This window comes from Delphinapterus leucas, chromosome 1 (assembly GCF_059928025.1).
Source record: "Delphinapterus leucas isolate spDelLeu-1000000601 "Yukka" chromosome 1, BTC_Dleu_Yukka2, whole genome shotgun sequence".
NCBI lineage: Eukaryota > Metazoa > Chordata > Mammalia > Artiodactyla > Monodontidae > Delphinapterus > Delphinapterus leucas.
Genome location: NC_143129.1, coordinates 150,945,559 through 151,088,119, shown reverse-complemented (window position 1 = coordinate 151,088,119; position 142,561 = coordinate 150,945,559). Strand labels below are relative to the sequence as shown.

At 51.6% G+C, this 142,561-nt stretch overlaps 1 protein-coding gene across 1 annotated transcript; it reads right to left on the bottom strand.

Annotated features, from left to right (window-relative positions):
- Positions 1 to 33,025: 33,025 nt before the first annotated feature.
- LOC149750758 (uncharacterized) lies at positions 33,026 to 93,649 on the bottom strand. Its single transcript, XM_089912247.1, has 3 exons — positions 93,517 to 93,649; positions 64,519 to 65,432; positions 33,026 to 62,508 (listed from the first exon to the last, which is right to left on the bottom strand). The coding sequence occupies exons 1-3, from the start codon at positions 93,647 to 93,649 to the stop codon at positions 61,885 to 61,887; spliced, it is 1,671 nt and encodes a 556-aa protein (XP_089768373.1). The 3' UTR covers positions 33,026 to 61,884.
- Between the last annotated feature and the right edge of the window lie 48,912 nt (positions 93,650 to 142,561).

Below are 142,561 nucleotides of genomic sequence, written 5' to 3'. Positions count from 1 at the left end.
AGTGAGGTTCAGAGGGGAAGCAATGTCCCCAGCACCACACAGCAAGCCGACCCTAGGTCTCTAGATTTCCTGCCCCCAGACCTAATCCCCAGAAAAATCTAAGGTCAAAGGTGCCATAGGTTTAAGACACTAGCCTCCCCTGTCCTCAAAAATGATGCATGACCTAGACCTTGTAACTCTGCATCTGAGCATTTTCCTCCACAAAGAGAGCTGCCCATCCAAGGTGGCCCCTGGGGAAGCGGGGCGATTTCCCTGGAAGCCTGCCACCCGCCCTGCTCTGGAGGCTGCTGCCTCTTTGGAAGGCACTCTGGAAGCAGAAAAGCATCCTCAGGATGGCTCTGAAGAGGGTAACCTTGGTCTTGTGAGTGTGGTATCTGGAAGTAGCCGAGACTCTTGCAGTCGAAACTTGGAGAGAAAAAGAATTCAGCCCTGCGCAGAGTTCTCGGCAGCACCTGTCCCTGTCCTGGGCTGTCACTCCCTGGAGAACAAGACCCTGTCTTCTGCAGTGCTGAGCACATGGCTGTGTGAAACACAGAAGGAAAAAATGAACAAATGACACTGGGGGAGGCCTGGGGGGGCCTCGTAGACACCACTAGGTCTACCTCTCTTATACGGATGGCCCAGCAAGGGGCAGGGGCTTTGCCAAGGTCACAGAGTCAGTGCTGTATCCAGAACCGCAGGCTACCCTCTCAGACTCCAAGCGTGGTGCTCCTTCCACTGCACAGCCCACGCTGACCACGGGGACTCCTCCTTTTATTACAGGAACCTAGCAAGGCCACTGAGGTTTGCATCCCCAGCACACTGCACCACACTTGGCTGGCCACACACTTGCTGAGTGCTTGTCAAACTGGACTTCAGCATTTCATCTGTGCTTGGAGCTTGTGAAATCTCTCCCTTGTGGTGTCTCTCCCCGTCCGGACTCCCCAGGTATGACAGGTAAGGCAGAACTGATGCCTGTGCCAGGCTGACCTATGAAATTCTAGAAGTGGAGGCATTTCCGGGCTGCAGATGACGACCTCTAAAGATGCAAAAACACAAGTTCCCTCTGCCTCCAGGGCTGGCGGTCCAGGAAGATAAACCCACGGTAGGACTGGCGGGATGAGCAGAAGCTTGCTAAGCCCTTCCTGGACTCCTCTCAGCACGTGCCGGAATGACACACACAGCATTCATCACAAGAGAGAAAACACAGAGTCACTGTCTCCCTCTTGGTGTCCCAGACTGAGTCTCTGTGATGGGGGCTTTCTCCCCACCCACCCATATGGTGCTGTGTCTGCTCCATTTGGCTGCACTGGGTCTTTAGTTGTGGTATGTGGGATCTTCACTGTGGCACGCGGGATCTTTTAGTTGCGGCATAGGGGGTCTAGTTCCCTGATCAGGGATCGAACCTGGGACCCCTGCATTGGGAGCATGGAGTCTTAACCGTTGGACCACCATGGATGTCCCTCACTCCATTTTAAAACTGACTGGATGTTATACGTTGGATGTGTCCACTTGATGTTAAAACTGATTGGATGATGTATGTTGGATGTTGCAAAGATGCTTCTGACAACCTGATAGTACGGGGCTCAGTGAAGCCAACTGTCTGTGAACCGCTCTTTGGTTCCCTGACCTTCATTTGCAAAGCCCTACTATGTACAAGGGAGTGTGCTGGAAATGCTGATGCAATGCCAGGAGATGCTGGCTGTCACCTCTGTATCCCCGGCATCTAGTAAAGGATATCATATCTATAGACATAGTAGCTGCTCAAGAAATGACTGTAAAAGAAGATAAAGGACTTGTCATTTATTGAGTACCTAATATATGCTAGATTCTATACGAACAATATCTCTAATACACACCTCAATTAGAAAAGTAGGGCCTGGGATCCCCAGTTGACAGTGAGGAAACGTGTTCAGAGAGGTAAGGTAAGCTGCCCAAAGCCACACAGCTAATAGAGTTGGGTTCAGACCCAGGGCAAAGCCATGCCCTCTCTGCTATCTGTGCTGCTGCAGTCTCCAGCTCTCTGTTTAGCCAGCAAGGTGATTAGCATCTACACTCTCTCTTCTGGCTCCCTGGCTACAGGGCTGGGGCTGGTGTGTGTGCCCAGCCTAGTTCCAGGTACAGAGCAGCTGCTCGCTATCCGTCTGGAGGATGACAGAAACAAGAGGCCTTGGGCGGGACTCCACCAGAGGCCAAGAAGGGATTGAGTGGGTGGCCAGGGTCAGGGTCTGGTCTGGGGCCAGGTGGGAATTGCTCAGTCCATGGCCGGGGCCAGAGCTTAATCCCAGGGTTAGGACCGAAGCCTGTGATCAAGGACTTGGAATGGACAAGATGGATCACAAAACGGAACCTAAGCCTTGGCTTTATTAGCACCAGAAAGAACCCAGCTGCATGGAAGAAACCCAGCCAGAAATGTGCCAGGGGTGGTGCGCAACAGGCCTGGGCTGTACGGTTTCGCACAGTACTGGTCGGGAAGCTCAGGCAAATCGCTGGTGTCTGACCCTCAGTCCCCTATTTATAAAGTGGGGATAATTGCATGCATCTTTGATTGCTCCCTGCTCTTCACCTCCCAGATCCACACAAACATGATGTTTCACGGATTCTAACTCCTAGATGTTCCTCAAATCCATCCTCTTCTGTCCATCCGCACGGTACTTCTTTGGCTTAAGTCACTATGGTCTCCCCCCTGGGAGTCTAGAATCACCTCCTGAGGTCTCCCCACATCCACTCTGACCTCCCTTCAGTCTCTTCTCTGCAGTCCACTGACGGTCACTTTCTCAAAAGGACCAATCTGCTCATGTGACTCCCTTGCTTCAAGCCTTTCAGGGGCTCCCTAGTGCCCTTTGGCAAAAGGTGGAGATGCTGAAAGGGGCTAGAAAGCTCAAGGTCCAGCCTCTGCCTTCCTCTGCAGCCTCAAACAGGACCGCCCTCCCTTGCACAGTGCACAACCTGTGCACACCGCCAGCTTCCCTCTGGGTCTCAAATGTTCCAACACTTTCCCACCTCATGGGCTTCACACACATGGCTCCTTGGCCTGAAACCTTCTCCTCCACCATGGTCCCCACCCATCCTTCAGGTCTCAGCTTGAACCTTGAAGTCCCCTCCTCAGAGGAGCCCCCTCCAATCCTGACCCTGGGCCAGGTCCTATCCCAGCTGTCCCACACACCCTGTCCTACTTCTCCTCTATGGGACTCACCACCTGGAAATTAAACAATGATGGATTTGGGTAACTATATATTCAATGTGTGTCTTCACCGCTGGATTCTCAGGAGAGAAAGGATTAGAGGTGACTAGTGCCTGGTGCAAAGTCGGACTTCAATGCAGCGTGTTTACAGGATGAATCAATGAATCCCAGCCATCTGACTGTTCCACAAGGCTGTCAGAGGATGGTGTGACAGGATGGCTGAGAAAGGGGTTTTTCATTGTCACTGATTCTTCAGATGTGAAGTGGTGTGACGGTTAATTTTATGTGTTAAATTTTGGCTGGATACTCAGATATTTGGTCAAACATTATTTTTATATATTTCTGTGAAGGTACTTTTTAGATGAGATTAACATTTAAATCACGGACTTTGAATAAAGCAGGTTACCCTCGATAAGGCTGGGGGTGGGGGGGTTGCTCATCCAATCAGCTGAAGGCCTTAACAGAAAAACCCTAACCTCCCTGGAAGAAGGATTTCTGCCAGCAGACTGCCTCTGGACTCAAACTGCAGCTCTTCCCTGCAGGCTGCAGACCCACATGCAGATTCTGGATTTGCATCTCCAATTCCGTCGAAAAAAATCTCTCTTTCTGCCTACAGACATACATCTGTATATGTGTTTCTCCAGAGAAACGGAACCAGTAGGGTTCTGTTTCTCTGGAGAACCCTGACTAATGCAAGTGGTGCCTGGGATTTATGGTCTAGAATGTTCCTGAGTTTTACTCAGTCCTCAGACACCCACGCAGAGGGGCAGCTGCACAGACTGCGGCCCGAGGACCTGTGGTGAAGTTATCACTGTGCTACTGAATGCATGGGTGGCCTCGCCTGCACCAGAGCTCCGTCTAGGTTCTCACAGGTGAAAGGGGTCCCAACGACACTGGCCCTGCTTACTTGCTCCCCAGTGACCAGGATCCAGTATCAAAGCAGGAGACGACAGAGTGGTGCTTTGTGAGCTAGGAGGTTCTTCACCCCAGCTGACACCCCATGTTCAGAACGTGGACTCCTGCCCTGGAACATGGTCTGCTAAGGAACTCAAGCCAAGCAGCTTTCTCAGAGAACAGGAGGAGCAGTGCTAATGATACAAGATGATCCCATCAACCGGGACAGATGCCCCCGGCCCTTCCATCCTCTGTCCGGTTCCCACCTTCTCCTCCTTGACTCCCAGCTGGGGTGGGTGCTAGTGCAACCCCGGACAAATGGTGCCTTCGAAGCAGTAATTTTGCCTGCACTTTTCCAGCAAGAGGAGGGGAAGCAACCAAGTACAGAACACGTAAATTGAAAACCTCCTCCCACTGTTCTGCTTTCAATGAAAGAAGTTTCTTCTGGGTCGTGGCAGCGGACTGCTGCTCCCCTGCCTGGCAGTGGGAAGGGTGCGGGGAGCGATCCCCACCCGTTGTTATTCATGGTCCTTTAGTGAGTAAGAACCTTCAGTGGTGAAAAGGGCAAGGCTCTGCCTGAGACCAGAGGCAGGACTCAGGCTCAATTTGGGGCCAGGGTCAAGTGTCAGGTTGTGGCCCCAGACGCCTTTGATTCCTGAGAAATCATCCAGCCCAGAAAGTAACTGAAACATTGCCTTAATATTTCCAGCAAACTGACCTAGCCTTTTTTGAAACCCAGTCCAGAAATGTCAGCCTCTCTACGTCATAAAATAGAACAGAAACCTCTCTTGATTCCACTTTTTATTGGTCCCACCTCCAGTTCCTTCTTACTTTCCCTCCAAACATCGCTGTCCCATCCTCTGGTCTCCTCACACATTCCATGAGAACAGTACCGAAACAGACTTCAAAGACATATCAGCACTTCACAGAGGGATTTTTCCTCTTTAAACTAAGAAGTATTGAAAAAGCATCAGGGGATTAAATTGAAAAAGGAATGAGAAAGTACAGGGGTTTGAAAGAAGAATTTTAGTGTTTTATATTGGGAATAATGCTGGTTAATATTTCACTTCATGAGATTCAAGCATCGATCTCTGAGTGAATGGGGAAAATACCTGCACTGTAACAGCAGTAGCAGCAACTAACATTCACTGAGAGCTAAGAGCTTCCTAAGTTCTGTCTTATGTGAGTGCTTTCACCGAATCCTCAGCGAGCACAGCCCAGAGACATAGCTACCACCATTGTCCACAGTGCAGACGAGGCTGGAGCTCATGGCCTGGTTTGGTTTAGATTAGATCTCAGAGGGCACAGGAAGTCTCAGAGCCCCGCAGTTTGTTCTGTGGAGTCAAGTCTTTTCTGGGGGTGCAGGAGGTGGCCTTGATGCTTCTTCGAGCATTTACTACATGCCAAGCGCATGCTGAACGGCTGGCATTATTTTGTTGAATTCTCAGATCAAGTTATGAGGCAAGTAGTACCCTAGGCGCAGACTAAAGAGGATGGCTCACCGCACCATATCCCACAGGAAAAGGCACCCAGGCCCCGAGGACACTGGGGAAGTAGCATCTGACGCCACCCAGCCGCCCGGCACCGAGAGTGCCCGCGCTCTCCTTCTCTGCGACCCTGCCCTGGCCAAGGCACGGCGCGTTGGCTGCAGGAACCAGGAAGAGGTGTGCCCACCTCTGGAGAAGAGCAAAGGCTCCCAGGGGCTCTGGCTCCCGGTGCCGAGTGCTTGTGCCTGGACCCTGCTTGATCTGCCAGGGTGTTCCCGCTTGGCAGGACTGCTGGTCCCGGCAGCCCGAGGCCAGCCTGTCCTTCTGTGACCTCCCCGCCCCCGGCACACCACGCACACCGCCTCGGGTCCTGCCACTACGCAAGAAGCTGCCGGCTGCCCTCGGAGCGGGGTGGCAGGTCCCTTTCAGGTTTGCCATCGCTACCCCATGGCCTTGTATACAGGGGCACTGGGGAGTGCGGGAGGGTGAAGGGTGGGTCACAGCTTCCAAACATTCTTATAGAGGAAGCAGGCCAAGGTGGCTTCCCTGGGGCGTGCAGCACCACCGCCTGCTGGTGCAGGCCTCTCAGCCCCACCCCCACACCCCCCTACCCCCTGCGCTTCAGAGAGCCCATCCTAACAGCCTTTTCTAAGCGCTGACGGTGCGCTCAGCTGAGAGACACAGAAGCAGTATGAATACGAGTTCCTAGGTTCGGGCAGTGGATGGAAACCAAGATGCACCCACAAGCAAGTCCATGCAGCCCATATATATGCAAGGTACAACGGCAGGCAAGCGCCGGACTGTGCGACGCAGGCCGAGCTCGCAGAAAAGAAAGATGGAGGTGGGGGGGAAAGCCCCCTGGAAGGGCGCTGGAGGGCCCCGAAGGACAAAGGTTGAGAACAGCAAAAAGGTGAGAGGGCATTCCTGGAAGGGGACCAGCACAGGCTCTGGTGGGGGCAGAGGCAGAGCTGGCCTTGTCAGAGGCCTGGCGCCTGTGAACAGTGGCCCCGAGGTCTGGGTGGGCTCAGACCACCAGACGTGTCAAGTGCAGCCTTCCGCTCTGGGTGACTCAGTCCCGCAGCCCTGTTTCCCTGACGATATGGGTAAATACGAGGCCTGTAAATCCATTCGCAAACATCCACTCTTCCGGTGCCTTCTACCTTCCAAGTCAACAAGCCCAAAGCCAAGGCAGGAAGTGTGAGCAAGGCTGTGCCCGGCTGGCATGAGAACAGGCCTCCCGGGAGGAAGCCGACCCCTCCTCTTGAGCCCCTCCCTCCAGAGAGCCCATGCCCTTTTCAGGCCCAGCAGGCGGCAGGGGAGGAGCAGGCTGAAGACCCAGCAGGCACTTAGGATTCTGCTTCCTTGTCGGGAGGGCCCTACCCATTAGGGGAAATGTGGGGTTGTTCACGTTGGGAGGGGCCTAGAAGAAAAGGCCACCAAAGGGAGAAAGCCCCCTGAAAGAGAGCTGCGGAGTATGGGGCAGAGCACTGACCAGGCATCGCCAGGGGCAGGCAAGACCGGTGCCTTCTCTGAGCCTCTGGTTCTTCTTCTATAAAGGAGGAGACATTCTCCTTGCCCTGATCTCTGCCCGGAAGCTGAATGGAACGAAAAGGAATTGCAACAGTGATCTTGGTTTGAGAAGTGCCTCCTCTCCTCTCCCCAGCAGGCATCAGGTTTTGTGGATTGGTGGACCCTTGGTGATGGTCCAGCGCTTGGTACTCCAAGGGTGGTCCATGGGCCAGAAGCATCACCATCGCCTGGGAGCTTGTCAGAAAGGCTGCCTCTTGGGCCCTACCTCAGACCTTCTGAATTAGAATCTGCATTTTACCAAGATTCCCAGGGATTCATGGGCACAGTAAAGTTTGAGAACTGTGGAAATAGTTCATGGAGCCAGCCCCTTCAGGTTACCAGTAAAAAAGTTGACACTCAGTGGGAACAAGTCGCTTGCAGGAAGTCACATGGTTCCTAAGTGTAGACATGGGCCCCAGCAGCAGTGTGATGCAAAGGAAGGCTTATGGGACCTGAAATCAGGGCAACCTGGGTTCAAATCCTGCCTCTGCCATAATATGACCTGGGTGAAAGCTAGCAAATTTCTCTGAGCTTTAGTTTTTCCAGCTGCAAAATGGGTATAACAACAGCTACCTTTAATGAATACGGTGAGGATTAAAATGAGATTCTGTATCAGGTGTGTTACGCCTGGCATTCACAGTTTTGCCTTTCCTACCCTCCACTACCTCCAAGTCCCATACCCCGTGACTACCAGGCCCACGTGTCTGGGAAAAGACTGCTTTTCTACCCCCAACAACACAGACATGGTTGCTGAACTGAGTAGAGGAGAAAGGACAGGTGGGGGGGGGCAGCAAGGCTCTTAAAGTTTAGATCCCCTCATCCTTTAAATTCTGAAAAGTTCCCAATCAAATCATTGAGCAAAAAGCCAATCTGAAGACAGGTGCCCATTGCTTAGTAAGAGCCTCCAGCACACAGCACTGGCTCAGTCAGTTCGATGAATATGTGGCTGAGCGGTCCCTCAGGCCCTCACTCTGCTCAGGAATTCTCACTTCCCCCATTCTCATCTGCCTTGGTTCTCTGCTCACCCAAACATCACCGACCCCAGGAAGTTCATGCTGAAACCGCCTCCCCAGGAAAACCCTAACTGCTTTAACCTAAGTTATGAGGCCCTGGCTGCCTCTCAGCCTCACTTTCTGACCCTCTGGCTAGAAGACTAGATGACTGGCAGGTACCTGAGCACAGGCGCCTCTTGCCTCGGGGTCTTTGCACATGCTGTTCCCCCTGACCAGGAATGCTCTTTCCACAAAACCTCCTCTTCATTGAATTCCCACTCAACCTTTATGTCTCAGCCTATACGTTAGTTTAGACACAAATTTTCCCCTGTTGGGCCAGGACTAGGGTGAGGCAAATGAGGCACCTAGAGCACAAAAATTTACAGAGGCCCTGGCTCTTAGGTGCTGACTTTGCACTTGCATGACCCTGACAAAATGAATCTCCTTACATTGGGAGTCCCAGGTCCCCTCGCCTCTCTCTAGTCCCCTCACTGTTTCCTGAATCTCTGGCTATTTCCGTGCCCCTGCTCTGTGCTATACCCTCATCATACCCTTTCCTGAACTGAAGCACCAGTGTCACGGCACCTGTGACCACCCCTTGCCTCCTGGTCCATAAAGCTGCCCTCGTCTCGCTGGATGCACTCCTGGCGGCCGGCCCTCACCTTTGCATGTCCGGGACCAGCACAGGGCCTGCCTCAAGGGGGTGCTCATGAGTGGGCTGGACAGGGTTATGCCACTGGAATGATGCTCTAGTGATGGCACCCCGGGTGCTGTGAGCAGCTGGGGCTGGACTCGGCCTGGGCGACACCAACTATACCTATCTCCTCACCTCCAGTCTCTCCTTGTCCAGCTCTTCTCCAGCCAGAGGGGCCCATTGGAAATACACATCTGTCTGTAGCTCTCTGTTGCTTAAAATTTTGCAACAAATTTCCACGTCTTTTTAAAAAAAAATTTATTGGACTATAGTTGATTTACAATGTTGTGTTAGTTTCAGGTGTACAGCAAAGTGAATCAGTTATATATATACATATATCCACTCTTTTTTAGATTCTTTCCCCATATAGGCCATTACAGAGTATTGAGTGGAGTTCCCTGTGCTATACAGTAGGTCCTTATTAGTTAACTATTTTATATATAGCAGCGTGTATATGTCAATCCCAATCTCTCAATTTATCCCTCTCCCCCATCCCCTGGTGACCATAAGTTTGTTTTCTACATCTGTGACTCTGTTTCTGTTTTGTAGGTAGGTTCATTTGTGCCCCTTTTTCAGATTCCACATATAAGTGATATCATATGGTATTTATCTTTCTCTGTCTGACTTACTTCACTCAGTATGACAATCTCTAGGTCCATCCATGTTGCTGCACATGGCATTATTTCATTCCTTTTTATGGCTGAGCAATATTCCATTGTATACCTGTGGAACAGAACTCAAGCATGGCATGCCAGGCTCTCCGTGAGGCCTGCCTCTCTGCACTTACCTCTGCCTGTTCCTGCCGGGCTGCCTTCCCCACTGGCTTGCCGACCCCAAACTGCTGGCCCTTTCTGTTCCTCCCCTCCACACACACACACACACGCACACACACCTGTGCCAATCCTTCTGGTTGGAATGCCCTCCTCCCCAGGCCTCCTATTCAGACTCCGAGTGGGTACCTCCTCTTCCAGGGAGGCTTCCCTGGCACTCCTCTTTTGCCTCTGGGCTTTGGCATACGCTATTCCCTCTACTTGTATACTCTTTCTGCTGCTTTTCATCTGTCTAATTGCTTCTTGTCCTTCAGCTCCCTCGAGCCAAAAGTCCATCTCACTGCACTGACTCCCCTATGAAAATGGCTGGTTATTGTGCAGACCTCACTCCCTACTCCCCCCACCTGCACCCCTCTCACATACTCACCGCCTCTATCAGACTGCAGTGTTGACTGGGACCAATCCTCCTCTGTCTCTGATTCCCCAGCACCCAGCCAGGTGGGTACTCAGGCGTGGAGTGTAGGCTGGGTGAACCCCAGACCCTCCCAGGTCCTGGAAATCACACCACGACCTTCCCCTCCTCCCTGCCAGAAGGTGGATCCTGAGCCACGGTCAGCCGAGGTGGAGGGTCCCACTTCCTGAATGCCTTTTGGTGTCTGACGGAAGACGCCAAAGAAGAGAAAGAACAGGAGGCCGGTGATTATGAGGGAAGTGTCGGCTCTGACAAAGCCTGAGCCCCTGAGATCAGCACAGGCAGGAGCAAAGTCTGCGGCCCCTTCCTGGCGGGGTGGGCTTTCTCTGGGTACCTGCACCTGATCCCTCCAGATCAGCACTTAACTCCCCGCTGCCTCCAGCACGGCTCCAGCCCCAAATCCTGAGATGGAACAGGGCCCTGGCTGTTTGCAAGCGCACGAGGGAAGGGAGCCTCAGTCTCAGAGGCGGTTAACCAGCTCTGCTTTGCCCCACCCTCCTCCTCCCAACTCTGCCCGCAGAGGCTGGTGGAGAGAGGAGACCCCCAGCTAGCGGAGTGACAGGAGATATACACAAATCTTTGCTTGAAAATTGGCGGCATACGGATGGAGGTTAATGTCCCTTTGTCCCCTGGTCCCCCCTCCCAGTGTCTCTTATCCTGAGAAAAAACATCTTGAGGCTTCAAGTCACCCAAGTCCTTCTCCCGCCTGACAGCCCTTGTCTCCAGGGCCCGAGGTGATTAGAATGTGATCTGGGGCCAAGTCCCTCACTTTACAAATAGGAGCAATGAGGCCCAGAGAGGGAAAGGAACCAACCCAGGGTCCCACAGCAAGTTTTGAGCACAGTTGGGACCAGATACCACGTCTGATGACTCAGGTGCTCCTCCAGGCCGCACCCCATGGGTCTTCTCAGCACACCTGTCCGGGTGGAGAAAACAGGTGGGGTGCGGCCACTGGTGGGGGGAAGAGAAAGGTCTGGCCTTCAGAAGGGCTGAGCTGGAGGCCCTCTAAAGTTCTCCCTGCTCTAGAATACTCTAGGACTCCAAAAAAGGAGACAAGGCAATTTGTTTTTTCAAATAAGGAATCAAAACCTACACAAGGTAAGTGGCTTGTTCTGCACATAACTATTCATTCATTCATTCATTCATTTATTCACTCATCCATTGTTCTGATCCCTCCTATGTGCCAGGCACTGTTTTAAGTGCTGGGGATAAAAAGAGAAAGTCTCAGCCCTCATGAAGCCTGCCTTCTGGTGATTGACACAGGACAGGTAAGAGTAACAGGTGATACATGCTGGGATGTCAATGCATCCAATCGAGGGCGGCCCCAAAATCTTCATCATCCCTCCCATCCCTCCCAACAAGTGGGTCAGCGTCCCTGCTCCTTGAATCTTGGTGGGTCTGGGGCTGTTCTGACTAAGACACAGGGGGGAAGTGCTGCTGTCCCCTGTGCCGCTCTACCCAGAATGTCACTCTCCGTCTTACGTCCTTCAACTATGAGCTCAGGCATTCTCCGGAGAACCTTCTCTGACCCCCTTGAGGCCTGTTTAGGTGCCCTTCCTCTGGCCCAGCCTCTTGGTATTTCTCACACTGTCTGCCCATCTCTGCTGAGAGCGCTCCTTGAGGGCCGGGACAGAGTTTCCATTGTCTTTGGAACCCCAGGGCCCGGTCCAGTGAGTGGCTGCTGGACCTCACTTCTTGCAGGTAGCAGATCGTGGGCAGCCCTGTCCAACAGAACTTTCTGCAATGATGGAGATGCTCTGTACCTGTGCCGCCCACGACAGGGACCACTCCCTTGAAATGAGCTGATACAACTGAGAAACTAAATGTTTAAATTCAGTTGAGTTTAAATTAAATTTAAACAGTCACAGATGGCTAATGACTGCTATACGGATGGCACAGATAGAGGGTGGAAGGAAGAAGTTGGGGGAGGACTGACGTTACGAAGCACTTATTAGGTGTCAGGCTTTTGACTCTCTTTAACACGTTAATCTTCATTGTTATCATGTGAGATGGGGAATAATATTATTCCCATTTTACAGACAAGAAAATTGAGTCTCAGAGAGAGGGAGGGACTCACTGTGATCCCTCAGCAGGTCTTCTGATTCCCAAATCTCTGGTTCTTCCCACCACCCTCCAGGCTGACCCCACACCTCTCCAGGGCCTGGCCCTTAAGGTGCTTTACGGGAAGACCCCTCCCACTCTGCTGCCCCTCCCACAGTCCCTGCAGCGCCCATGCCTCAGGCAGCACCGCGGCAGCCCGCTAACTCGCAGATGTCTGAGGACACAGCCTGAGCGCGGTGGGGCAGGCGGGCCTCGGGCCTGCCAGCATTCTGCTCCTTGGATTCCCACTCTCGGGAGCAGCTTTGGGGAGTTCTCTCGGTGCTGTTTTAATTTATTGTTTCTGCTCTAATGATTGCTCCATGTCTGATTATAAATGCCTTCTGGCTGGGGGCCCAGATTCAGAAAATTCCCATGATCTGCTTCCAAAGTTGATGGAGCCACAAATGGGACTCAAGTCTCTGTTTCGTCATTGGCCACATTTCCAAGGTGGCTGGGGGTGGGGGAAGATCAGGGCCAGACACAGGGCTCAGAGTGGAGCTGCAAGAGGAGGCATCTGGTGGCCTGGAATTCCAATAAGAGTCCCGACGAGGCAACGCCTGTGTCCTGAAGAACCTTCGAGGTGGCGCTCAGATAAGCCCGCTGCCCTTCTCTCAGAATAGAAGGCAGAGTCTGAGTCAAAAGCAGCAGAGGATACAGCTCATAGTGAGAGGGGCCACTACCAACACCCTTCTCCGTCACCAGCTGGCAAATCCCCACCTATCCCTCAGGAGGCAGCTCTGGTGTCACCTCCTGCAAGAGGCCTCCTCAGACACCCCATCCCCCAGCGGTTAGTTACTCTCTGCGCCTAAGCACAGCACACAGTCATCATCACACCTGCTATTTATCGAGGCTCTTCTCTTTGCCTGCGGCTGTGCCAAGTACAATATGTCCCTTATCTCGTCTAATCCTTATTCCATCCTTGTGGGACAGGTGCTAGCTTTATCCACATTTTACAGAAGAGGGAACAAAAGCTCAGAGAGGTTAAGTGACGTGCCTAAGGTCAAACAGCTGTCAAATAATGGAGTTGGACTTGAAGTCAGAAGATTCCAGCTCAAAACTTTAAACTCACGGTGTGTCCTTTCAGACCTGTCATCACCACACTGCACTGAGCTGTTCATTTCTCTTTGCTGGAATAGAGCTTCTGGGGGCGGGGGACAGGTCCAACCCCACACAAGGTGGGGCTCAGGAATTGACCGCTGAGTGAACTTCACGTGAAGGGAGTCCTGCTGTACAAAGTAGGTAATAAAATCAGGGTAGGTATCTATGGCTGGTGACACATTTAAGTAGACTCCAAAAGCAGCGGACCTGCTTAATGAGACGCAGAACATGACTGCAGAGACAAATGCTACATCTCAAGGGGGACTGAAGGACCCGACTGTTCTGGGTTAGTTCTCATTTCAAATGTCATATCCCACGAGCTGCTTATGTCACTGGAATGGCCTAGAAATCCCAACATCTAGGGATCTAAACTGTATCTCCTAAACGATTTCTCACGTCCAGAAGAGGCATCCCAAAGGGCCCAGCACATCTTGTAATTTTCGGTTTGGGACATAAAGCCACAGAAGGAAAGACATCGACATTAGAGGTGGGCAGACCCACGCTCAAATTCCACCCTGCCACTTATTAGCTATGCAACCTTGACAAAATACTTCCCTTCTCTGAGCCTCAAACGCAAAAATGGGGCTAAGAGCTGCTGCCTTGCAGGGCTGTTAGGAGCAGTAACAGGAGAACATATGGGAAAGCACCCAGCAGGGGCTCGGGAATTACAAGGTCTCTCGCTCTCTCTCAGAGGAGGTCAGAAGTCATTCTTAGCAACAGACTCAGCTGAACTCAGAGGTGCGATGCTCTTGTGGACCAAAGGGCACAGAGAGAAGATTGGCTTACCTGGGGCTGAGATCATGAATTGGATGCTTCATCATTTATAGATGCACCAAGAGTGTGGGTCAAACGATAGTCTACCCTAACACCAGCCCTAATCAGGGCGGAGGGGGAGAGAGAGAGATGGGCAAAATCTCTCCTCCCTCCTAGCTACGAGCTCATATGTGCTGGAGTGGAAAGGAGAACAGAGGACACGGCAGGTGTGAGGGTGAAGGACAGGCAGACAATGACGGACCCAGATGCTGACGAGGAGCTCTACCAGGCCTGGAGAAGTCAGGGGAGGCTCATGAAAGAACTGAGTCTTAAAGAATGGGTGGAACTTGTATGAAAGGGTGTCTCCAGTGACAGAGGGACAGCACATAGACAAAAGAGAAGGCATGAAAAAAGATAAGAAAATTTTAAAGTTAGATTGCCGTTACATTTTAGACTTGGAAGGAAGCTTAAAAAATCCACTGCACTACCCTTGTTGTCAAAGGTATTCTGTTCCTCTCACTTATGAGCTGTGTGATCTTGTCAAGTTAATCCTGCAATGCCTCAGTTTTCTCATCTGTAGAATGGGGGTAATAACGGTACTCAACACATTGGAATGCTGTAAGGAATACGTACGTGAAAACCATTTACAATATATTGATCAATAAACATGGGTCACCACCATCCTCACTACCACACCATCATCATCATTACAGATGAGGAAACTGAGGCCCAGAAAGGGAAGGGATTTGTCCAGGGTGACTCAGAGGGTTAGAGGCAGGTCCCAACACTTTTATATTTCCAACAAGGGCAGGAATTTTAAAAGCAAGCTTCCTGTAACAAGTGGAAGCCCAGAGGTCCCCGACAAGGGAGGAGGGGTCATGGAGACTGGTCCAATGTTTATGCCAAGATTTCTTCTCTCAAGATCGATCTCTCTGCCTCCTGCCCTGCTGGTGCCAACTGTCCTTCAGCCGTGCTCTCACCGTCTTCAGTTGATGGCCGAGGGCAACATCCCAAACCCAGATGCCGGGGAGAGGAAGCACGTGCCCCAGACTCGGTGAAGGGCTGCTGGTGGGGGCACACATCTGTCGCGACTTCCTTATTCCAACAGGAAACAGGAAAACCCCCAGCTCCCACCCCAATCACACAGCGGTCACCAAGAGTATCATCATTCTCCGGTTCTACCACTCATTATATATTTTGCCAGCCGCAAATGGGGCCAAAATTACATATCGTCGCCACCAAACCTCGGGCGTGGGTCTGCAGAGCATGGCTGGAGGGCAGTTAGGTGAGGCCAAAGGGAACTCAGGCCTGGAAGAGGCCAGAAGCCAACAGAAAGGGACATGTGGTCCACTCCCAGGATCCTTCTCTCCTTGGGGTGTTGTGTGTGTGACGGCGTTCTGGCTACAGGTGTGGAGAGAGCAGGGCAGGTGAGGGAGAGAGCAGAGGGGACACCAAGAGACGGAGAACTCAGGGTTACAGAGTCACAAAACCTCTGGGCCACCCTAGTCCCAGCTCTACCCCTCCCTGGAACATGGCCTTCCGCAAACTTTTCCCCCTTCCCGTTGTTTCCCTGAAAACCATGGTCCCCTCTGTCCTGAATCCTGGGTAAACGTACATGGCAGGCGGGTGTGGGATGGGGGTGGCATGCATGAAGACGCAGGGTTCAGGCTGCCTTCTTTCTGGCACCACCGCTTTCCGGGACTGGGGAAAGGGAATGGCGGGGTCTCCCACCTTCCTTTCAGTGGAACCCTGTGTCCCTATCTGTAAGACAATGGAGTTGGGCTGGATCCAGCTCAAGTCAAGCATGAAGCACACAGCGCTTGGGACGTGCTGGGTGGAGGCGACGCACACAGCTGCAAAGAGCACTTGTAGTGGACAAACAGTGCTCTGTGAGGGTGCCGAGGGTGAGAGCCACTCCTTCTGGAAGCAGAGGTCCGAGAAGGCTTCTCGGAAGAAGTAGGATAAGAGGTTGACACTGATGGAGTCAGAATCCCACACAGAGAGAAGAGTAACAGTGTGTGCCTTTGTGCCTGTGTGTGCACATGTGAGAGAAAGATAGAGAGAGAGAGAGGGAGACAGACAGGCAGATGGACATGGGGTGTTGGGGGAAAACCACTTAGGGAACTATTGGGAGGCAGGCAAGAGCTTCCCAGCCCCAGTGCCCAGGGTACCAGCATTAAGGAAGAGAACCAGGACGAAGACCCCTGAGATCATACTGTGAGAGCCTTGAATGCCTAATGCCCCCCAAGATTCTCTAATTACTGTTAATTAATCATTTCCACTTTGAATGCGGTTTGGCTTGGGAAGATGGGATAGAAAGAGCAGGCAGAGACTTTTTAAAAGTTTTGCGAGCCCAATAAAAGCCAGTATGACAACGAAGAGCAGACACTCCAGCAGCGGCTTAGAGCGCAGTGGACAAGGGTGCAAAGATGGGTATTGTGATCTAACTTAGGGAAGATCTATTTAAGCATTTCATCATCATGGAATGGTAGGAGAAGATTCTAAATGACGACGATGATGATAATGATAATAAAAGTTAGCAATAAGCAACAACGATGAGAGCAGCCGGTTGCTAGCTGCCAGGCGCTGAGCTGTGTTCTGTCTGGCTTCTCTCTTTTAATCTGCCCTTTTGTGGATAACAGTCACGGTGGCTTTGAGAGGTGAAGTAACTCACCTAGTGAGAAACCAGGCTGGGAGTCTAACTCTGATATTAATCAGGAAACTATTTCAGTGTCTTTGGTTCAGATGGAAAAATTGAAGCCCCCAGAGGGTGAGCGACTTACTCAAGGTCACACAGAGTCTGTCTCCTCCTTTCCAAGTCATTCATCTAAACTTCTATTCAGAGCAGCTTATGTATCAAGCTCTGCATAGCTCAGGCCTTCAGGATCCCTCTTCTGGACTCTTCCACAGCCTCCTCCCTGGCCTCCCTGCCTCCAGCCTCTCCTTTCTGCTCCATCTTCTACACTGCACCCAGAGTGGTCCTTCTAAGACCCAAGCAAAGTTTAAAAATCTGGCAGGGCTTCGATGTCCCAGGAAAAACTCTGTCATTGAAGGCCCATCACAATCTGGTCCTCATTTTCCAGCCTGTTCTCCCACCTATCCCTGATGCCCCCTTTATCCCAGCAACACGTGGCTTCCCCCGGCCCCGAGCACCATGCACTCTCCCAGGTGACTGTGCTAGCGCTCTCTGCTCCTTTGTTTACAACATCCTCAGGCCTCTTCACTGTTCTGTCATCTCTGACTCTTCAAGGAGCAGCCTTGGAGAAGCTCCCCTGGCTCCCAGGGGGAATGAGCGGTGCTTGTCAGCCCCTGGCGCCCTACAGGACCCTAGTGCAGCAGGATCCCACTTGCCTTGTCGCACACGTAGGCTGATGGGATATGTTGGGGGTTACTGTGAACAGGTACTATTATCTCATTAACGTCTCATTATTATTTTCCTTACTATTATTATCTCACTTCTCATTCATAAGACAACGGAGTCCCAGAGAGATGGAGGTGTCTGCCCAGCTTTGCACACCTGGAAAGAACTGAGCTGGGGCTGACTGTGTCTATCTGAAGCACAGGCCACATGCCAACCACTGTGTCACCGCGGTCTCCCAGGGTGACAGTCACGGCACGTTTCCTCTAGTGAACTGGAGAGCAGCAGTGGCAGCCCTGGAAGCCTCCCGTGCCCTGTCCCCTTATGCCACAGGCTGGCTCCCTGGGCTGCTGCCCAGTGGTGAGCCGAGTCACACTGCCCCAGTCACATGTCCCCGACACAGACAGCAACAAGACCTGAGCCAGCTCTTAAGGGATGGAGGTGGCGCTCAGGAATAAAAATACATGGGCTTCGTCAGAGAGAAATAAAGTGAGCAGTGTGGGAGGGGAGCTTGGGGGGCATGGAGGTCCAGGAATTTGGAGGAGAAAAATGCCCGTAATGGCATATTTTCCAGCAGTGAAAAACATTAAGACCCACTTTAAAAATGTAGTTCTCACCACAGCTATTCCTGGACTCCAGCCCAGGAGAGCAGCTGGGCGTATGAATGACACTCTCTGCCCACACTTCCCTACTCCGGCTGTCTGTCTCGGTCCCAACATTTTGATCTGGGGGCACCTCCTCGGTGCAGCCTCCCTGGGCCCACCCCCTCCCTGCTTACCATGGCCTCTCAGCAGCAGAGAGAGTCAGGGAAGGGCAAAACCTCTGAGACCCTCCTTGCCCATCACTCACCCTAACTCTGGGGCTGGGGAGAGGGGAGAGGGGAGAGGTGAGGGGACCTGGTACGGTCCCAGAACCCCGGTGGTAGAGCCAGGATGCATGCCGAGGTCTTCAGGTGAGAAGCCTTCAGAGTCTCCATCAGCCATCCACCCCCTCCTAACACACATACACACCTGCACGCATGCACACCCACGCACACAGAGAAACGTGTACCTGCAAGCACACACACACATTCACGTACACACCTGCAGACACCTGCGATCACACACAAACACCCAGGTACACACACAGGCAGCTTGGTGCAGGAGAAGATAAACCACCTTAAGAGCCAGGAAACCTCAGTTCCAATTTAATCTGACCATGAACTAGATGCGTGAACCTGGGCATGTCATTTCACTCTGGTCTGCCAATTTATAAACTAGGCCAATGATCCTTGTCTACCTCTCAGGGCTGTCGGGAGGCTGAAAGAAGGCATGAGAGAGGGCTGATGGACAGGCGAGGCCGGCGGCGCGGCAGCTCTGAAGCCCAGCTACTTGGATTTGAGTCCCTTCTCTGCCACGCACCATCTGTGTGACCCTGGATGAGTTATTTCACCTCTCTGTTTTCCTCATCTACCAAATAGAGATAATCCTAGAACTCACCCACTGGGTTTTAGTGTGAGGATTAAATGAATTCAAAATTAGGAAGTTTTGAGAACGGCACCTGGAATATTACAAGTGTTCAACGTTAGTCAATAGTATATCGTTGTCAAAGTAATACTTATTAACTCTGTATGGCCTGGTGCAAAACAGGAGCTCAGGAAATGTTTGTCCAATGAATGAAGGAACACTATGGGGGAGCAGGTGATGCAACCAGACTTAGCCCCACCTGTGCTGGAGAACTGGTCTGAAATGACTTCTTCTGGCCCCTTTTGTCCTCAGACTCCCCGATTCACTGGGGATGCCAAGAGCTCCTGCTATGCCACTCACGTGTCACGCTCTCCACCTCCGGCTGAGCAAAGCCCCCTGCTCTCCTGGAGAACAAGCAGGGCATTTCCTGGGCTCGGCAGCCCAGAGCACTTAAGCACTTAAGACAGAGCAGGGCGAGGGCTGGGGTGAAGGGGCCGGAGCAGGGGAGGCAGTGTCTCCACAGCTGGGGTGTTTATACATTTCAGGGTCCTGCTCCAGCAACCATCAAGCACTACTCCTGGAAACTCGTCTCCCAGGCCAAGCAGGGCTCAGGCGCTAACGTTGTTCCTCTCCGTGAGTTGCATGGGTTGGACTGCAGCCTAGCAGCTACGGCGACACTCTCCAGGAGGACATCCCTTGCCACCCACCTAGTGCGCTCCAGAGCAGAAGAGCCAGCAGAAATCCACCGGCTCCCAGGCTTGGATTGAAATAACTCTGACAACGATAATAATAATGATAATAATTCCCAACGCTTATTGCATATTTACGAGGTGCCGGGCAGGCACTACTACAGATCTCTATGCAAATTAACTTATTTAATACTTATAACAGCCTGGGAGGTAGTTACTACTGTTAAAACCATTTTACCGATGAAGAGATGGAAGCAGACGAGGTTGAGGAACTTGCCCAAGACGGGAAGGCTAGTAGGGGCACAGGTGGGATTTAAACTAGGCGGGCTACTTGAGAGCTCATGCTTCTTACTTTCTTTGCCCAAGCATTCACTGACTTGTCATTTCTAAGTATTTTAGACATTTTATTGGGTTTTTGTTTTCTGTTTTGAAATCCTGAAGGCAAAAGCAATTAACCTAAAAGCAAGAAGAGCAGAGGCTTTGGAGCCAGGGAGCAGTGGCTTCAAATATCCAATCATTTTGTCGTTCCAAGCCTTTGGGAAAGTTTCTTCCTCTCTTTGAGTCTTGGTTTCCAAGTCAAAAACACGAGGATGACTCTGGCTACCCCAGAATGGGGTTCGTAAGGTTCAATGCAGACATGCACACAAAATCTCTACACTAGGACCCTGGCACACAACCAGTGATTAATACATGTTAGTTTTCTTCCCCCTCTTCTGGCAAGAAATTTCAAATGTGCGTGAAAGATACCTAGGTTCCTTCACAGGTAAACTGTAAAATGTAATTAATATCAAGTTATAAGGTGTTTATTGAGCACCTGCCTTCTGCTATTACAAGTCAATCTGATGAACTCGCAGCTTTCCTGGAGAAAGGAGGTGGGAAGTGAAAACGCAAAAAATAATCTCAAAACAAAAAGCAAATACAAGTTCATTTCTATCGGTTCTGGGCCTTATCGCAGAACCTTAGTTCTGAAGGGTTGTGGAAACTAGAGTCTGATTCTCTACTACAGATGGTGAAACTGAGGACCAGAGAAGGGCAGGATCGATTATCAAGCTATTGGCAGGGCCCCCGGCTAGCACTTAGGTCTCCTGAATCCAGACCCATGTGTTACCACCCATGAGGCTTGCATATTTGTGTCCTGTGTCTCAGGAAAGACATAACACAATGCAGCTTTCACCGTCTCTTTCTTTCCCAGCTCTACGTGTGATGCATCAAGGAAAAAAAAAGTCACAGAATACAACAGAAGGGAACATCAGCTCCAATTTGTGAGATATGCCATCAAATGGAATTTACTGAAAATTAACCATGCTCATTTACCATGCACCTACTGCTTGCCAGGCCGCATGCTTGTTGCTTTACACACATTACCTCTTCTAATCAATCCTGACAAGTCACATGAAAGTCACTCACTCAACTCATAATTTCTGCACCCTAACATATGCTATGTACTGTCGTGAGCCGTCACCGGGGGCAGGTGTTTCTCACCTAGGAAGCTACCTAGGGTGTAAGAGATGGCATCGCAAGACCCAGGAACGCATGTGCCGGGAATGAAGGGGCCACAGGACTTGGAATGGCTGTGTGTGACTGTGAGGGGTGTGAGGCAAAGGCAGATAAGGAAGATGCAGCTGGATGTAGAGGGGAGGGAGCAGCCCTGGCACTGAGCTGTGGATGGTGGGCCTCGAGAAGTATCTGCGGAATGAATGAATAAATGCATGAATTAAGAGCCAGTGGAGGAAGAAGTAAAGCCAAGAAAAAAAGAATAACCAAGAAGTCCTCCGGGAAACAGAAGCCAAGTCAGAGGCAGATGCTCTGTCCTAGCACAAACGCTGTGCTCTGCTGACTGGGGCCGCCTGGCAAGGGCGCAGACTCAGCTTCACGGGGCAGATCCCCAAGGCGCTGCCGCTGGAGACCTGGAGGCCGTCAGGGCTCTGCGCTCCCTGGCAGCGTGGCCTCCCCTGAAGGCTGCCGAGAGCGGCGCACGGCCGTGGCCCCCCACAGTCAGAGATGTCACAAGTGGACTGACGGAACGCCGAGGAGGAGGTGTGCAGCTCTGTCCCCGGAGGGCTCCTCAGGAGGGAGCGTCTCGGGGGGCCTCGGAGGTTGAGAAGACAGAAAAGAGGGGGCTGGAATTCCTGGAAGAGGGAAGAGCCCCCCAGAGCCACCGAGGTGGGCCCAAGTCTGACTTAGGCAGCAAATACAAAGTAGCTCAGTGTTCTGGCTCTTAGGAAGGGCTGGGGGAGTCGGGGGTGGAAGGAGCTGATGCAGGAGGGCCCTGTGGGCTATGGGATGGATTCAGACCTCACAGCACAGGCCAGGGGGAGCCTTTGAAAGGAGGGGTTCTGTGTGTGCATTTCCATTTTAGATCCTGGGGCAACATGTGCAGGGGTGGAAGGCGGGAAGGCAGGGAGGGCAACCAGGAGGCTGCTGCCCTGCTCCAGGGAGATGATGAAACCCCAGAGCAAGATCTTGGATTGAACAGGGATGTAGTCTGAGAGAAAAAGGGTTTGGGAAAAAACCTGAGAAAGGCAGGATTTACCAGGTCCAACAATGTCTGCATGCCATTCGCCTCCTCTAGAGACCTTAAAGCTTTACTCACCTGGTCTTGGGGCTTTATTTTTTTCATTATTAAGACACAGTTTACATACAGTAAAATGCACCCTTTTACGTGTATAGTGTGTGTGTTTTGACAGACCCATACAGTCACGTAACCACCCAAACTGAGATAGAAAACAGTTCCAACACTCCAAAGAATTCTCCTGCATCCTCTGTAGTAAAGCCACCCCACGCCTACCCCCGAGAGCTGCTGCTGTTTTCTGTCCCTCTGGTTCTTCCCTTTCCAGAATGTCAAAGAAATGCATCACACAGTCTGCAGCCTTTTGAGTCTGACTTCTCTCACTCAGCATAATGCATTTGAGCTCATCTGTGTTGTCTGCCTCAGGAGTTCTCTTCTTTTCATTACTGAGCAGTATTCCATCTTGTGGACATACCATAGCTTGTGTATCAGTTCCTCAGTTTAGGGACATCCTTGGGGTTATTTCAGATAAAGCCACTATAAACGTTTGTGTCCAGTTTCTGTGTGAAGAGAGATTTTGATTTCATTTGGGTAAATACTTAGCAGTGGGATTTCCGGGTGTGGCAAGTGTTTAACTTTATAAGAAACTGCAACACTGTTTCACAGGGTGGTTGTGCCATTTTGCTTTCCCAGCAGCAACATATGAGAGCTGCAGTCGCTCCACAAACTCGCCAACTCGCCAACACTTGATATTGTCAGTTTTAATCGTAGCCATTCTAATCAGCACGCACTAGTACCTCACTGCAGTTTTAATTAGCATTTTCCTAATGACTAAAGCTGTTAAGCATTTTTTTTAATGTGCTTATTTGCCATCCATGTATCTTAAGTATCCAAATATTTTGCTCATTATTAAATTATATTTGTTTTCTTATTACTGAGTTTTGAAAGTTCTTTACGTATTCTGGATACAAGTCCTTTTTCAGATATGTGATTTGACTAGTTCCGGATCTTAGGGAAAAGTGTTCAATTTTCACCATCATGTTTGATGTTGGTTGTAGGTTTTCTGTAGATGTCCTTTATTAGATCAAGAAAGCTCCCTTCTAATCCCAGTTTACTGAGAGTTTTTATCATGAACAGTGTTGAAGTTTGACAAAGGCTTTTTCTCAATCTCTTGAGATGATCATACCAGGGTTTCTGGTTTAGTCTGCTGACGTGGTAAATTACGCTGATTAACTTTTGAACGTTAAACCAGCCTTGTGATCCCAGGATGACCTCTCACTTAGTCATGACGTATTATCCTTTTTATATAGGCTGGATCTGACTGGCTGATATTTTTGTTGAGAATTTTTGCATCCGTCCACATTCATGACACAAGAAGGTCTGCTCTATAGTTTTCCTGTAACGTCTTTGTATGGTGTTGGTATCAGCATAATAACGGCTTCATAAGGTTAAGAAATGAGTTGGGAAACGTTCCCTCCTCCATCCTCTCAAAGCTTTATATTTTCCCTTTCATTCCTCTTTGTCTTCTCTTCCATCTGAGTTATCAGTTTTGCTAATTTGATTCACTTCAGAGGTCACATTGTGCTATAGACAACAGCCCAAGGGGGTGCAAAAAAAAAAAAAAAAAAAAACTAGGTTTCTTCCCTAAGGAGGTAAAGAGAAACAATCATAAAAGGTACCATTTACTGAGCGCCTGCTCTTTCCGTGCATTTTACTAACATTAGCACAAGATGTTGCTGCAGCCCTGTTATGCCGGTTTGAAGGATTTCAAGGGTGAGAAGCTTGAGGCTTGGGAGAGTTAATAGCCTGCCGGAAGTCACGCAGCACTCAAGGGGCACGGCTGCGGTTTGAACCCAGGTTCAAAGTTTATGTTCTTCTCACCTTATTTTGTCATCTCTCCTAATAGTCATGAGTACCTACTAAGCGCCAGCTACTTTAAATGCTCTAAGCCTAGTATTCTGCCCATTGCTGATCAATGCGACTCTATGAGGTATGTGTTCCTTTCCCCACGTTAACAGTGAGGAATTAAGAGTCAGAAAGGCCAGCAGCCTGGTCGGAGGTCAGTCAATGCTGTTAGACACCAAAGACCCACGAGTGACAGGGGACAGGAGGTAATCGGCGTAACAACATAGTTAACACACAGAGGTATAGCTTGCATACAGAGCAACTGTGGAGAGTACCAGGATAGAGGCATGAATGGAGGGGGAGAAAGCAGGGAGGGATTAATCCTGACTTGGGCACTCTTGGAAAATGCACAGGAAAGCAAGGAAACAGTGAAACCAGGAGAGAGGGCTGGAGGAGCCAGGGAGTAGATTGAGTTAAAAATCTCAGTAAACAGCAAGGGTGGACATGGCCCACGGAGCAAATGAAAGCCAAGACAAGCAGGGCACGTAGCTGGATTTTCCAGTGTCACGATGCTGACACTGAGCGGGGCTGACAGGCACTGAAACAGCAATAGCTCACATCTGTGAAGCACTTTCCTTTCCGACACGGTATCTCCCCAGTCCTCACAAGCACCCTCTGAGGTTGTTTGTTACCCGAATTTTATAGGTGAGGAAACCGAGGCTCGACCAGGTGAACAGCTTGTTGGTGATTATGCCCAGTTGACCGGAAGTCCCGGGACCAGACCTGATTCCTGGTCCAGGATTCTGCCGGGGCAGGAAGGCAGGGACTGGGCAGACCAGAAGGTATGGATGTGAAGTCAGATAGGCACCTGAAAGGCTCTGGGACTTTGGTGACATAGGCTTTAAAAACTGAGGCAACCAAAATTCTGGAATTTGGGGGCTATGGGCTTTGGAATCTTGAGGTCAAAAGTTTTGAAATCCTGATAACACAGGCTCTACAGTCTTGGGTCAAAGACTATGAACATTGGGGGTGGGCTCTGGGGTAGTAGCGACAAGGACTCAGGACCTGGGGCAAAGGTTATCCTAAAAGCCTTCCCTGGGTGCTACCAGGGACGTCCCTCAGGGGGAGCAGATAGACCAGCTAAAGGCCGGTAAGCAAAATGGCGTTGTGAAAGGTAAAAGGAGTTGAGTCCAACATTAAGCTTCCAAAGCTGTCGCCCCAGGCAACCTGCAGTCCCTGGAGTACAAGGTGGTGAATTCACTTCTCTCAGGACATCACCCTTTCACCTCCTGATGTCCCTGACCAAAGGGCAAGGGGACAGGAGTCAGGTGTAGAGGACAGCCTTCAGATTTAAAACCCAAATATGTAGCCATCCCTGACTCTCTCTCTCTTTACTCCTGGGATTTGAAAAAGAGAACCATATTTGGATTTTCAGGAGGGTGACAGAGAGGAAGCCCAGCTCAAAGACCTCACACCAAATTCTTAGCACTTGGTCTTTTGGGAAGAAGAATGCAAAATTCCTACTCCTCCATAAGGTTCCAAGAGCGCCCCAAAGTGACAGAATAAGACGGCCTCTCTCCCTTCCCTCTTTTTTAGCTCCTTAATCTCTGTATTCCTCCCTCGAAATTTCATGATGTTCTCCTTCTTCTTGATTACTTGTGCCCCCCGTTTCTCTGCTTCTAAATCACCCCCTCTTGTTGGCCCCATCCCACCTCCGGCCAAGTCCCCTCCCCGCTCTCTCTCACCCTGAGTCTCCCTCCTTCTGGCCATTAAGTGTCCAGCTCCCATGACTTGACTAAACAGTTGATGTGCATTTTTTCATTACATCCTCACGACAAATCTATGAGGCTACTAGACTACCATTAACCTTACTTTATAAGTGAGAAAGCTGAGGCTCAGGGAGGTTAGGTGACTAATATAAGGATACATGAGTTGTAAATGTCAGAGCTGAGCTCAAATAATAACTGTGCTATGACTACTACTACTGCCAGTAAAAACAGCTAATAAATAATAGCAACAACAGCAATAGCTGATAATGCGAATATAATGCTTGCTAATACTCATATATTATAATGGAATAATGCCAGGCATTATCCTAAGTGCTTTTTATGTATTAAACCATTTACTCCTTAAAACAGTCCTTGAGGGCAGTACTATCATCAGTCCCATTTTACAGATGAGGAAACTGAGGCAGAGAGCCTACAGTCCCACAGTCCGTCTGACTCTGAAGACTGGTCACCTAACGTCTCTGCCCAACTCTGCTGCCTCTCCCCAGCAGTCTCCCCTATGACTATATCTTTCTAAGCCACGGTTCTTCCGATCTGTGTCCCCAAGGTCCCAGAAATGTACTAGAGGAAACAGTAAAATATTCTGAGAAAAAGTCCCTGCCAATCAAGACACAACATTTTGGATTTCATTCATTCATTCAAAAAAAACATATACTTGGGGACTTCCCTGGCGGTCCAGTGGTTAAGACTTCCCCTTCCAATGCAGGGGGTTTGGGTTTGATCCCTGGTCAGGGAGCTAAGATCCCACATGCCTCACGGCCAAAAAAACAAAACATAAAAATAGAAGCAACATTGTAACAAATTCAATAAAGACTTTCAAAATGGTCCACATCAAAAAAAATCTTAAAAAAAAAAAACTATATATATATTTACCAAAGCTCCTGGAATGGGCCAGGCATGGGGCTTACATCATAGTGGGAGCGACAGAAGTACAACAAGCAAACACATAAACACTGCGATTCCAGGAAGGGACAGATGAGACAAGGGAAGGGACAGGAAGGTAAGCGGTTAAGGAGTGTGGGTGGGGGAGACCATTTAAACCCAGTGGCCCCCTCACATGTCAAGGACCAGCCACGCCAACACCAGCGGAGAGAGCTGCAGGCAGATGAGCTGCAAGTGCAAAGGCCCTGAGACAGAAATGAGTTTGGAGAGCTGAAGAAACAGCAAACACGGAGTGAGGACAGAGAGGGGAAAGCAAGGGAGGAGCATCTGGTGAAGCTGGAGAGGCAGACGGGGAGCAGATCAGGTAGGGGCCAGGTCTGGTTCTATTCTGTGTGTGATGAGAGGCTTCACCAGGTCACAAGAGGAGCGAGAGAAGAAGGCTGCAGACAGGCAGGAAGGTGACTGAGGTCAGCTGCAGAGGCTGCCTTGGTCACCCTCAGCCTCTGCTGACCCACCCAGAGTGGCAGAAAGACACCCCCCCAATCTCAGCCACCAACACTTGGATGTGTGAACTTGGCAAGGTGTCTACCCACTTAGAGGCTCCGTTTCCCCATCTGTGAAACAGCAGTGGCGAGAGGGGTGCTGGGGCTCACCTGAGACCTAAACCTCGGGCCTCACTCCAGCGGGGAGGAGGGCATCACTTCTGTGGGCACAGTTCCTGGCACAGAGCATGCCCTCAACACACACCAATGGACTAGGGCTCCAAACAGAAGATCTGAGGGATCACAGGGTCACGGCAGCCCCAAAAGACGTGCGGGGCCTGCTAGGCTGGGCTGGACTGATCAGCCAGGGCCCCAGGCGTCTCCTTCCCTTCCTTCCTAGCAGCCAAATCAAGCGGGCAGCGGCATGCCCACTGGACCAAGGGCAGACAGGCGGGCGGGCACAGGGAGAAAGGAGGGCATTGTCTGCCGAAACCCAACCGAGGGGCCAGGGTCACAATGCGAGGGATTCTTTAGGGAGAAACAGACATGGCTTTCTTTCCACCGACTGCTGCTAAAACAGCCCACTGGATTTGATTCTCTTCCATTTCGCCCCAAACAAATGATAAATAAATAAACCTCGGTGAGCTCAGCTCGCCAGAGCCAGGACCCTGGGCCCAGAGCAGACTGGCCGCCATCCTCCCAGGGCGAGCATCTCCCATGCCAGGTGGGCCCGCCTGCGTTCTCACTGCTAGGTGCGTGGACGAGTCTGCAGCGGGCAGGCCCCGGGGAGCGGCCTGAGGAAGTCCCTCCACATGTGAGGCGGAGCTGGCGGGCTGTGCTGTCCTCAAACCCGAGGGGACCAGTGGTGGAGAGGGTGGGGAAGCACATCACGGGAGGAGGTGGGGCCTGGCTGCAGGAAAGCAGACGGACAGTCCCCGGTGGGACCAGGTCAGAAAAGGTCCCAGCATCTCCTGACCCTTTGCTCTGGAGTGATTTCACCGGCACGTCTGCACCATCCTTCCAGACGCTCAGCTAGGTGACAGAGCAGCAGGGCTCCATTCCCCTCACTTGATAAACCAGGCAGCTGAGTCCCAGAAGTGACGTGTCTTGCTCAAGGTCATAAGGCAAGGTAATCACAGGATGCCAGAGGTCTCCCCAGCATCCTTGTTTTCCAGGTGGTCAAACTGCGGTGTGGAGCAGTCACCCTACTCAGACACTCAGCACGACAGGAGCCTTCTCTTGACCCCAGGATTTCTCCCCTGTACTCACTGCCCCTCGGAGAAGTCAGCTACAGCCTCATCGGAAGGTGCCGGACATTGTGCCACATGCCACCATGAGGTCCCCCCCAGTCTGAGGCCCCACCATGTCTGTGTTCCTATCTGGCCCTGGTTCTATGCTCCTATCAGGTGCCCGCCCTGCTTTCCTTCCTACTTGTCTAAACCCTCCCCGTCACTGAAGCCCCAGGTTTACCTCCGCCTCCAGGAAGCCTCCCAGCTCACTCCCGCCTCCCCAAACCTAGCACTCCTTATAGTCTCTGCTGCCCGTCCTGACAGCTGGGCTCCACTTAGACCCCGGGCAAAGACATGAGGCGGCCCTTAGGTGGGGTGCAGAGGGCAGCCACACCTACACTCACCCCACACCAGAGTTCATCGGTCAGCTCCAGGCCTCTGGTCCCGCCCACTCACTGGCTGCTGTTCCCTGTATCTAAGACACTTTCCCCTCTACTCCTTAAGTCAAACTCCTCCTCCTCTAGGACTCCTTCCAGGCACCCAAGGCCCTCGGGCACACTCTGTCTCCGCACCCACCACCCACCCCGGGACTCATGTGCATGTGTGTCTCTCCCACTACTGGGTGAGCCCCTCCAGGACTGGATGCGCAGTGCGGAGGGCGGAGCCATCCCCGGGGATCCTGCAGTCGGCACCTGTCTGTGCTCACTCAGGATTTGCTGAGACCCTGATGAGAGAGAGAATGACCCTACTCTTATATTTATATAACTGCTCTCCCACATGACTTGTCTCCTGCCTGGGAGACACCATGACCTCCCCAAGGGCAGGTCCAGTCTTTGTCTTCTGGGCCTTTTCTGCTGTTAACTCCGAGGGGGACAGCCTGGGTGTCCTCTCATTCCGCAGTGACAGCAAAGGGACTCTGTCGGGTCCTCACTCCCTACCCCAGGTTCCTGCTCAATCCACAGGCCACTCAGCAATCCCCTGCTATCACGCAGGGCTGGGGCAATGTTTGCTTTGCTCTAGTTTTCTTAGTCCCTGACCATGCGTAATTGAAAAACGCCACAGAGGACAGCCCTAAGAGCCCAGGAAAAAATGGGACAAAAGGAGGCGGGCACGCAGGGCTTCTCCCAGTGCAGATGAAGCACAGAGGGGCCTGGACCAATTCCAAGGAAGAACCAGCGGCTCTTTGAGAGAAATCAGGACAGCTGAAAATTGAATACATACGTATGTGCAAAAGCCTAATTCCTCTCTTGGAGTTTTGGAGAGACACTTTCATAGCTTTTCATGACATCATGTCAAATGTTTCCAGGCATCCGAGACCGAGTTTGGCCTAATACTGTGTATTCAAGTCACACGGTCCTTTGCTCTTATAATCACAGGGCTCAACAGGACACAGGACACTCCTTCGCACTCTAGAAGGCTCACTCTTGCCTCTTTTCAGACAAAAGCAAACCTCTTCTAGTTCCAGAGGCCTCCAGGGCTGTGGGATGGCCAGATATCTAACGCAGCTCTGCACTTAGAAGAAAATCAGTCTCATTGACATACAAGAAACACACAATCAGGCAACCTGTAACCTACCGGCTTGAGCTAGTTACTTCACCTCTGTGAGTTGCCCGATATTATTAAAGAAAACGAAGCTGGTGAATCAGTACATGAGTCAGTATCCCAAGGTTGCTCTGTGGATTAACGAAACAAAATGCTGTTTGTGAAAGAGCCAAGCCTTATGCTTGGCTTCAGAAGACACTTAGAAAACTGAATTTCTTCTTCCCTTACTTAGTCTGGGGTCGGTGGCTGAGTAGAGCTGTAACCCTGACTTCATTGCTCTTTCCAGTAAATGGCTCAGCCTCCCTTTCGGTGTTCAAATGACTGCAGAGGCTTGGACAATCTGAGTTCCATTGGAAGGAGCTCTGAGCAGTGATCGGTTTCTCCTCTTTCAACAGTCCTCATTTTACAGATGGCTACAATCTATTCAAACAGGTATTTTCCGGGACCTACCAGTTATAGGAGACATTCAGGTCACAGCTACAAAAGATTGCAGAAACCAAGTTAGAAGGAAAGTCGGGTGAGGGTCGCAGCCTAGGTACGGGTGGACAGAAAGTGATGGGCAGCTTGGAGAGGAGGGTGTGGTTCCAGCAGCTGGTGCCATGGGGGGTGTCCCCTCCATCACACTTCCTCTCCTCCCACCTCCCACCCAGGCTGCAGCCTTGAAGGCCACGGCCGAACAACCAGGTATCTGTCCAGGCCCCTACTGGCCCCAGCTCCCTTCTCATGGGAACTCTCCTCAACCAGCTGACACCAGTTCAGTGGCCCTGTGTGCTATCCAGGGCACCACCGGGGGAACAGGCCTGCAAAGCTCACGTCTGGTGGGGAGACCCTCCACAAAGCAGGTAATTGCCATCTCATCTGAGAGGTGCGTGCAGAGGAGGGGGAGGGGCTGCAGGGATGCAGAGGAGGGAGGAACTGAACCGGCGCTTGGGGCAGGGAGCTGCCGAGAGTTTTCCAGAGGAGAGAATACCTGAGCCGGCACTTGACGAAGGTCATGCGGTTGCACTGCGGTGCTTGCATGTGTGTGTGTGCACACTAGCACGTGTGTGCGTGTGTGTGTGTGTGTGTGTGTTGGGGACAAGGATTGCAGCAGAGGGGCCGGCCTGGGCTAAGCTGCAGAAGCCCTCCAGGCTGGGCACAGGGGGAAGCTGTGCTCTCCTGTTTGCCTCTGATGGCACCTCTGGCCACTACGAACGCATCCTCTGAGGTGCTGCACCTCCTCTCCCTCCTCTTGGTCCCGAGGATGGCTGTTGTCCCAACTTCTGTCACTGGTCTCCTCTCTTTCTCTCTGTGCTTCACCTCTTCCCCGCCCGTGGCTTCAGCTCTGCCCTGAGGCCTCCTGAATTCTCCTCTCTAGCCCAGGCCCCACTCCCTAGGGCCCCTGCCTGATGGCCTGTCCACTGGGGCCCTTCGCACTCACCTTGAGTCCTATGAGATGGAAATGGAACTCATTTCTGCCCGCAGCTGGCCTCCCCTCCAAAACGGGGACCACCCCCATACGCACGCCTTCTGTATCTCATCAGACACTAGGCCCCAGGTCTTGTTGCTCCGCAATGTTTCTCCCATCTCTCCTTCCCTCACTGCTCCTGCTGTGTCCACCCAGGCCTCTGTACTGTCCAGGCTATTCCCCGCAAGGGTCCAGTTAAGCAATCTCCTCCCCCCGTCTCATGCTCCTTCTACCGCCCCTCCTCAGCCTCTCCTTATGACCCAATTGTCTACAAGGCAGTCATCCAGAGACTCTAGCCACGTCGGGTCACTGTGACAGTGCTCACAAAATGTCCAGTGCTTTTTACCAGCAGCTCGGTTCCAAGGCTCCCCTGCCCTGGCCCTGGCTCCTGAGTCTCCTCCAGGCTTCTCCCCTCCTCACACAGCCTCCACTATGTTCCAGGCCCACCCGTGTGCTCAGATTCCTGGATCTCATCAGGCCTAACCCCACCTGCCCAGAATGTCTCAGCTCTGGTCACCCAAGTCCTGACCATCCTCCCAGGCTCCATCTCAACTCAAGGCCTTCATCAAGCCCCTCTACACCTCCCTCCTATTCGGGATGTGGGTGACTCTGCTCCTGTGGTCCTCAGACCAAGCCCTGCCAGGCTGGAGTCTGCTGACCAGCAATGCCAGTAGCAGGGGCTTGTGGTCTGGCTGCGAGAGACCTGATTTCGGTTATGGCTGCCAGGAGCTCTGGGCAACTTGTATCTACTAGGCTTTTTCCTCAGTTTCCCTACTAGGTGCTCAGATAAACCCCTGAACCCTAGTAGGCTCTGGACTGCCCTACCTGATCTTGCCTGTTTCCTAAACTCCCACCCATTCAGTAGGAGTTTGTGTGTGTGTGTGTGTGTGTGTGTGTGTGTGTGTGTTGGGAGGGTAGGTATTTGTTCCTTAGAACCAGAACCAGGAGGAAGCTGCTGGCCATCCGATTTCACCTATGACCTCCTGTCTCTACTTCTGTAGAAACCCACCCACCAGATAAGACCTGAGGGCTACAGAGAGCCGCAGCCTTCAGAAATCCACTCAAACTGACCACAGCCCTCTGAACAATCTACTTCCAACTGCAGCTGCCCCTCTCCTCCCACCCTTCACCCCTCTAGAAACTGAGCTGTCCTATAGGTCCTGACAACTCCCCCCTCTCCAAAATAATAACATGAAAAAGAGCTAATATTTAATTAGTACGTACTCTGTGCCAGGCCTGGTTCTGAACAGTTTACATAGATTGGTTCACTTAGGCCTCACAGCAACGCTTTGAAGTAGGTACTATTCTTCCTCCACTTGATAGATGAGGAGATGAAGAGGTGACATTAGTACGGGAGCCTAAGCACGCCAGCTTCAGAGTGTGTGCTCTTTACCTCTCTGTTTCTCCCCATATCCCATCCCACCCAGCAGGGCCACCGAACACACTAGTGCAGTCTGAGCCCTGCCCAAAAGTTCCCAGCCAGGATGAGCCATGCATCCAGCAAGGGGCCCCATGCATGCAGAGGAAGGGCTGTCTGCATCTATGCCACACAAAGACACCATGCAGGTGGGCCTGCTCCTTGGCCGTGAAACAAGGTAAGCCTGGTTGCTGCTTTACCTCTGAGTTAGAAATGAATTTCTGTAATTCCAGTATCCATTCATTCACTCAATAAATACTGATTATATGCCTGCCACTGCTTAGGACTAGCTGTGTCCATCTCAGGGCAGTGAGCACAGGCTGACTGAAACATTCATATGCGTTTACCTGACGGACCCTCTCCAAACAGGGATTAACAGGCTCCTGAGAGAAGGGGCCACCTCGCAGACAGGGGCCTGGCAATATGCATTCACTGGCCGTTCAGGGCATATTTGTTAAGGACACGGACAGACAGCAGGTGACATTTGGATGAGGCTTGGATGGTCTCTACTGCCTCTGCCCCCAGGTGACAGGTGATAAACAGAGAGACCAGAAGGCTGGGGGCTAGAACCCATCCCTCCTGACTCCCCACTTCTGGAGCTGCCCTTTGGGGAAAAGGAAAGTCATCGCCCCACCAAAGCACTTCAGAGAAAAGGAGCAGGTCGGTCCTTTAAGTAAGGGCATGAAGAGCCGTGAGAGCAACTTCAGTTAATTCCAAATGTGGGAAGAATTCTGAAGGTCAGAGGAATGGAAAAGGTAAGTCAAGAAAAAGAGTTGGCATTTAGCAGTGGAGATAAACTGAGTTGATAAAACGGCCTTTGAACACACGGGTTATTTATTTATTTGCTTCCAGTTCTCATGCGGTTGTTAATTCCAGCTAAAATTCCCCAGCGCCCTGCTCACATGTGTGGTACATTATGTACCCATCTGGCAGCAAAACAGACACCTCCCCTAGCAGCTGTGCTCTGAGGCTTCAAACACACTTACATGTTTGTGTCACAACAACAACACAGAAAAGAATACCCCAGAGTTTACTGCACTCGCTCTCTGGCAGGACTGCTAGTTAACAACGTCTTGTCTGCAGTTAGGACTTCAACAAACTGGAAGCAAACCGGGGCCAGGCCCAAAGCTGGGCTAATTGAGGTACCGTGTGAAGTGAAAGGGACGAGGCAGAGTCAGGGAGAGACACGGCCGGGGTAACCGTGAGGCTGCCATCTGAGGTCCCCTTTGCAAGATGAAGGTAATTTGTTCTGGAGGTTTTTTTCACATTCCCTGCGCTTGAACAAACCCTGCTGAAAAGAACTCCTGCTCTGATTGTCCATGGAAAGGTTCCCTGGAATGTTGGACTAAGTGTCCGGAATGTATAGATTTAACGAGCCAATTTGGAAATTAACAGAGATGGAAAGGGAGCGTTCTTGTTACATTGCACACAGAATTACTACCTGAGTAAGCGCAGGGGGGCCAAAGATACCTTGGAGCTTCCAGTGAGCGGGCTTAGCACTTTCCAGACCTGCATCTTGGCCGCTCTTCAAGTTTAGGATTGGAAGATCACCATTCACCAGGCACAGATCACCCACAGTGTTGTTGAGAGAAGGACACAAACTTCATTAGCAACTCTGAAACGCTGGAAACATGGTTTCCAAACTTTTTACTGAGCAAAGACCCTCCCTTCCCACCCATAGCCTGTTGACCATCATGTTTTGCAGTATTTCCCCTGTTGAACAAACGGCATCCCTGTCCCGAATGATTTTGTCAAAATGCTGGCCCAGTCTTCCAACCGGGAAACAGAGTTTAAGCCAAGGGTACTGATGTATTTGGGGGTTAAAGACTTGACATTTGAGTTATCTTTGCAGTTTTGCTTCCAATAAATATTCCTTCACTTGTTTGTTTGTTTAATATTGAACAGCCTTCGGATTTCAACCAGCACCTTCTACACAGCTGGGGAACTCGGGGCCAGCCTGGGCTTGGTCACTTTATCCCGTTTCTCTCACGTTGCAGATGAGGCGATGGGAGTGCTGGGAAGGAAGACAACACAACCACCAGGTACAGAACAGGCGGGGCACCTCAGAAGCCCTGCCCGGGCCGGCCCGGGGGGTGCTGGCCCCGACCACAGGCAGACACCATCTCTCTTCATCCCAGGGCTCTACCTAACTCTTTAGAGCTTTTCCCTCCATGCAGGGCACCGAGCCATTTGACTCAGTCTTCAAAGAACAAGTCTTTTTGTGTGGAGTTGTATTCAGGACTATAAGCACCTCACATGATTCTTCCTCTATAGCCTTTGATTTTTCTTCCAGGACTTGATCAAGTGGGTTCAACTCAAGCATCAAGGCCAGGTTGTGGTTTCAACCCAAAGTCCCTGGGGGGGTCGGGGGGGGTGGGTGCCCCTGACAGATGGCGGTTGGGCATGATGAAAGGGGTTCCAATGAGGGCACAAGTCTGACTTTTCTGGGAACTTGGGGGTTACGCCTCCGCGTTCCAAGGTGATGGGGGGGCTTCCCTGGCGGCACAGTGGTTAAGGATCCGCCTGCCAATGCAGGGGACACGGGTTCGATCCCTGGCCCGGGAAGATCCCACATGCCGTGGAGCAACTAAGCCTGGGAGCCACAACCCCTGAGCCTGCGTGCTGCAACTACTGAAGCCCACAGCCTAGAGCTCATGCTCCAGAACAAGAGAAGCCACCACAATGAGAAGCCCTCACACCGCAACGAAGAGCAGCCCCTGCTTGCCACAACTAGAGAAAGCCCGTGAGCAGCAACGAAGTCCCAAACGCAGCCAAAAAAAAGAAAAAAAAAGTGATCGATGGGATATCTGGCAGGGTCCATGACCAGGTTACAGAGCCAGACTTGCAATTAAGCATCCCCCATCCTTGCAAAAGACCTCCTCTGAGACCAGAAAGTCTAGTGAATGCCTGTGGAGGATGTTGGGGCAGAGGGAGGGAGAGCCTCGGTGAGAGCTGACATCTGCCTGTGCTCTCCCTCCCGCGTCCTGAGGATGGCTGCCCAGCTGACCCTGGTCCTGCCCCTTCCCCAACCCAGATCCAACTCCTAACCCTGTCTGTGGTTAGGAATTCAACCAGTTGGAAGCAAACTGGGGTCAGGCCCAAAGCTGGGCTAATTGAGATACCATGTGAAGTGAAAGGGACAAGGCAGGGACTTGAAAGGGACAAGAAAGGGACTTCTGGGGGAGTCTGTTTCAGCAGGGCTTCTGACAAGGTACCTGATACCTAAATGTGACCTCACACCCTCTTCCTACTTCAGTCCATGGGAAAATGGGATCCCACCTTCCTTCTTGCCACGATGTGATCTGGGGTTGGCTTGGGTCAGCCTGAATCCCTCGCACTTCTAACTGCTCAGGGCTTGAGGTCATTGAGAGCTGGGGTTCTCAAAAATGGCTTTTGGAAACGTGTGGCCCCCGAGTCACGAGGAACAGAGCAGGGAAGGAAGAATTCCCCTCTCTCAACTCTTCCCATCCTGCCAGGAAGACAATTTTGCAGGCAGACACTCCTCTCTGTTTATAAAGGGGGGAAGAACCCAAACAAATAAAGCCCGAGCTGCACTTTGCATCACAGCCATGCGGAGCTCTATGTGTCGCTTGAACAACTGTTTGGCGCTGTTTACAAAGAGGCCTATTAAATCCTTTTGAATGCCAGCACAGGGTCCTAGGCTCTGAGTCCCATGTAGTGACTTGGCGGTAAATAGTAGGGAGGTGGCAGGGCTGCACATGTGACATCTGGCAGCACCACCCAGGCCATGGGAACCCAGGCGGCTGCTCCCCAATGCAGACACGAGCAGCCCAGAGCCCTGCACATGCCTTCTGGAAGGCAGTGGCCTGCACTCGTCGGTATTTATGGCCTTACAGCTGGGCTCTTGACTTGCCAGGCTGTCATCTGGCACCAAAGGAAATGTCGCCCATTTCTAGCTGTTTAAGATGAAGGTCTCACCTTGGGAGCCAGGGAGGGACACATCGGCACTCAGCTGTCAATGTGAATGACAGAAGGAGGTGCTTCCCAGACTGCCTGATAAACTTGTGGCAGAAACCTCAGTAATTCAGACACACCTGGTACGAGGGTGGCTTTCTTAGTCAGCTCGGGCTGCCAAAGCAAATACCATAGACTAGGGAGTACAAACAACAGAAATATGTTTCCTCACAGTTCTGGAGGCTGGAAGTCCAGTATGTCCAGTATGGCTGAGTTCCAGTGAGGCCTCTCTACCTGGCTTGCAGACGGCCACCTTCTGGCTGTGTCCTCATGTGGTAGAGAGAGAGAGAGAGAGAGAGAGCAAGCTCTCTGGTGTTTCTTCTTAAAAGGACACTAATCCCATCACAAGGGCTCCATCTTCATGACCTCGTCCAAACCTAATTGTCCCCCAAATGCCCCATCTCCAAATACCATCACATTGGGGGTTTAGGATTCAACACACAAATTTTGGGAGGATACAAACATCTAGTTCACAACAGTCACTAAGGTGAATTGCAGGATGCCATGATGTGTATACTTATATTTTGATAACACAGCCCTGTCCAGTCTTAAACACAGATTTTAAAAATCAACGATGTCAACCTTTCAAATGTATACAGTTCAGTATACATCGATTATACTTTAATAAGTTGAAAAGAATTTTTAATTTAAAAAGCAGGTCAATCACTTGACAATGTTTAAATCCCCTCAACCGTGTCCTTAGATGTGTAGTTACCTGGCCTTCATTAGAACAGTTCCAGCACTAGGAACTCACAGCCCCCAAGGCAGGCGTCCCATGACTGAACTTCTCTATTAGCAAATTCTTCCTTTACTGAGCTGAAATCAGCCCCCTAGAAGCTTTTATCCATTAAGCAGGGCCATAAAGAACACACTGGATCCCTGTGTCAAAAGAAAGCCCTTCAGAAACTGAATTAACAGTCCCACCCCACCCCATGGTTCATGTGGATAAACACACACACACACACACACACACACACACACAGAGTAATACTTCCTGCATCTATACGTCCTATATCTAGTAACTTCCTGTGTCCAGAACACATGTTCAAACAACAGAATTGGTCCCACACCACATTCGAGCACTTGACTCCTAGAAGAATGCCTCAGCGTCTTCATCTTCATCTGAAATTAGTTTAGCTTTGGACGCACTTTTAACAAATCTGGTTCTCTGGCTTCCTAGTCCATGAAAGATTAAAAGCAACCAAAAAGTTGCAAAGGATGTTGGCTCCAGGAAGCAAGTCAAAACCTTCAGCCTGACTCTAATGGAAGAGACAGAGAAATGGTCAGCAAGACTCCCAGAAAGTAGAAAATGACAGCAACTGAGGGTCATCCAGCACACGTCATCTAGGCCACCATGGATGACCCCGAGTCTCTAAGCAAAAGGTGGACCAATGGAAGAGCCTGCTCTTGTGTGTGACAAACATACTTTTAAAAGCTTCCCATCCAAAGCGGGTATGTCGGCTAACATCATGACCTAAGGGTTATGATTTTATTATCTAGATAATTATCTGTCTAAACTTAGTTATCTAGATAATTCATTTTTGGTGGAAGAGCCCACAAAACTGCTGTTGCCTAAATGAGGTGTCACCGTGTGTTATCTCACAGAGCACAATGTGGTTTTCAAGGACAAACAGTACCGATAATTACAATGCAGAGTGCGGTGATGGGAACGTGCTGGGAACCACCCTGGTTGACTGATTCCCATGGTAACTGGAACTAGGCAAGAACGTACTGCCTAGTAGAGCCACTTACACTACCTGCTTTCACAGAGATAAGAACTGTTGAAATTAGCATATTAATATTTGATTCAAAACAAATAACATTCTTGCCTTGTGATAACTGCATGCTCATGACCCGTATGCATATTTCCTCATGAATATTTATTTTAAATTTTAATTAGCTCAGTAAATCAAGCCCAAGAAGGTAAACCACAGGCTGCTCCTATGACAATAACTGTGGTTTTACTTCCTCCACCACCCCAGTCCCCAGGCCCCCAAACCAGCTGCCACTTTGGGCACGAGTGGCCACAAAGGGACAATAATTCTTAGTTGTCTGGGCAGCTGAAGGAAGTACAGCTAATGCCAAAATGGTTAATCCGAAGTCATTCATCTCGGGGTCAGGAACACAGGATCAAACCCAGGTGTGCACGCACGCACGCACACACACACACACACACACACACACACACACACACTCCAAGACAACAACACCCCTTGGAATCACCTCAAGTGCTCAGCACGTATGAGCCACGGTTAGGGGTCATATGCTGCTCTGAGGGTATTAAACAAGACTGTCTCTGGGGGATGGGGTGCTGGGCACATCAGAGCCTCTTTACCCTGTCTTATTCCTATTTTCTCAGCACACATTACCTTCCAGCCTACTATTAGATTTACTTATGATATTTATCATTTGCCCCCTGCCTGTCCCCTCTAGAATGTAACGTGCACAAGGGTCCTGCGCGTTGTTTTGTTTCTGAGCTGCGGTCTCAGCACCCAGGACACTCCCCCACATAGAGCAGGGGCTCAGTAAGAATTTGTCGAACGGATGAGAAACTATGGGTGACCCTGCGGCCTGAAGAAAGAGGTCAGCCCTCACAAACGCTTGGCACACGTGCCACCTGCAGTTTCTCCTGTGAGCATCCTTAAGCCCTGTGTCCCAGTAAGTCCAACGGAGCCTCAGAATCATTCTCAACCCAAGACTTCAGGAGGCCACTACAATTAGCTCCTCTTTAACGCAAGAAACAGGCTCTGGTACCATTCCTGGCCCAGGCTATTCTCGCTGAAGGCTGGGGGTCCTGTCTGCTTGTTTGTTTTTCTTTCCCTAGTGGATCCATGGGTGAGGGTTGATGTCTCCTGACCTGGGCCACGTGCAAATAAAGGTTCCTGGGGTGAGTGTGCTCACACAAGCAGGATGCAGCCCTGGATTGGGGGCTTATCTTCATCTCAGCCAGCCTCGGGCACTTTTTGAAAAGCCGCTGTTCTCTGAGAGTTCACCTCGGCCTCTCTCCCATGTGCCATCCCACAGGATCCTCCCATCTTGCAGGAAAGGAGCGAGACCACCTTTCAGAGCCTTAGTCAAGTAGCGACTTGCTTAAGGCCACACAGCCAGTAAGGTACAGACTTGGGATTTGAACCCAGGCCTCTCAGTGGCCATTTTACAGATGAGGAAACAGACAGGGAGAGGGCCAGGCTTTGCCTAAAGTCACACTTTAGAGATTTAACCACTGAACTATGCGTTCCTCTAAGCAAGGGACTGCCTCTTAGTCTTCAAAGCCTCCTTGCCACCCAGCCTCGGGCTGGCCCAGAGCAGATGAGTGGATGAAAGTGCAGACACAAAGCCTGAAAAGATTGGATAGCCTGGTCTAAAGGAGAAAGTCAAATATAATTGAAATTCCCAAACCTAGTAACCCCTGTAGAACCAGCCATGGGTATCGGAGAGAGGACAAGGGACACTGTCCTAGTCCCAGGTGAAGCCAGCAGAGATGACATTCATCCCCGCTGTGTCCCGTTCCAGCCCTACCTCCTGGTCGGCCTTTTCAAGAAGGTATGGGAAGGGTCCCTCCTCAGGCTCTGAGCAGCCCTGCCCCAGATTCAAGTACTTATCTATTTCAAGGGCTCAACGAACACAGGTGAAAAAATAAATGGGTAAATAAGTGAATTATCAAAGACTTCTGTTGTCTAAGTCTTCATTACCAAACCCCTGGACAATTTTGTTACACATTTATTCATTCACCAAATATTTATTAAGTACCTACTGTATAAGAGGCACAGTGCTAGGCTCTGGGATACAGTGGACAGCAAATTGTAGCAGCTTTCCAACAGGTCCTTTGGCCTTTGTCTCCTCCCCTCTCCGTTTTAACCATTCTGCACTTATGTTCCAGTTTACCTTCTATAGCTGGTTTGGATCTCATCCCTCTAAGCTCAACAACTTTCAATGTCTCCCACTGCCTACTGGAAAATGATCAAATTCCTTACACTGAAATTCAAGACCTGAGATTTAGCTGGAACCTCTACTCCCAGGCTCATCTCTGCCCCTCACTCCCTCTTTCCCTCCATTACATATGTTATGGGCCAGCCCCTGCCTGGGATGCCCTTCTCATCTCTACCTGTCAGCTACCGCTGTGTTACAAACCACCCCAAGACTCTGTGGCTGAAAGCAACAATCCCTTCTTTTCACTGTGGGTCAGCTAGGGGTGGGTTGATCTGGGTTGAGGGAAAGCTGTGTGTCCATCCGGGCTCGGCTCTTCCTTGTCGGTCGGGTTCAGGTCTCCTGTGTTCATTGCGGGATCCAGGTCGAGAGGCCAGCAGCCACATGGGGAATCTCTTCTCGTGGTGGTGGCAGGCACATGAGAGCATGAGCCCAACTAAGCAAGCACCTTAAGGTTCTGCTGGCTTCGAGTTTGCTAACGTCTCATTGGCCAAAGCAAGTCACGTGACAGAGCCCAACGTCAAGGAGGCAGGAAGCAAGGCACGTGGCCAAACCCTGCATCACTGGAGGCTGGCAGAAAGGGGAGGCTGGGAGTGAATATTTCTGAACAATAATCTAACACACCATCTCTGCCTTAATGAAATTGGGCAGTACGGTAAAAGGAATCAGGCTTTGAAAATGGGAGGCCTGAGTTTGTATCATGGCTACACATCCTACCTTCTGAAGCCCTCCAACACAGTATGTTCCCAGGAGACTTCACTAATTCAATGCACACACCCCGAGATACCACTGTGTGTAAGCGCACCACCTGGACCCTAAGCCAGACCGGTGAACAAAGAGGCCCCCCGTTGCCCTCCCGGTGGTATGAATGAAGCTCTTAGCCCTCTGAGTGTGGCTCCTTCATCCACACAGTGGAAAGAAACAACCTTGAGATACATGAGGAAACGATGGGAAGCTGGCCGGCCTTGAATGCAGTCACAGGTGGGGAAAGGCCTGCACCAAACACCACCTCTTCCGCGATGCCCAGGCTAGTCTTGTTGGAAGCGATCTCCCATCAGTCCGGATCCTTAAAACAATTAACTACCATGTGGTTAAAGGCTCACCCAATCAATGAGAATTTGTTGAGGTCCACCCTGTGCCAGGTAGGCCTGCCTAGCCCAAACCCCCGGCCCTCACCACAGACACTACCTCCTGATGGGAAGACAGGTACCTTCTTCCTGCCTCCCAATAGCAGCAGGCCCACCACAATCGGTGTTCCACCCCTTCCACTGACCAAGACTCCAGAACCTCCTCAATCACTTTTCCCACTCTTTCCTGGAAACAGCCTCCAAGACTGAGATTTCCACCAAAGCCTTCCCATTCACCCAGAAAGAAAAATGCAGTTAATCAAAGCAATCTGGACTTCTCTTTCCATTCCCACCACTCCTCCACTCCCACCCCAGAGCGAAACCTCCCTAAGTGATTAAATGTTATAATAAGGATTTGGCATATTTACCTTGTCAAAGATTGTGCTTTTGTGGTATCTCATGGAACACAACCAGATTAAAGAGCCAGCAGTGAGATGGACTCTCAGCAGAGACCAACGAGGAAAGAGAACAACAAAACCTCGAGATAAAAAAGTCCCTCCTGCTCTCAGTCAATAACCTCTAATCACACACAGACGGGGCCAAGCACGAAACTAACAGTTCCTTTCTGGCAAAAATAACGCTAATTAAGTAGTTAGAAAAATTATTGTTATTATTAGCAGTATCATTATTATTATAAAAAACTAAATACTGGCTAGAAATTCAAAAGTCTTTCTTCAGGATATGGTTCCTTCCACTTTTCTTAGACAGTGGTTCCCCGTGGCTCATAGGAGACAATGGACTCCTTCATCCTCACATCAGAGGCCCTCCAGGCAGTGGTATCAACCTACTTTCCAATCACTCACCCCTCCAACAGATAGTTTTTAGTTTTTAGCACCTATTCTGACACCATGCTGGTAGATGGGCCATAAATTTACCTCTCCAGCCCTTTCTACCTCCAATTCCCTAACAGAAACCCTGGCCACGTGGCCCATTCCCCACAATGCCCTTCCAATGTATAGTTCTGTTTCCATCTCCTCCAGGGAGCCCTCCCTGATACCTCCATGCATCCCTGGAGACTTGTGCTTTCTCTCCTGTACACGGATGGTGGTATACTTTTCGCCAAATATGCTACCTACACTCGGTCCCTTTACCGCGTTTACGTCTTAAATTTCCACTGAGGCAGGGACCACGGCACCACACAGTAATTGGTGTTGAATCAGTACTTGTTGACTGACTTTACTGTGGACATAATTCAACACAAACCAACATATGCTTACTTAGTGGCAGCTGGGATGGAAAAAAACAACTTCCCATGGGCTGGGCACGGGGAGAGGCAGGAAGGCGTCCTGCTCAGTGTCTGGCACATGCCCAGCAGGGTGTGGCAGGCAGCCAGCCCCCTCAGTAACCGGTCCACTCTTCACATCCGGATTGCCTTCCAGGGACATCTGCCCTTGGCACTCAGCCCTCAATAGTGTGGACTGCCAAGGAGAGAGGTGGCGACTGAATCAGCAAACAGAACACCGTCCCGATCCCTCCAGGTATGTGGTGCAACCCAAAGGGGCTACTGACAGTGCTGCTGACAAGTGGGATTCTGAGGGAGCTACTCTAATGCACCTGAGTGTCTGCACTTTTACCTCCCTAACGTGATTCTCCTCAGCCTCCCCTAATTTCACTTAATGGTACCACCAGAGACCAAAGAGCGCGAGCATGCACCAGTTTCTTGATCTCTCCACAAGCAACCCATCAGATGCCTTGTCAGCTCCACCTCCAAAACGGAGGCAAACCTACCTCCTCTGCTCCCCCCAGGTCCGAGCCACCGTCATGCACGCCGGTGTCCCAGCTTCCTCCGCTCTCAGCTCCAGGACAGCCCATTCCGCACACCACACCCAAAGCCATCGTTTATACATGAAAGCAAATCCAGTATCCCCTGCTTCGAACCAACGGCTTCCATGGTTGGAATAAAATCCAAATGCCTTCCTGTGACGTGTAGGTCTCTCGAGATCTCACCCCACCTCCTTTTCGTCCATCTCCTGACACCGTCCAGCACACACAGGGCTCTGATCACGACATCCTTTCTGCTCCTTAAACAGGCCTCGGTGTTTGGCATCTGCTGCTCCTTCTGCCCGGAATTTGCTTCCCAGGTGCTCATGGCTGGTCCCTCCTCACCCCTCTAGACTCAGCTCAAAAGGCACCTTTTCCTGAAAACCCAAGGAAACAAGCAGCTGTCCCTCCCCCTCCTTTACCCCCTAGCACCCAGGTCCCTCTCTGGCCCATTGCCTTTTTTTCTTTATACAACTTATCATGCTCTAAAACAATTTAGTTATTATTAAACCCTCACTTGGATGAAAGTTCCATGTAGGAAAAGAATCTTTTCTGTCTCATTCACAGCTGTATTTTCGGCACCTGTAACAGTGCCCAGCACAGAGCAAGCATTCCAAACACATTGGTTTAAGGGAAACAACATTCCCCACGCCTTAGGTATGGGCAGCTCGTAGTGACTTCTTGCCAAAGTGGACAGTATGGAAAGATGGGGGAAAAGGAGTAACTTTTAGTGGAGAAACCTGACACAGTGCCTCAGCCAGGTGATCAAGGTTAACACCAACAGCGGTAAATCAGGTTGGCAGTATGTGTCCTTGATACGACGTGATGAATATGGCCCTTTATCTCTGGTCTTCCTCCCCCAAAAGCTTAACCCCAGTCTAATCATAAGAAAAACATCAAAACAAATCCCAATGGAGGGACAAATATCTGATCAGTACTCAATGTCAAGGTCACCAAAAACAAGGAAAGTCTGAGAAGCTGTCACAGCCAAGAGTCATGGAAGGAGAGATGACAGGTAAATGTAATATGGGTTGCTGGAACACAGAGAGGACATGAGGGGAAAACTGAGGAAATCCGAGTGAAGTACAGACTTTAGTTAATAGTAACATATCAACATGCACCATGCTAATGTGAGATGTCAGCAACAGGGGAAGAGAACTGTCTGTACTATCTTCTTGATAATTCTGTACATCAGAAACTAGCTACAATTTAAAAATTTATTGAAAAACCACATTTGTTAGGTGAATGAATGTACAGCAGTAAATTCATTCTGGAAGATACTTTCATGTCTTTTTGTAAGAATTCACTGAGCACAGGCTCCAGTACGATGCCAGGAAAGAGACAAACTCCTGGAGTCTGTTAAGCACTGGGGCTGCTCTGTTTACGGAACTAGTTTGTTAACAACACACTCAGAGAAACTGTAAAGGCAGACTTCATCCCTCTCCTAACTGGACTTCCAGTGGTTCTAGACAAGGAGAGTTTAGGTCAATGACAAAAATAGCAATGCTGCCCTCTTCGAGGATGAATGACATGTTTCCAGTGCTCTCGAGTCCGTCCAGCCACAGCACTGCTGAGGGTCTACTGTGTACCTAAGCCTAAGTGCAGCTTAGCAGCCACCTCCTGCCCCAGATGGAGGGTCGAGTCCCACCCACAGTGAAGCTGGTCGCTTCTCTCATAAGAGGTCCAACAGTGCAATACAGACTACAAATGACAACAGACCGTGGGAACTAGGGCAATCAAGGAAGCCTTCCTGCAGGAAAGGCCAGGCTGGATCTGGAAGAGGAAACAGGATTTAGAAAGACAGAGGGAAAGAGAGAGGCGGGCAGGGGTTGCAGCATCAGCAGAGCCGGGGCATCCAGAACCAGCTACAGGGGGCAGTAGGATTAGAGTTGCCGGGTCCCCTAGGGGAGCCATGTAAGAGGAAATCGGTTCGCTGAGCTGGGGCTGGACCAGAAAAGGCCTGGAGATCCTCCCAGACTTTTCAGACCAGGAATCAGCACCTCCTCCACGAAGCCTTCCCCTAGCACCCTGCCCACAAGTGAGCCCTCCCTCCTCAGCATCCCTCCCCCAGAACTCTTACTTGTCTCACACCAGCTTCATTCTTCCTTGTCATGTGCTGTTTCCATTCCTGTCCCATCCCTCCTACCCATCTCCTGGGGGCAAGATCCTTTTCTGCCTCCTCTCTGCCCGCTCTAGAGGGCCCTGCACATAGTAATGGCTCAAAGAAACATCTGGTAAATGAATAAAAAGAAGAGTGAATTAATGAGTAGATCACAATCTAAGAAGCCAGGACTTTACCCCTCACATGACAGGGAGGCCTGCAAGATTTGCAGAAAAATACATGATCAAAACGACATTTCCTCCACCATCTCACCCTCCCCTTCTCTGCTTTCTTTGCCTTTAGTACTTAGCCCATCCTGACTTGTTTCTTATCTGTCACCTCTCAGCCGTTCAACAAACTTTAGCTGAGTGCCTACTACATGCCAGGCATGTTCTAGGTGCCAAGGACAGAATACTCTCATGGAGCTGACATTCTAGTGAGAGAGTAAATAAAGGGCAATAAACAAAATAAGTAAATAAAATATACAGAATGCCAACTGAGGACAGGTGCTATGGAGGAAAAGGGCAGGCAAGGAGGACAGGAAGTTCAAGGGAGTGATGTGCAATCTTACGTAGGGTGTCAGGGAAACCACCTTTGAGCAAAGACCTGAAGGAGGTGGGAAAGAGGATTTTTCTTCTTTCGTGTCCACTGACACATGCCTAGTACCTGGCCTGCAGTGGGCGCAGAAGAATGAGTGTGATGGGAAGGTTAATCCATTTTCCTCATTAAACTTTTTATTTTGAGATAATTATAGATTTACATGCAATTGCGAGAAAGAATACCCTTCACCCAACTTCCCCCAACAGTGACATCTCACATAACTGGAATTCAATATCAAAACCAGGAACATGACATTGACACAATCCACTCGTGATTCAGACTTCACCAGTTTTACATGTATTAACTTGTGTATGTGTACGTGGTATACTTAGTTGTATGCAATTTTAAGTATCAATCCCTTTCTAACAATTAGGAGGCCACTTGAAGAGTCCAGAGTTGAAGGAAAGTGGGATGGAGCAGGCTGGGCATTTCCACACATGGGAGCTCCATTTAATCCTCACAGCCATCTAAGAGGGTAGGTGTCCTTAGCCTCATTTTACAGACGTGAAGACTGACAATGGCAAGGCTCAGTTGCCACACAGTTGACAGGTGGAGAAGCCAGAATTCTCCAACCCATGACTGTCTGGTTCCTTCCCTGGGGCACTTTCCTAAACACAAGAACGGCCTGAATTAAAACATAAAATAAAATTAAAAAAACAGAGGAAGCAGGGACCCAGAGGAAGGCCTGGCTCCAGGAAGGGAGAGGAAATAAGGGAGGGGTTGATGAGGGTGTCGCTGGGATTCTGAGTGAGGGAGAACAGAACTACCATTCATGGGAAAGGATGGAGAGCTAGAGGGTCCTCAGGGAGGAGAGGAGAGGTGTCCTGGCTCAGCCGGACCTGATGTGTAATCTTGGGCAAGTTGATTTACGTCTCTGGGCTTTGTGTTCCTCAACGAGACAAGGGTGAGAATGGCCACCCAACCCATTTGCTCTAAGTGGGACACATGGAAGGCTGCCTAGATGAAAAGGTAGCCCTCTGCAAAGCCAAAGTGCTAGACCAGCCGCCAAAGCCAGGAAGAAGGCGACCCAACCCAACAGGCCAGACTGCCTGCGGTCTCCCAACTAGAGTGACTGGCTGGCTTTCCAAAAGATGAAAATGCAGAATTTAGGTCAGCATGCAGAGAGAATCTCACTTTGTTTACAAGAGATGGAGAGCGTGTGTTCCTATTAAATGCCTTTGAATCCCAGCGATGATGAGAGACCCGGGGCTGTTTACCACTTGGGGTATTTACTTTTCTCATATACAAATCAGCTCGGGTGCCGTCAGAGCTGCCGCCACCTCACACTGCAGCCCTCTGACGTCCCTGCACTTCCCCAGTGCCCACACATGGTTTGAATTTATCGGTTTTAGCATTTTTCATTTATATTGTGTGAGAATCACTGAATGACCAGCAAACAGAAGCTCTGATCCGTGTCCTGGAAAAAACACAGAAGTGTGAGGAAGGGGGCTGGAGGGAGGGCTGGGAAGATGCCTCCAATCCCAGGAGAAGCCCTTAGGGCCCCTGTGGGAATGAAGGATCAGTGGGAAACCACAGCCCCACCTGGGGTGAGAAGGGGCTCAGTGGGCACAGTCACCAAAGCCGAACACCTAGGTGCCACAGTGGGACACACGGAAGGCTGCCTAGATGTCTGACCTCCTGGAACCAAACATCTGGAAATCTGGGAACAAAGTGGGGGTAGTTGGGGACTTTCTGTTTTCCACCTGGGTACTCAGGCCATAATGCGTAGATACAGCTGGTAATTTTACAGCTACTCCCAGCATCCCTGAGTGTGAACTTGGAGCCAGGCCCTAGGCAAACTCAAGTCATTAGATGAGGTTCCTGCCCTCAAAGAACTTCAGTCTATGGAGGAGACAGACATGTAAACACATAAAAGACAATAAAAAAAAAATGCTCTTTTCCAATGAGGTCAGAGCCAGCTGAGACAGTGGCTTTGAAGCAGCAGGGTGCCGTTTATGGTTTACCAAGCACTCATACCTGTCCAGAGGGGTCAGCCAGTGAGGGACCTGCCCAGGCTCATTCTGCCGGACTCCTGATCCAGTGCTCTCATGATCTACGGACTATTTATGAACTGCAGATCCTCCCATCCCCCACCTCCACTTGGTGGGCATTCCAGAACCGCCTGCCTCACACCACTTCCACTTCTAACAGGTGGAATCCCCCCAAATCTGCCATCAAATGGGCCACACGAAATGCAAGGCCACGTTATCCCACAGTAGCTGTTTTACAAACGGTGATCCGGGTCTCAGGCTCCTCACAAAAGGCTGATCTTTAACTACGGCTGGTCTCATCGAGCCGCCAGACTACTTTTACGAACCAGTTTCTAAGAGAAAACACACCCGCGTTCCTGTTCCAGAAGCTGAGCGTCCTTCTCCTCTGGCCCAGCAGTGGGAACATCCTGGATCTGATGAGGGAAAAGACCTTCACACGGCAGCTCCTTCCTCAAGCCAAGGGGCTTGAAAACTTCCAAGCAAGTTTGGGTGAGATAGATGCTCCAGCTTGACGAATGAGTGAATTACAGAACACAGGAGTGGGGAACAATGCCCCCCAGTGCACCCAGGATCAAGCCCATGCTTCTTTTTTGTTTGTTTTTGCGGTACGCGGGCCTCTCACTGTTGTGGCCTCTCCCGTTGCGGAGCACAGGCTCCGGACGCGCAGGCTCAGCAGCCATGGCTCACGGGCCCAGCCGCTCCGCGGCATGTGGGATCTTCCCGGACCGGGGCACGAACCCGCGTCCCCTGCATCGGCAGGCAGACTCTCAACCACTGCACCACCAGGGAAGCCCCAAGCCCATGCTTCTTAACATGGCTTACAAGCCCTCCACTGTGTGGCCCATGAGCCTCTCTGGCCAGTTCCCTGGTCTCCTGTTCCTCCAGCAAGCACTCTCCACGACCATGAGTAAGTACGGTCTCTCGGTCTGAATCAATACCACCATCAGCCCCCGCTCCCATACCTGGCGCTCCTCCTGAACCCCGGGAACACCCGTGTGTCCTTCGATACCGAGCTCAGGTGGCATTGTACTGCCAAGTATAGTATGAGTAGATGTATGCGTACTCAGGACAGCCAGGTACTCATAAGGAGGGGAGGTCTGTCTGTTGTATACAATGAGCATCTCACCAGCAAAGAAAACTACCTGGACAGCAAGGATGCAGTCTCATCCATCTTGGTAGCATCTGTAGGGCTTCCAGAGGACCCCAGGGCCTGCAGAGCCCCAGCCACCATGGGGCGGGGGCTGAGGGTCAGTGCTCAACCACGACAGGCAGGCAGGAACTGCTACCCAACCCAGCAGGGACTCCTAGGGCTTGGGGATGGGGGTGGCCCTCTGTCACACTTCATTACTCCTGCACCCACCCTAGAGAGTTACACGAAGAAGCGCCCCAGCCATCCAGACTGGTGCAGTTACAGATTCACAGCTTCCACTTCTATTGCGCCCTCAGCCTGCCCTGCCCTTTCTTCACCTGCCAAGGTCAGCTTCTGCTCTCAACCTGTACCTCTCTCCTCACACCCCCTCCTCACCTTAGGTCCTGGCCAATAGGCCACCTCACTCTCTCCTTCCCAAAGTGTCAGCCTTTCTCTGTGGGGAACATCAGAAGTCTATCAACTCCCTGGCTCTCCCAGCCTTTCATACTTCCAGTCCCAGAAGACGAGCTAGTACCCCACCTTTCTCCCCCCACCCCCCTTGTCAGATTTCAGTCCCTTTTCATAGATGCAGGGAGGGTGAGAGCACAGGCTCTGCAGCCAGACCTCCCGAGTTTGAATTGTAGATCTTCCCCTCAATGGCTCTGTGACCTCAGGTAAATGAAATAACCTATCTGTGCCTCAGTTTCCTCACCTGTAAAATGGGGTTGAATAATAGTATGTACCTGAGAGACTGTGGTGAGGGTTCAGTGGGGCAGTGCATATAAAAGACTCAGACCCATTCTTGGCAGTCTGCTGTGAAGCACGTCTCTCTGGGGTCTATTCAAACCCTCCCTTCCTCAACAGCCCCAGATTCATGACCTGGAACTAAGTAGTTCCCAGTACTACCAATGTAGTTCCCAGTAGTGCTCAGCGAACAACTGAAGGAAGGAATGGATGGGTGAACAGTTTCATAATAACTAATTCAATTCACTAAGTATGTGCAGGGTATTTCTCTGGGAGAAAGGGAAGAGGAAAAAACCTCACATACTGAGTACCACAAACAGCACGGCACACTTAAGGGCTAATCAAATCCTTGCCAGGCTTTATCCCCACTTCTCCCCATCACTCTGAGTTACTGCTATTAACATCCCACCTACCTGTATGCAATAGAGGAAAAGGACCCTCAGAGAGGGAATCGCCCCAGGTCATGCATGGGTCTAACCCATGGCAGAGCTGGGCCTGAAGCAGGGGGCCTCCAGCCTAAACTTTTTTTCCCTCCTTTTTGATGTGTCCGCACTCCAGGGAGCAGTGGGAGATTGTAGGGAAGCTGCACTAGAACGAGTATGGCCAGACGGTCAGAAAAAAATAACCACGCTCCGGGTGGCTGGGCGGCACGGTTCCCATCAGGCCGACCCCCAAACCTGCTCTGGGTGATGCTTGGTGTGTGAGAGACTAAAGGATCAAGAACCATTTTCTCTATGGGATGGGCTTCACCTCGAGACACAGTGTGAAAATGGGCCAATAACGATAATTAAAATGACCACGACTTAAACCGCCGCAATTAACATTCATTACCTCTGAGCGTGTGCCAGGCAGCGAGCTATGTGGTTGACACGCATTACCTCATTCACTCCTCACAACACACCAGGAGGTGAATGCTATTATGAGTCCCAGGTTTGCAGATGTGGAAACAGACCCTCAGTCATCCAGCCCGAGTGGTGGAGCTGGCATTCCACTTCCAGTTCAGTCTTTTTCTTAAAGTGTCAAAAAGATCTAAGTAGAAACCCTGGCTCCATCATTTTGCACAAAGCACTTAGCCTCAATTTCCTAAAATGGGGGAAATAATACTTACCTTTCAGGATTATTTCAGGAATCTACTGTGATAAACCTGAGGCCTAGCACATAATAGGCACTAAATAACAATGGCTGTCTCGGGAGCTGGAGAGGGAAAGGAGAGAGTACAGTCAATGGAGGGAGGGGTAGAAAGACTTTTCTTTGCAAACCTTCTGCATTTCCCATCCCAGCACTTCTGCCTAACAGTCTCCTTCCTCTTGGCAAGGCCTTTTCCACTCCCATCTCCATGGGCCCTAGGACTGTTCAACCTGCAAGGTCTCCATCAAGAATCCTGCATTCCTTTCTCACAACCCTCTCCACAAAACTATACTGATGGAAGCAGAATAATATAAAACTCACCTGCAAGACCACCAGCAGGCCTTGGCATGGGGGTTATGTAGTGCTGGGTCAACTAAACATTCCAGTCAAGGTCAAGCACAGTGACAGTGCATTATTGTCACTGAGGTGCCAAAGTGACTCAGTTCACCCATCCATGGCCCATCCGTAGCTCTTCAAGCTGCATCTCAGCCCCAATAGAGGGTCTGGAGCTCAAAAATAACCCATAATCCAGTAGACTCTACAGCCAAAGGGACGGGGGCCACTGGGGGTCCAAACAGGGGAGGTTGGGGGGGGGGTAGACAGGAAACTGGTCCAGCCCCCCTCTAGGTGTCCTCCTGGGGGTGCCAGGAGGAAGAGCTATCCAGCGGTACCGCATGTGAAAGACTGTGGAAACTGCAAACCGCGATGCAAATGGTTGAAATTATCATTGCCAATTAGGCTTTTGTCTCTCCTCAAACTCAAAGCAGAGCAGTTCAAGAAAGGGAAACCGTGTGAACTAGGGCTAAAAGATGAGCCAGAGAGATATCTGAAAGGCGTCCTCTGCCCAATCTTCCTTTCTAAAAAGGGGTTTCAAATGGGGCCTGAGGCTTAAATTACAAACCACCATAAGTCCCCAGGAGATAAAACTGGTCAGGACACTACAGAACCTTCACAGGGAGGAAGCAGGTAAGCCCTTTAAACAGAAGAGGAAGTGGAAAAGGCCTGGCCTTTTATCTTTGCACTTTGGCTTCCCCGGGTAGGGCTGGCCAGGGGACGCGGGCGCTGGCGCCGCCTGTTTGGTCGCCAGGGCTGGCCAAGGGTCAGGAGGGGCCGCGTGCAGCACTTCTAGGAAATGTGCACTTTCGCTCTCGGCATCCTGTCCATTGAGGCGGCTCGAGCAAAGCCGACTGCGCCGAGCGACGCTCTGAGCTGGGCTGGGGCGAAGGTGGGCAGGCCTGGGAAGTGTGCATCTTCTGTGCCCCCACAGGACACAGCGTTACCTGCCACGGCCACACACCCCCTCCCCCCACCCCCCGCCCCACAGTGTAAAGGCACTTCTGTTCCTTCCCCTCCCCACCCTGGAAGGGAGCACAGGGAAGAGCATCATGGTTCTTGGTCACTTTCGTATCTCCAGCACAAATCCCTGCATCTGGCACACAGTGGGAGCTAAAAAGCATTTCTTGAAAAATTATATGATGATGCTAATTTAAAGACGCAATGATAACTACGTGTGCCTGGCACTTTTAATCAGTTAATCCTCACAGCAAGCAGATGAAATTGATAGATAGGAAACTAAGGTGCAGGAGGTGCAGGAAGGGTATCCCAACTAGCCTCAGGTGACCTGCGCTCCCAATGAGTGCAATGATTCTGGGCCCTGGAGGAGCACCGGCCGTCCTGGGCCAGTGCCCCGAGGTGTCCTAAGGGACTTCTGAGCTGAGTCTTGTGCTATGCTGTGTGAATATAGACTAATTCTTGGTTCTGAAGGTTAAATCAGACCAGGATGTCCCTCTGAATGAGGGAGGGAGGGAGGAAGCTTTATGCAGAGAAATAGGTTCACAAGGTAAGAGAAGTAAAACTGAGTGCTTTCCCCTGCTCTTCCTGACCCGCTGGGGAGAAAGGGGAGAACCCCAAGAATAAAAGATGATATAAAAGGGTCTCAGCACTCAGGGCCGGAGAATATACGCACTGCCTACGGGGGAGGTGGATGGTGGTCACGGACCAGTCTGAAAGCCTGTAGGTTCCCCCAGGGAAACTACCTTTGCCTAGTCAGGGAGGAACACAGGCTAGCAGCAGGTGCCACTGAAGAGAGACTGCACAGGACCTAGGCCATTACCCAGAAATGGCCCCAGGGCCCTGACTTGTGTGGGCCAAATCTGACGACCTTCTGGCTCTTTTCAAGGGCAGCCAAGCGTTCAGAGTGACCCCGGTACAACTCACCCACTGTTAGGGACTGAATGTTTGTGCCACTCTATCCATATGTTGAAGCCCCAAACTCCATTATGATAGTATCTGGAGTTGGAAACTTTACAAGGGAATTAGGTTTATAAGAGGTCATAAAGGTGGGGTCCTCATGATAGGATTAGTGCCCATCACCAGAGCTGGCTCTCTCTCAATCTCTAACTAATATAATGTGATGTCAATTAAGCCTCAACAAAAAAATCAGAAAAGAAAAGGAAAAAACCCACAATGCTCAAAACCAGTCACATCACTGCACCTAAACTCAAACTGCTGAGTTATGTATGATCAGGTGGTATCAGCCCAGAGGGGACAGTCCAATCTGGTGACCATGGATGAAAGTCTGGATCAGACTTTCAAGGATCATTTGCTTGAAGAGTCCAGGCTTTTCAAATGACTGCCCTCAGGAACCTTTATAGCCAGACAATAAAAACTGGGAAGGGCTCTCAGGTAGAGGGAACAGCATAAGCAAATGCTTGGAGGCCTGACCATGGATTGTGTGACAGAGAGAGGAAGGGAGAGAGAAGTAGAACAGGTCAGCAGCACTGCAGCCCCAAGCAAAGTAGCAGGTAATGGATAAAATTAAACATTTTTCAATGAAAATTAAGTGGGGGATGGAGTGAACCTGGAGAAGCTCACATGAACTCTGGGTAGAGAAGAGGAGAAAAAAAGAAGGCTTTGTCTGCAAGGAACAGACGAGGAAGAGAAAACAACAAAGTGTTCCAAGAAGGAGAGGGAGAAATCCAACAGTGACCTGTGGATGTTACAAAGTCCTCACCAAACGGACCAGCGACAGCACTGAACTGTCTCCGTGTCTCAGGTGGGCAGGCTGAGGCTTTCTGTGAATACAGAGGCCGAGGCGCAGCCCCTGTTAGCATCCAGAGCTGCCAACACCTCAACCACAGGATACACCACAGGGCCCCAACTTCAGAACTGGAACACATCCAGTCTCATTTTGTAATCAATTGTGAGCCCTATTTTGAGCTAGGTTTTGAAGCCAGGTTGATTAAGAAAGAAAAGACTGTCTCAGTAATAATTATAATAGAATGTAAAATATGTAAGTGCCGAAAGAATATTATAAAATGCCATAAAAAATTCCACGGAGGGAAAGAATAGATGTGGCTGGGTCATCAAGGAAAGACTTGCACAAAGTCTTCCCAAGCCGATGAGATTTAGGAGCATTCTGGGAAGACTTCCTGGAGGAGGTACAGCATTGAGCTGAACCTTGGATATCTCATAGGAATCAGGAGTAGAAGAGGAAAGGAGGAAATTCCTGCAGAGGGAGAGGGCCCAGCACAAGCAACAGCATTTCCAGGCTTGGGGCAACGTTTTGTGTTCCAGCGGATATTCTGCGCACATTTGAAAGCCTGCGGATACGGGAGGAGCTGCTCAGCCAGACGGCTTGGCAGCCGCTGAGCAGAACTGAAGGCTGGGCCACCGGCTGCCTGTGGATTAAGTGGGCGGACAGAGAGCCAGTGATGCGAGATAAAAGGGAGTGAAGTGGATAATATTTAGAAGCAAACTCGAGGGGGAGAGAACGCGGCAGCCCGGCTGGCAGGCAGCAGGTTTGTCCCGTTCTTCAGTTTCCTCCCTCGGAAAGCTGTATTACCAGGCGACCTCTTCCTGGCTTTGAGAGATGTCCAAATGGGAACTATTAACAAAGGCACGGGCACGCTCCCATTTTTATCTCCGTCTCAAAGTGCTTTGCCGCTCAGGCTTTTCTCTTTGGCCTGGGATCGGCTGGTGGGTGAGTTGCTGCGGGAAGCAGATCACTGTGTTTGTGGATGGGACTTCTTGGAATTCTTGAGAACTGGTCCCTTCCAACTCTAAGATTTTAGAAGTCTGTGCGTATGAGCTGAAAAAATGTCTTCAAAGCTAAGGAGCTAGGATTTCACGATGTGAAGATTCTTCGAGTCCAAAAATGCCTCTGAGCCTAATGTTCTAAGATTTCCCCATTCTTAGATTCCCTGAGCCTCCAAGTCCCGGCTCAGGATTCGGAGATTCTGTAAATCAGGAAGACGTCATGCTGTGTGACCTTCTCATTCTGAGACTAGAATATTTCATGACATCTTGGTCACCTCCAGCTTTATGGCCGCACTCTCCTTTGATGGAGGTACCTAAGCCATCCTGTGCGTCTGCTCCTGAGTTTGTTCCCCGCCCCCCATCCCATGTTGGGATAACATATTAAATGCTAAAGTCTGAGTTAACCAAGTCAGGGGAAAAAAAAAAAAAGGACAGAGCCTGCTGTGCTGGCAGGGGCTCTTTGCAAACAGCTCTCCGGGCACACGAAGTGTCTGAGTACACATGCCTAGGGGTCAGTGCTAGGGGTCCCCCAAGTGACTTCCACACCGCGTGACAGACATTTGCTGAACAGCTCCTAACCACAGGGCTCGGTGCGGGAGCCACGGTGGGTGTGGCAGGCTTCCAGAAGCGCAGCGTGAAGGCGGGGCCAGAAGCAGCTTGCTCCCAGGCCAGGATCTGGGTTACACGTGCAGACTAGGCCAGCCTGTGCTTGGAGCCAATACTGACCCAGGGGCTCTCGCTCTGTGGCTGTCTTCTGGGGAGAAGAGGGCTCAGCATGGTCGGACGTCCTTAGGGGTGCCCAACGGTCTTAGGGGAGGTGTCTGGCCCCTTCACTCTAGGGAAGGCACATAGATCTGATGGGAAGCCAGAAGTAGGGACGAGTACTGAGGACTTGAGGGACCAAAGGTCGGTGCTGCTGTAGCTGCCATGGAGGCTCAGGTGGGGTGTAGGACCCAGCAATAGCCATTCTTGGAGGATGGGAAGTGAGAGGGGGTTCTGCAAGATGGAAATGTATAACAGCAAGAGAAAGTAAGAACAGGCTCTCCGTGTGACATGTGGAGACAGGACACAGGGGAGACTAAAGCACAGGCGCTCCATGCCTCAGTTTCCACGGCTGTAAGAAAGGACTAAAGATGCTCACTCTCCCTGACTTGGCAGTGAACTCTCCACGGGAAAACGCTAGGCTGTTTCCTAGTCTCTGCTCCCAGCATTGTCCTGGGTGACACTAAGGCACTCTGGCTGAAAGAGTGAGGGAGCCGGTGAGGGAGAGGGGTCCTGATGACGGGCAGCCTCCAAGGCTGGGCAGCTATCCACCAGACTGTGCCATGATGGGCTGGGGCTCTGTCTGCCCTGCAGGCTGGCAACAAGAGGCAGCAGGTCACCCACCGGAACTAGCAGGCTTCCGGATGAGTAGGTATCGGCAGCAGCCTGCCACAGACAAGCCTGCCAGCCCCTCCCAACGGTGGAGAACTCAGGCTCGAGATCTCAGGGTGGCCCGGGGCCTCCAAGATACAAGGACCGAAGATGAAAACCACAGAAGTCAGAACTGGGTCGGGCCTAGAAATCATGGGACAGAGGGGCAACCTAGGCCCAGAGAGGGACAGGAAAAGCTCAGAGTCACAGCCAAGGTAGGGATGGGGTAGGGCTAGAGCCTACTTTGTATTCAACTACCCACTTCATGATTTCCACATTTTGTGTCCTTGCAGGATGGTGTGGACCCATTAAAGTTCAAGGAGGAGGCTCTTCACTGTGGCTTGTGTCATCTTTCTTCATTCATTCATTCATTCATTCATTCAATAGTGCTGGAAGAAGGAAGGAAGGAAGGGAAGCAGGGATCGTCATATCACGGTTTCTGACCATTCATTCATTCATTCTCTCTCTAAATACTAATTGAGCACCCAATAATATATGATATAGATATAGGACCTCTGACTATAACCAAGGACACCCTTTATTCAACTGTGCTGCCTAGCCTGTGTTAGGGGTGCCGTCTTCACAACGGTCCCTTGGAAAGCTGGGCATGCCTCTGGGAACTCCTAGTTTAGAATAAGATTCAATTTCTAAGCCAGGGAGAAAATCAGTTTCAGCACTTTTCAATGATCTCTTTCTATACATTTTTAATATTTTATTTTATTTTTTAGAAAGATATGGTGATCTCCCTCCACTCCAATACACACACACGTCACCAGATAATGCCATCTGACTCTTAAAAGCAAAATTATGTCAGCTCTCAGAATCTTGAAAAACATGGCCTCTGGCAACAGACACTTGAGTTTGAATCCTGAGCCCGCCTCACCTGGCTGTATAATCACAACCGAATGACTTAGCCTTTTTAAGCCTTAATTTATTGTCTGTAAAAGAGATATGACACTCTGCCTTGTCGTATCTCTGTGAGGATCAGAGGTGATGTACTTACGAGGTCTAATGTAGCACCCTGTACAGAGATACAGCTCCATAAATGATGACTTTGGGGTTTCTAACTCCCTAGAGAGGGGGCTGTAGAATTTTACAAACATTTCGGACACCCTTGGCAGCCACGCCCAAATGTTCAGGCTCTACGCACATTGGATGGATGGCATCGGCATGTTAGCTAAATCCCAGCCAAGTACAGAATGGCAGTGTCCCGTTTTCTTATTTTGCCTCAGAGAACCACATAACTTAGAGGTCTCCTCATCTAGTGCCTCCACTGTACTGAGTGGGGGGGACTGAGGCCCCCTAGAGGGAGAAGGAGGTCTCCTAACCAGCCCAGTGTGTTCGTGGCAGCTGGTACCAGTCCCCAGAGGCAGCCAGCAGAGCCGACTGAAATCTGCAGGTCCCAAGATTGTCACAAGATCTGGACTCAAAGCTCAGGCATCCCCAGGCCCCCGAGGGCAGGGGCTGCCACCACCCCCTATTACTCCAGCTTTACTTTGTTCAGCAAAGCATGGGCAGTGGACAGGGCTGCTGGCAGAAGGTGCCAACAGGGCAGAGCTGACGCTTCCCACGCAGCCTTCTCCTTTCCTTGTCCTGAAGCCGCCCGGACTCTTTTCCAAGCACAAGCCTTACATCTAGGTAGTCATTTTACCCTCTCGACAACCTCCCACAGGTAGCAGCTTCTCACGTCCTCACAAAACCAGCTCAGTTGTGAAAGGCTGGTCACTACTGCCCAATTCGATTGCTAGTTAAGAACACCAGAGTTACATACAAGTCATTGGTTTTAGAGCCAGAGCTGGGACTGAAACCTAGAAGTTAGTCTCCCATCTCTCAGCCCACTATGCTGAGCTGTCTGTAACACATCACGGAAATCTTCAGAGGACCTGCCTTTACCATCCCTGCTCCAGCCACATAGCCAAAGGAAATAATTTCTCTAGAAGTATAAATTCTCCAAAAAGTAAAATTTTAAGCCTTTAAGCTCTAAAGGAAAGAAGAAAACAGAAGAAAGTACTGAAGGAAGAATTGCAGGACACGAACTACCTACATGGAGGAAGTCTAGAGAACGCGCATGGGGCAGCAGGAGGAGTGCATCCTTCCTTTAGAGTCAGGCAGACCGGCTCTGTTCCATACTAGCCACGTGACCTTGGGCAAGTCATCCAGCCTTTCTGAGTGCCCACCTTAGAAAGTTCCAGGGTTGTGAGACTCCAACAAGATGAAAAAGCGTGCGGAGCCTCCTGCAAGGTGCCTGGCACATGGAGTTGATTATAATCGTCCCATGGAATGTCAGGGCTGGAGTGGCTTGAATGATGACCTAATCCTGACGTCTCATTTCACAGGTGGGAAAAACAAGGTCCAGAGAGGTGACGTGACTTGCTCAAGGACACAGAGCAAACTCATGGTGATGTTGGGTCTAGTGCCCTCAGTTTATATTAAAATCAGAGACCATGGCCAAGACGCTGGATCTTTCAAGCTGTGCGATGATGGAAGAAACTTTTTCAGTCATTCCTCTAGGCCATGTAGCTTTCTTTCTCCATTTAGCAAGGCAAAATGTGGTATTTCTGACCAGAAGAAAATATAAAATTTTGAGAAATACTAAAGTTAAGACTAAAATCGGGCTTCCCTGGTGGCGCAGTGGTTACAGAGTCTGCCTGCCGGTGCAGGATACGCGGGTTCGAGCCCTGGTCCAGGAGGATCCCACATGCCACGGAGCAACTAGCCCCGTGCGCCACAACTACTGAGCCTGCGCTCTAGAGCCCACGAGCTGCAACTACTGAGCCCGTGTGCCACAACTACTGAAGCCTGCGCGCCTAGAGCCCGCGCTCTGCAACAAGAGAAGCCACCGCAATGAGAAGCCCGTGCTCCGCAAAGAAGAGTAGCCCCCGCTCGCCGCAACTAGAGGAAGCCCGCGCACAGCAACAAAGACCCAACGCAGCCAAAAATAAATAAATAAAATAAATAAATTTATTTTTAAAAAAAACACACACTAAAATTCCAGTCTTAACAAACAGGCGCTCTCTTTTAAGGCTTTTTTCCCGTCCTTCCTCTCGCATTGCTCCCCCCTCCCCAAATATTTTGCAATAACAGTAATGCTGGGAGGAAAGAAAAAATAAAAATCTGATGCACTTAACAGATATTTCAGTACAATAATGCATCACAGATGTTCATATCAAACTGTGCACGCGTGCATACAATTTTACTGAGAAGGCTGTTGCATTTCTGACTTTGGGGTTGGGGATCCCTAACAACCCCAACTGCCCAGGCTCTGGAATCCCTCCCTTCACAGTTAGCCCACGGCTGCCCACGGGGATGGAGGAGAGATTTCATCACCTCGCTCCAAAATGATAACAGGACAAATTGGCGGGGTCAGGCACTCTGGCAGGTGGTGAAGGGTGTGCAGATTAGGGAACCGAGAGGAGTCCTGTTTTCTTTTGTTCAGGACTTGCTTCCTACAGCCCTCTCGAGGAGCTGGACCCAAGAACAATTTTAAGAGCGGGCCTGGGCTGGTGATGGGCGGGTGCATTTTTGAAACCAGAGGTTTGAGTCTGTTTGATCTTCAAATGTGGGCTTTGGAGACTGTCAGCGGGCTCCTCGCTGGCCGATGAATGGCTCTCAGGAACTTTTCCTAAAACATAACCTCACGCACTTTCCTGCAAATGTTTTCAACCTACCAAAGCCGTCCTTTGGTTGAACAGCAGTGTTTCCAGACCTCGAAGAAAGATAGTTTTGTTGTTTTAAGAGAGACAGATTAAAGCCAGGGGCTGTTTAACCAGAGGGTCTGTGTGCTCCCTTCGCCTCTGGTCGGATTCCTCTGTGGTTGGTACAAAGAGGGTGTTGAGAGTGACGGTGGATCCCCCCACCTCCCCAGCCTAAAAAAGATATCAAGGCCAGACGTGAGGCCTCTGAACAGAGAGGCCTCCTACAAACCTGCCTCCAAAATGAGATGGGCGGCGAGCGCTGGGGAGCCCAACGCAGATAATATCAGCTCCCGAGGCTGGCAAGGGAAAAGTCACTTCAGAGGGAGAAAGCCGGTACGTTCAGAGGAATCAGCGCTGGGCCAGAGAATGCACAGGATTTTTCCCCGCAGAGAAGGAGTCAGGCGTAGTCAGAACCCTGCGGGGCGTGACTAACTGCCCCAATATTCCTGCCACCGGGGCCCTCTGGGTAAGGGCTCCACAATTATGGGAGAGCCAGCAGGAGAAGCGACAAACCCGCCTTTCATTTGGCCGGCAAATCAATCTGGCTTCTTACCTCCCCGGGGACAATATTGCATTTCCCCTGGAAAAACAAAAGCCAGAGATCTCCGAAGGGGGATCAGTTTCTGCCCCTGTTTCCCTGGTGAAGAGCTTGCAACATCTCAGGGGCAGCCAAGCAGGTCTGGTTCCAGTGGTAGAGTTTCTAGTCTGGCCAATGTATGGGGCTGTCTCCTTACGGGAGGAGTATGTCTTGGGGACCACACCACGCTTGGGGCATGGGCCCGGCCTCCTTGCAGGAGCCACCAGCCCTGACTCAGGGACTGACAGCCCGTTCTCAAGGCGCAGATGTGAACTCATTGTTCCCTGGGCCTCAGAGTTGAGTTTGGGGCCAGTGAGTTGTGAGTGACCTCTGACCACGGAGACGGGGCTTTTCATGACATTTTGCTGGATCAGGTCTCTGGCAGCCAGAGACTTTAAACCTCCTAAGCTCCGCCCTTCTCCCTGCCCCTACACCTGAGGTTCAGGAATCAGAACTGTCAACCTTGAAGTGAACGCATTTCTCTGAAATTATTAACCCCAAAACTATCCTTGCTGACTTTCTCCCAGCCTAGGGGAGGCAGTCCGAGGGTCACCTGGAGCTTTGCAGAGGCCCCGGGAAATCTGGCAGTGCTTAACAGCAAGCCAGGGTCACTAGAGACCAGGCCCATCGCACTTCTCCTGCCCCCGCCCCCAACCCCACCCCAAGAAGCCCGTCTCCCTCTATTCGTCCTCCGTACATACACACAGCTGCCTGGATGCACCCATACAACAGCCTCAAGACAGCCTCCTGCTCTCGAGACCCCAGGGTCTCAGGGAAAGTCAGGCCCAAACTGGAAACTGTTTCTTTTTGTTTTTCATCACTGTGATGCTCCGAGGGAAATTCTTTCTGCTCGGGCGAGCACAGCAGGTGGGGAGTGTGTATCCCCAACAGGTAGCACCACTGAGATAGAAGAAAACACACAGACTCTTACCCCCAATTCCAGCACATGCCAGAGCTGCCCTCACCACAAAGGCAGCTCAAGAGCTGCCCCACAGCCCCAAAGACCCTCTCCCTTTCGGGGAAGGGCAGGGTTCTGCCTGCCGAGGGAACACCATCAGAGAAGAGGACCAAGGCGCACGGGGGCTGCCGGGCTCTGGGGCGGGCGCTGCGCGCTTACCTGGGAGAAGTTGAGCCCATTGAGCGGATGACACTGCTCCTCCACGCGCTCCACGGCCCCGGTGCTCTTCTTCATCTTCTCGGCCCGCTGGGCCAGGTAGAGGTCAAGCACAGGCACGCCCCGGGAGCGCACGTCGGTCTCCGTGAGCGAGTTCACCATGAGCATCACCCACACCGGCCTCTTGCGCTCCCAGTTGCCCGCGATGGCGTTGAATAGATAGTCGGCGTAGAGCCCCTTGCCCCGCTGCGCGGGCGTCATCCACGACGGCATCATCAGCTTCACGTAGTCCAGGTGGCGCTTCAGGCGCCAGTAGAGCTCACGGGGCAGCACGTCCTGCAGGTTCTCCCCGTGCGGCAGCAGCTGGCAGCTGGCCAGCGCCGAGATGGTGTAGGGGTCTGTCAAGTCCAGCTCAAAGTAGACGCGGGCGCTGGCCTGGAAGGCCGCCTTGGAGTTGTCCGGGATGAAGTCCCAGACGCGGGTGTAGGGGACGTGGATGGTGCCAAACAGGTAGGCCGGCGGGTCGCGCCGAATGGTCCACAGGAAGGAGTTCAGGTCCCTCTGCTGCAGGGGGACAGGTAAAGGAAGGCAGTGAGGCTGAAGGCAGCAGAATTAAGCCAAGGTTAGAACAGAGGGGGCAGGTGGAGCTGGGGATGGAAGGCAGAGAGCTACATGGGGCCATGGGAAGAAGCAAGGGCTTTGGAAGCTGGAAGACCCATATCTTAGCTGTATGATCTTAAGCACACTGTTTCACTTCCCACAGACTCAGTTTCCCCATCTGTAAAATGGGAGCTGAAAGCAGCCACCCCAGGGATTGTTGGGAGAATGAAAAGACACAATCTATGTAAATAAGCCCGAAGAACAGTGCCAGGCACAGAGGGAGGAGGCAGTGAAGGAAGCTCTCGTTATGACTGGCTCTCACTGTGAGTGCCAAGGACCGCCACACCACCTGAGAATATTCGTGCTTGGCCAAGCCAAACCTTCACCGGTGGTGTTTCATGGGGAGGGTGGAAAGAGGGGGACCAAGAGTCCTGCTCTGGCAAGAAAGGAGGAAGTCATATAACTTTTAAATCCAACCATTAGAAGATACATGCCAAGAGCACTTTGAAAGCAGAACACCTATTAAAAATAGCACACCTATTTAAACAGCTACTTCCCATTCAGCAGGGCGGATACAATTTTCTTTTTGGAGGGCAGGTCTGGGGTGTCAGCTACTCTGCTCCACCAGCTGAAACCACAGATGAGAAAGTGCTTTAAAACCTGCAGGCTAAATAAAGTCTCAAGGCCCTGATTTGGGAGGGAAAGATTTCACAGAATTAGTCCCAAGAAATGTACATGCTTTCTGGGCTCCTCCCCTCCAAAGGTGTACCTGGTCTCCAAGTCCAGTTCTCTGCCATCACCTAAGCTCTGAAGAGGGATGTGTGTGTCTGTGTAGAGGTGAAGGAGGGGCAGGAGGACATGGGTCATTTCTCCAGATCCAGTTTAGGTCCAGGGGTTAAGGGGCATGAGAAAGGGACTATCATTTCTCTCAGGCATTTTCTATCCAGAATACCCCCTGGACTGTCCACTGCCATCCACCGTCTGCAAGCTTTCGGTCAACTCATAAAATTCTTCTGCTTGATTCTAGCACAAATGAGAAGTATCTGTCAGGGTGGGCAAAGGGAACAGTACCTTACTTTACTGACAACCCAAAACTGTAAATCCCAGCATACTGGAGAGAGACTAGTTCTGAGCACCCTGCCTGTCGCAGAGCTCCCTGTTTCTGAACAAGTCACGACACTGGAGGTGCACCTTGCCCAAGGTCAACTAAGAGCGCAGCCAGTGAGGACCCTACACAAACTTTTCCTGGTCCCTGGCCTCCAATTCAGAGTTATTTTCCATGCGTTAATTTACACTTTGAGGGAGAGAGACTGAGGGCAATCAAGGGATTCCTGAGTTTGGAAGAAAAATGAGGAGAACTAGTAATTACTCAACCCCCAAGGAAATATTAGGCCAGCATGTCCTGGCACTTTCTTTCCTCTCCTCTGGAATCTTCCTCCTTTTTGTGAAATCGGGGCACTTGGGAGAGTGGGTGCTGGGGCCTGGGCTGGAGAGGGAGAAAGTTTGCCTTAGGTCAAGGGTGGGGACCAGGGGGCAGAGGGAAGCCTGCAGGGGGTCTGAGCGTGTAAGAATGAGAGGAAGGGGCAGAGAAGAGAAGGGCAAGGAATGGTAGAAACAGTCAGAAATGAGAAGAGAGGAACCAGAGGGTAAGGACAGGCTAAAAGTAAGAAAGAGGGGAGTCAAAAAGGGCACAGAGAGGAAAGGTCCAAGCAGGACCGAAAGTCGAGGAGAGCCCGACAGCGTCAGCGTTTGGAGAAGGAGCTGGAGAAGGAGCGCCCCAACTCGCCTGCCTCCCCGGACGGAGCCGGAGCCCCGGCGGCAGAAGCCAGGGAAGGGCGCCCGAGGCTGCGCCCGGCGGGCGGAGGTGGAGCGGGTGGGCCGAGGTGGGTGCGGAAGGTAGGACCCCCCCAAACCATCGTCCCCGCAGGGCTGGAGTGGCCGGCCGGGAGAGTGGCCAGGCGGGCGCTCGCTCACCGATCCGGGCGGCCGGCACTGTCCTGCGTCCGGGGGCTGCGGGCGGGCGCGGGCGGTGGCGAGGAGGGCGGCGAGCAACGGCCCCGCCAGGGCGGCGTGCATCCTGCCGGGGCCCGCGGGGCGCGGGGGACCCTTCTGGGCGGCGCCCCTCAGCTGGGCGGGCAGCCCCCGGCTGGGCACGGAGGTTCCTCTGGAGCGCGGGGCTCCAGACACGGGATGCCGGGAGCCCTCTGGGGCGTGGCTGGATGTCCCTGCCGGACCTGGGGGTCCCTCTGGGGCGGGGCTCCGTCTGTTGCAAGAGGGGGATCCTCTGGGGCGGGGCCCTTTGGCCGGGACGCGCAGCCGGGTTGGCCGAGCCCCGGGGTTGTGAGAGCGCGCGGGGTTGCCGAGGCGCGCGGAGGTCCCGGAGCTGCGTCGCGGTCCAGGGGCGCGCGGGGTTCTCGGGGTAGTACCGGGACGGCGGGCGCGCGGGGTCGCGGGGTTATGCTGGGGACCCGGGGCGCGCAACGGTCCCAGGGGTGCGCGGCGCTCCAGGGGGCGCGCGGGGGGACAAGTGCGGCGGCGGGCGCGGCGGGGGCGGGGGTCGGGTCTGGGGCGCCCGGTGGCCCCCGAGCGGGGCTCAGAGGGGCGGCGGGCGGCCGCGCGGCCGCTGCCCGGGCTCCGCCATGCTGCTCCGCGGCCGGGAGGGAGGGACAGAGGAGGGCGGGAGAGCGGCGCGGAGCCGGGCCGAGCGGGGGGCTGGGGCCGCCGGGGCGGGGGGAGGGGAGGACCCGGCGCGGGGGGCGGGGGGCCGGGGCCGCGCCGGGCCGGGCCGCAGGGAGTCGGGGAGAGCTCCGCGCCCGGGCGCGGCGAGGCGGGGTCTGATGGGCATGGCAGGCGCTCGCTCGCTCCTCTCCTGCTCCCTAGCTCGCTCCCTCACACGCGGGCGGAGGGAGGCGAAGCCCGCAGCAGCCACTTCCCAACTTTCCAAACTTCCCAGCGCAACTTTTTCCTCTCCTCCCCCTGCCCGCGCCTCCTCCTCCCCCTTCCCCTCTCCAGCTCCCCGCCGGGCCGCAGCTTCAGCGCGCGGCCGCCAGAGGGCGACCGGGCCGAGGCCCGAAGGGCCAACTTCAATCCGGCTGCGCGTTGGATGCGGACTGGCCCGGCAGCGACAAATGTGGGGAGATGGACCAGACAGGTCCTGGAGGAGTGAACAGCGAGAGAGGAGGAAGGCAGGCGTGGACAAGCGCTCCCAGACTGGCTGGAAGGCAGCACTCAAAAGAAACCCAGGGAAGCTGGTATTTACTTTTTATCAAGTCCCTGTTCCCAAAGCCGGCATGCGGTTTAGTAGGTGTTCTGCAGACACTAGGTGCATTAAAACAAAACAACAAAATAATCTTCCTCAGAATTCCTTGAGACTTACCATTTAAATAATCTATTTCTTTGGACCACACAGGATCCTGGTGAGGGGTCCTAGAAGGGCAAGGATTCATATCCCAGTTCTTAGACCATAAGAATTGAAAGAGCCCTTAAAACCAGCTTCCTTCTGTTCTGGAGAGGCAAATGAAACTTATAGAAGACCAAGAGGCAAGATCCAAGCTTCTGGACCGTTTCCAGCCAATGGGGAAACTGAGTCATGGGCACCACCGCTTACTTGTGTTGCGAAGAGTTCACTGACTCTTCCTATACTGATGATAGAGACTGAAGGATGAACGAGGTAGGATTCTTAGAGCCCACAGCCCACAGAGGCGGGTAGACGGGGACAAACATGCAAAGAGGTGATTCAAATATAGACGATGAGTGCCAGGAGAGACAGAAGCACAGAGAAATGGGAACAGAGAGGAGAGTCTCCTCACATAGCCCTGGGGCCCAGGGAAGACTCCCAGGAGTGATCCTGAAGGATAAGTCAGGGGCAGCTGAGTAAAGGAGCAGCTGCCAGGGCGGAGAGGTGAGAGAGTGCGGGTGCCTGCAGGGTTCTGCTAGCAGTTAGGCATGGCTGGAGCAGAAACCCAGCAGCAGGAGCTGAAGTTGTGTCTTCTGGACTGGCTGGAGTGTTTGTACTTTATAGGTACTAGGTGATGGGGAATCGTTGCAAGATTTGAAGTAGAGGGTGGCTGGAGCCTTTTAGGAGCCCTGGATTGGGGGGGGCAAGCCGGAAGCAGAGACCAGAGGGGAGATGGGCCGTCAGTGGAGAGGTCCCGGACTCCCAGGTCTCCCGACCCTCCCATTCAAGTCTTCAGGCAGCAGATGGAGCAACTGGAGAATGGCCACTGCAGAAGCTGGGCAAGGATGACCAGCTGGGCTGCAGGGACTGAAAGGCTTCCAGAGCCTGCAACCTGGGTCTTTGAGGGGAACACGGAAGGAAAGGAGAGGATACCAGAGACTTTCAGGCTGACCCTGAGATTACCATTTCTGCAGGTCAGAAATAATGACTGTGGGTAGTTTCATCTGGTTCCACCTGCTGGGTGTCCGCGCCACCTCGACTCTTTGCTATGCACACTTCTGGTGACAGATGCAGATCAGGCCCGAGGGCCCAGATGGTGCAAGAGAACGGTGCGGCTCCGTGCTTCCAACACACAGCGCTCTGAGAACTGCAGTTGCGACCAAAGAGAAGTCCCTTAAAGAGCCTCCACTCCTCAAGGCTCCAAAACTCCCTACAGAGCCACCACTCCCCATGATGAGGACGAGGTGAAAAGCTTGGGAGGTGGGAGGAGAATTTAACTCCACTGAGAGGGAGTGTAATGGTCTTCACGGGGAACTAGAACATAAAGGAGACTGTGGGTAAGAAAGGACCTGATCAAATTAAAAACTAATCCATGTAATTAAAGTGATGGTGCACATGACTATGTGTATGATTTTTAAAATGTTCCAGGGCTTTTTTCCTAAAGTTATAAATGTTTCATCGACTAAATTTCACAAGTGCCAGCTATGACTTCCTCCTCCGTGGTCCTTTCCTATGGCTGTGTGACCAGTGTCCAAACAGTTAACCTCTCTGTGCCTCTCTTGCTTCATCTAGCTTCCTGTCCTCACTATTCTTCTGAGTCAATGTGTGCAATAATCCTTTAGAATCACCGGTATGGTTACCGATATTGTTAATGAGATGCAAGAACAAACAGGTTTTTTCCACTCGTGGGTACATAATACCCAAGAGAACTGGAAGCATCTGTCCACACAAAAACTTGTACACAAATGTTGATAGCAGCACTATTCAAAATAGCTAAAGGGGAGAGCCAACCCAAATGTCCAGCAACTGACGAATGGATATATAAAATGTGGTATATTCATATGACGGAATACTATTTGGCCATAAAAAATAATGAAGTGCTGATACGTGCCGCAATATGGCTCAATCTTGAAAAGATTATGCTAAATAAAAGAAGCCAGTTACAAAAGGACATATATAATATGATTCCATTTATATGAAATGTCAAGAATAGGCAAACGTATAGAGGCAGACAGGCGATCAGTGGTTGCTTAGGGCCAGGAGGAATGGAGCGATTGGGGGACCATGTCTAAAGGGGATTGCATTTTTGGGGGTAATAATGAAAATATTCTAAATTGATTGTGGTGATGGTTACACAATTCTGTGAATGTACTGAAAGAACATTAAATTGTGTAGTTTAAATGGGGGAATTGTATGGTATGCGAATTATATTTCCATAAAGTTCTTACCCCCAAAAAAGAACAAACATGTTTGAGGTCCCTGGAGAGGGTACTCCCCAAGAACAAGGGTTTCTGTGTTTTCAAAGAATTTTTTCTCCCACCTAGTATTATATCAAGAGCAGCCCCTGACGAGCAGTCTTAAAGTCCTGGAGATTCCCCGTGCTTCTGCTAACAGCTTCCTGAGCGGCTTCTGGTAGTTCAGCTGTCCTGGCTGGACCTCAGTTGCCCTGTCATCAGATGAACAGCTCAGGGAGCAGATACCCTTAAGGTCTTCTGCCCTCAACACTACAGTCCAGAGTTCCATGGCCTCCGCCTGCCCAGGGGCCTGTAGGCAGGATGGGAAGGGGCACAGGGCTCAGGAGGCAGGCGGTGAACTCAGACGCCTGTCTCCTCTCTCGGATCACATCCGGCCCACTTTCCTTTTACTGCATTTTAATTAAGTTGTTCAATCAGACGGGTACCAGGAATCTGTAGGCCGTAACAGCCGGGACAGGAACAGAAGCCTTGTTGCGGAACTAAACCAACAAAGTCTGCCTCTTGGGCAGATCCAGGAGCCCTGGTCCTGCCGAAGGGCATCTCTCAGGCAGGGAGATGAGGGGCTCCCCTGCTATGCTGGACCAAAGGAGAAGCTTTGCTTTGGGCCTGAAGGCTGCCTTCTCGACCGGCCATAGCCTGGGCTGTGGACCACACTGGTATTTTCCAGTGGACCTGGCCTGGCCTGACTCCCAGCTTCAACTCCTATCCCAGATGTGCCAACCTCCCACCCAACCCCAGGCTCTGTCTTTCCCCCGCTCCCCCGGTCTTAGTGGGTTAGAAGTTCATCCTTGATGGTTGAAGGTCATGATGTCCTTGGGGGGTGGGAAAGAAGGGAAGAGGATTCTAGGGCCATGCAGAGGTCAGTACTGCTTAACACAGTCTAGAGTGATGGAGAGAACCGGAAAAGAAGGCATATGCTGAGATGATTCCTAAAAGGACATTCGCTTACAAGAGTGGGGAAACACACACGCCATCGTAGAAGTACAACAGAGGATTAGGCTTGCCATACCAGATGGTATTTGTTAAAAACAGAAAGTTCTACTAGATCCAGCCCAGTGGGGGAGGAGGACACAGAGGAATCAGCCCAGGAGTCTGTCCTCAGTGAGCTTGCCACCCAGAGACTGAGACAGAGGTACCCACAAACAGGGTGCTTTGGGAAACAGATGGGGGCTGGGGGAGAGCAGCAACCTTAGGAGAGAAGAAAGTGGGGCTTAGGAGAGAGAAGTTCAGCAAAGGTCTTTGCCAAGAAGGTGACGTTTGAGTTGGTCTCTAGGGATGAGCAGGACTTGGACAGGGAGTGTGAGGAAAGGAAGGCCGCTCCAGCAGTGGGAACAGTGTGTGCAAAGGCAGGGAGTTGTGTTTGGCCTACTGGGAGCTCTGTAAACAATGATGGGGGAGCTAGAACATGAGAGCTATTGGGGAAGATCAGAAATAAGACTGTACCGAGAAGGGCCATGCATGACCCTTAGAAAGCCCTTCATCTTGCCCTTCAGAGGATATAATCGTCTTAGCTTGCTCTCCATAAATGGTGCTGATGGAGGGTGGCTGGCATATCAGTTTCCAGACGAGGCGTGTTCACAGCCTGATGTGTGCAGCCATCAGTGATAGAACAGTGATGTGCATCGACTCTGCCAACTCACAAATACTTATGGGGCCCCATGTGTATTGTAGTGTCTAGGCCTGAAGGAATACAATCCTGACCTCTGCCTACTTGCAGTTATTGAACAATATTCAGGTGACTAGTTAAAATGCATTTCAGTGCCAGGTGAATCATGCAGCATCGTAAAAGTCCTGGAGAAGCCAGTGAGAGCTGGACAAGGGCATTAATCCGGGAGGAGTGGGATTTGAATTTGGCTGTGCAGGAAAGTAGGATTTAAATAGGTGGAAAGAGACTTGCTTGCAATCCAGTGAAGGGGAATGATGAAAACCAAGGGGTAGAGGTGGGTCAGGACCTAGGAAATTCTGACTGAAGAAGAGGGGTGATATTAAGAATGGGCTGGAGTGAGGCGAGGTGGCACGGGCCAGGTGTTGGCAAGTGAAGGAGGAACGGGAACTGGGGATTATCTTAGACCAATTTGGTGCCAGACCCTTTAGGAAAAGGATCTCAGCAACACTGTGGGACATATATTTTTACCCCCTTTTTTTTAATTTATTTATTTGGTTGGTTGGTTGGTTGTTTGTGCCCAGTCTTAGTTGCGGCAGGCGGAGCCCTTAGTTGTGGCTCACAGGCTCCTTAGTTGCGGCATGCACATGGGATCTAGTTCCCTGACCAGGGATCAAACCCGGGCCCCCTGCATTGGGAGCCCGGAGTCTTCTCCACTGTGCCACCAGCGAAGTCCCTTTACCCCCATTTTAAAAATGAGGCAACTGAGTCTCAGAGGGGACACACGGCATACTCAAACTACACAGCTGATACTTAGAAGGCCTGGGTTGTCTAGTTCTTCCTACTAAACCACTTGCTTCCTTTAAGACACCAGTGGGAAGGTGGCGCAGGTTGTATGGGCCAGACTGGGTGCGTCTTGGGAACACACACACACACACGCAACCACTGGGGGACACATTCACACCACATATGGCACATCCTGGGCTGTCTCTCCCAATCTAATTAGGACAGTGGGACGTTTGTCATTTAGGGGACTTTTGCCTTTCACTTTAGCCCAAGCTGTGTGAGGCTCTGTTCCTCCATTTAGGCGTTAGTAGAAGTACGGAAAGGGAAAAAAGAAATGTGATGCTTGAAACAAAATACCCCATCGAGCTGACCACTAAATAGCATTTAGACCCCAAGTATACACACAGCTGCTTTATGTAATGAAGGCTGTGGACCATGTTCCTGGATATAAAATAACAAACCACATATAACGTTTTTCATGGCTGCGTAATTAGCACGGATCTGTGAGTGTGTGAGCCGAGCAGGCTGAGGGAAGGGGGGCTTGGACCTCTAGCACAGCGAGCTGGAGGGAAGAGCATGTGCTGTTGGGCCAGGAAGATGGGAGTTTGAATCCTTGCTCCCCACTTAGTAGCCCTAAGATCTTGGGCAACTTATTAAAACTCTGAACTTTCAATTTCATATCTGTCAATAGGAGTAAAAGTATATGCCTTATAACAAATGGCTTGGCCCTTCCTGCCCCCACAGGAACATTTGGCAAGACACTTTTGGTTATCATAATTGGGAATGTGCTACTGGCGTAACACCTAAGGGCCCAGTGGGCAGAGGCCGGGATGCTGTTATGACGCACAGAACGGTTCCTACGACAAAGAATGGTCGTACCTAAAATACCAGTCGTACTGAGATTGAGAAATCCTGTCCTACAGAGTTGCTGCTTCGAGGCTATAATCATTAGTAACTTTTATTGAGCATTTACTGTATGCTCAGCACTGTTCTATCACTTTATTTAAATGTGCTGCCTCTCACCTGTTCATAGTAAATCGATGAGGGAGGTACTATCGTTAACCTCACTTTACAGATCAGGAAACTGAGGCCCCAAACTTGCCCAGAGTCCCCCAGCCGGTCAGTGGTGGAGCCAGGTCTGAACCCAGAGGGTGTCACAAGCTGAACAGCACTCATGTGACTGCTTCAGTGCCTGGCGCGTGGCAGTGATGGTAAAGTGGGTGAGAGCACTCGCTCATTTGTTAGTGTGGCACATTTGTTTTGAGAGTAGAATTGATGCTAAAGAATTGGTGAACAAATAGGCAGGGATATGTCCACACAGGCCTTACTTTCTAGTTCATGAAGAAAAATAATAAAGAGATAAGCCAGACCAGTGGTGGAGAGGGTCTGGTGGATGCTAAGGAGTCTGCCAGGAGAGGATCTGGGGGAAGAGCATTCCCAGAAGAGGGACTAACCTCGGCAAAGCCTGGAGGGAGGGACCACCTTGGTGTGTTCAGGAAACAAGAGAAAATCCCAGCAAAGCCTGCCTCTTAGGGCACAGGGGGGAAATTGTAAGAGATTGCATTGGGGAGATGGGAGGGGCCAGGTGAAGTAAGGGTTTGAAGGTCAAAGTGAGGAATTGAATTCCAGCTTTACTAAGAAGCCTTAGGAGGGTTTTAAAGAAAAGTAACACAATTTGATTTAGATTTTTAAAAGCTGGTGCAGACTTTGGTTTGGAGGTTGGCGAGCTGGAAAGTGAGGATTTCGAGGAGCCCAGTAAGGGCACTAGGGCAGTAATCGGGGTGAGGACGGCAGTGACTCCATCCGGGGTGCTTGTAGTGAAACTGGAGGAAAGTGAGCAGATTTGGGCGGAGGACAGAGAGGGAGGAGAGGAGGTGGACATGGCCAGTTCAGGCAACTCTTTCTCAGGTTACTGTGGGAAAGAAATAGAGTGGTGTGAGAACACGGGTCAGCGGAGAGACTTAACATTACGGTCATATAGTGTCTGTATGCCGATGTGAAGGATCCGGCAGAGAGAAAGCAGTTTACGATCCCAGAGCAAGAGGGGCTCTGTGGAGACGCCCTTGAGAAGTACCAGAGAAAGCAAGAGGCTTGCGATCTAGAGACGATGGAGGGGCTCATCCTTGTTAGGACAGTTCAATCTGTTATTATAGGAGCTCGGGCAGCAAGTATGTGAATGTTGTAAATAGTTGAGAAAGCTGTTCTGAAATACTTATTTCTACTTTCTCAGAGAGAAACACCAGTGCCCTGACCTGGGCCACTGGTCAGTCCCAGCCCTGACCACCAGTCCAGACGGAGCTCTGGCCCATAGACTGGATATCTATTCCACACAACCATCTCCCTTTGTTCATAAGGGAGACCTTGGGAATGACCATGGATGACTCAATGTAACCCATCTTAACAGCTGAAAAGGCAAATTGAAGCAAAGTTCTGCAGCACCAGGACAGATCAAAAGATGAGGGCTGCCTTCAAGACAGTATCCAGAAGGGGAGTCCCCAGGACCTGTGAGAGGAGAGGGTTGTTAACAGTAGAACCATTTGTGGGGAGTGTCTTAATGGGAGGAGAGCCAAGAGGCCATCAGAATGGGTCAAAATTTGGGCTTCATTAGAATGAGAGGCCCAGACTGATACAGGATGGAGAAATACTGAGACTGTCAACAAGGACTCAGCAGAGTGAAGTGTAAGTGGGTTAAGTGGGGTTATCGGTGATTCAACTAAATCTGGGAATGCTGGGTGCTTTTGTAGGTTTTCCCTTTTATATGGGTCCTTGTAGGACCAACGTCATTTGTGCAATTAGATTTATACATTTATATGGTAATTAAGAGTTTAGAACCTTAAAATATATGCTGTATAAGAAAAAGCTTCACAACTCTTAGCCTAATCCCTCAGACCTCAGTTTCCTCATCTGTGAGGTAAGAGCAGTAGTAATGCACAACTCACAAGACGGTGGATGTGAAAGCACTTTGTGTACTGCAAAGGGCATGAATATTACTTTTATGATCGTTATTAATGACATTGATAAAAAGAGGCGTCAAAAATATCTCCTCTCCCTCGATAAGCATTTTTACACTCTTCTGAGAAGTTATGAAAGAGCACAAGTCATCTGCAACACGGATGCCTTATGCGAGAGGTCATGAGCGTCCAGGGCGTGGTGGCACCCAGAGCCACTGCACTGAGCATTTGGGCAGGTCATGTCTTGCACAAGGGCACTCTCCTGAAGAGGTAAGTGGGCAGTGAAATCCAGGGGCAAGGGGCTGCATCTCTGTTTGATTCCACAAGGCACGGTACAGGCTCGGAGTGGCTCTGATGACACCCACCTGAACACTTCCTAAAATATTTCGGCTTGCTTGGCCTTAACCTACCAAATTCAGTGATGGGGAATCAGCTGACTTTCTGCCTTCAGCTACTGACATTTTCATGTGACTTTCCAATCTGTATCTCCAGATACAGAGGGTTTCTCCTCTACTTGAGTGCCCTGTTTTTCTCTCAAACTCATCACATCCAAATTCAAACCTCCATTCTTCTCAATTCAGGATTTGGGCTGGAATCTCTACTTCTCACATTTTGTGTTTGAAAGCCTTTCCATTAATCTTATTTGGATATTGCTTGTGACATTTCGTCACAAGAAGCTTACTGCCTTCTGAAATAGCCAACTCTACTTTTAAGCAACTCTTAACATTTAGAAACTTCTATGTATTGAGCCTGCACCTGCCTACCTTCATCTTTTACTGACTAGTTGCTGGTACCCACGCTTGGGATCACACAGAACGTCTTCTCCATTTTCTTAATAACAGCGATTTATAGATTGACAGGGACTAAGTTACCCTGTGTCTTATTTTCTCTCTTCCATTCCTTCTAGAAAAGGTTTTGCTTCTTTCCACTCTCCTGATCTTCATTTATAAAATTCCTGTGTCTAATGGAAGCAGCCTAAATATCCATCAACGGATGAATGGGTAAAGAAGATGTGGTATACATATACACGATGGAATATTACTCAGCCATAAAAAAGAATGAAACAATGCCAAGTTCTTAAGAGGGTCAATTACAAGGAATATCACATATACAGGGAAAGGGTAGGTTTAGACAGAAGCTTCATGAGGATGGAGACCAATGGAAGTGTTTTTCATTTAACGTTGTGCATTGCTCATATTCATAACAGCTGGTCCTACTAGCTGTTGTGACTAACTGATGACATTGGAGCACTTTCTCTGTGCCAGGCGTTTAGCCACGTGTAGAGTTAGGAGAGTTCCAGCTGTTCTGCCTCCTCATGAACACTTGGTCTTGTCCATTTTTGTAATTACAGTCATGCTAGGGGGTATGAAGTGGTATCTCACTGCGGCTTCAATTTGCATCTCTTTAATGGCTAATGATGTTAAGCATTTTTTCCCGTGCTTATTTGACATTCTTATACCTTCTTTAGTGAATCATTTGTTGACATGTTTTGCTCATTTATACCAGGCTGTTTGGCTTTTTACTGAGATGTGTTAGTTCTTTAAATATTCTGCTTTCCAGTCTTTTGTGAAACAGTTTTGCAAATATTTTCTCTCAGTACATGGCTTGTATTTTCGTTTTCTTAATAGTATCTTTTGAAGAGCAAATTTTGAAGAAATCCAAGTTATCAATTTTTTTGTTTTATACTTTGTGCTTTTAGTGTCTTATTTAAGAAATCTTGGCCTAACCCATGGTCATTAAGATTTTCTCTCCTTTGTTTTCTTCTAGAAGTTTTATAGTTTTAGGTTTTACACTTAGGTCAGTGATCCATATTTAGTTGAATCTTTTTGAAGTGTGAGGTAAGGATCAAGGGCTTGTTTTTCTTCTTTTTTTCCTTCTTTTTAGAAATGGATATCCACTGTTCCAGCACCACTTGTTGAAAAAAATCATCCTTTCTATGTTGAATTGCCTTGGCACCTTTATCAAAAATCATTGTTTATTTATGCATGGGCCTATATTTGGACTCTGTTCTGTTCTGTTGATATATATATCTCTACTTATAGGAACGCCATACTGTCTTTATTACTATAGATTTATAATTAGTCATGAAACTGGGCAGTGTAAGTCTTTGTTCTTCATATTCATGTTTGTTTGGCTACCTTAAGTCATTTGTGTTTTCATACAAATTTTAGAATCAGGTTGTCAATGTTTGCACAAAAGCTCGCTGAGATTTGGACTGAGATTGCAATGATTCTCTAGATTTACACCTTAATAATACTGTCTTATGATCCACAAGCATGGCTGATCTCTCTTTAGTTTTTCTTTAACTTCCCCTCAGCAATCTTTTGAGGTTTTCAGTGTATACAACCTGCATATCTTTTGTAAAATTTTCCCCTAAGTACTTCATAATTTTTGATTCTCTTATAAATAGCCTTTAAAATTTTTCAGTTTATGACTGCACTTTCCAAGTGTATAAAATACAATTCTATTTTGTATATTGTTCTTATTTCCCATAACATTGCATTTTCTATATCTACTGAAATGATCATATGGATCTGTGATGATATCCCCTCCCAATGGCCAAACTCATCTGGGAATCACAGGGCAAGGGAGTATCGTTGATGCAATGCAGGGAAGCCAGCCTCTCAGAGCAAGAGTAGAGTAGAGAAAGGTGGGAAAAGGATCTGGAAGGGCAAACCAGCACAACACATGTGCGTGTGTGAGGGGATGTGCCTCTGAGTTCTCTATTCTATACCAATGGCGTATCTGTTCATCTGTTCTTATGCCAGTACTGTGAAGCATTAATACCATGATTTTGTATCATGTCAGTACCTGGAAAGGCGAGTTCTTCTCTCTTCATTTTTCTTTTTTCAATATTTAAAGCTTCTAGGTTAAATATATTTGTATTCCTCCATGTACATTTTAGAGTAAGTAGATTGAGTTCTCAAAAAATCAACTGGAATTTTGATTGGCCTTGTATTAAATGTTTATATTGATTTCAGAGAAGAGATATGTTTTTAATATTAAGTCAGCCTGTCTAAGAGCAGTAATGTGTCTCTGCTTATGCAGATAATCTTCTATGTCCTATGTTAGTGTTATACTCTTTTACGTAGTGGTCCATTGTATTCTTGGTTAAATTAATTCCTGGGTATTTCCTGTGTTGCTGCTACAACGAATGGTGCAAATATTTAGTGAGTGCCTTCTATGTGCAGGCCCTGTTTTGGATGCTACGGATACAGTAGTGAACATGACCTTGTCCCTGGTCTCTTGGAGGTGACACTACAAAAACAGACATCACACGTGTAAACAGACAAATATATGGCCACACATTGTGAAGAGCTGAAGCAAAGGCCCAGCTTTCCACCCTGGCCCTCTGCCTTCCCAGTGTCATTTCTCAGTGCTCTGTGTCACTGCTCTTACAAAGATCCCAGCTAGATGTCAGGAAAGCAGGATTTCCAGCTCCAGATCTGATTCTATCTAGCCAGTTTGTTCATCTTTAGAATGAAGAGTCGCACTACACAACCTTTTAGGACTCTTCCAGCTCTATACATCTTCTTTTGTTTCTTCCTCCTCTCCCTCTCTTGTTCTTTCTCTCTCTTTCTTTCTCTTTTTCCCTCCCCACCCCCATCTTTCCTTCTTTCTTTCCTTCTTTCTTCCATGATTGAGTATGAAGGGAAGAATAGTATTACCTTGGGAAGAGAAACTGCTTAATTTTCTTAAAACTGTCTAGTTTTAAGTTCCGTTGAGATGCTCAGACCAAATGCCCACAGTAGAACATGCAGGTGTGGCTCTTAGGAGTAGAGTCCATGCTAGAGATGGACACTTGAGAGATACACTGAAAGTCGTTATGTGAGTAAGCCCGCTTAGAGAGTGTAAAAAATAAGAAAAGAGGAGGATTAAGAATAGAAACCAAGGACTGAGGCATTGAAAGTAAAATTAGAGAGAGGAAAGGCCTTTCGGAGGAAAATTGCCATAGCTTTACTTTTATAAGACAAAGGTTTTTAATCTCCTATGAAGACACTTTGGAAGGAAGTTTGATCATTCATAATCAATCTTTTAGAATCCTTTTTACATCATCTTCACTCTGGAATAGAACTGGTCAAACTGACGGCCTTCTATGATTCGAAAGTATAGCACTTACTTCTAATGATTTTGTTAACAAGATGTTGGAGCAAGCCACCTCATTGCTCATTGCCTCAGTCTCCTCATCTAAAAAATGGGCATGACAAGGCCTGTTTGATGAGGCTGTGGTGAATGTGAGTCTAGGAAAGGAGGAAATGTCTATAGAATTAGGAAATATTAGTGTAGCCATTCTCTGTGATAACACCAAGGGTTAAATTTGCTTTCTGCCTTTGACCTTTTTTTTTTCCCCATCCAGTGGTTAACGTTTTTGTAAACTAGTGTTTGTTCCATTCTCACGTATCTTTTCCTTCTGTCTCAGCTCTTCTGGGCTCCCCACACAGCAGCTGGGAGATCAGAGAGACACCATCTGCTGCTTAATAAACAGACATGTATTCGTTTATAAGCTGATTGGATCAGGGTGTCTTGAAGTCCGTGTCCTAAACGTTCATACATTCCATCACTTATCTAAGGTCACACCCAGAGGCTCTGTGGCTGGGATGAATCACAGCTGAGCTGACCATCCTTCCTGGAATCCATGGGCTGCAACGGACGTGAGTTTAGCCAAAGTGGACACCTGCCACCTACTCGGAACAGAAATGACCCCTGGGCATCACATCTTAACCGAGTCCTCTTAGAGCCCCGATCAGCAAGCGCTGAGGATCATGGATGGAGCTTCTATTGAGTATATTCTGCATGCTCAGTACTGGGGTGCGGGCTGTTGGGGGGGGATGGAATTAGCATAAATCAAGAGACCTGGAGCTCCTCAGAAGGAAAGAGGATAGCAGGGGATGGCGACAGATTTGGGACAGAAATTGAACACATTTCACGGGCAGCTTGTAATTTATCTAGACCAGATTGGGATCTAGCAACCCATAATTTCCCCCAAATGAATTAATACACTGCCTAAAGATCCAGAAACCTCTTTAGTGTCTCTGAGCTTATTGACTTCCGTTGGCTCCCCTCTTGCCCTGAAGTGTGTTTACTTCTCTGGGAGTCTCCGGCTCTCGTGTTCACAGGGCTTGGCGAGGGCCTTGGCCTGTCCTCCTCCAAGTGGAGATGAAGAGCTGCAGACTTCTCTGGGCTCCACAGCCATCTTCCTTGCATTCTTGATCCCCCAGCTGAATATCCCAGAGACATTAATAGATGAAGGGGAGATCGTTTGCTTTTTTTTAAAGAAGAGATGTTGGAGAAACAGAATGAAGGCGCAAAGCCCAAAGGACTCAGTCATCCCACCACCCAAAAGTTTACAAGGGCAAAAAAATCCTATTGTGAGAAAGGCACCCACAGGCCCATCGGTTTGCGTGGTACCGCCATTTTTCAGAAAGGTGCTCAGACCTCCCAATTTCAAAGCGCTTACCCAAAGTCTTATAAAAGTCCCTGGCAGAATTGAGAGTAAAATTCATGTGTCTTTCCCCCAGTCTGAGCTTCCACTGCGTACTGCAGGGAGGACTTAGGACAGCCGAAGAAGGAGGCTATCACAAGAGTGGCCCAGTGTGGGCCGTCCAGGACAGAGACCGGAGCCCGCGGCCACCGTGCCAGGGCCTGCATGTCACTCACGGGTCGCTCAGGCCGGTCCTGCCTTGCTTTCTGTCTTAGTCTCTTCTCCTAGGAGGTTGGGCTTTTCAGATGTGCTCCCCTCGACACAGCAGGGCTGATCTGGTGGCAGGGGCAGAGGCACCCAGGGCTGTGTCTGTTGGGATGTCTCACCTCTCCGGGCCCACTCTGAGCTGCACACCCACCACCAAAACAGGGTCTGAAAGCCAGCGGGCGGTGAGTGGATATTGGTACTAGAGATGGAACGTGGACTCACAGTCAGATTGAAATTCAGGACCCAAATCTACCAATGCTTAGTTGTACCAGCTTACACAAGCCATTTTCTGAGCCTCAGTTTCTGAATTTGATTTTGGCACCAACCCAGGCGAAGAACGCATATTAGAAAAATAAGAATCAGAGAGGTGGAACGGCGGCCCCAGTGTAACAGTAATCGTACGAGGGGGTAGGTCCTGGCCGAGTTAGCCCACATCCATGCCAGGCACCATGTGTTAGCCCTCACTCCAGCTCTGGGAGGGAGGCACCATGTGTTAGCCCTCACTCCAGCTCTGGGAGGGAGGTACCATGCTTATCCCGTTTTATGGCTGAGGAAACTTGTATGTTCCTCACATGTTCCCTGAGGCAGGTGAAGAAATTCTTCCCACTTTGTAGGGGAGGAGCTGAGGCGCAGAGAGGGTGATACATAGTGCGCCCGGGTTACCCAGTAAGGAGTTGCTGGAGGAGCAGAGTCTGAGTCCAGGTCTCCAGGCTCCCAGCTCAAGGGTCTCTCACCGCCCACACTTGCTGGGTCCCACCAAGCCCCAGGGAGGGCATCCCGCCCTGGCATGTGGTCTCCTTGGCCAGCTTTGCCCCTCTTGCCTGGGAAGCACTGCCCTCATCCCCTGCCAGACAGACTTGTTGCCCAACTTGTGGGCGGGACCCAAGCCTGGCAGCCTTTGGTGGTCATCCCAGTCGAGCTGCTCTTTCCTGCGCCGAGTGTAGCACACAGCGCGACTTCATCATCCAAATATGTCCTGCCAGACAGCTTCAGCTGCTGGCCGGCAGGGCACTTGGCGGCCCGAGAGAGCTTGGCACTAATTGGACCCAGCGGACGTAAATCAGGCCTCTCGTTGAGAGGAAGTCCAGCCGTTCCCTGGCAGGCAAGGGGTGAGAGGTCAGAAGGCTGGTAGGATGAGAACCTGCCACTAAAAGGGGTTGAGTCCACAAGGGCCCAGTGACCTTAGCAAGTGTCCTGAACCCTCTGGTGTCTCCATCCATCTGAAGTTAAGAGGTTGTACCCAATGATCTCTGATAGTTCGTGCCAAAGTGTAGAGCGGTCCTGTTGCTTGTGTGTGTGTGTGTGTGTGTGTGTGACGTCTTTCCTTTCTGCTTGGAGCACCATCAGGGATAAATCTCATTATATCCTGTGGAGCAGAGGGCTCAGTGCTTTCACCTGACTCGGGGGAGGTAAGAGAAATTCCTTCCCATGAACGCAAGATGTCCCAAGGGCTTTCTATGTCCGGAACCTTTGTGGCAGAAGGCTTGGATACACCTGGAAACAGAGCAAGGCCCTCTAGGAAGGGAGGGCTTCCCAGCTAAGCTGGGTGGCTCACCGACAGGAGGGTGGGAGGTTGCTGTCAGGATCTGTCCTAAGAGCAGACTTGAGCTGGAAGCAATCTGTGGTCAGCTGTGCCGAGATGAAGCTGGAAAATGGTGGGTCAGGTTTGAAGACAAATTATAACAACTCTACAACCTGTGATTTTGCCAAGCACACATGCGCTTAACCAGCCATGCAGTCACTAGTGCATCTACTCACACGCTTAGTGTTTAGGAAGCACCCACCATGTGCTGGATGCTGTGCTGGGCACTGGGAATATCGACGAATCGGGCTCCACTGCTACCTTCTTCAAAGTCACAGTCTACAGGGAAGGACGCGCATCGGAAAAAGTGATGACAAGATAGTGTGATGAATCCTTTACCGAAGATATGTCCACACTCCTCTGAACGCAGAAGAGGGCGTTAGGGACTCTGGCTTCGCAGGGGTGGGGGTGGTGGAGGGGGCAGACAGGCTGCCCAAGAGAAGGTGGCGTCAGCAGTGACTTGGAGAGTAAGTTCAACGCCCTGGAGGGGAGAGTTAGAGGAGGGGAGAGAGCATGAGCAAAGCTGAACAGAAATACCAAAGGGATGCTGTGATCAGAGACCAGCAGAGTTCCATGTAGCCTGAGGGAGGATGGATGCTCGATGGAGGGTAGGGGTGGAATAAAGGCCAGAATTAAGGCTGAGGCTTGGTCAACTCAAACCATGCCCCAGCTGGGGAGGGGAGGACCTTAGCTTTTTCCAGTATGTGTTTTATTTTTTTAAACAGCTGTTCCTAACTCTGCCTGTGCATCAGAAACACCTGGAGAGATTTTATACAGTACAAACGGTCCACGCCCTTGAGGTCCAGACTTAGCTGGCCTGCTGACTCTAAGGTAGCTAGCGGAGCAGCCTAGCATTTCTTAAAAGTGTAAGACGCTGATAAGCGCAATGGAGGAAAAGAAAGCAGAAAAGGGGGTCAGAGAATGCTGAGGGAGGAAGGTGGCACAACCTTAAATAGTGTTTTAAAGAGAAGGCCTGAAGGAGGAAGCCGTGGGAAAATCTGGAGAAAGACCCCTCCAGGTGGAGCAAACAGCAGGTGCAAAGGCCACGAGGCAGGGCTGACTTGTCTTAAAGGAAGAACAACGAAGTCAGTGTTGCTGGAATGTAGATGAGGTCAGAGAGATAATGGGGGCAGGTGGGTTGTGTAGGGCGTATACCCTGGCCTTTTTTTTTTTTTTTTTTTTTTTTTCCGATACGCGGGCCTCTCACTGCTGTGGCCTCTCCCGTTGCGGAGCACAGGCTCCGGACGCGCAGGCTCAGCGGCCATGGCCCACGGGCCCAGCCACTCCGTGGCATATGGGATCTTCCCGGACCGGGGCACGAACCCGTGTCCCCTGCATCGGCAGGCGGACTCTCAACCACTGCGCCACCAGGGAAGCCCCCCTGGCCTTTTTGAACTATTGATTTAGTCCATCTCATCCATCATCTGGTGAGGAAACTGGTGTGGAGAAGTGACACTTTACTAGATACGTCTTTTCTGCATCCCTCTTTCACACAAGACTCTGAACTAGGCTGTGTGTCTGGGTGGTGTAGAGGAGCATATTGCTCAGTAGAATACAGGCTCTATTTCCCCAAAGATCCCAGTCCGGGAGGAGAGGCCCAGGCCCATGCAACCCTTTCCAGCAGAAGGCAGATTTCAATCCATGCTGCTATCCTGATTTCAACTGTAGCAGAAATATCGTCACAGTTCAAGGTGGTCTTAGAGAGAGGGGGCACGTGAAGGGTGGGTAGTGCTGCAGCAGGCACAGCAGGAAGCCCTTGCCCGACGAAACAGGACAAGTGCATGGCCGAGATGGAGCTGGAATGGATGTCCGTGCTTTGGGGGAGGCAGCTTGAGAGCGTGGAGTCAGTAAGTCCCAGGTTTCAAGTCTGCTCAGCCTTGAAATTTGAGACCAACTGGTTGCACATGGCTTTACGTCTGTGTGTCTCCCTGGTCTCAATTTTCCCATCTTTTCCATGGAGTTAATCCCGTCTCTGAAGACTGGCTGTGAAAATTGGTGAAGTAATGCGTGTGCACGTCACTACCAGCTCAGGGCCTGGTGGGGAGCGAGTCTCGGGAAGTATCACGTGGTCCCTGTTAATGGTGAGAGCCTCTTCTCTTTGGCTGCACTGGGCTGCTTCCATCAACTGCAGGGGGCTGAAGAAAACCAGGTGGCGAGGGCAGGAGAACACAGTTTGGTTGTTTTCCTCTCCACATCCAACACCTCTTTCTGGCTTTATGGAAGCCATTATGGGCAAGGCGCCACCCGGCAGTACCCATGGCGATTCGCATTGCCCATCCCATTGACCATTGTGCTCCATATGTCAACCACCCCAGAGCTGCCATCCTTATTATTATTGCCTTATTTCGTGGGGTGGGGGCATGGGGAGGGGACAGTAACATCAGGGAAGGAACCAGGGCTTCTCTGTGTGTGTTTTCCTCCATACCATACTGACCTTCACAGCCAGGCCATACGGACCTCGGAGGAACCTAGCACACCAAGGTGAGCTGTGAGCTGTGGAGCAGGTGGCGGAGCTGGGGACCCCCCCCCCCACAGCATCCATCCTAAGTCACATTGGTCATTTGGTCCTGTCCCTGCTGCCCTGCCAGGACTCCCAGCTTGGCCCTGCCTCAGCTCTACCCTCTGGCCTAGGCCCCCTTCTAATTTGATTTAGGTTTCTGGGGAGAGGGGCTGGACTAGGGAGGGGTAGGCTCACACCTACAGGTTAACCCTCTCTCTGCCAAGAAAGGAACATTTCTGAGGCAATTTGTTTAGATGCAAGTTCTTTGTTCTCTTGATTATTCATTCTTTCAATAAGCGTCTCTCAGGCACCGTTCCCGATGCTGTATCCTCAGCACTGAGGATAAAGAGGCAAGGCAGACCGAGTCCCTGCCCTGGATATGCTTACCACTTCTTGGGAGGCAGAAAGGGAGACCTGTAATCACTGGGTACGCTGAAGGACGTGAGAAAGATACTTGGGGGATACAGGGAGCAAGAGATTGATTCTAGCCCGTCTCCGTCCGATGGTCATTCATTCATTCACTGAGCCTGGGTCCTGGTGGGGTCCTCAGAACTGGTGTGGGGCTGGGGATGGGCAGGCCCAAATTTAACTTTGAAACAGGCCATTAAAGAGACAGTGTCAGGGAAGTGAGGGGGGTGGGAGCAACCTCTTCAGGAGAGGAGGGTTAGAGTGGGGGGCAGGGGGCAGCTCCCCAGATGAGGGGGAATTGACTTCGGCTTTGAAGAAGAGAAAGCCTTTGGCTTCTTGGAGATACAAAGATGGGCTCCTGGAGACCCACATTTACCACCTGCTGGGTGTCCTGGGATAGTTCTTATTTAAACTACCTGGGTCCTATTTGAAATATCAATTTGGGACTTTTTTTTTTTTTTTTTTTGCAGTACGCGGGCCTCTCACTGTTGTCGCCTTTCCCTTTGCGGAGCACAGGCTCCGGACGCGCAGGCTCAGCGGCCATGGCTCATGGGCCCAGCCGCTCCGCGGCATGTGGGATCTTCCCGGACCGGGGCACGAACCCGTGTCCCCTGCATGGACAGGTGGACTCTCAACCACTGCGCCACCAGGGAAGCCTGGGGCTGGTTTTTATACACATATTTATGTAGTAGTAGTTTCATTAAAGGCTATATGTGCTCACAGACCTTTTATGATGTAATTGCTTTGATCAAACTTTTCAGAGGAATAAATTAATCAAATAAGAATAGGCCATTCCCTATATCACGTGTCTTGATTTCTGGTCCAGAAATATCAGCTCTGTGCTTATATCCACCAGCTGGGGTCTAGTTTGACCTCTTAACCCAACCACAAGGTGTCCTCAGGAAAGGTTCTGCCCTCAGTCAGCTCCCCTGAAGTGGAAGGGGTAGTGGGGAGAAGGAGATGAAGGGATGAGGGCTCCCAGGTCCTCTCATCAGGTGCAAGGTGGGGGAGCATTAGCATTCCCAGCTTGAAATGACCCTGAGCCCCAAGAAAGGAAGTTCAAGGATAGAGAAGGTGTGGTTATCTTCCTGGTTAAGCACAAGGGATTTTGAATCAGCTCTGTCTTTGGGCTAGTCAATTACCTAATGTACCTGTGCCTGGTGTGTCTTCCGCGGGCTTACTGAGGGCGTCGTATGAGATCATGTAAAGCGCTCTCAACTTGTATCTGGCGCTTAGTAAGGTGGCGGATTTAGCGGTCATAGCGATAGCACTGGGAGTCTGCAATGGATATGACTTTTGGGACCAGAACCTTCACAGTCCTTGAGATCCTGTTACCACCAGGACGGTTACCCAGCCCTCCCTCACCACTTCTAATTCACACACACCTGAGCAGGTCCCACCAGAGGCCAGAGGTGGAAATGCTCAAAAATCATAAAGCAAAAGGATGAAGATGATGACAGACCTAAGGCTGTCGCTGTGGGAATCGGGGACCCCCCAGGCCCCCAAAGCCAGCAGTTTCTCTCAGAAGAGCCCAGGGGCTCTGTGCCTTTACGAGGCCCTTTATTCTCCTCTGCATTCTGCTGGTTCTATCCATTACCCCTGAATGGAAATGGAAGCTTAATTTTTCTCTCTTGAAGCCATTAACACTCTGGGCTCTTGACAGGAAACACAGCTCAGCTTTAATTAGCCACAGCAAGCTCCCTGCATGAGCTTCTATCACAGCCCCAGGACTTCAGAGATAAAGGCTTCTCCATTCTCTCTAATCACAGCTATTAATGAGCCAATTAAGGCTTTCTCTGGGGCCAAGGCAAGCAGCTCGCTTAGTACCTTGGGCACACAGCTCTTCCCTGCTGCCAGGAAGCTTGAAAATGCCTGGGACTGGGAGCTCTGGCTCTGTAGCGTATCCGCTGTGGGTCCTCAGATGGAACAAATGTCCTCTATGAGTCACTTTCCACAACAGGGGAGAATAACACTGTTTCTTCCAAGGAGCAATTCTTATAACAGGCATAAGTACAGGTCAGTGATTCTCAAATTTTAGCATGCTTCAGCATCACCAGGAGGCCTTATTAAAACTCTTGACTGGGCTCCATTCTGAGCTCCTGACTCAGCTGGTCTGGAAGGGGTGGCATGCAAGAATTTGCATTTCTGACTTATTCCCAAGTGATACTGATACTGCTGGTTCAGGGACACATTTGGAGAAGTGCTGCTCTAGACAAGTGTGAGGTATTACGTGAAGATTTTGATTGCACTCCCATCTATAAATGTCCCCCAACCTCTTTCCTTCACCTGTGCCTCACCTGACAGTTTCCAGGGGCCTCCCACTTGGCTATCAACACTTGAACACGCCAGTGTTTACGGCGGTGAGGTGGCCAGCCAGAGAGTACTCCAGGTGCTATCAGTCCTGGGCAGAATTTGGCAGGACCACTTCTTTGCCTAATCTCGGCACTAAGATTCCAGGTCCCGATGTTGATCAGAAGCCACTGAAGTCTCCAGCATCTCCTTCGGGAGGGGAAATGCTTCGGGACTTCCTGATTCCAGAGAAGGCAGAGAGCATGGAGTCTTCAAAGTCTTCTTGACAGATGCACTGCCTGGTGGACACCGGCAAGGTGGAAATGAACAGGAAGGAGGGCAGCTCAGCATGGGAAACACAAGCAAAGTGGTGTGGCAGGATCATGCATGTGATTTTAGGGGACTAGTTAGATCTACTGATGGCCTGACTGAAGTCTAACTGAAGTCCCTCGGGCTGCATTTTGCCTGTTTCCTTAGGCAACAGAGACAGCCTCGTACTCATTTCAACTGCTGCCTTCTGCTTGCAGTGGCCGAGAGTGTGGTTAGTGTCCCCTGTGCTTCCGGCTTTAAAGACAAACTTTCGTTGTCAAAGATGTTACCAGTTCAGGTACTTAGGATGCTGGGTTTCAGCCGGGGCTGTGGCCTCCGTGTCCAGACCCTCGTGGTGCTCACTCCCACCAGCTATGCCGTTCTTCATCCCCCACCCCACCCCCAGGTCTAATTCAGCCTTCGCCGCCCACCTTGAGTTCTTCGGAGAGCTCGCCCCTGAGCACGCCTGCTTTGGCGGTATTTGCTTTGTAGACAGCACGTCCCAAAGTGTGTGCCCACGGGCCTCAGGGGATGTTAGCAGCTATAATGTGACTGAGGTGTCCCTTGGGGAGTGCTGGACCAGGTGAAGTAAGTCAGGTATCTTCTCTGTAGGACCTCTCAGAGCCTTGACTATACTAGTGGAGGTGGGTTGGAAGGCTCAAGAGGGATGCTTAACAAGCAACATTTCCAAACTCCTTTCACCACATAGTGTATACTTTTCCCACAGAAGAGTTAACTGGGCTTCAGAGTCCAGTGGACTTGGTTTCCCCATCCTGGGACTCACACCTCTTTATCTGTAAAATGGAGAGTGGTCCTTAGCTTGGAGGGCTGTTGGAATGTTTAAGTGAGGTGACATATGAAAGATGCACAGCCCAGGGTGAGGTATACAGTAGGGGCTCAATAAATGTGAATTTTCTCCTCTCCTTTTTGCTTTTCTGGCAGAAACTTACCATTTGAGTCAAATATGAGCTGTACCAAATAGGTTGTGTGGCTAAGTACTCGGCCTGTGAGGGTGAAACCGCACTCGAATTCACAGGGTCGGAGGAGTGAGAGCTCAGAAGGGACCGGGCCATCCAAGCAAGCTTCCTGGAGGAAGCTGTCTTTGCTGGGCCAGACTCTTAAGCTAGTTCTCCAGCAAAGGCCTGGGGCAGGGGAGGCAGGAGGGGGAACCTTTAGAACTGCATCTCTCTGCAAGCAAGCTCCAGCGGGAATCCTTTTCTTTATTTTTCTTTTCCACCCTGGAGGCCCATTTCCCCACCAAATCCAGCCGACACAGCACTTGCCTTCTCCTCCCACAGCCTGAACTTGGCCGGCATCTCAAGTTCCAGAGGTGTGAGCCTCGGAGTGGGGCCCTCCTGGCTTGTGGAAATTCACTGGGCCCACTGAAGCCTGTTATACTGATGCCGTCAGGAAGCTCAGGGCAAGCAGGCCACCAGGACCCAGGGTGCTGGCCCGGAGCCTACCTATGCTGACCTTGGCCACAGGGGTGGGTGGGAGGAGTTCACTCAAAGCTGAGGAGGAAGCAGTACTGGAGATTTTCTCCCCCAGGCTCTGTATCGCCCCCTGAGCCCTGACCTCCACCAACCAACCATTTCAGGAGACGCCACTTTGAACCAGGCATATTTCCTCCTGAAGTCATTTAATCCTCCTAAAGTATCATTACAGTTTCCATTTTACTGATGAGAAAACAAAGACGCAGAGTCAGCTTGAAACTAGGTCCATTTGGTTCAAAGTCCAAGCTTTTTCTACTAGTCCTATGGAGCCATTATTTCCCTTTGTGCCTTCCTAGTTTGTCTGGCATGTCACCACCTCCAGAAAGCCTTCTTGGTCGTCACCCGAGGCCATGCTTATGTCCCCTTCTGAGTGTCTACAGTTGGAACCACAAGGCACATCTCCTGTCAGTCCGGGCAGGGAAGGACGGGGTGGGTGTCCTATACTGTACCCCTAGAGCCTGGCACGGCCCACATCATAATCTCTGCTGAGAGAAGGGGTGAAGAAGTATCATTTTCAAGAGTATGCAGACCTACCAGGTGCTTTGCATCCCCGTCCAGTTCTGAGGTGCTCAGAATCTTTGAACCCCGCCACAATCCTCCACCCTTCCTTACACCCGACGGGCTGGCCTCACAGATACTCCCTGACTCGGCTTTCCAAGGCATCGTCTGCTTCACCTCCTGTGACTCAGCTTGCTTCCTGGACTTCAGCAGGACCCCCAGGTATTCATGAGCAGACTCCTGTGGCTGGACACCCTCAGGAGGGCTCTGTAAGATCTCGGCTCCAGTTCTCTTCCTCCAAACCAGCCGTGGTCCGGCACGTCTGCGTCTGACCCGGAGCTCACCCTCCACCCGCCAACACCCGCTTCAGTGATTAGTGAAGGTGCCAGGGAAATTACAAAAACCATGTGACAGGTAAATGGCTGTTCCTGCAACTTTCTTAGGTTTCAAAGGGAGGATGGTTTGCTCCAGCACGTGGGCTGGGAACTCAGGCTTTGCAAGCGCTTTCCAGAAGGCTTGGGCAAGGCAAACCTTACAGGATTCTGCTTTCCCTTCAGTGGAATCCAACTGGGCCTCTCGGCCTCTGGGACTGAGATCGACCATGAACCAGACTCCATCCAAACACTGTGGCTTTGTTCCCCTGCATGAAGAGCAGACATGCAAATGGGTTGTGAGGAGGAAGGGAACAAAGTAAACAGAGGGTGCCAGAGCTGGAGAACACCTTGGGTCACTAAGTGCAACCTTTTCACTTTCAGGACAGGGAAACTGAGACCCAGAGCAAGGCGTTGGCCTAGTGTCCAGCAGCTTCTTGGAGACTGAGCCGTGGCTGCAGGGAACACATCGGTGTCTCTCTAAAATCTTGGGAAAGCTAGAGTGATAAATGAACGTCTGGGAGGAATTGTGTCCAGAATCTTCTCTCTGTACTGGCTGGTATAAATGTCACAGGCACATGGGTTGTGCTTGTCCCATCTGTGAATAATGCTGGGCACGGGCTGCTGAGGTGTATAAGGACAGTGAAGGCTGGTCGGGATGTATAGCCAGACGCTTGTCTTCCAGCCTCTGGCCACCTGGTTCTGTCCTCCAGGAATCTGGATGCCCGTAGAACTCACAGGCAGACTACATCCTGCAACAGAGCTCAACTTGGGCACAAGTTGCCTTTGGCATGGGGAGACAAGAGTCTAAAGTTGCCAAACACCACACTGTTTCTACAGGGTCCCAAGAAATACCTGTGAAAGCAACTTCCACACATCAGTACAGGAGCGCCTACGGGTGGTCCTTATGTAAACATATAGTGAGCAACTCTTATGTGCTAGCACCTTCAATAGCTCCCTATTGCCTACAAGAAGTGGAGCCTAATCCCTTCCCACAATGCTCAAGACCCTTCTGGACTTATCTGTCCTTTTCGTCACGTGTCATCTTTGAAAATTCAGTACATACCATTCACAGCCATCATTCGGAAAGCACCATCCCCTTTTTTGCCTCTGAATCTTTTTAAAATACTGCCTGGGGTGCTCTTTTTTCTTTCTTTATCTGGAGGACTCCTTATCCTTCTCTCTAACCCAACAACCCGACAAAGAAAGTGACACTTCTCCATCAGGCCTTCCCTTTCCCAATCCCCAGGCAGTTGTACCTTCAAAATATATCTCAAACCTGACTCTTTTCACTGTCTGCGCTGCCAACTCCCAGCTCCAAGCTGCCAGCAGCCCTTGGCCTGGTCCACTCCGGTAGGCTCCTAACTGGTCTCCCTGCTTCCAATCTTTTCCCACCACAGGCTCTTCTCTCTGCAGCATCCAGGGTGATCTTTCATACATCATAAATCAGATCAAATCACTTCTGTGCTTAAGACCCTCAATGGCTGCCCGTTGCAATCCGTACCGTGGTTGACATCATTTCCCCTGCCTGTCTCTCCACTGCCATGTCATCCATTCTCCACCTTTCCCAGCCACAGTGTTCCAGCCACGTGTTCCAGCCACAGTGACCACCTTCTTGTTCCTTGAACAACCAAGGTTATTCAGGAACCTTTGCCTTCCTATGTCCCTGGAAGGCTCCCCCACCCCAGCTCCTCTCTCACGGTGAGCTCTTTTCATAATTTGGGTCTTAGCTCAAATATCACTTCTGAGAGGGGTCTTCCCTGACCATTCTATCCAAAGTAGCCTCCCTTATGTCTCCCGTTTATTGTCTTTGCAGCAATCATTCCTATATTAAGTGACTTTATGTGTTTCTGTGTTTGTTTTCTGTGTCTCCTGCTGCAGTAGAGGCTCAATGATACCAGAGCTGTTCTTGTCTTTAGTGATGTATCCCCAGCATATAAAACAGTCCAGGTGCTGAGTGGGTGATTAATAATAAACATCTGTGAAGGACTGCCTTAAGCAGAGCCCTGGCAGACAGAGCCTTACGGAAGAAGGAGATCTTTGTGGGCTTTCTATAGGAAGGGAAACCTGGATGAGCCATAAAAAGACGGCAGGATTTATGTAGGCAGATGGTGTCCCAGGAAGTGGGTCCCGCCAGGAGCATAAGCTGAACGGTCGGAAGGAGAGAAGAGGGCAGGGGAGAGCATGGCTGGGGCAGGGAGGCTGAGTGCTGAGCAGAGGAGGTAAGATCAGCTCTGTGCCCAGGCTTGGGGCGGCGGAGTGGGGCAGACTCTGGAGCTCTTGAAGGCCAGACAGGAGAGCCCTTTTCCCTTGCTCACCTTTGCACTGTTTCCCTGCAGCCTTGCTTTGCACGCACACGGTATTATTTGTAATTGAAAAGGTAGACAGGAGCCACAGGAACTTTTAGGGCGTCACATAATGTCCTCATCAGTGAATGGAAATGAAACTCACCCTTGCTGGGACTGAGCAATGTCTGTGCCAATACGGGGCCTCGGAGAGGCTGGGGCAGAACTATCTGGATGGGCGGGAATAGCAAACTATAGAGACTTTGCCGGCAAATGGGCTCAAATGGGATCCAGACACAGAGTTTTAAAACCACAGATGTTCAGAACACACTGCCCTATAGGCTCACAGAGGCTCTCAGACTCACCTCCAACGTCCTTCAGCCTCCCGTTCAAAAGGACCTCAGTGACTCCTTGAATGCCTCCAGGGATGGGGAGCTCCCCACTCACATGCTGGAAGGCTCTGACTCTCGGAAAGCTTTCCTCATATTGAGGTGGCTCTAGTCTCCCTGGAACACCTTGACTGGACTTCAGTCTGCCCCCCGGATGGTACAGTGGACACACAACGGCAGCCGTCACACCTCCAGGGCCTTCTCACCAGACCTCACACTCTGGGCCCTTCTACCCCTTCTCCGTGTAGTTCCAGCTCCCAAAGCACTTGAAGCACCTCCTCTGGCCTTGCCCCGGTTTGTCACCACTCTGCTTCCAATGCTTTGAGGAAAGTCTCCACAGGAGGGTGCCCTGGGTGTCCATCTCACACCCTTTTAACTCCTCCTTCAAGACCATATGGCATTGCTGGTGGGAATGTAAAATGGTGCAGCTGCTATGGAAAACAGTATGGTGATTCCTAAAAAAATTAAATGTACAATTAACTGTATGATCCAGCAATTCCACTTGTCAGAATAGACCCAAAGAATTGAAAGCAGGGACTTGAACACTTGTATACCAATGCTCATTGCAGCACTCTTCACAATAGCCAAAAGGTAGACGCGACCCAAATGTCCATCAGCAGATGAATGGATAAACAAAATGGGATACATCCGTACATATTATTCAGCCTTAGAAAGGAACAAGATTCTGACACATGCTACAACATAACGAACCTTGAAAACAGAATGCTAAGTGAAGTAAGTCAGATGCAAAAAGACAAATACCGTGTGATTCCCCTTATATGAGGTACCTAGACTAGGCAAATTCATAGAGACAGAAAGTAGAAGAGAGTCTACCAGGAGCTGTGGGGAGGGAAGAAAGGGAGAGTCATGGGTACAGACTTACAATGGTTACAGAATTTCTGTTTGGGATGATGAGAAAGTTCTAAAGATGGATATTTGTGATGGTTGCACGACATTGTGAAGGCGCCTAATGCCATTGAATTGTACGCTTAAAAATAGTTAATACGGCAAATTTAATGTTATGTATACTTTACCACATTTTAAAAGGCCACATATATCTACCCTCCATTCTCTGCCAAAGAGCAGTCAAGCACCAGGCATTTGCAAAGTACCTACTAAGTGCAGGGACTCTCTGACACGCTGTGGGCCATCGGCAGTAGAGACCATCCTTGTTCATGACGACACTAACAGCCAAGCGCTAGCTTAAGCAGGTACCGTGAATTACTTTATTTAATACACATCGCCTTCTCAGGTAACTATTGTACAAATTTGACAAATAGAACTGAGACTCAAAGAGGCTGAGTAGTTTGCTCAGGGTTACACGGGGACGGACTCCAATGCGAATGTCTGACTCCAGAGGCTACGTTCTTAGTCATGCTACTTCTTGAAAGAGACTTGGGAAATGCTTAAGAGGGAGAAGATACACACACACACACACACACACACACACACACACACCCTCTGAGATGGTCTGCTGGGTGAAAGGTGTGCAAAGACCCCTCTGGGAAGGGAGCAGCCTTAAACTCCATGAGTGGCAGCTGGTCTCACCCTTCTACCCTCAATCAGCATCTGTTGAATGAGTGCCCATCAGTGTGTCCTGAGAAAATCCTCAAGGAGGTGGCATCTCAACTGGGCCCTGCCGTGTGGGCAGAAGGGAGGGAGGAGGACCTCAGCGTCCACTTTGTCCGGGAGCCTCCGCTGACCTCGGGGCTGGGCTTCTGGGAGCCTGTGCTCCCCTGCCCTCCTCCACCCCCCCACCCTCGAGCTTCCTGTGATAGTCCACTGTTTACTGCTGGACCAGATGGGCTCTCCCGGTGGGCGGGGCCCCATCTAACCCTGTCTGTGCCCGGTGTCCGGCCAGGAGCTGGCCTGGAGCCGGTGATCTGGGGTTTCTCACTGGAGAGAAGAGCAAGAGGGGAGTGCTGGAGAAACCCGACAGAAGAGTTCAACCTTGAACCTTGTTCAATTCTCCTTATTTCCCTGTAATTAGAACAAATTCCCTGTTAGCTCAGTTTCCATTCCCGAAGGTGGAAGGAATTCAGGAAACTTCTTCCAAGATGCCGAGCCCCATTCTCAGTCTGACTGTCTAGACATATGACCCTGAGGCTGCCCCCACCGTGATCTCGCAGAACTGGCGGGGGCTGCGGTGGCAGCTGGCACACATTACCTCTGGGGCTGGCAAGGCCTCCATCCTGGGCCCAGGAGTCCTTACCCTGAGAACAGCAGCGCTGGCTGAACTGCGGAGGCCCACACCTGGCTGACAGTCGCCAGTGCAGGTGAGGGCCGGGCTGCTGCTGCATCGCACAACATCGGGGGCACACTTCACAGCGAAGGCAAAGCGAATGGGCTTCCCTGGAGATGCACAGCACGGTCCCCAGCGTGTGAACCTGCTGCCCTCAGAGCTTGCCTGCCCCGACCCCTCTGCCCTGGGGCCCGGATCCCCTGCTGCCAGCCCTGCAAATGACTTGGACTTAACTTCTCTCACCGAGCAACACGGAGTAGAGTAAGGAGTATAGGACAGACCTGGGTTCAAACTTAAAGTAGTCACATTTTAGTAGCTTTGAGGCCCTGGCAAAGTTACTTCATCTACTGGCAGCTTAGCCTTCTCATTTGTAAACTGGGGTAGCAGAGCCTGCCTTCAGGGCTCTCGGGAGGATTAAATGAGATCATACTTATAAAGTGCTTAGAGTAGTGGCTGGCACAGGGTTCATCTTATGTAAGCGTTTGTTAAATGAATACGAATTTATCTCAGTATGCCACGTTTTAAAAGGCCACATCCAGTCTTGGAACTTGGAAGATGGTTTTAAAAACAAAAAGATTGTGGGGTAAATGAACACCTGAATCGTGTATCTGAGTCCTCAGCTCACCACAAACATATGGTGTGACTTTGGTAAGTGCTCTGCCCTCTCTGAGCCTCACTTTTCCGTTTGTACAATGGGGGCGCATGACACATTATCCTGACGGTCTCTTTGGGCTTGAACATGCTAGGACCCAAAAGCTTGCGACACGGGAGCCCACCATCCATCCTCAACTGGCTCTAGTCTTGGCTTACCTTATCCTCCGATCCCTGGTGGATCCAGGCTTTCTGAACTGCCAAACTCAACCCCTTGGAAATGCCAGGTCCAGGGGTTGTCAGCATGGATTAGTTCTGGGAAACACTACAGCCAGCAGTGTCCCCAGTGAGGGCCCTTATCCTGCCTGGCCACGGAGGGGGTGAGCTGAACATTCCAATCAGCCAAGTGGCCTCAGGGGAGCATTAGAGAAAAGGACAGCGGGAATCTGGTGTTGGAGATCTCTTAATCCTGGGGAATTTAGAGTCACCACAAAGTGGACTCCTAAATGAGTAGGGATTTGCTTCTTCTCCCAGCCTCGACAGACTGCTTCTGCACAGGGAGAGGTTTTAAATAGCAAAGGTGACTTGGCTTGATTTGGCCAAGCTCACAGTTGGACACATTCCTCCTTTAGTTCCCAGGGTTCAGAAATAGTCTGGTGGGGGCACGGAAGTGCCCTGGGAGAAAGGAGATGTGGTCTTCTCAGGTGTCCCTGAGAGAGGACATAGGCTGCGTCAAATAAATGTGGAGGGGGCGTCCTGAACTACCATGGGGCATTTTAGGTTTAGTGGGCCTCGGAGCTGTCTTATGCGGTCCTCCTAGATGGAGACACTGAGTCCCATAAAAAAAAAAGATCTGCTCAAGGTGCCCCTTGAGCAAAAGAGCGCATGGCAGAGCCAAGGGTAAGACCTGGGTCTCCGGACCCTAAAGTTGGCTGACTCCTACTCCTTAGATATACAGCTTCTGCACCAGCTACAACCAGCACAAATCAGTGCAATGCTTTATTCAGTGCATGTTTACCAAGACTTTGCCACATGCAGGTCCTGGGCAAGGCACAGGGACGGGTGGGGCTGGGGTGGGACAGAGATGAGCCAGGCTCCACCCTTGTCCTCGAGCTGCTAAAGCAGGGACCTTAGCATCCTGAGAATAGATGCTTTAGGAGGGAGGAGCTGAGCGAGGGCAGCACATCTGGCTGGAAGGAGGAAGGGGCTGGGAGCTGGAAAGCTGCTCCTTTTCACTGGTCTTCTCTCCCCTGTTAGTCCGAGGGAGGGATGGATGAAGGCTCCCTCATTAGCTGGGGCGTCCCCTCTGGTCAGTCCGCTAAGGCAGCCTCTCCTCTCCCAAAGCCCAGCACGACTCCCTTGGAGTCTCCCTTCCAGCGGCCCTCTGGTTTGTCCCAGCCTGGCTCTAGCCTGCCTGAGGTGAATCATCTCTCACCTGGCGTGTTCCAGCCCACAGTTGTTGCATGTCTCCTGCTCTTTGCTGCTCCAGTGGCCTCCCTGCAGCAAAACAATCTTTAGGAACTGAGCTTTGTGGGAACCTGATGCTGCCTCCAATTCTCTCCAGGGCTGTCCTGGGACAAGTGCAGCCAGACAGGTTCTGGCAGCCCCAGAGGTCAGAGTCAGGACCAGTGGGAGAAGCACAAGGGCAGGATTCAGCTCCGAGGGAGGCAGCACGGTCTGTTAGCCAGAGGCTCTGGTGTTCTAAGGGAGGGCTCTGGCGGCAGGGAGGGGAAGGAGAGGGAAATCTCCCACCTTGGGAGATATATGAGCAAGGGCTTGAGACCTTGTCACTTGCTCCGATGTTGTAGAGGGTGTTTAAGCATCAGATATAGGCACCACATTCCAGACCAGGACCTAGGATTGTAAGCAGTCCAGCGCACTGGAGTTCCATGTCTGCATCCCTTCTTGGGCGGGGCACAATTCGAGAGCATTTGTGGTTGCAGATAAGCATGTGGGTCAGATCCATCTCAGCCCCCTTAGCCTTCAGCATGGAGCTTGGCACTTGCTAGGGTCAGACGTGCTTGCTGAGTGAACAAATGATCTGTGAGTGCCGAGATCCCAGAATTACACCCAGACTGGGCCCAGTCTCTCCAGCTGAGGGATGGTTGGGGACTTGGGTGTGGAGCAAAGGCTCCCCTCCGGCTGCCAGTGTCTGAGAGCGCCCACTTCAAAGGACTTGTAGATAAGGAGGGCTTTCTGGGCTAAGTGAGATCCGGCCCTCCCCTAGCCTCCCCTCCCCCCAACCCCACACCAAATGTGCACATGAAAATCTAGCTTTCTTATCTGCCTAGGCTCAGATTTGGCACCCTGGGGCTTGAAAGGCTGACAGAGCAACTGATGGTACATCCAGATGTCCTTAAAGACCTCCAGCTGTGGACCATGGGACATTGTTCCTTCTGAGGTGCCAGCCCCAACTTCCACCTGCGTGAAGGTGTGAGGACCTGCTTGGCTAGGAATGGTAGAGGCTGCACCAGGAAGGCAGAGGATCCCAGTGAGAGTGACGGACCTGGCTGGAAGGATCCCAGGAGAGGAAAGAATGCTAGAGGACAAAGAAATCGGAGGATGAAAGCCTCCAATTTGAAGGTAGAATTCCCTGCATTAGACAGAGTCCTTAACCTCACATTTGAAGAGTGGATGATTGGATGGCTGAAGGATGGCTGGCTGAAATGGATGGTGGTCCATTCAAAGATTTATTGAATGCTTCCTTAGACTCCACGTGATGAATCAGACCCAGCCTCTGTCCCCCAGGAGCTCACAATACACAGACGATGACACCACAGTTGTAATTCAACTTGGAGACGGGCCTTGAAGAATGGAGGGGGTTGTGGTTACATGCTGAAGACAAGATTGAGCAGAATTCTCAATGAAGTTCCGGGGTCACTCCCCTGGGATCTGAGATGTCATGAACCACTTTGAGATGAAATTCAAAATGAGCAAATAACTTGGTTGAAGTTTATGCCTTCTTAAAGTGGATTTCAGTATGGTTAAGGTATAGTGGCCATAAAAGTTCATGAAAAGCTTATGGAAAAAAATTAAAAATTGAGAAAGCTGTATCTCTTCATGCAGTTTGTGTGTGAATTGACAACTTGATGGGAGGACTATTCTCTCTACAGTCTTTTATTTAATACAATCCAGAAGATTATCACACACACACTTTTCAGATAAGAACACGTGGGTTCAGGGAGGTTAAGTAACTCATTCAAGGCCGCACAACCAAAGTGGCAGAGCTGGGATGTGGTGCCATAGCTCTGACTTGAATGCCAGCTGACCTTTCTTATATCACTGGATCTTAAGTTTTCCCTCAGCAGAAGGACGCATGGTACGACTCCTGCAACTCCAGAACCTACAGAAACAAGATCGAAAGTCTTAGTTCTGCACAAAGTCCTGGAAGCAGGAGAACAGGCTCAGCTTGATGGAGAAGTGGTTACTGTTCAGTGTGACTGAGGAGAGCCTTTGCTCAAGGCAGAAGAGGGAGATGGGTGAGGGAGGGAGAGCAGGCCCCTTTCCAGGGGGCTTTGAACCCCAGACCTGGAGCTGCCCCTGTGTAGAGTTGATGCCCAGTAGCTGTTGGTTGGAGACCTTTACAAACCAACACAATGCCAAAGAAGCTTGGTATGGTAGGGGGAAAAGAAGGTTTGAGTTACTTGAATTCAGTTTCTACTGCTCCTTTGAACAGAATTTATGGCAAGGACTTCAGCTATTAGTAACGTGTATTAACTACTTACTTTGTGCCAGGAACAGTTCTAAGAAAATTACATAAATTAACTCATTTATCCTCACAATGCTCCTGTGAGGTGGATACCGCTATGAACCCATTTTACATATGAGCAAGTAGAGGCAGTACTTGTGCACCTTGAGCAAGTGACCCATTCTCTAGGTCCCAGATTTTACACTTAGAGCATAGAGAATTGAGCTAAATGAGATAACTCATGTGAACATAGCCCCCCCCACACAACTGGTATGCAAGAAACATTTGTTGAATTGTAGTCTGACGTTAGTAATGAAGTGACAAGGCCAGTGTTTTCTGACTCCAAACTCTTTGGTTCCTTTACCACTCCATCCTCCATCCCAAGGGTCCAGCACGTAGTAGGTGAGCATTCAATGTCTCAGAAGTGGTTGATGAAATTTTTGTGAATTCCAGGGCCTGTCTTGGACCAGCAGCTTCCTTGTACTCCACCCATAGAAGGCATGGGGTGTGTTTTCTTAAGGTGGGAAGTCCCACCCACAGACACTGCTTCCCTGACTCACGGGCCTGGTCTCAAAGGGGAGCATGTGTGGGCAGCCTCAGGGGAGAGGTGGCGGGGATCCCCTGAAGAGGTTATGCTTCCCTTTCTGCTGTGTCAGCCCTTGGGCAGGATGGATCCCCACTCTCTGGGTGGTATGTGCAAGACTGCGTAGGCTTGTCTGAGAGCCAAGGGTGGATGGGGAGCACGTGTGCCTCCCATTGCTGGGTGTATGTGTTTGTCTTAGTGTGAAACAATCAATCTTCGTGCCCGTTGCCTTCAAGAAGTGGATTATCTGGTCCTTCGGAAACAAAATCACTCAATTAAGGAAATGAGAGCTCAGCAATGTCAGGCTGGAAGTTCTGACTATGGGTGTCAGACGGTGGTGGGTGTCCTGCCTGTGCTCTTTGCAGGGAGATCTCTCTGCCTGCCTAGGATCGCTATGGAACTGGTGACAGGGCCCTGAGGGTGACGACACCTGCTCTTGCACGGGCCCTGGAGGGAGGAAAGTGGGAGAAGAAGCTAAGGCGAAAGGTAAGACTGTGGGGCAGAGAGAGGCTAGAGAGAAAGGTGCAGTGGGCCGGGGAGCAAGCCCGCAGGGTTCCCAGCTTCTGTCTGTCTCGTGGCTCCGGCGCAGTGGGAGGCGTGTGACCTCTGATGTCATGTACACTTGGGGCTTGTTGCAAGACCTGGGGATTTGCCCGGAGTCCAGTCTGTGCAGAGCTGACCAGGGAGGGTCCTCACTGCACTTCGAGCAGGGAGGTGAGTGGAGTTATTTTTTGAGTCTGCCTGCAGGCTGAGATCACAGGACCTGGAGTCAGCCCTCCCCCGAGCCTGCAGAAGGATGCGTTGTAGGCCACCTTGGCTTTCTCAGGAAAGCCCAGCTCACGATGACCTGTCAGACCTGCCAGACCCTCTCCCCAGCCCTCCTTGGAACCTTCCAGCTGGAGTCTGTTTGCACAGCTGGGATGGGGTTAAACGGCTGCCCTCTGGGTCCTGAGGCCCTGGCCAAATATCCTTAGGCCACTTGGAAGTAGCCCAGAAGGATGAAAAGGGGCCTGCAGACCCGTGAATGGGACTCGGAGTCCTGGGCTGCTCAGCTCCAGCTGCTTGATCTCTATCGGGTCCTGGGCCCTCTATGAGACTTCATTTCCTTATCTGTAAAACGGAGAGAATAAAACACACAGCAGTCTCTTGGAAGAACTAAGCCTGATCATACACATGAGTAACCAGCCTAATGTCTGACACATAGTGGGGGGCTAAAAATGTTAGTTCCCTTCCGTTTCTTCTCTATCCCTTTTCTCCTGTTTTCTCACTCTGCAGAGTCATTCATTATTATTCTGATATGCATTCACTGAATACCATTGGTAGCAGGCACTGTAGATGCCATGGTGAGTGAGGCAGGCCTTAGCTCTTGAACAACGTACAGCCTTGAGGCAGAGACAAACAGACAAGGGCAATGCCACACAGCAAGTAGGAACAGACCGCCTTCTCAGAAGAGGTGCTGCTGGGCTGATCCTAAAGTCTCCTCAGACTTTCCTGAGTGGTCAGATGCCTTCCTGCTGCCCTTCATCCTTTAAGCACTGCCTCCTCCATGAAGCCATCCAGGTTTTCACCTGGCCTCCCACAAGGTGTTGTACTAAATACTTTACTGTCCAATGCTTGGAACAATGCCGTGAGATGGGTAATATTATTGCCTCAGTTTACAGATAAATCGCTGGGACTTAGAGAAGTCAGGTACAGTGGCAAGATGTCATCTGAATTCAGCCCTGAGTCCAGGGTCCAAGCTCTTTCCACAAAGCTAACTTGCCTCTTCCTCAGGCCTTCCTTCTACCCTGGGGTCCGTCAGGGCCTCTCAGAGGAGTTATCACTGGCTTTTAATGATTTGTTGACTGAGCTGTTGTCCCCACTGTCTAGAAACCCTTCAGGAGCTGGACCATATCTGATCCCGTCTGTGACGAGGGGCCCAGCGTCCAGCTGGCACAGAGCAGGCATCAATGCACATTGGTTGAGATGGAACCAGTTCAGAAGCACACCACGACTGTCTCCCCACTTCCATCGGACAGTGTCCGTGATTAGAACGGTCACTCTCCACTCTGGATTACACCCTGGCAGCATAACCTCACACCGTTGGTCCGGGTCCCTTCCCCCCTCCCTTCTTCCTGGTCCCAGGTGCTCTGGGGCTGGCAGGATGGAACAGGATAGGATGTGTGGTGGCCATATATGTCCAGCCAAGCAGGCCGACCCAGGAGGCAAGGACGAGAGTTCCTGACTCACACCAAGGTGAGGGTGAAGGCCAGGGGTGGAGACATGCCTGATAAGAAGTCACACCTCATCAAGCCAGTAAGCCTCAGCAAGGCCTTGCTAAGGAGCTTAAGGAGTTGAGGGTAGGACAAAGGGCTCCGAGAATCAGCCCCCAAAGCAGGAAGGAGATCCGGCCAGCTCCTCAGACCTGGGTCCCTCTGTTGTTGGCGTCTGTCCGAGTGGCTGCTTCTCTTCCCCATCAGAGCCCATCTATGCTCAGCCCATTTGCTTGGGTCCCAGCAGACCCCGAGGCCATGGGAGCCTGGGAAGGAGCTCACCCGGGGGAGTGACTGACAGGTTGTCAGGCGCCCGGCTTTTGGATGGGAACTCGGGCAGATCAGACAGCAGCTGAGATCCCAGGGGGAACTGGCCCTGCTGATGGATGCTCTGAGTCTCTCCCGTCTGCTCCTGCTCTGTCTCCCTTGCCCACCCCCCAACTCCCATCCCGCCTTCTTGTGCTCTCCTTGGTCACTGGCCAGTGGTGCTGGGGGTGGCAGAGCCAGAAGATCCATGGAGCAGGGGATGCAGGGAGGCTGGAGCCATCACTTCATGAATCAGCTCAGCTCTGGTGCTCCTGTCAGTGGGAGACAAAACAGCGGCATCTGGAGTATGTGCCCCAGGGGCCCAGTATACGCAGGGGAGAAGGAGGCCTCTGAGACCAGACGGACCTGGCCTCAAACCCTGATGCCACCACTCACCAGCTCTGTGACCTCGGGAAGCCACTTGACTTCTCCAAGCCTCAGGGTCCTCCTCCATAAAATAGGGATAGTAGAACCTGCCCTGCCTAACTCACAGGTTGTTGAGAGGATCAAATGAGAGAGAGGGTTTCCAAATTGCTACCAATGGACATTCCCATTATTGCTAAGCACACAGTGAGCTAGTGGCAGAACCCAGCTCGCACCCACTTCTCCGCCTCCCTGACTTTTGTTCCTACTCTGTACTAGCATCGGTTTCAGCTTGGTTTGGAGGCAGAAGAACAGACTTGATGACCTTGAGAGTTGAGCCCCTCTGGGTCTGCCTGATTCAGTTCCAGGGGTTGAGCGCACATGAGAATTGGGCCATCGTTGTGTTTGTTTAACTGATTAAATGACTGATCAGTGAACGTGGCTCATGAAATTGTACCTTCCAGTGAATTCCTAAACTGATGGCTAGAGACTCGCAAAGGCTGTGTGATGGGGAGGAGGCCTGTAGGAGCTCCAGCCCCTGAGAGACTTGCAAACTCTTTGGGGAGGCGGGACACCCACGTAAGAGCTATTAGCTAAAAATACAGGGCAGAGCATCCAAGATACCACGTCTGGTCGGTTAATAGTAGCATCCCCAGTGCCTAACGTACATAAGCAGCATTCAGTAAATCCCTGTTAAATGAAGGAATAAAGAACGACCGGCACAGTCTTTGCATGTTACCCAAAGCCACGTGGCACTTCCATGCTCCTGGGAGATTTGGTGAAAACTTGCTCCGAACCTCAGGCTGCTCGGCTGTTCCACAGTTGTTTGTCACGCTTCTGTGTCCCTGCTCATGAGAGGGCAACCTCTTCCATGTCGTGTCAAACCACTGGATTCACACGCTGTTTTGCGCTTCCCCTTTTTCTACAAAAATGTAATCGCCCTGGGAATTGTGCCATCACTTTACTGAAGATTTGAGGGTGTCACAGAGGAGGGACCACTGGTTTTGCCAACTTTTACAAGTTGCCGCATTGAACTCCCTGACCTTGGACCCCTCCTCAGCCTTTGGAGAAATGTAATTCAGGGGGGTATCTCCATCCCCTTCCTCCCCCAACCCACGGCTTTTCCTGCAGGTAGGAGGGCTGCCAGTCTGCTTTCCCCAGTGCCAGAAATTCCAAAGAATACAATATTCTCTTTTTTTTCCTTCCACATGAATCTCCCAGGCCCTGTGAGTCCCCAGAGGACCATGAGGCAGGTTTGGACTCAGGGCAGAGAAGCCCCTTCTAAAGCTGAGAGCTACCTAGACTGCCGAGCTCCCTGCCATGGGAGGTGAACCAGCACAGTGAAGCTGCAGAAGCTCCTCTGGGGTGCAGATGTAAATCCTCAGGTATTTATTCAACTTGGGGGTTGGATATTACAGCAGGACACTTGTTGATTCATCTAATCGGAGGGGCAACTCTAGCACTAATAAGCATTGGCACTGCTCCAGCTTTTATTACATTCATCATAGGTATATGAAGGATATGAAGCTGGGAAGCAGGTGACCCAGGTTTATGGCCCCAGCTCTTTTACTGACTCTCAGTGTGGGCCTGCTCAAATCTCCCTCCATCAGTGGGCCTCAGTTTCCCCATTTGCACGATGCAAATTCTCTAATGGGGACTGGGTGCTTCCCTGGGGCCCTGCAGCTCTGAGACACTGTGATTTCCTGGTATCTCAAGAATAGAAGGTGATGTGTTTTTTCTGCAACAGGAACAAGTGTCAAGTTTGTGGGAAACTGAGAGTGACTGCATCTTCTTATCGCTCTGGCTCTGGGCCCAGCTGGGGCTCTGTCTGGCTGCCACAGAGGAGGAAGGGGCACCTTAGACCCTCCTCTGGTCTGTGGAGAAAGTGAAGCTGGACCTTGGTGTTCTGCATGCAGTGGGCCCGGCCAGGCTTCTGGCCTCCTCAGCCTGTGTGCAGAGACAGAGCACGGTGGCCTCTGCCCCGGGAAGGGGGATGGGGAGCATCTCTCTGCATCTCTGTGCTGCTGGGGTCAGCTCTGCTCTTGGTGTGGGGCTGGGATCATGGAGGCCACTCCTGTCTGTCTTCCTCTTGCAATGCAGGCTCCATGGGAGGATGTGGGAAAGCATGGTTCTTTCTGGCTCTCATTGAGACTGGTCCAAATATTCCAAAACTTTTCCTATCTAAGTTCTCAAAGATCTTCTTAATTATTAGTAACATTCGAAAGAAAATCAACTCCCACATGCCAGGTTCTGTTCTGGGCACTGAGGTATAGCAGCAAATAAGAAAGAAATGGCCTTCGGATCCGGCCCCATAGTGCACCCACCACCCGCCTCTGCCAGTGTCTGGGACCCCAGCCAATTTGCCATCAAGCCAGAGCACAGGCAGCTTGGTCAGGTGAGGCGAGGTCATCAATTGCTTCAAGCAGAAGGGATTCTGCCTTGTGGCCAGAAGTTCCTTCAGGCCTCCGAGGAACATCTAAAGCAGTGCAACATTGACCTGAAGGAGCACCCTCTCTTCCCGGAGCTGGAGAAATGCATGAACTCAGGGCCGGCTGTGGCCATGGTCTGGAGGGGCTGAATGTGGTAAAGATAGGGCGAGTGATGCTTGGGGAGACCGACCCAGTGGAATCTAAGTCAAGCACAGTACGAAGGGACTGCTGCGTTCAAGTTGGAAGGAACATCATTCATAGCAGTGATTCAGTAAAAAAGTGCTGAAAAAGAAATCAGCCTGCGGTTTTAAGCCCGAAGAATTGGTGACTACAAGTCTTGTGCTATTGGCTGGATCTGTGAATAACAGGGGAGCAAAGCAGCAGTCTCCTTCAGCACCGCTTGATGTGTCCCTGGGCACGGCTCTGCATTCCATGGACTTGGAAACAGTAGGATTAATCTTTCCTTCCTAAAATACTTGCCAGTAAAGACTTTGGAAACTGGGGAAAAGAAAAGAAAGATTGATAGAAGGAAAGAAAGGAAGAGAAATGGAGGGAAGGAAGAGAAAAGGAAGGAAGGAAGGAAGGGAAAGAGACAAGTGTTGCAGTGGCTGTTTCTTACATGTGAATGACTGGTGAAGGGCAAGGAGTAGGAGTTGGGAAGGGGAGTACAGGGCATGCGAAGGAACTGAGGCTGGCAAGAGAGGGGCAGGATCAGGCAGGGTCAGAGCCATGAGAGTGGAGGAGGCTGAACATTATCCTGGAGGCCGTGGGAGCCAGGGAGGCCTTTTAGCTGGAGTGACATGGTTGCATACGTAATTAGAGAAGGTGTCAGTGACGCTGTGTGGAAGATGGACAGGAGGGAGAGGAACCTGGAGATGAGTTGGGAGACTGGTTCTGTGAACCAGATGTGGAATGATGATGGATGGGCTGCAGTAATAGAAATAGGACTGGAGATAATTTGTGAGACTAAAGAGGTGGAATCAACAGAACTTTGGTTCCCATGAACTCCCATGAATTCTGAATCATTTCGTTTTCCAAATCCACTGTATCCTTTAAGCGATTCAAGTATCACATCCACTAACACAGTAATAATAAAGGAACTAATATGGAATTGTATGGGCTTTATTTGTGCAGCTTTGGAAATGGGTCTTATCTACTCACCACCCATCGTGACATAATAGGAAATCAGAACTCTGGATCATCAGGAACTGAATAACTTCATCTCACTTAGTAATGTAATCATAGCCTAAAGCAGAGAAACCTGATGTTTTAGTTGCCTGAGTTGCAGCTGGTCACCAAGATCTGGTCTCTCTTGTCTCTGGCATCACCCTGCACATAGCTGTCCACATTACAGTCAGAAAGATCTTTCTAAAATGAAAGTCGGATCTTGCCTTCAAATCCTGTGGGAGTGCCAGAGTTCCTCTCTCCCCTCTCAGCACCCTCTCCCTCAGTGGGCCTCATCCACCTCCAAGAATACCACCTATATGCTATTTATTCTCAAATACATCTCATGGTCAGAATGCTATCCTGATCTTCAGACTCCAAATCCTACATGACATCAGCCTCCCATCTACCAACCCCCGCCTCTTCTAATGCTTCCCAGTGCTGTAAATGCTTCCACCAGCCATGTGGGAATCATCCCTGGTCGCCGTCTTCCCTTTCTCTTACCTTCACGCTCAAGTCATTCTGATTTACCTGCTTCGTTCCAACTCTGCTGCCGAGGCCCCCGGCCCCAGAATCTAGACCCCTGTGTTCTCTTGCTGGGATCCCTTCAGGAACCTTCTATCTGGAATCCCTGTTTCTGTCTTGCTTTTCTCTAAGCCATTCTTCATACAGCAGCCAAAGGGACCTTTTAAAACATAAAATGGAATATGTCATCCTCCACCACTCTGCTTAAAATCAAGTAGCACTTCCCACTTCTCTTAAAATGCCATCCCAAGATGAGAGGGCGCAGCATAATCTGGCCCCTGCCTACCTGTGTTGGATTTGTAGCAAGTCAAGTTAGCTATGCTGGAACTACATTTCCCAGAATCCCCTTCACTGCATATCCCAGGTGTGCAAGGGGGCACAGAGAGGGTTTGTGGGAGATTTGGAAGGAGGAAGCTGAACAGCAGTCATATTCTTTTACACTCGAAGTGCAGGATTCCGGGCAGTGACTGGTGCAGCCGCTAATATGGCACGGGTCAGGGCTAGCCTGCAGTTCCTCCATCTCCTGCCACACCGTCCTTTGGCTTCTTCTTCTCGGGCCCAGGGGGGTGCTCAGGTCCACGATGAAGGGCCCCGCTTCTCCTGCAGGCCACCGGCATAACCCAAGGAGGAGTTTTGGAGGCCCTGAGACCTTCAGGATTCCATCTTCACTTCTTTCCTCTTCGACTCTCTGCCCTGGTGACTTCAGGCCCCGGCATCAGACACAAAGACAACAGGCTCAGATAGACAGTTACGCCACCTGTTACAGCTACAGAAGGTCAGCTCCCGGTAATGAATCCCTTGTTCTTACTCCTAGCAGTTCTGTTTCTGGGACTGGACCGTGCCGTGACCAATGCCCTGCCTCTCCAGGATCATCCTGGGCAACGCCCCCTCACGCTCACTGCGGCCAGCCTGCCTGGCCTTCAATTTGTTTTTTGTTTTCTTGAACATGTGACGCGCCTCCCACTTCTGAGCCTTTATGTGTGCTCTCTTCTTCCTTTGTGTGTATAATGCTCTGCTCCACACTGTCTGCCTGGCCGACTCCTGTGCTTCCTGCGGATCTCAGGCCTGTTACGTTTTCTCATGGCATTAAGTACTTCTTTGTTTAATAGCCCTTAATGGTTTGTGGGTTTTTTTGTGTGTGCATGCATACATGGTGTGACCATTTCTATTATGTCTGTCTCCCCAGCAGACCATGACCTTCATGTAGGCAGGGCCACATCTGATAGCTTCACCTCCTGTAGCCCGGCCTAGCCCTAGTGGAGTGGGCGCTCCATAGTAGTTCTTTCGTGATGATTTATCTAACAATTGAATGAAACAAAGAATGAGCAGACAAAGGGAAAAAAGAAAGAAAGGGAGAAGGAAAAAAAGGATGAAAGAGAGAGAGGGAGGAAAGAAGGAAGGAAGAGAGAGAGAGAAAGAGGAAGGAAGGGAGGGAGGGAGGGAAAGAAAGAGAAGGGAATAAAAAGAGGTCTTATTTGTTGTGCAATTTTCAGCTAAGTTACCACTTCCCCAGGAGGTTGGGTTAGAGGCCCCTCTGGGTTCCCTGCTATCACATCCCTTCCCACACTGGATCCTGAGTGTCTCCTACTTTCTCCTCTCCCCCACCAGACTGTAAGGTCTCTGAGGTGGGGGCTGGGTGGGAGGAGCACAGTGAACCTGTGGCAAAGGTGCTGGATTCATGGGAAGCCCGAGGTTCTCAGCCTGGCGCTCCTTCCAGGTCTTTTACCATAAACTCCGTGCTCACCCCCGGGCTCAGCTCTTCTTCTCCCCAAAGTCTTCACTGTTACCTGAACAGTCATGCTCCCCTGGGCCTCCAAGCCTTTGCATACACAGTCCCTTACCTGGGCTGGCCTCCCCTCCTCTATCCGACAACGTCCAGATGCTCTTCCCGCCAGCCTTCCAGAGCAGGCTCCACCCGGCCAGCCAGAAGACCGGCTGCCGGGGGCAGTGAAGGCTCACTCAGGCTGCGGGGCTGACTGATTTTTTCCAAGGGTTTTCTTCCTCCCAAATGCTTCCCCAGTGATTGAAAGTTTTGCCTGAAATAACGAAGGTCACTGAACCAAAAAACCCACCAAAACTGAAGGGAGGGCTCAAGTCAATCCTGGATATTGTCTCCTGGGTTCTGGGGACCATAACTCCCTTCGCTGCCAACACTCGCAGCCCTGCCCCTGCTGGGGTGTCCTACAACACACCCTGCCCTCCACCCGCTCCCAATACAGTGCCTTTCCCCCTGCGCAGGCTCTGCCCCTGCTGGGGTGTCCTGCAACACGCCCTGCCCTCCACCCGCTCCCAGCTCAGTGCCTTTCCCCCTGCGCAGGCCCTGCCCCTGCTGGGGTGTCCTGCAACACGCCCTGCCCTCCACCCGCTCCCAGCTCAGTGCCTTTCCCCCTGCGCAGGCTCTGCCCCTGCTGGGGTGTCCTGCAACACACCCTGCCCTCCACCCGCTCCCAGCTCAGTGCCTTTCCCCCTGCGCAGGCTCTGCCCCTGCTGGGGTGTCCTGCAACACGCCCTGCCCTCCACCCGCTCCCAGCTCAGTGCCTTTCCCCCTGCGCAGGCTCTGCCCCTGCTGGGGTGTCCTGCAACACGCCCTGCCCTCCACCCGTTCCCAGCTCAGTGCCTTTCCCCCTGCGCAGGCTCTGCCCCTGCTGGGGTGTCCTGCAACACGCCCTGCCCTCCACCCGCTCCCAGCTCAGTGCCTTTCCCCCTGCGCAGGCCCTGCCCCTGCTGGGGTGTCCTGCAACACACCCTGCCCTCCACCCGCCCCCAGCTCAGTGCCTTTCCCCCTGCGCAGGCCCTGCCCCTGCTGGGGTGTCCTGCAACACACCCTGCCCTCCCCCCGCTCCCAGCTCAGTGCCTTTCCCCCTGCGCAGGCCCTGCCCCTGCTGGGGTGTCCTGCAACACACCCTGCCCTCCCCCCGCTCCCAGCTCAGTGCCTTTCCCCCTGCGCAGGCCCTGCCCCTGCTGGGGTGTCCTGCAACACACCCTGCCCTCCACCCGCTCCCAGCTCAGTGCCTTTCCCCCTGCGCAGGCCCTGCCCCTGCTGGGGTGTCCTGCAACACACCCTGCCCTCCACCCGCTCCCAGCTCAGTGCCTTTCCCCCTGCGCAGGCCCTGCCCCTGCTGGGGTGTCCTGCAACACACCCTGCCCTCCACCCGCTCCCAGCTCAGTGCCTTTCCCCCTGCGCAGGCCCTGCCCCTGCTGGGGTGTCCTGCAACACACCCTGCCCTCCACCCGCTCCCAGCTCAGTGCCTTTCCCCCTGCGCAGGCCCTGCCCCTGCTGGGGTGTCCTGCAACACACCCTGCCCTCCACCCGCTCCCAGCTCAGTGCCTTTCCCCCTGCGCAGGCTCTGCCCCTGCTGGGGTGTCCTGCAACACACCCTGCCCTCCACCCGCTCCCAGCTCAGTGCCTTTCCCCCTGCGCAGGCTCTGCCCCTGCTGGGGTGTCCTGCAACACACCCTGCCCTCCACCCGCTCCCAGCTCAGTGCCTTTCCCCCTGCGCAGGCCCTGCCCCTGCTGGGGTGTCCTGCAACACGCCCTGCCCTCCACCCGCTCCCAGCTCAGTGCCTTTCCCCCTGCGCAGGCCCTGCCCCTGCTGGGGTGTCCTGCAACACGCCCTGCCCTCCACCCGCTCCCAGCTCAGTGCCTTTCCCCCTGCGCAGGCTCTGCCCCTGCTGGGGTGTCCTGCAACACGCCCTGCCCTCCACCCGCTCCCAGCTCAGTGCCTTTCCCCCTGCGCAGGCTCTGCCCCTGCTGGGGTGTCCTGCAACACGCCCTGCCCTCCACCCGCTCCCAGCTCAGTGCCTTTCCCCCTGCGCAGGCTCTGCCCCTGCTGGGGTGTCCTGCAACACGCCCTGCCCTCCACCCGCTCCCAGCTCAGTGCCTTTCCCTCTGCGCAGGCTCTGCCCCTGCTGGGGTGTCCTGCAACACGCCCTGCCCTCCACCCGCTCCCAGCTCAGTGCCTTTCCCCCTGCGCAGGCCCTGCCCCTGCTGGGGTGTCCTGCAACACACCCTGCCCTCCACCCGCCCCCAGCTCAGTGCCTTTCCCCCTGCGCAGGCCCTGCCCCTGCTGGGGTGTCCTGCAACACACCCTGCCCTCCACCCGCTCCCAGCTCAGTGCCTTTCCCCCTGCGCAGGCTCTGCCCCTGCTGGGGTGTCCTGCAACACACCCTGCCCTCCACCCGCTCCCAGCTCAGTGCCTTTCCCCCTGCGCAGGCCCTGCCCCTGCTGGGGTGTCCTGCAACACACCCTGCCCTCCACCCGCTCCCAGCTCAGTGCCTTTCCCCCTGCGCAGGCCCTGCCCCTGCTGGGGTGTCCTGCAACACACCCTGCCCTCCACCCGCTCCCAGCTCAGTGCCTTTCCCCCTGCGCAGGCTCTGCCCCTGCTGGGGTGTCCTGCAACACACCCTGCCCTCCACCCGCTCCCAGCTCAGTGCCTTTCCCCCTGCGCAGGCCCTGCCCCTGCTGGGGTGTCCTGCAACACACCCTGCCCTCCACCCGCTCCCAGCTCAGTGCCTTTCCCCCTGCGCAGGCCCTGCCCCTGCTGGGGTGTCCTGCAACACACCCTGCCCTCCACCCGCTCCCAGCTCAGTGCCTTTCCCCCTGCGCAGGCTCTGCCCCTGCTGGGGTGTCCTGCAACACACCCTGCCCTCCACCCGCTCCCAGCTCAGTGCCTTTCCCCCTGCGCAGGCTCTGCCCCTGCTGGGGTGTCCTGCAACACACCCTGCCCTCCCCCCGCTCCCATCTCAGTGCCTTTCCCCCTGCGCAGGCTCTGCCCCTGCTGGGGTGTCCTGCAACACACCCTGCCCTCCCCCCGCTCCCAGCTCAGTGCCTTTCCCCCTGCGCAGGCTCTGCCCCTGCTGGGGTGTCCTGCAACACACCCTGCCCTCCCCCCGCTCCCAGCTCAGTGCCTTTCCCCCTGCGCAGGCCCTGCCCCTGCTGGGGTGTCCTGCAACACGCCCTGCCCTCCCCCCGCTCCCAGCTCAGTGCCTTTCCCCCTGCGCAGGCCCTGCCCCTGCTGGGGTGTCCTGCAACACGCCCTGCCCTCCACCCGCTCCCAGCTCAGTGCCTTTCCCCCTGCGCAGGCTCTGCCCCTGCTGGGGTGTCCTGCAACACGCCCTGCCCTCCACCCGCTCCCAGCTCAGTGCCTTTCCCCCTGCGCAGGCCCTGCCCCTGCTGTGGTGTCCTGCAACACGCCCTGCCCTCCACCCGCTCCCAGCTCAGTGCCTTTCCCCCTGCGCAGTCCCTGCCCCTGCTGGGGTGTCCTGCAACACGCCCTGCCCTCCACCCGCTCCCAGCTCAGTGCCTTTCCCCCTGTGCAGTCCCTGCCCCTGCTGGGGTGTCCTGCAACACGCCCTGCCCTCCACCCGCTCCCAGCTCAGTGCCTTTCCCCCTGCGCAGGCTCTGCCCCTGCTGGGGTGTCCTGCAACACGCCCTGCCCTCCACCCGCTCCCAGCTCAGTGCCTTTCCCCCTGCGCAGGCCCTGCCCCTGCTGGGGTGTCCTGCAACCCACCCTGCCCTCCACCCGCCCCCAGCTCAGTGCCTTTCCCCCTGCGCAGGCCCTGCCCCTGCTGGGGTGTCCTGCAACACACCCTGCCCTCCACCCGCTCCCAGCTCAGTGCCTTTCCCCCTGCGCAGGCCCTGCCCCTGCTGGGGTGTCCTGCAACACACCCTGCCCTCCACCCGCTCCCAGCTCAGTGCCTTTCCCCCTGCGCAGGCCCTGCCCCTGCTGGGGTGTCCTGCAACACACCCTGCCCTCCACCCGCTCCCAGCTCAGTGCCTTTCCCCCTGCGCAGGCCCTGCCCCTGCTGGGGTGTCCTGCAACCCACCCTGCCCTCCACCCGCCCCCAGCTCAGTGCCTTTCCCCCTGCGCAGGCCCTGCCCCTGCTGGGGTGTCCTGCAACACACCCTGCCCTCCACCCGCTCCCAGCTCAGTGCCTTTCCCCCTGCGCAGGCCCTGCCCCTGCTGGGGTGTCCTGCAACACACCCTGCCCTCCACCCGCTCCCAGCTCAGTGCCTTTCCCCCTGCGCAGGCCCTGCCCCTGCTGGGGTGTCCTGCAACACACCCTGCCCTCCACCCGCTCCCAGCTCAGTGCCTTTCCCCCTGCGCAGGCTCTGCCCCTGCTGGGGTGTCCTGCAACACACCCTGCCCTCCACCCGCTCCCAGCTCAGTGCCTTTCCCCCTGCGCAGGCTCTGCCCCTGCTGGGGTGTCCTGCAACGCACCCTGCCCTCCACCCGCTCCCAGCTCAGTGCCTTTCCCCCTGCGCAGGCCCTGCCCCTGCTGGGGTGTCCTGCAACGCACCCTGCCCTCCACCCGCTCCCAGCTCAGTGCCTTTCCCCCTGCGCAGGCTCTGCCCCTGCTGGGGTGTCCTGCAACGCACCCTGCCCTCCACCCGCTCCCAGCTCAGTGTCTTTCCCCCTGCGCAGGCTCTGCCCCTGCTGGGGTGTCCTGCAACGCACCCTGCCCTCCACCCGCTCCCAGCTCAGTGCCTTTCCCCCTGCGCAGGCCCTGCCCCTGCTGGGGTGTCCTGCAACGCACCCTGCCCTCCACCCGCTCCCAGCTCAGTGCCTTTCCCCCTGCGCAGGCCCTGCCCCTGCTGGGGTGTCCTGCAACGCACCCTGCCCTCCACCCGCTCCCAGCTCAGTGTCTTTCCCCCTGCGCAGACTCTGCCCCTGCTGGGGTGTCCTGCAACGCACCCTGCCCTCCACCCGCTCCCAGCTCAGTGCCTTTCCCCCTGCGCAGGCCCTGCCCCTGCTGGGGTGTCCTGCAACACACCCTGCCCTCCACCCGCTCCCAGCTCAGTGCCTTTCCCCCTGCGCAGGCCCTGCCCCTGCTGGGGTGTCCTGCAACACACCCTGCCCTCCACCCGCTCCCAGCTCAGTGCCTTTCCCCCTGCGCAGGCTCTGCCCCTGCTGGGGTGTCCTGCAACACACCCTGCCGTCCACCCGCTCCCAGCTCAGTGCCTTTCCCTCTGCGCAGGCTCTGCCCCTGCTGGGGTGTCCTGCAACACACCCTGCCCTCCACCCGCTCCCAGCTCAGTGCCTTTCCCCCTGCGCAGGCCCTGCCCCTGCTGGGGTGTCCTGCAACACACCCTGCCCTCCACCCGCTCCCAGCTCAGTGCCTTTCCCCCTGTGCAGGCTCTGCCCCTGCTGGGGTGTCCTGCAACACACCCTGCCCTCCACCCGCTCCCAGCTCAGTGCCTTTCCCCCTGCGCAGGCCCTGTCCCTGCTGGGGTGTCCTGCAACACACCCTGCCCTCCACCCGCTCCCAGCTCAGTGCCTTTCCCCCTGCGCAGGCTCTGCCCCTGCTGGGGTGTCCTGCAATGCACCCTGCCCTCCACCCGCTCCCAGCTCAGTGTCTTTCCCCCTGCGCAGGCTCTGCCCCTGCTGGGGTGTCCTGCAACGCACCCTGCCCTCCACCCGCTCCCAGCTCAGTGCCTTTCCCCCTGCGCAGGCCCTGCCCCTGCTGGGGTGTCCTGCAACACACCCTGCCCTCCACCCGCTCCCAGCTCAGTGCCTTTCCCCCTGCGCAGGCCCTGCCCCTGCTGGGGTGTCCTGCAACACACCCTGCCCTCCACCCGCTCCCAGCTCAGTGCCTTTCCCCCTGCGCAGGCCCTGCCCCTGCTGGGGTGTCCTGCAACACACCCTGCCCTCCACCCGCTCCCAGCTCAGTGCCTTTCCCTCTGCGCAGGCTCTGCCCCTGCTGGGGTGTCCTGCAACACACCCTGCCCTCCACCCGCTCCCAGCTCAGTGCCTTTCCCCCTGCGCAGGCCCTGCCCCTGCTGGGGTGTCCTGCAACACACCCTGCCCTCCACCCGCTCCCAGCTCAGTGCCTTTCCCCCTGCGCAGGCTCTGCCCCTGCTGGGGTGTCCTGCAACACACCCTGCCCTCCACCCGCTCCCAGCTCAGTGCCTTTCCCCCTGCGCAGGCTCTGCCCCTGCTGGGGTGTCCTGCAACACACCCTGCCCTCCACCCGCTCCCAGCTCTGTGCCTTTCCCCCTGCGCAGGCTCTGCCCCTGCTGGGGTGTCCTGCAACGCACCCTGCCCTCCACCCGCTCCCAGCTCTGTGCCTTTCCCCCTGCGCAGGCTCTGCCCCTGCTGGGGTGTCCTGAAACGCACCCTGCCCTCCACCCGCTCCCAGCTCAGTGCCTTTCCCCCTGTGCAGGCTCTGCCCCTGCTGGGGTGTCCTGCAACACACCCTGCCCTCCACCCGCTCCCAGCTCAGTGCCTTTCCCCCTGCGCAGGCTCTGCCCCTGCTGGGGTGTCCTGCAACACACCCTGCCCTCCACCCGCTCCCAGCTCAGTGCCTTTCCCCCTGCGCAGGCTCTGCCCCTGCTGGGGTGTCCTGCAACACACCCTGCCCTCCACCTGCTCCCAGCTCAGTGCCTTTCCCCCTGCGCAGGCTCTGCCCCTGCTGGGGTGTCCCGCAACACACCCTGCCCTCCACCCTCTCCCAGCTCAGTGCCTTTCCCCCTGCGCAGGCTCTGGAGTTAACTTGGGATCAGTGGTATGGCTGCCTGTGGTCCAGAGTTCCAGTCTTTATGCTTCATTCATTCATTCATTCATTCATTTATTCACTCACATGTATTCCTTTTGGGCTGGGCACTAGGGGTACAAGATTAAGAGTCTCTGACTAGGTGAGAGGCATGTAAACAGTCACAGTCTCGTATGAGAGATGGGATCACAGGGGGCCAAAGAAGAGAGGACATGGGGGACAAGGGAGCCTTTTCCGAGGAAGTGACATCTAAGTGGATACCTGAAGGATTATAGGATTTGGCTAAGCAGAGGGGCAGGTGCTCCAGGCAGAGAGAACAGCAAGTCAGGCCCTCAAGCAGAAGTGAGGGCTGAGAGGCTGACTGGGACGACATCACAAAGGGACTTAGAGGGTCACAATGACAAACTTAAACTTTTCCCAGGGGGCAGTGGAGAGCCACTTATAGGTCTTTGTCTATCCAACTGTGAAATGGAACTAACCACCTTGCATGTGATTCTGCTGAGGAGGGAGGCCTTCTAGTGCCTCCTCTGCTCTTATCTACCTCACTGTGGGGCCTGGGACTATCCTTCCCTCCCCGTACCCCAACCTGCACCATGCCCAGGCCTCTTCAACTAGAAAATGAGGCACTGGGACTAAAAGCTCTGCCAGCTCTGAGATGCTCCTATTCTAGGATAATCTCTTTAATTAGTTAACTAATCAATTAAATAAGATTTTTATGAGTACAAATTTGATGGCAGGCATTTTAGAAGGAGATGGGGATCCCCGGTGCTCTCCTGCAGGAGCTCACGGTGTGCTGGGGAGGAAGATACCCGGAGCTGTACCCATAGCACGAAGCAGAATAAGTTCAGAGCTGTGGGGGCCAAGTGGAGTGAGCAATTCATTCTCCCTCAGGGATCTGGGGTCAGCTTCAGAGAGGAGGTGGCAGGTGATCTGGGCCTTGAAGGCTGCCCTGGGGTATGAAGATAGGGCCTGCTTTGTTCTGGGAGAATGAGTCACCTGGGGGGCTGAAGACAGGAAATGAGGCCTGGAGACAGGTAGCCACCCAGCCCCCGGAGGCCCTGAATGCTGGGCTCAGCTGTGCTCCACCTTCTGCAGGCCGCGGGGAGCCCAGAGGAGCGGGGTGAGCTCATCCGCTCTGTCTAGAGCTGACTTTGCTTCAGTGACTGGAGTCAAGATCATGTTATGCAAACGGGAAAGGAAGGGTCATTTTAGAGCGCCAGCTATCGGCCAGGCTGGGAGCCAGGTGCCCGAGATACGAGATCTTCCCTCTTTTAACCCTGATGAGAACTCTCTAAGACAGAAATGCTAATTTAGCTTTCACGGGAGGAAACTGAGGCTCAGAGCGGAAGCACTCTGTGTGAGGTCACACAGTGCAAAGGTGGTGGAGCCACTGTCCCTGAGCGCCTGACCCCAGAGCTCTGCCCTACCCCCACCCCCCAGCCACCCCTGACTGCTCGGTACCAGCCCTGGGATCCGACCGTGACTTCTACCAGTGCCAGTGCCTGTGTCCAAGGATCTGTCCGAGATGTTTCCGGCTGACCTCTGGGGACGGTGGGGTGTGGAAGGGAGTGAGTGTTGGAGGGCATGGGGAGGAAGTGCCCCCCATCTGTCCTGTCACTGCACACCCTCCAAGAATGGGCACCAGGCTCCCCACTGCCCTGGGTGGGAATAAACTCTTGAACTCTCCACAGAGATAACAAGTGCTATCTCCTCCCGGGCCTGAGTGTCGGCAGATGGGGCCTCTCGGGCCAACCTCCGGCTGCTTCCACCCACAGCTGTGAGGAAAAGCTGTCTGAAGATGGTGGGGGGCCCTTCAGGTTCTGCTCTCCCCTGGAGATGCCCCATCGCTTGCTTTCTTAGGGTCCATTCAGCACAGCCCCTGTCCCGGAGAGTCTAGAGTGAGCGCAAGACCCAAGGGAGCTGTGGGGTCACATCCCAGCTCGGCCACTTCCCTGAAATGGGGTTGTGAGCAGACCGCTTCTTTGTGCCACAGCTTCTTCATCTGTAAAATGGGGATGATAACCCCTCCCAGGGGCCAAGTGAGACTGATGCCTGAACACAGCGTGCTCTTTGCAAACAGTCACTACAAAGCGGAGACAAAAAGTGAGCCGCACAGCCTGGTCCAAACGCCCAGCTCCACCCTCTCCAGCTGTGTGAAATTTGGGAACTCTGGGAAAGCTTTCTTCAACTCAGTGGCTTGGTTTCCTCTTCCAGAAAATGACAGTTGTGAGTATGACACTGGTTAACTCAGACGAAGCACCCAGGACCGTGCCTGGCCCAGTGGCAGGTGATATGTAAGTATCAGTTATTTATTTTTGGTGTTTCTCTCTACTTCACCCTCTGATCACTGGTCCTCCTGGGCCCTCCCTGCTCTGGAAAGCACCAATGTCTCTCACTCTCCTTTTCTCCCCCTGGGCAAACCTCTCTCACACCCACACTCTCTCTCCCACTTCAGGGGGCGGGAGGCTCGGCAATCCCTTTACAGCACGTGTGGAAGGACTGAGGCTGATGGGGACACAGGCTTTGCGGCCCAGCTTGGAGTGCGTAGCCTACATCACTCCGTCTCCTACAGTGCCTGCCTAGTGCTGGAGAACAGACCATCCTTCTCCTGACCCTACAGACAAAATGCCGCTGTAGTGATTCATGGACTCAGGATCCCAGAAAGCCAGGACTGAAAGGGGCCCGAAGGGGTAGCCCACCTGTTCCACATCCCTGCCCCTTGCCCCCAATCTCCTAATAGAAGGCACCAGACCTCCAATACAATCTCAGGGTAGCAAGCCTGATCCAGTGTCCCCTGCTGCTGGGACTAATGCCCAAGGAACACTAGGTCTGGGTCTCTCAGGACTGGGGGTGAGCCTGTGTCCCTTCGCAGTCACAGCTGGACAGACCGGCTCTGAGCCTTTGCTATTTGAGGGCTGTTTTGATAACCTCTTACCATTCCTCCCCTCTTGCAAAGCCCCACCTGATCACCCCACACCCTGGGCCTCCTCTTATCTCCGCACTCTAAGCTCCCCATCCATTACTGTGCACGAGTCTTATCTGAGTCTCCATGGAATGAGATTGATTTCTATGAATAATTGGAATAGCTGGCTGGTGACCCAGTGTTGCTGCCACCAGGGTGATTGGGGCTTCAAAGCTCACATCCAGCTCTTCCCCTCTCTCCATTCCCATGGCTGTTATCTGGTCCAGGCCACCCTGACCTTTGGCTTGGATCACAGTTACAGCTTTCCGACTACTCTCCCTGCCTGGTTTACTGCTCCTTCCCTCCCACCCCCTTGTTCCACTCCCACCCATCTCCTCTAGAGCAGCCAGATCCATCTGGTAAAGCTCAAACCCTTCCCTAGGCTTGCCAATTAGGGCCTTTCTGATCCAATCCCGATTTACCTTTTTGGCCTTATGGTAAAGATTCACCCTCGTGTTCCCTAGGTGTAATCAAAGAAGGTCTTCTCCCAAGTTGTTCCCTCTGGGGGTGTTCATTCATTCAATCATTCATCAATCACTGTTGAACACCTACCTTATCCAGGACTTCCACGGGCACTAAGAATGCAGACAGGAATAAGGCATAGACCTGTCCTTAGGGAGCATGTGGGCTAGTGGGTGGGCTAGTGGGAGAGGCAGATGCATAAACAGGCGATCTGTAATGGAGTGAAATAGGTGAGGTGTCTAGGGAAGCACAGGGTTGGAAGGGGTGGAGGAGTGGAGTTGTGAGAACCTAGAGAGTCCTAACCCAGCCTGGAGTTAGTAGGGAAGGCTTCCTGGAGGAGGGGGCATCGACTGTCGTCTTGGAGGACGAGAAAACTGACCAGATAGACAAAGGACATTTTCCTGTTAAACAAAGCTTACTTCTTGATCCAGACCAATTCAAATACTGCACCCGCTAAGAATTCTTCTTTAATTGGCAACACCCACACTGCCCTCCACCCAGGGCTGGCCTCATGAGTGTGCAGCTTGTGGAGTCCCTTAGAAGAGCCCACACTTAGAAGAGCCGCATGCTTGGTTTAATCTTCTGCTGTTGCTGTCTGAAATTATTCAGAATTTCAACAATTCGCATTTTCACTAGGCCCCTCCAACTTAAAGAGCTGGTCCTGCCTCCCTCAGCTCTTGGCACTTTCAACCTTGTATTATGCTTGTACCCTCCTCCCTGAGGAGCATCTACAGTTCTGGGTGGGTCTGACTCATCCCTGTCCTCAGGGTCCAGCACAGAGGTGGGCACCAAAGAGCCTCTGTGAAGATTTTGGCGAATGCAATAAGACCCCACTGGAACCCAGCCATTTCATCAGAGCCAGGACAGCAACCCATGGGAGGGGGCAGAGTCCAGCTTGCACATGCTCCAGGAATTCAGAGACAGGAGAGATGGCTGTGGCTGGAGGTGGCAGGAGGTGCTCCCCAGAGGACCCACCACTGCTCTCCTGTCAAATGTCCTTTCTCAGCTCTCCCCGAGGTCTAGTCTCAGTTCTCACTGCACTGATCCCCTCCCCCTTCTGGGCCTCTCCCTGGGCCTCTGGGCGCAGCAGAGAGAAACTGGGAGGTAGGATGACAGCATCTTAATTTCCCTGCTAATTACAAGTGCTGGGAAGAGAGGTGCTAAATGCCACATAATTACCCAGGAGGAGACACGTGCCAGACTCCTGGCTGCTCTCAGCCCCAGGAACTTCACTTTAATGGTTTTCTTTTCTTCTTTCTTAAAAAAAAAAAAGATAAAAAGAGTTAAGGCCTGGATTTCTTTCTCCTTAGGCTTAGGAGTTAAAGAAAGCAGTCCCTTTCTTAAAGCCCTTCTTTATCAGGGACCTAGATCCAGACCCTCCGCATTGGGTCTGGGGAGAAGGTCTAAGGATCGCAACTGTGTTTGTACTTGAGTTAGGCTGTGGGTGTGGGAGGGGGTGGGCGGAAGGAGGAGCCCCAGCCTTCTCCTCCCTGCTTGCCTCCTGGAGACACACACACACACACACACACACACACACACACACACACGCCATGGCTTCACCTTTTTTTTTTTCATTCACTTAAATTTTTTTTTACATCTTTATTGGAGTATAATTGCTTTACAATGATGTGTTAGTTTCTGCTTTATAACAAAGTGAATCAGTTATACATATACATATGTTCCCATATCTCTTCCCTCTTGCATCTCCCTCCACCTTTGAGAACGGGAAACTCGAGAGAGATGCAGTCTTCTTCAGGGTTGCAGGCATGAGGAAGCAGGGAGGGGTCCCCTGCGGGCCCCCCTGCATGGGCTCCGCCACTCACCCCGAGGGCAGGGGTGGGTGCAGTGTCACCCAGTTGCTTGGCCTCACTCCTGTGCCCTGATGCCTGCCAGCTTCAGGCATAGCTTGAAAGGCTCCCAACAGGAAGCTATTAAGTTGATGGGCATTCTTGTGGTCCTGGATTGATACAGCGACGCTCTGTTTCGTAAAGCTGTTGTAATTTCCATAATAACATTTTCCTCTTCTTAAGTAAACTTGGACCCCAGCCCGAAGAATGTGGCTGGCTTTGCCTGGGGAATTCAGGACCTGAGATCGTGGAGGGAACACTCCCTGGAAAGGTGGGAAGGGGAAGGGAAGGCCACAGCTCCCGGAGCCCAGGGACTGGGACTCATAGGGGCCGGTGGAGTCTGGCTGAGCAGGGATCTCTGGAGGACTCATAACTCAGCCCTGGGCTGGGCCATGGCCCCTCCATCCTCCTGGGTGTATCCCTTTTATAACACAGGGAGGCAGCCTAGAGCAGTGGTCAGGAATATGGACTCTAGGTTTCGATTATAGAACCATTACATACTACTTGTGTGGTCCTGGGTAAGGCACTTAACCTCTCTGTACCCCAGTTTCCTCATCTGAAAAATAGGAATCATAAATGTACATAACTTACAGGTACATTGTGAGGATTAAATAAGATAATATATGTAAAGTGCCCAAAAGAGCACCTAGTGCAAAGCATGTGCTCCACACATTTTTCAAAGAAGTCCACACAAATCACTGTGTCTCATAGGTAGTTTTATAATTCTAAGTTTCTCAGGTGCCGGAGTCAGGGAATAATAAAATCTTGACATTTTTGAGCCAATGAGTTTAAAAACTTCTAAGATCATGTAGTAATGGAATCAAATAATAGTTAGCAATGTGGAGTCTTAGATTTACAGAATCCTGGACTATGAAACAAAATGCTATTCACATCCTACGGTCTTCAAGATAAGCCCAACACTGACGATTCAGTGTCTGCTCCCACGTCCCCATGACCATGAGTTTACTACCTTCAAAATTTGCCTCCCGGGAAGTTAGTACTGAATACAGATCTCTCTCCTTTGGCAGCCGCACTTGGTCCTAGTTCTCTCTGAGCCACCACAGTGCATCTGCTTCCTCCTCCCAGGAAAGCCCTGAGAGACTGGGAGAGATGGAGGCATTAGGTTTACCCAATGCCTGCTCTTCTCCTAGCTGCTTTCTTTTAGAACAAGGCTCTCCATTGTGCCACTGATAGGCTGCCTTGGTCTGACCAAGCCCTGCCACCTAAGGTCCCACAGTGAATACCATGTGAACTTGACCATGGTAGGGCTCAGAGGGACATCTGTCACACTCCATTATCTTTTTCTGTATATATTTTTTTCTTCCAGTTTTATTGAGATATAATTTTTCCAGGTTTTAAATATTTAATATTATTTTCAGGTAACATATATTCATAAATTTCCCCTGACATTAAGAAAAATTTCAAACTTAAAAATCAAAAGAATTATACAGTGAACACTTTTACATCACCGACTAGGTGCACAAAAGTTAATATTTTGCTAGATTTGCTCTATCAGGCATCTGTCCATCCATCCCTCCCCCTCTATCCATCCATTAAGACAACTTATTATTGTGTGTGTGTGTAAAGTTTATTAATGGTACACACTCTTCCAAACTATTTTAAAAATCTACTAACATCATTCTATTTTTTTTCATGTCCCTTTTAAGAAAATGGAAGTATAGTTGATTTACAACATCCTATTAGTTTCAGGTGTACCAGAGTGATTCCATATCTTTATAGATTGTACTCCATGAGGTATAACTGACATACAGCACTGTATAAGCTGCAGGTGTACAGCATAATGACTTGACTTATATACATCATGAAATGATTGTCACAGTACATTTACTGAACATCCATCATCTCGTATAGACACAACACTAAAGAAATAGATAAAAAACGTTTTTCCCTTGTGATGAGAACTCTTAGATTTACTCTCTTAACTTTCATGTATAACGTATAACCGTGTTCATTATCTTTATCATGTTGTACGTCACATCCCTAGCACTTATTTATCTTATAACTGGAAGTTTGTACCTTTTGACTGTCTTCATCTAATTCCCCCTCCCCCCAACCCCTACTTCTGGTAGCCACAAATCTGATCTCTTTTTTTATGAGTCTGTTTGTTTTTGAGGTATAATCCACCTACAACACTATGTTAGCTTCTGGTACAAAACATAGTGATTCGATATTTCTGTACATTTTTTTTTTTAATGTTGAGCCTTCTTTTTATTTATTTTTATTTTTGGCTGTGTTGGGTCTTCGTTTCTGTGCGAGGGTTTTCTCTAGTTGTGGCAAGCGGGGGCCACTCTTCATCGCGGTGCGCGGGCCTCTCACTGTCGTGGCCTCTCTTGTTGCGGAGCACAGGCTCCAGACGCGCGGCCTCAGTAGTTGTGGCTCACGGGTCTAGTTGCTCCGCGGCATGTGGGATCTTCCCAGGCCAGGGCTCGAACCCGTGTCCCCTGCATTAGCAGGCAGATTCTCAACCGCTGTGCCACCAGGGAAGCCCTTCTGTACATTTTTAAATGACCCTCTATCATCTTTTGACTTGGTCCAGGATCATGTTCTTTCTGGCAAGTGAGCTTCTCTGGAGCTCAACTCTTAGGGCCCATTCCAGTGAATAATTTCAGGAGTGAGCATGTGTGTATGTGGGCGTGTGCATGTGCGTGCCTTTGTGGGTGCAAACGTATAGAAGTTGGGAAGGGAGCCTTGAGGCCGGATCTCAGACGCTGAGAACACGAAGACTAAAGGGGGAAAAGAAAGAAAGTGAGATGATTGAAAGTCCTTCCTTGGGGACACTGGCCCAGCCCTCACCAGGAGCAGCACCCACTCAAACTGTGGCATATGCTGCAGGATGGACAAGCCCCTGTCTTACACACCTTCCAGCTGTTGTGCAGAGCATCCACAATTCCCATGATTGTTTCATCATTTCCCCATACCCGCTTCCTTTTAGAAGAGGGAGTCTGCCAGTGGAAGGCCTATTAGCCCCTGATGTTAGTGTGACCTCGAGTTGAGGGTATTTCCCCAAATATAACTGGCAGGGTATCTTGGTAGGGGTTGGGAATGATACATATGACTGTCTGGTGTGTCCTGCACCAAGGTATCTGAACAAGGAGCAATTGGGGCCTAGATCCAGTCTGCTCACAAGATACACACCTTGGCAAGGGGCTGCGTCCAACTGGAGGAAGGGGCATCTTTTTCTAACGCACACACAAGTGTCCTAAGGTCTAGCAGCAAGCAAAAGGGTGGTGGAGAGGGTGATGAAATAATGTAGGCCCAGGGATAAAGGAACTGAGAAGGGTAACAAATTTGTTTTGCCGTGAGAGGCACAGGGCTGATTCAAACTCAACTCCTTTCCTTGTTGAGCTTCAGTCTAATCAGGAAACATCCAAACAGACCATGATGAGAGGCCGTGAGAGTCTGGAGGAGGGTGGGGATGAGTCTGGAGGAGGACCCTGCTCTGAGTCCTGGAGGTTAAACAGTGGCACACAGGTAGGAGAGGCTGGGAGGGGAAGCCTAGGCAGCATGGAGATGTTGGAGAATGGGGAACATGATATTGTGATTTATAAGAAATAGATATTTGGTCATTCAGATGACCAAAGTATATTCCTCGTATAATTTTGGTCTTCATCCACTCTTCTTGGTTCATAGCTCCGAAAACCCTTGGGATTTCCTGGAGGATAAGAGCCATGGGAATATCTTTTGTCATAATATATGGTTTCTTGTCCTCAGTTCCAAATGTTTCAGAGCCATCAAGGTGAAATGGGTGTCTTGTTATTCAAGATGCCTTGTTTCACGATAACTGGGTTTATGTTAAAAGGTGGCTGTTGGAAAGCACCTCAGGGTGGGGGCTGATTGCCAAGGGAACCAACTGTGTGGTTACAGGGTTGGAACTTTCAGTCCCACCCTCTGATTCCTGGGGAGGGAAGGGGGCTGGAGTTTGAATCTATCTCCAGTGGCCAATGATTTAATCAATCCTGCCTAATGAAGCTTCCATAAATACCCCAAAAGACTGGGTTCTTAGAGCTCCCGTGCTGGTGAACCAGAGCACTTCCATGTGTCACTGTGTCTGGTGCCAAACTCCACGGAGGCAGAGAAGCTCCTTTGTTCCAGACCTTGCCTTACATATCTCTTCTTCTGGCTGTCGATTCATATCCTTTAATATCCTTCGTAATAAACTGGTAATCTAGGGAGTAAACAGGTTTCCTGAGTTCTGTGAGCTGTTCTAGTAAATTAATTGAACTTGAGGAAAGAAGTGTGGGAACCTCTGGTTTATAGCCGGGTGGTTGGAAGCGCAGGTGACAACCTGGGCTTGCGATTAGCCTCTGAAGTGGAGGGCAGTCTTGTGGGGCTGAGCCCTTACCCTGTGGAATCTGCCACTACCTCCAGGCAGGTATCGGCAGAGCTGAGTTTGATTGTAGAACACCCAGCTGGTGTTGGAGAATTGCTTGGTGCTCTGGGAAGCCACCCGCCACCCCCCACCATGTTGGAAATGGGTGTTAGAATCATTTTAGGAGTGACTCTTAGCACCCAGCGTAGGGCTTAGCATGAAGAAGTCCTTCAATACATACTGGATGAATGAATAAGTGATTAAATGAAGCTGTATGGGTGACAGTGAGGAGACTGGACAAAGCTGGGGAGACGGGCAGAGCCTGACTCTGGAGGGCTCCCACAGCTATGTGTGAAGATGCTCCAATGTTACTCTTGTCAATGATGGGGAGCGATCGGGTGATTTCGATTTGTTAGAACGATCCTTCTGGCAAAGGTGTGGAGGTGGCCCAGAGGGGTGAGGTTGGAGCAGGGTCGCCATCAGCCACGTGTTGTCACCGCTCTGTGTTTGAGCTGGAAGCTGGGTGCGTGGGGCCGGGCAGAGCTGGCACAGGCCCTTACTTCTGAGGGGTAAGGAAGGTAGAGCTAGGCGCACGGCTGAGCTGCCTATGCAGCTGAAGGAGGGGCAGCAGGCGGAGGCACTTCTGGGCGCTCCTCAAGACTGGCCCTCGTGGGTGTGGGGCTCATTCTTCACTGCAGGAGCATTGCCTGCCCAACCTGAGCCTGCAGGTCAGAAGCAGCATCTGGGGTCTCTCCCAGAATAGACATGAGACAACCTCCCTCCCAGTTCCAGAGCTTGGAATCCAGTGACTGCCTAAGTTGCCAAGCCACAGCATCTCTGGACCCTCAGGAACTTCCTCTGGGAAAGCAGTGTCATGGTACTGGGTTCCGTGGACAAGGAGCTGGAGACGATGGGAGCACCTAGAATGGGCTCAGAGGGGCAAGCCTGACAGTGCTGGCAAGCAGGGATGGGCAGCTGGGGTCTGAGAAACGAGCAAAGCCTGAGAGAAGAGGATGCTGTTTGAGCCCCAGCTCTGCGAAGTGACCTTAGCCAGGACACCACCCCTCCCCGCCCAAATCTGGAGAACTCATATAGCACGGGTCCCAGGAAGGGGCTGGGAGCTCTGTAGCCCTTCACTCTTGATGGGGACTTGAGGCCCAGGGCTTTCTAGCTACTTTGGAAGAGGCAGGGGGAGCGAAGGTGTGTTTGGAAAAGGAGAGAAGGTGAAGCTCGCTGAGGGCTGTGGGGTGCCTGTGTCCCAAGAATGAGGAGCGGTCACTGAGCATGTGAAGGAGGCAGGGCAGAGGCTACCCAGCTGCTCTTTCTTCCTTATTTCCTGCAGCCCCACGTTCCAGAACTCCTTGATCAGCTCTCACTTGTGTCTGTGGCCACATCTCTAACTTAGACTCTGGCTCCCTGCCCTTCTCGCCTCCCTCCTTCCCTGCCCGCACCTGGTTGCTCGCCCCTGTTCCCTCCTGAGCAACTTTCCCGTCTGCCTTCGGAATGCCCACCAGCCCTCAGCTCGAGTGCTTCCCCTGCCCAGCAGCCCTTTCCCTTTGCTGCCCTCCCTTCCTGCTTCACCTTCAAGCCCGGAGCCATGTCTCTCCCTTCTTCTCTCAGGAAACATTCTGTTTCACCTTGAATCTTTTTTGTGCCCGGGAGATTGGAGTCAGAGGGCCCGGTTTAAACCCGTGCTCTGAAGAGGGATGTAAATGTGGGCATAGTTCGTATCCTCCCAATGCCTCCGTTTCCTAGTTTCTAAAATAAGGATATATTGGGAGTTCCCTGGTTGCCTAGTGGTTAGGATTCCGGGCTTTCAGTACCGTGGCCTGGGTTAAGTCCCTGAGATCCCTCGGTTAAGTCCCTGCTTGGGAAACTGAGATCCTGTGGCACGGCCAAAATAAATTAAAAAAAAAAAAAAAAGGATCTATGCCTTTGAGACAGGGCATCCATCTGTCCTGACATGCCTGGGATGGCCCCGGTTTATGCCTATTGTCCTGTGTAATTAATAGCGCCCCCTCACTCCCAGAAGTGTCTCTTTGTATGATAAATTTTACGTTCGTCCTACTCCTGAAGCTCTTATGAAGATCAAATTAGATAATCCCCTGAGATAATCCGTGTACAGTTTCTGAGCAGAGCGCCTGGCATAGAATAAGTACTCATTAAATTCACTTTTCTTATTTTGTTCCCCACAGACTGAGCTCTTTGAGGGAGAGACTCTGTCTGATTCAGTTACGATTACCAAATGAGAATGGCCAATTATCTGAGAATTTAGAGCATAGTCAAGTCCAATAAACGCCAAAGTGATGCTGAGGGTGACCTTGTCTCTCTCTCACAACTCAAAAGCCCGTCAGCAACGTTATCACAACCTCCTTTGGGCACCATGCTGTGGCCTGGGAGCAGGGGAGAGCCACACTTCCTGTGCACCTACCCTGCGTGCTCTTTCTTTGGGGTGTCAGTGCATCCTCACGTTCATTGGAAAGGTGGGTCTGATGCTCCAGGACTGTGGCCATAAGAGCATCTCTGTTTTAGGATGATAAGAAACAGGGCCGGGAGTGGGGAGAGCTGAAACCGAGGAGTTAGCAGAGAAGAGGGGGCTCAGGGTTTATGAGCCCCAGCAAAGGAGTCTGTGTGGTGTTAATCTGGCTACAGACGTGGGCACGGTCAAACCTATATTTTGGCAAGATCACTGGCCCTTTTGTGGGGGATGAACTGGAGGGGTGCGAGACCACAAGAGAGATGATGAGGGCAGGGCCAGTGAACTGGAGGAGTGTCTAAGGATGTCTAGGGTAGTGTTCGACACGATGCCTGACACACACTTGTTGGTAATATTGATTAGTAAGAGTACCATTCATTATCAACATAGTCATAGGAAGAAGAATAATAACACCTATTTATTGAACATTATGATGCATGATGTAAAGGGATTTACCCACATTGTTTCCTTTAATTCTCGTAACTATCCCATCAGGTTGGTGCTATGACTAACCCCATTTTACAAATGAGGAAATTGAGGCCCAGAGAATTTTGATATCTGGCCCAAGGGCACACACAACTGAAAAGAAACAAATTCAGGCTTTCAAGGCACAACAGTTCAACTCAGAGCTAATGCTTTCTTCAGCCTCCACACCAACTGCCTTGGAGGAATTTCTCAATTGTGCTGAGCACCGAGGAGAGAGACCCAGCAGAAGCCCATGTCAGCTGGCCCTGGAGGAGAGAGGGAGGGTAGTTTATCGTGTAACAGGGTCGCTGAGTGAGACGAACTCTGAGGGAAGTATCCTGGCAGCCTCCGTCCTCGAAGTCACCTTCCACCGATACAAGCCAAGGCTGACCCAGAAAGGGAGGGAGAGGAAGGGATCCCCCTGCTCCAGGCTTTGGTTCCCTGAATGCCTCCAGGATCACCTGTCTTCCAGTCCCAGCTACAAGCGATGGACCCATGCAGCTTCCTCCAGAGACCACCATCTCTCTTCGAATTGGTGGAAAATTGGTTGCTGTCAGGAAATCACCGATTTTCCACCCGTTACTGGGGGACCAGGGCTGTGTAGCTGTGGGGACTCTGGGTGGGAAGCAGACGTTGATTAGGCCTTGCAGTTAACGATCAGGTTCGTGGACCTCCTCAGGCAGTCCTCCCAGACTGCTTATTAACTCCCTGCGAAGACCCATCGGATAGGAGATGTTGGTTAAATGGAACGCAGGGCCACAAAAGAGTTACTATTCATTAGGCTTTGGTTGTGGGAAGGGAGGAGAAAGGGAAAAAACTGTGGCCTCAGTCCAGGAATGTTAAACAGCCCCATAAGTTGGCAGAGAACTTTATAATTGCTGCTATTAAAATATATGTATTTATATAGGTGATTTGTTGGAGGAAAGAATCTCGGCATTCAGAGGAGATCCCTGCTAAGATCTCACCCAGGATTAAGTTGTTAGGGACTAGATATTAATTAAGGCTGAGGGCTCCGATCCCTTCCTAATTAGCTCACAGAATATAATTTGCCTACAAATGCTGTTACAATCAACTTGAATTTGTCTGGAGCTTTCCTCCAGCTGGATTGGGTGAGTTTTACCCCATCATTTGAGCAGAGGGGAGTGGAGGGGCAAGAGGTCTGGGTTCCACTCCCACCCCTGTCTCTGACTCGTGAGGAAGGGGTTTCTTTCTCCGGTTTCCTCACCCGCAATAAAGGGGTAGAAAGGGAAAGGGGTAGCTCAGGGATACGTCTGAGAAGCTCTTCTCACCAGAGACGTTCTGAGACCCACAGTGTTGGTAAAGATGCAGTACTGGCCTGAGGTTGAGAGTACATAGATGCCAAGCTTCTGCACTCTCCACAACCCAAGAAACACAAAGGCCTTGCCTAAGGGAAGTCAGGGAGCACTCTTCTGGGGCCAGAACTTCAACTGCTGATAGGACTCTTTTCTGAAGATTGGGAGATGAGGGCATTTGTCAGTCTCGGTGACAGGCAGCACTATACAGCCAGGCCTCTCACCCAGGTGGACCCCTCTGTCCTCTGACTGTCCATCTCTATTCCTTGAACACTGTGCTCATGCTTTCCCTGCTCCAGACATTCTTCCCTTCTGCTCACCTCCTTCTCTACCTGGCAAACACCTGTTCATTCTTTAGCACCAGATTCGTGTCCCTTTTTATTAAACCTTTCCTGATTGTCCCAGGCAGAGCTAGGTAGGCCCTCCCCTAAACTGCTTTTCTTGAATCCTCTAGTCAAATCTTCAATTAACCTTGCCTTGCAAGAGGTCATTGTCTGCACCTTGGTCTCACCTATCAGGCTGTGAACTTATTTAGGCTAAGCCACACCATGTCTGATTTGCTTGAAATCTGTGTAACTCATCCCAGGGTTGGTATCAAAGTTGGCTGAGCTTGATTTATGTTTCTGGCTTCTGCAGTGTCTTTGAGAAAGGATTCCCAATACTTTTATTGCCTCTGGTTTCAAAGAGGAAAATGGGTTTTGAGAGAGGGTGGGGCCCTGGTCCTTGGATGGTCTCTGGGGCTGTGGGGTCTGGACTTTGTTCTCAGCTCAAATACAGGCACTTGAGAGGGGGTCCCATATTCCTACCCTACCGGGGACTTCTGGGCATACAGGGTATGATTTGAGGGGAGCAAGGACTATATCTTCATCTCTTTCTTCCTGAGATCCCTAACACAGATCTGGGCGTACTAACGGGATCTGGGAGGAGGAAGTGAGGCTGTATTGCACTGAATTCGGTTGGTGGTGATGGAACCCACCAAAGAGACTTCAAACCCGGGCCCCTAGGCAGAGGACTTTGTCTGTGGCTCCCTCGGTTGGGGGCTGAAGATCAAAAGCAAGAGAGGTGCTGCTGACTAGAAATATAAACAGGTTCAAGAAGGGCTTAAAGAAATTCCTGGATGACAGACCCCTAGCAGGCAACAGGTCATTAATAACTGAGAAAGATGATGATAGTAATAATAATAATAATACCTTCAGGAGAGCTTTTATACTTTTAAAAGCTTTTTTTCTTGCCACTATCTCATTAGATACTCACCACCTGCTTGTGGGAGGTTGTGGATGCTCAGAAAGGTGAAGGGACCTGCCTGAGGCCACACAGATCATTCGGGGCAGAGCTGGCACTGGATCTGAGGGGCATTCCTAACTGCCTCCCCAGGACGTTCTTAGTGGAGGGGACACTCTTCAGAGGAGGTGTGGGATATGTCCTGAGCCCAGAGCCCCATTTCTGTCCTTCTCCCCAGATTTCAATGGCTCTGGTCCCGTATCGTCATGCTGCTTTGGTTAAGTTCTTCACTCCAGGCTGTACACAGGGTCTTGTCCAGCTCCATTGGTGACCTACCACATGACATTGAACAGGAGTCTTCCACTCACTCGGTTTCTTCATTTGTGCAAGTGATGGTTAACCTCTTGGATCCACTGTTTCCTCTTTGTAAAGTGGGTGGCAGGAGTGCCCGTCGCGAGGGGGAGATGGCCCAGTACATATAACATGCCCAGCAACCTGCCAGACACATAGAGGGCACTCAGCAAATAGGAGTTTTGGGCAGTGCCTGAGGAAAGCGGCCCCTGGGGTGGGACACTGCAGGTTGGCTCGGAACAGACTGAGGGGCAATGTACTGTCTGTCCGCCGATCTCCGCTCAAAGGTGTTCCACCTGGGTTCTGTGGAGCCGGATGCACTTCTGGGGAATTGCCTTGAGTTTCATGGACCCTTTGCAGTGGTTCTTTAGAAAGTTACTGGTGACCTGTGGTATCTCGCTAGAATCCTGAAGAGTGAGGCTTTGGGAGTTTCATGGCTCTGCCAGATGTGCTCACATCTCAGCGGGTGAGGATATCTGTTCTGAAGCTACTTCCTCTTATTTTACGCTTGCTCTACCCTGTTCTTTGGAGCACTTGTTCTCAAGTGAAAATCCTGGTCCCCCATGGGGATTGAAAGGGACCCGTGCTGCCATCTACAGACAGAAAAATGATTAGATTCACTTCACGAAGAGCCCGGTTAAGAGCGACAGAAAAAGAGGAAAGAATCAGTCACCAATCCCAAATGCCTCTCTCATCTCACTACCCTAATGTTTTAAAATCTGTCATTGTTCGCCACTATTGTCTTCAGATGTCTCACCTTAATGGAAATTTCTGGTTGCACACCAAGATACATACGGTGCCACTTCCATTTGGGACCACCACTGGAGCCCTGGCACCATCACGGTGCCTTGTATAGTGTACAAAGAGTTTAGGTATCTGATCATCGATTGGTCATTACATGCTGTGTCACTGCTTTGGTATTGGATCAAAATTTGTGAAGATCCCGGGCAAAGCTTTGGTTTAGCAGATCCCATTGGGATGGGATGATCCAAAAGGAAGCACCAGGAATTGGCCAAATGGGAAATTTTTGTTCTTGTGGGATCAGTGGGCCCAGAAGAACTCCCACCAGATACAACTTGGGCCAGTGCCTGGAGAGAAAAGAGAGCATGTTCTGGGGTCAGAGATCCATCTGGCTGGTGTGGGGAGCAAGGAGGAGATATGTGAGTCCCCGCACCCCAGGTCTCATGGTGGAGTTGTGATCTACTGCCAACTTTCCACGGCCACAAAGATCGTGAACATAAGTGAACTTGCACTGGGCACCCTGGAGGTACAGAGCTATTCTACAGAGAAGAGCAAACACGTATGGACTAATCTTAGAGCAACAGATGCTGACATGTCACAAGGAACCCAGTGGAATTTTCTCCATGTGTCAGAGGAGGATTTGGGAGCTCAGAATGGAGAAGTGTCCTGCCCAAAGTCCCCCAGCAGGTGGAGAGCAGAGCCAGGGCTCGAACCCAGGCTCCCTGCTGCTCACCACAGGCTTTCCGGGAAGACTTTCACAGGAGACCTCCTGAAACAGGACCTTGCTCTCCACCCAGAGCTCCCCTTCCCTGAGGGCTACGGAGAAGAAGCTTAATCTTTAATGAACTGGCTTTCAGTTTAACTTCCCCCTTGGCAATGATTAATACCCAGTGACCTAGTCTGGCATCTGGTGATCCTGACCAAGAGTGACCCAAGAGAGTGTTGGTGGTCTGCAGGCCCACGTGTGGGCTTGCGTGCAGCTGGGCAAGGTTGAGGGGTGCTGCACTGGCCTCCTACCTGAAAGAATCTCTTCTGTCCTGTGCCAGGACTTCTATCATTAGATGTCACTGCTCGGAAGGAGGACATCACAAATGCCCCTGGTCAGGGGAGCTAGGAATAGAAGTTGTGTTTAAAGTCCTCATTGGACTGTTGATTTGACATTTCTGGTGTCCAGCGGCTTAGAGGAATTACAGATTCACGCTTTTTAGTCAAAGGTTAACAAGCTAGTGTGACGTCACCGGATCCACAGCACAAGCAGACTGGAAGCTTTTCATGGGCAAGGGCAGGGTCTGGAGAGCAGAGTTGTGTTGGGAGAGAACTCCAAGATTTGGAGCTGCGAAGACCTCAGTGCTGAGTCTAGCTCTGATCGTCATTCACTGTGAGAAGTGGGTAAGCCTCTCTCAGCCTCAGTTTCATGGTCTACCAAGTGGAGAAAGAATACTTCTATCTAGACTCTTTACAGGATGAAAGAGAAAGTCCCTGTAAAGTATCTTATCTAGAGGAAGCACGGACTACACGGTGTTTCTTCTCCCGTTTTCTCCCTTCTCTGGTTCACCTTGGCTGAGCCCCTGCAGTGGGAGAAGAAACCAGGTTTATCCATGGAGGAGGGTTTTCCTCATGTGCTCTGGGATGCTTACAAGGACTGGTTCTCTCCCTGTGAGACCAGACAGCTGGCTTGACATTAAGACTCCATCCTTTCCTGCCTCTGTAGGTACTGGAACCAGTGAGCAGAGCTGGGCCCACTTCCCTCAGTTTCCTCCTGCCTCTTCTGATGGTTGTAAGTGTGGCGAGCTGAGAAAGTGTCTCCGTCTGAGTCCGTCACCGCTTCTTGCCTCGGTTTTGTTTCTTAGCACCAGCTGGCACCAGCTTTGAGTTCAGCAGCAGCTCCCTCCCACTGCTACCTAATGGGTGCTCTTGCACGCCAGCATCCGGCATCCCCGGCTTGGTTCAGAGATTTGGTATTTCAGTCCCCTGCCCAGGCTGCGGTACGCTTGTTCCCAGAGTCATCGTGAGAAGCATGACCTGACAGCACCACTAACTGCAACAATGTTATCCTTTCCCTCTATGCTCCAGCCCCTGCAGGACTGCCCTCGGCTGCCTAAAGATGACTTCCTTCTCATGTCTCCGTGCCTTCCTCTTTGCTCCTCCCTGGAACGCCTTTCGCAGAAGCTCTGTCTGGAGACCTGCTTGTCATTCAGCTGGAGTGTTGCTTCTCTGATCCCTGGACTCTGGGCCCCCCAGTCCTTGGCTTCCTCGGTCCAGCTCTCACCACTCTGCATGGCATCGATGTGTCTGCCTGTCTCTTCTACAGACTGGAGCCTCCTTGAGTAGTTCCCGAGTCCTGGCCTGGGGCTCAGTGCCCAGTGCCATTTTCTTGAGATCACTGAGGTGAAGTCCTGTGTGAAGGCAAGCCAGAAAGTGGCTCCTGCCACCTCCCAAGGGAGGATGGATTGGGAGGCCTGGGTTGGAGGTCAGGCAGGCCGGAGCAGGGAAGCATGAAGCCCCCAGCGGAAGCCATGGCTCCTTGTCTGTTTTGGGTTTGCTCTCGCTTTTGTGGGCTCTTCATTTCAGAAGTTAATCTAGTTAATGCCGACAGTGTCACCTCAGCAAAGCCAGCAATTTCCTTTCTCCCTGTATTTAATGAGCCCCCGCCCCCACCTCACTCGCTGTAATAAAAGGCATGCAGGTGGGTAATTACAGAGGTGTGAAATAGGGGTGCTGGGCCAGGGCCAGCTAAGCATTCTGGAGCATCCATTGGGAGGCTTCTGGGGAAATACCCAGCCCCACTATTCAGTTTCAGGTAGAAAAATTGAAGCTTAGAGAGAGTGAGGAAACTTATATAAAGCTACATAGCAGGTAGAAGGCAGGACCAGAACAGGAATCCAGGTCCTTAAACTCCAGCTGGGTTCCTTTCCACTACTCAGTGCCAATCCTATCCCCTTATGTGTATCCTGTGGAGCATGCCATAGGAGTTCCCACCCGCCATGCATCCGTCCATCCATCCATCCAACCATCCATCCACCATGTACTCGATAGATACTCATTGAGTACCTACTACGGGCAGGCACTGTGAATATGGTGGAGATGAAGGCTGTCACAGCCCTGTCCTTGTAGAGGTTGTCATCTCAGACAACACTTAGCCTGTTGGAGACACACTATGTGAACAGATGGTTTCAATATAGGGTGGTAAATCTATGTTTATTGTAAGCATTGGGTGCCTAATTCTGCCCTTGGGGCCAGAGAGAGCTTCTCGGAGGAGGGAATAAAGCATTGCATTGAGTCCTGAGGACAGGAAAGAGTTTGCAAAAGGTGGTATGCTAGGGCATAAAAGCTTTTAAAAGAAGCTGGAAGGATATTTACCCAAATGTTAACAGTGTTTATCTCTGGAGAATGGAATTTGGAGGGTAGTGGGTAGGAGAGGTTAGAGAACAAAATTTTACTTTTTACATTCCACCATTGGTATTATTCGAATTAGAGTGTATATGTATTAGCATTTTAATAAAAAAAAATATTTCTATTTGGAAAAAATGCTAGAGGGTATTTAAGGAACATCAAGTGGCTCAATGTGACAAGTGCAGAGTGCTGGAGGGAGAGAGGGAGAACATGAGGCCAAGGAGGTGGGCTGGGGTCAGTCTAAGAAGGTCCTGAAATGCTGGGCTAAGGAGTTTGGATTTTAACCGTAGGGGCCCATGGAAGGGAGAGCAGAGGCCACATCCACAGAGCCTAGCAGTGCCTGGCACATTGTAGATGCTCAGTTAATCCATACCTGATGTGGAATGAATGGGGACGAGCAGATAATGAGCCACCTACGGTTTGAAGCGGAGTGTTGTGGTGTGGTGCTTCGCTGCCATGTGTTGGCGGCAGTGATGGGCAGTGGGGAGCCCCCTGTGGGAAAATGTGTACTCGCAGAAGGGGGGAAGTGGTACAGGGAGTCCTATAGGAAGAGAGAAAAGGATGCTGTGGTTTCTTCTCAGACCAGAGGAGCGTGGAATGGGGCCAGATCCATGGGCTTTGGCATAAGTCGACAAGCATGGGGAGCACTTCTTTATGTAAGAAAATTCTCAGGACAGAGGCTTTTCCAGACCAGACAAGGGTTTTTGGTGTCCTTTGTGGCCACGAACCATCACTTTCGCCTTCCAGATGTGTCTACTTCAGTCTCTCAACCCTTCAGTACATCTTCAGCACTACAGCAGTGATCCTCCTAAAATGCAGTTCTGACCACATTGCCTCCTTGCTTGAATCCTTCAGGATAAAGTTCAGTCCCCTCACTTCGGCTTGGGAGGGCTTTCCGACCTGACCCTTGCTTATTTGTTCATCTCCCAACATCTTACTCAGACCCTACTCTTCAACCAACTCCATTGCTCTCAGTGAACTGAGCACCTTCCTGCCTCTCTCATGACCTGGATCAACTTGTCCCTCCTCCTGGGAATGGCCCTACTTGTACCCCCTCCCTCTACCTCCCATTTGCCTGATGAACACCTAGCCCTCCTTTAAGGTTCCATTTTGGGGTTTTCTTCCCGTTTGGGGTTATCGTCTTCGTGATCAGAAAGAAGCCTTTTCTGATCCCGTCCCCCATTACTACCAGCGTTCACTCCTCTGGGTGGACTTATTATGCCCTCCCTGTGACCTCAGGCCCAAAGTGCTCTGTAATATTAACTAGATTTACTAGTAAAGCACCGTGGTGCCTCATGAACTTAGTATTTGCATATCTGCCTCTCCGCTGCCACACACCCCACTTCCCCCTTTTCTCCAGCTATAAGCTCCTCAGTGGCAAGGGCTATTTTCTGCTATCTTTAGCACCTGGCACAGAGGTTGGAACATAGTAGGTATCCAGTAGGTATTTGCTGAACCAACGCATGAATGAGTAACATGACACCTCTGTAATGATTTCTCTTGTAAAATAGAAAATCAAAGCGCACTCCTATCTTCCCTTACCTCGAGGTGCCGTGAGGGTCCGAACATCCCTGCAGCAGACAGCCTCCTGCATTGGAAGGCTGCCAGGCAAGGAAGCAGGAGACCCGAGCTCTCATCCTGGTCCCTCTGCCCTTGGGCCATTCCTTGCCCTTCTCTGGCCTTTAGTTTCCCCAGGTGCACAGTGAGGATAATAATCCTAGTGTTACTTCCCCATAAAAATGTTGTGAATCTCAAAGATGAGACCAAAACCACATACTGTGCAACTGCAGGCGGGACTGAGGTGTCAGCTGGGAAGACGTGGTCGTCTGCCAAGCAGCCGTGCCCAGGTTTTCTTGGGTGGTGGTGGGGTCCTCTCCCACCGCTGATGGGGGCTGCTAAAAGACTCTCTCCTCCTCCAGCTCACTCATGTTGTGCGGCTCAGAGAATGTTAATTATTAGGCCCCGGCCCGCCGGAGAGCCTCAGATGGAAGCAAGCTCAGAGTGTGAAGTCTAATCGATGCCCTGCGCCGGACGTCAGGGCCTCTGCTCGCTCTGCCTGTAGATGGATCATTAATCCAGGCACTCCGGCCTGGAACACGGGGCCCAGGAAGTCCTGAAACATTCCTGACCACCCACGGCTCAGACCAGCAGCCCCACGAGGCAGCCAGCCTGCCACCGTGTCTCAGATTTTTACAACCGCAAAGTTAGGTGCGATGCAGAGAGCAGCTAGTCCACGGGCAGAAATCCGGGCTCAGTCTGTACATTTGCCCGGACTATGCAGACAGGAGCTCCTTGATGAACAGCCTGGACTGAGGGGACGGATCTGCGTGACTTTGGGCCTTGTTTCCCCTTCTGTAAAAATGGGAGAAGGATACCTACCTCACAGGACCAATGTTAGGAATAAATGAGTTTGTGTGAAAGTTTTATTTTGAGATTTATGCGTGATACTCACCTTTGAGCTGTCATCATCACTGTTAACATTATGAGCCCCTGTCCCTGGGATGTGTTAATTCTTTATCCCTAGAGTCTTCTTCAACTGACAAGGGGTTGCTTCTCTGTTTGAGAAGGTTTATATCCCCGGCGCCTTGAATATAAAATCAGGACCCTCTTGCCTTGTGTCCAAGGCTCTTCAGCCTGTAGCCGCGAGCTTCCTTCTCAGCTGCATCTCCTGCTTCTCCCCACCCATCAACTTTCACCCAAACGCAGAACACTAACCTTTGATACCCACTAAGCTTGGCACGTCCGAGCTCCTCACCCCTTTTCTCTTGGTGAATTTCCACCCGTCTTTCAAGGCCCTGCTTAGCCATCCCCTTTCCCGAGAAGCCTTCCTGATTCCCTATTACAAACCTCTGGTGAACTTAATTTTCGCTTCCCCTGGGTCTCTGTAGCATGTTGTAGCTCTCGCTGCCATACTATAGTATTAGAATTGTTTGGGTTTTAGCTGTTTTTCTTCTTGAATGAATGAGGCATATTAAAATACATCTTCCCTGGGAGGATCAGCTCTCTTATTATGGCTAGTTACAGCAACTACAGCCTGGTCATTGGTTCCTCAGCATGATTTTTTTTAACAGCTGCGTGCCTGGGTTCTAGACAAAATGGCTCTAGAATCAAACAGACCTAGGTATGAATCTATACTCAGCCACTTCAAATATGTAAACTTACCTGTTATTTTGACTTTCTCAGTCTGTTTCCTTGTTTGAACAATGGGGATGTTAACAAGGCCTACCTCTTAGGCTTCTTGTGAGGGTTGTAAGAGGTGTCTACACTGAAGGGTAGCCCTTCCTGCCCTGAGGCTCAGAACTAGCAGTCTTACTACCTGGGTCCCAGTCCTGCCTCTCTCTGCCTCTCCGTTTCCTCATCTGTAATATAAGGTGATTCTACTATCAGAGTTTTTTTAGACTTGGTTGTGTGGCTGCACCATACAGGGCATGGCCTTCCAGGTGGCGGCCATTCTTTTTTTATTGATTGATTGATTGATTTTTGGCTGCGTTGGGTCTTCGTTGCTGCACGTGGGCTTTCTCTAGTTGCGGCGAGCAGGGGCTGCTCTTCATTGTGTTGCACGGGCTTCTCATTGCGGTGGCTTCTCTTGTTGTGGAGCATGAGCTCTAGGTGCACAGGCTTCAGTAGTTGTGGCGCATGGGCTTAGTTCCTCTGTGGCATGTGGGATCTTCCCGGACCAGGGCTTGAACCCTTGTCCCCTGCATTGGCAGGCGGATTCTTTTTTTTTTTTTTTTTTGCGGTACGCGGGCTTGTCACTGTTGTGGACTCTCCCATTGAGGAGCACAGGCTCCGGATGCGCGGGCTCAGCGGCCATGGCTCACGGGCCCAGCCGCTCCGCAGCATGTAGGATCTTCCCAGACCGGGACACGAACCCGTGTCCCCTGCATCGGCAGGCAGACTCTCAACCACTGCGCCACCAGGGAAGCCCGGCAGGCGGATTCTTAACCACTGCGTGGAGGCCATTCTTTATCTGCATCCTTTATCCGTATCTTTATCCACACAGCTCCATTCTTATGCATTTCGTAGATTGTCTAAGGTTTCCTAGATTGGTCTCAAAGGGCCCTTCTTGCTCTGACCTCCTAAGATGCCGTGATTCCAGGAGTGAGGCAGGTGAAGGGGGAGGAGTTGTGATGAGGGCATGAGGTGGTAGAGGCTGAGAGGCCGGTCCAGTCATGTTCTAGGGTCCCTGGCACCTGGGGCAGGTGAAGGAAGCAGGGCTGTGTCTGCCTGTGCACCTCCCCTTACTCACGCCTTGCACAGTGTCCAGCACAGCATAGGTGTTAAATGAATCTGTTGAATGGAGAAAAGGAGGGTCCAGAGGAGTGCTGCTTCAGACCAGGTAATGGAAGTGATGCCAGCCCGACCACTGCTGCCTGCCCTGAGGACGCTCGCGGGGAAATAGCCACTGAACACACTCATGCAGCCGGGAAGGCTCTCACGTTCCAATTTCTCTGTGGCCAGCACAGCCACCAGATCGTACCTTCAGACTGGCACACGGAAACTTCCTAGAGAAGAGTGGGTCTGAGCAGAGAGGAAGGCTGAGGGAGCTCCCACTCAGAGAAACTGGGGTCCTGAGATGGCGTGGAGCAGATCAGGGAAGATGTCAGGAGACCCTGAGTAGAGACAATGAAGGAACTCTGGGGGTTCCTAAACGTCTGTCCTGTGTCTGTATCTGTGACTTTGTTACTTTGAGTGAGTCTTCAGAGGGAGCAGCTATAAACTATGAAATGGGGAAGGACCTGTGGGGTAGATCATCCACAGGGGACAGGAGCTGAAGAGGCTGAAGCTCCTCACAGCAAGAAGCCCAAGATGATCTCGGGCAAGGACGGAACTGCAGAGCCGAGGAGGGCAGCGGGTGGATGTCCCGGGTTTATGGCAAGAAAGACACACGAGGGTCAGTTTGGGAATAAGATGAGCCGTGTGGGCCCGCTCCACACTGCTCTGTTGTGAGCTCTTGGAGGAAAGAACTGGAGCTCAGTGTGGCTTAAAGGACAGGACGCCTTTTGCTGGGGAGCCTTTGCTGTCCCAGTGGGCTCAGCATTGAGCCTGGCCCACATGGGTGCATGACAAACACTGCTTGAACTCAATTTCCCCTCTTCCACTTCACTCTCTTATTTTAGGCTCTGATCTTCCTCCTCCAGATGGAGTTCTCCCATCTGGTTACAGAAACTGGATCAGTGGAAAGAGAAATTCTAGGATGTTGGAATTTCAAGAACGTTTCCAGGATGCCAAGAAAAATAGTTCCGTTATGAGCCGATGGCATCATAATGGTAGATCTGGAAATGAGATCAGATTCTGTCTGAGTCACAGTCTCATAGGATCAGAGACATGGGGGTCATCCCGTGTACTCCATGATGTTACAGATGGAAGAGCTCTGGCTCTGGGAAGAGCAGAGCTAGTTGGTGGCAGAGACAGGACTGGAACAGAGGGTTGCAGCCATTAACCTCATTCTGATCAGATGCCAGGTCCCAGCTGCCGGGTCCTTCTAAGAGCTGTCTGACATGTGTAGCTTTGTCTTATCAGCAGGAAGAAAAGCTGACAGCAGGCAGTCTTTCCTCGCCAAGCATCCATCAGGACCCACATAAATATTTTCCTAGCGTCTGCATGGCCAGTATCTAGCTGGCTGTGTTCCAGGGGACAGTAAATAATTCAGAGAACTGGTGGCTTCCTGACAATTTTCGTGGGTGTGTTTTCTGACAACTATGGTTTTGGGAGCGGGTGTTGAGGAGACCTCGCTGAGGGCAGTGAGCCAGGCACTTACTGGACTCTCTGATAGCATTTCTGGTCAGGAAGGAAGTACCCATGGTGTCTTGATGACAACACACTTGGGGCAGAAGATAACTTTCACTCAGTCTGAAAGGCTTTCAAGTGGGGCCAGGAATTGGTTTCAGGGATTAGGGTGGAATGAGGTTAGAGCCTCTGGGGCCAAAAAGTCAGAAGAAATCAGCTCAAGTGTGGTAAATTGGGTAAGCTTGACCAAAGGCATGTTGAGGTCTTGGCAGATAAGGCAAGGAAAATGTTGGAGCTGGCATAGTCTCAGGTCATCAGAGTGTCCGGTCTTGGAGTTCAAAGTTCAGGAGGGGGTGGGGTGTCCAGGCCCCATCCGTACTGATACCTCCTCTAGGGCCTCTGACTAGGGCCAGCAGTGGGAATCTCCAGGAAGTATTTGGTTGTCCTGAAAGTCAGGTCCTGGATGTTCTGCCATGGTTATAGTAGGAATACAGTCAGCAATTTGAGGAAATAGGAATGGAGGCGAGGGCAGGAAAGAGAGTCTCGGGGCAGATAAACCTGAAAGCAGGTTTAGGAAAACAAGACAAATTCTAGATTTCAGCCTCTGGCGGGAGGGGTCACTGTCCTCTCTGCACTGGACAGGATGGGCTTAGTGACGGGGCAGGTCTGAGTGTACAGCGTGGAGGCTCTCGGTGCCTGCGCTAGTTCAGGGCCAGGGAAGTCAGACTGGCACTGACTCAAAGGCCCAGCGTCTCTGTCACCGAAGGAAAAGCATGCTGCATCTCTGATGGGTGTGAGAGCGTAGAATCCCCAGTGGCTGGAAGGACCCGTACAGACAAGGTCTCACCTGAGCGTCACAATGAGATTACTGGGGCCACGTGTCCCATGTGTCCGGATTGCCAGCCCCAGCCCCACGTGGCTGTCCTTGGGAACTCAGTGGAGATCACAGTTGCTCTGTCTCCAGAGGAGGAAGGGAACGGGGCTCTGGAGGCCCCATCTGGCTTCCTTCACGCGGTTCCTGATGATTAGGGGTGGGGCCCTTTCATCCCCCGTGTGAGCCTGTCACCCAGGCCTCTGGCAAAACTCCTTTGAACCAGCCTGGATTCTGAGCTTGTACACTCTCTAGGGATGAGAGTTCTTAAATTCACTTCATCCTAAGCTGTGTTGCAAACACATCTGTCCTGATTTTCAAAGGAAATGTGGGATTGTTGAAAGACTCTGGGCGCTGGCGTCAGACGGCTTGTGCTCAGGTGCAGGCTGAAGAAGCTCTGTACTCTGGCCACTTACCTTCCACCTCCAAACCTAATTTTCCTCGTCTGAAAGGTGGAGAAATGGTCCCCGGAGGGCTGAAATGAAGTGACGTGCATAACGTGCCAACCCCAGTTCCTGGCACAAAGGAGGTGCCTGATGTGGTCTTGGCGCGGCCGAATTAGTCTGGGCGTCTTTGGGTGGCTGCCTCGGCACTCGGAGCCACAGTAGCCTCCTCAGTAACATGGAGAAGGAACGCCCACCTCACAGGGCTGTCGTGTTGGTTGTTGTTTGTTTGTTTTGCTGCACCGCACGGCGTGTGGGATCTTAGTTCCCTGATCAGGGATTGAACCCGGGCCCTCGGCAGTGACAGCGTGGAGTCCTAACCGCTGGACCGCCAGGGGATTCCCCGTCCTGTGGTTTTAATGAGATGCGTGTGTAAACTCCCAGGCTCCTTCTAGTTCCCAGGTTTTGGGGGAAACCGCCTCATCATGTAAACAATTAGAAAAATGGGAGCTCACCCTCCACATTCTAATGGATGCAAAGGCCTCTGATTCTAGGTTAGAAGCCTTCTTCAGTCCTTCCCTTCTCTCCTCAACCCTCCCTGTTTCAGGGCGCAGCCCCGCTCACCTGGACATTACACCTGCCTCCTTCCGGGTCTCCGCTCCACCGTGCCTCTGGCTCCAATTGGTTTTCTGCACTCTTCTCTCTGCCCACATCCTCCTGTGGCCCCTCAGACTGAGTCTCGCCTCCTTGTCATGGAATTCAAGACCTTGCACACTGGGGCCTGGCCTACCCTTTCATTCTATCCCCAGAGGCTTCCCTACAGCCCCACAATTAATTTGCATTTTCACGCATCTTCAGTAAGAAAAGCCCCTTGGGCTCAGAATCAGCAGGCGTAAATTCTGGACCTTCCGTTTGGCTGCCGGCTGAACTTCTACACACAGCTTCCTTTCTCTGGGCCTCTGTCTCTATCTTGGACATCAGGACTGGGCAAGATGACATCTCAGGGCTTTTCAAGCCTCAAGGCATTATAACAGAATTTGTAGCCCGCTAGGTTGGCCAGGAATTCTTTCTCTCTTTTTCTCTCTTTTGCATAAACACACAAACACACAGATTTCCAAAGACTCACATGCCGACTCACAAAAGCACATACTCCCTCGTGTACACAGATGTGTGTTTTCACACACATATCCTCACATACACACAAAAATCCTTCCTTATAAGCTCACCTTTGCACACTCACACACACGCGGGACTAGTCTGTCTTGTTCATCAGTGAACCCCCAGCACTTAGTGCAGAGTACGCAGTAAATCCTCAGAACCTGCTCGTGGAGTGAATGAAATCATGAACCTACCCCCCAACCCCCATACTGATGCAGGGATTCACACATACCACACCCACACGTACAAGCAATCACATGTACACACTCAGGGGCCTGAGCGTGTGCTGACCTGCGTTAGACACACCCAGCACACTCATTCCCACCCACGTTCCCACACTGTAGATCCCCTCTAGGGTCCCTTTCAGGAGCTCATCTAAGGGACATCCTTTTCTCACATGTCACCCTGAAGGCTCCCTTGCTGGCATCGGGTTTGGCTCTGGTGACACCCAAGGACTTTGGTCCAGGTGTCAGGGATATTCCATAGCTTTCTATGTGGACAGTGCTTTGTAAAAGTTCAATCACTTTATCAGATAATATCCCACTCCATCCTCTCAACAGACCTGAGGTGGAGCCTCAGAGCAGGGATTATCCCCCTATGTCACAGATGGGCAGACAGAGACCTGGAGAGGGTGGCCGTCTGCCCAAGGTCAGAAGGCCACCAAGTAAGTGAACCCAGCCAGAATTCACGCCACACCCCATCCAGGACTCTCTCCATTGCCTCTCCCAGTGACTGTTTTGAGAGGATTATTTATCCTTCAGTTGTTTCCCACTCTAATTTATTTCTTTCCTTATCTTTTTTTATCCCCTGTTTCCGCTTACAAAGAGTTGGGTTTCAGGAGGGAGTGATGGAGGCCAAGTTCACCGTCCGAAG

Excerpts from the sequence above, each read along its gene's own strand:
- LOC149750758 (XM_089912247.1), bottom strand. The coding sequence starts at position 93,649 with ATGCAGCAGCAGCCCGGCCCTCACCTGCACTGGCGACTGTCAGCCAGG. Across the intron at positions 65,433-93,516 it reads AGGCCTTGCCAGCCCCAGAG|GGAGCGAGCTAGGGAGCAGG; the intron begins GTAATGTGTGCC and ends CCCGCGTGTGAG. Across the intron at positions 62,509-64,518 it reads AGTGCCGGCCGCCCGGATCG|CAGAGGGACCTGAACTCCTT; the intron begins GTGAGCGAGCGC and ends GTCCCCCTGCAG.